Genomic DNA, 144,179 nt, shown 5'->3' on the forward strand with positions numbered 1-144,179 from the left:
GTTGAATTATTGTTTTTGCTACATTCCCTTATGTTGAACCCCTAACCTCCAGAATGTGAGAATATTGAGAGTAGGATCTTTAAAATGACCGTGAACACTAAACTAGGTCATTGGGGTGGGCCCTGATTCAATATAACTAGTGTCCTTATAAGAAGAGATTAGAATACCCACATGCACAGAAGGAAGATTGTGTGAAGACAGAGAAGAAAAAGCCATCTGAGCCAAGGATTGAGACCTCGAAAGAACCAACATTGCTGACAACTTGATCTAGGATTTCTAGCCTCTGCAACAGTGAGAAAAAGAATTTCTGTTGTGTAAGCCACCAGGCTGTGGTACTTTGTTATGGAAGCCCTAGAAAATTAATGTACTCCTTTACCCTTGTTATGGATCCTTTGTAGATTTAAGCTTTGAGCTTCTGGGACCAAATTCCAAATAACTTTCCTGAATTCCTTGTTCTGCTTTTTCATACTTATGGCAATTCCCAAAACTTAAGTTTATGGGCTCACAATTATGAGCCCATTGTAACTTATGGAATGAATTGAGCATCTACCCATGCATGGAATTTAATCATCATTATTACTTATGGATAATTATCATTACAGATTAGGAAGCTGAAGGTCATAGAGGTTATATATCTTAACTAAAGCAATCACTCATTCAACGATGTTTTTTTAAACATCTATGCCAATTATTTGTATGCCAGGCACTGTGATAGATGCTGCAGAAACGTCAATGTATCGAACTGACTTAGCTCTTGATTTCATAGACCTAAGAGTTTAGTGGGAAAACAGATGTTAAATAATTACAAATAATATAATTATGATAAATAATTGCAAATGTAATAACTTTTGAAGGAGCACAATGTACTAGTAGAAAAGCCAAATCAGTTTAGTTTCATTCAAAAAAATTTACTGAGAGTACATTATATGCCAATTGTTATGCTAAGTGATTGAGAAATGTCAGTGAACATGACAGATATGGAATCTATTCTCAGAGAATTTCCATGTCTAATGAGAAAAGAAGACATCAAACAATTTCCCAACGATAGAGCTATGTAATGAGAACCAGCTTCAAGATTAGGTGAGAGAATTTAGCAACGGCAAATAATTTAGCATCAGGAGTCAAGTTAGAGCATCTAGAGGAATCACCATGCATCCTGAGATCTGGAAAAGCAGGCAGCAGTGAGTAGGCAGAGGTCTTCTCCAGTCAGGCCATCTCCAGTTCAGACAGTGCCTCCTCCATGTGGCTCTCTCTGAAGGCATCTTTTCTTTGCCTGACCATAAACATGTCACTGGGCTCTAAACAGAGAGCCATTTCAACATTGAGTTGTCTGGAATAGGACATGACTTTTTATTAAAAAATTATTTATTTATTTTAATTAGGTATATGAGACAGCAGAATGCATTTTGATTCATTATACACAATTGCAGCACAACAAAAAGTTGTGCTGGTTATACATGTTCTCTGGTTATACATGACGTAGTGTCATACCATGTGTGCAGTCATACATGTACCTAGGGTAATGATGGGACGTGACTTTTCTCTTAGGGGATAATCCTAGGAGCTTCCCACTTCAGTGGGTGACTTTAAGGTGTCTCTTCTCCCTTACAATTCTGTCCATGGCAAACACTGGGGGATGGCTTCTAAAGTCTTTTTCCTTATTGCCCTCTGCTACAGAAACTGTTTACCAAAATATGTGTCCTGACTTAAATGTCACCAGGGGTTACTAAATGGCTCACCTTCACCTGCCCCCTTCCCCCTGTTGTTTATTTGTAACTACACATATTCCTGTGTGGTTCATTCATTGCCCTACCTCCCTGGTAACAAAAAAACTGGAGATTGAATGATTGCATGTTAGCTTTGAAGGAGTACAGATACTTTCTCTATTCTGTTTCATGTCAGGATGTTCTTGGTTAGAAAGTTCTAGGCATGGCTATAAACTCGAGCTTATGTTCAGGATTGCAGAACCAGCTAACTTTTGAAGTGCCATGATTTAAACACCTGGGGGCTCTCCTGTCCATGCTTCTTGTTGAAACAGGTAAAATGTATTCAGAAGAGTAGTTACTCTCCCAAGTCTGAACACAATAAAAAATGACTCAGATTAATTTAAAAACTTATAGCTAAAGGGAAATAGAAAAGGAAAATGTAAAGTGGCGGGGGGCAGGGGGATGGCAAAAGTACACAAACTGGTTTCAGGTGTTGTCAGATTGTACTTCCTTTGTCAGATATAAGTGAGTGGAAAACAGAGCCTCCTGAAGAAGAGCTTCCCTGAGATAGAAAGTCCCCCTGTCCTGTGTGACTCCCTCCTTCCCAACAGATGGCCTCGAGAGGGGTTTATAAAACAGATTTGACTCAGCAGCAGAATTTCAAAAGCATTCTCTTACTGAAAAAGCCCTTTTATTTGTAAGAATCGTTCCCCTTGGAACACAATCTTAGTGTTTGTAAAATAAAACTAAATGTTTACCTTATTACGGAGTATATTCCCTGTGCCAGAATTTTTGATCTTTGTAAAACCGATCCTCAAAGAGCCAGATTAGTAGACACCTGGACTCAGTAGCTTGTCCTGCATGTCCCCTGCCTAACCAGTTGAATCAGAGAAATTGCAATGACTTGGGTTTATTGGCTTGGACAGAACCTCTCTGTGGGCAGAGAGGAAAATCAGAACAGCCACTTCTCATAGTCATTCACATATATTCCTGGTGGGTACCTGACATGGGCTAATGCTTTGGGTTAAGTCAGTAAAAAATCACTGCTTGATAAAGAGTAGAAAGGGTTCCTTGGTCTCCAGGAAAAGAGAGAGGCTGAAGGCTTCCAGGAGAGAAAAGATTATCATAGATGTACAAATGGCAGCCAGAAAGCTGATCAGTGTTGAGGCAGTTCCAGGGACTGGCTGTTCCTTTTGTTTCTCTCATGGCCAGTAAACTCTCCCTCTTGTCATCTCTCTGTTTTCTTTGTAATGTTCCACTCCCCCCCAATACTCCCTCACCCCCAACCCCTACCCCCACCCCTGCTCCAGTTTTGTTTTTGTTTTTTAATCAATAGGACTACTAATTCTTCAGTTCAAGTGCCAGAGAGAGGTAGTGTAAAGGACTTTGCTCATTGGCATTGCCTTTTGAGTAGAACTCTCTGCCCCAAGACATAGGCATAAGCATGAGCCAAACGATGAACAGACCACTTTGGGCCAGATATCTATCTCTGGTCCACTCAGCAATTGCTTTTGCACAGATACTAGCCCAACCAAAATGACTTCCCTGATCCTGGATGTTATGGATATAGCAATTCGTACTAAAAGTGATTATCTTATAACACAGTCCCTGGGATGTGCATTTAGGCTGAGTCCCAGCACCATCACGTGCCTGATTTCCTTGACCAGTTGACAATCAAATTCCCTTATCTATACACAAAAATCACAATTAAAGCTATCTCATAGGATTGTGGTGAGGCTTTAGTAGGATAAGTGCAGAGGTAAAAGTGCTCTGTAAACTGTTTAATATTATACTAATGATATTGTTATCAAAAGGAATAACCTCCTGAGTCATTCTGAACAGTTCAGCTTCTCGGAAAGGGCATCCATTCATCTAGAAAGGGAACAAGGACAGGATACAATGGGTGGGGGAGTGAGGTGAGCTGGAATCTCCTGTTATCCTGCATTAAGGGACATCCAGAGGTGGCTAGGTGGCTAACCAGGAGTCCTGGTCGCTAGGCTCTCACAAGGCTCTGAGTACTTGGTGTGTGTGTGTGTTTGTGTGTGTAAAACAAGTGACAGAATTGAGGAACCTTTTTCTATTTATTCAGAGCCTTTGCTCCCCTCCATGAGTGCCACCTCCTTCACTACATCTTCAAAATTTTTTAAAGACAAAGAGAAAAGCACACAGGAAGTAAGGAAATGAGAGCCGAAAAGAGAGAAGTGACAATGAATAGGCAGAAGTAATAAGATATTGGGTGTAAGTTCCCAGAAGGGCTGGGCAGTTCAGCCCACAGAATTAAACTCCTGGGGAATTTTGGCTCCTAACTAAACATCCTGCAGCTGCCGGTAAATATCAAGCCCTTTGTATGAAAAGTGGCCCTGACCTTGAGCAAAACTGCATCTGGCAACCCCTGGATCTTCTGACTCACTACAGAGGTAGCCAGTGAGGGTGAAGGCACTGACAAGGTTATATAGCAGCTTTGTTGTTGAGTTTACCAGGTCCTCTTATTTAATAAGGCAGAGAGGGGGAAGCTTGGCTGAACTAATACTTTAAAGCCTCCTGTCCCAAAGCCAAAAATAGGGTCCTGTCTGAATAGGCTCAGGTTGCCCACATTTAGTTTGTCATATAAAAATGAATTAATTAGTGTACAACCAGAGATATGAAAAGTTGTACTCTATATGTGTAATACGAATTGTAATGCATTCTGCTGTCATATATAACAAATTAAAAATTTTAAAAAAGGTTGTACAAGCCATCCAAATAGAAAAAAAATGAATTAATTAAAGTGTCCTGCAGAACTTTGTAGTTTTATCCATAGAAAGTAATTTTCAAAAACATACTGCAAACTGGAATGTCTTGGTCCAGTACAGACCATCTGCTGAATTCTGATGGTCAGGAAGGGCCTATGCAGAGCCATGTGGGATGGGAAGATTAAAAAGGAGGCGAAAAAAGTAGAAGCGAACTTTTGATATGTTCCTTTGAGAAGGATACAGAAAAGCTAAGCAAGGGGAGATAGGAAAGTGGAGAAGCAGATGAATCATTCTCCTCTATATTTGGCTAATTTGCTCATTGGCATTGGCTGATGTGACTGCTGGGATCCTGACTTTCTTCTTCTAGGGCTTTTCATTCTCTGTTAATTAGGACATTGGAAGAATTGTCATGATAATTATAGTGTCTAGACTTGGGAAACTATAGAAGGCAGTAAGAGAATCTTTAATTGCAGAGTTGAGAAGACACATGAAGATGACAGGATTTTGAAAGTCCCTCCAGAGAATAATGCTGTACTGAGCTGAGTTTCTCAGGATTGTCTTGACACCATCTCTTATGCAAAGGGGCATCTTTGTGTTTTGTCTGAACACTTGGAGTTCTCAAAATTCTCATTTCTGCTGGAGGTGATGCTTAGTGCTAGGACGCTTGCTACAGGCCCCGAGTTCAATCCCTAACCCTCTCCCCCATCACTGCCACATAAAATCTTATTTCTTCAAGAAGATTCTAAAGACTGGAGAGAAAACTGTGTTTCAATGCCCTGGTCTTTGTCAGTTTTGCCTTCAGGAAGTATCATTGAAAAGGATGTAGAGACAGGTGCTCTCAGTTTTTAGACTAAAAGATATTAACTGTTTTTTAGAAAAAATAAGGAAAAGTGATTAGGCATGGAAGTCCCCTACCTTGCCAAGTCTAGTCATTATATTTTTCCCTTCCACAATTCCATTTCATGTTTTTTCAGCTGGTTGCTGGAAGAATTGAGCAGAATATTTTCTTATGCAACATCTAGTGAAGCCCTGTCTATTGGTATTTAATCAAATAGGAATCCCTGTTAATCAATATCTCTCCACTTGGAGATGACAAAATGATAGATGTTCATAATGATGCCTGGAGTGTGCAAAGCTATCCCTAATTATCTTTTAATTTTCCCAAATGAAAGTATCATTTGTTTCTGTTGATTATGTGTGTAAAACTAACTACCTTATTGTAAAAATTCAACATTGAAAAATGGAAAAGTTAAAAATCCCTTTGTAAACGGCTCACCTCATAGTTAAGCTCCCAATTATCAAATTTATAGATTAGTATAGATTCCCTGGAAAATATGATGCAAAATATGTTTATACAAATGAGATCATATTATTCATACTGTTACCTTTTTACTTTGTCATAAAGTTCCATTTCAAATAAACTTTGTAATGGTTACATTTTGTTCTATAGTATTGATTCATCATAAATAATTTCTCTAAGCATTCATTAATTATTATTAGGCTACTTCCTATTCTTTGCTATTATATTCAATTCTCCAGTGACATCTTCACAGTGCTCTAATTTTTTTAAATGATAAATTATATTCTTTTAAATTATTGAATACATAGCTTATGTACAATAAATTTAAATCTTTAGAAGTATACAATTTGATAAGTTTTGACAAATGTATCCACCATGCAACTACCACATAGAGCTATGGGAAGTTTCCATTACCTCAAAAAGTGCCCTCATGCCCCTTTGAAGTCAAAATCCATCTCTATTCCTGGCACCAGGTAACATTGCTCTGCTTTCTATTACTATAGGCTAGTTTATATATTCTAGAGTTTTATATATGGAGAATGTACATTTTTTGAGTCTGGCTTCTTTTACTTAGCATAATATTCTTCTCTTTTCTGTTTTTGTGATGCTAGAGATCAAATCCAGGGCCTTGTGCATGCTAAGCAAGCTCTATACCACTGAGCTACATCTCCAGCCCTAGAATAATGTTTTTAAGATTTATCTATGCTGGGGCTGGGTATATGGCTCAGTTGGTAAGTGCTTGCTTTGCATGCACAAGGCCCTGGGTTCAATCCCCAGCACAAACAAACAAACAAACAAAAAAATCATGCTGTTATGCTTGCTGTTGCCTTTATCAGTAGTTCATTTCTTTTTATTACTTAGTAGAATTTCATTGTGTGGATGCACTACAATTATTTATTCATTTGCTTGTTGATGGATATATGGAGTGCTTCCAATTTTTGCTACTATGAATAAACTTACTATGAACATTTGTGGAAAAGTCTCTGTATAGACATAGTTTTAATTTTTCTTACATATAAACTTCACAAAAAAATTTTCAAACTTTTTCAGAGGTCATGCCATTTTATTTTCCTATTATCAGTATTAGAGGTCCAGCTAGTCTATATATCTAATTTTAATTATTCTATATTGGATGCATAGTAATATATCATTATGACTTCAATTTGCATTTCCATGACTAAGGATGTTGAACATCTATCACAAGCATTTGACCATTGATATGCTTTATTATGCATCTGTTCAAATATGTTGCCCATTTAAAAAATTAGGTTGTTGGGACTGGGGATGTGGCTCAAGCGGTAGTGTGCTCACCTGGCGTACATGTGGCCTGGGTTTGATCCTCAGCACCACATACAAATAAATATGTTGTGTCCGCCGAAAACTAAAAAATAAATATTAAAAAATTCTCTCTCTCTCTGTAAAAAAAAAATTAGGTTGTTGTATCCTTATTCTTTTGTATTTTAGATACATGTCTTTGTCAGATATATGCATTCCAAATATTTCTTCCAAAACTTGTGTTTTATTTTTTTAACAATGTGGAAAAGCAGTTAATTTAAATAAAGTCCATTAATTTTTTTTATTTTAAACATTTTATTTTATTTTAAATATTTTTTAAAACAGAGATAAAGATGGGGAGGGAGAAAGAGAGAGAGTATGTAAACAGTGGTCAGTATAGTTTTACTGATGAGTGCAGACAAAATTTCAGTTACCTTGAAAATTGTCAACTATGAGTTAGAGTTTAAAAAGACACCTTGAAAAAATTGCCTTAGATAACAGAATTTGCTGTATTTATGTGTCCTCATGACTCTGAAATTTAAATGCCATCTTAAACCTTTGTTTTAAAATGTGACTTAAGTGGGAAATGTAGAGGAAAAGAAATATATTAGAACTTTACTGACCATTCATATTAGAATATCATTTACCAAAATGAGTAATCTACAAGAATGAAAACACAGGGCTGGGATTGTGGCTCAGTGGTACAGTGCTTGCCTGGCATGTGTGAGGCACTAGGTTCAATTCTCAGCACCACATATAAATAAATGAATAAAATAAAGATCCATCAACATCTAAAAAATATTTTTTTTAAAAAAAAAGAATGAAAGCACAGTTCTTTCAGAAAGATCACACTCTCATGTGCAGGCACATTGCACACACACCTGCAAGACCCTTTGTAACTGTGATGTTGAGACTCCTAAAGAAGGGAAAGGAGGTTGTCTAAAGTCAGAATGATGATAAAAGCACTGAGTGCTAACTATATGTCAGGCACTGTGCTAAATGGATTATTTCATTTAATCCTCACAACAATGGCCTATGAAACATACCATTATTATCCCCCTTTATAGATAAACTATCTCAGAATGAAACTTGTAAAAGTTCACTTTGGCAGAGATGGGATCCAAACCCTGGATGTACTTGTGTTCATGTGCTGTAGTGTCCATCCACTACTCACATGTTTTTTGAGTTTCCATTGGTACATTGAGAAATATTGTATATCAATGACAAAATTAATCTAGAAATGTAAACTAAATTGTTGTACATAAAGATCATTTAACAGTCAAATCAATATTCTGATTTCCCAGCTTGTCCATCAATACTTTTGTTATACCAATGCTTCTATGCTATTAATAGATCTATACTAACCATCTATTATCTCTCTCTCTTTCTTTGTCTCGCTTTTCAATGTTGGGGACAGAACCCAGGTACTTGTGCATACTAGGCAAGAGTTCTACTACTGAGCTACAACCCCAATCTTATTCTTTATCTTTAAATATCTTTTCTATGACTATCTCATTATTCTTATTAGGCATTCATTTGTTGTGAGTATAAACTATTTTGAGATTTGTTTCGTTGCTGTTGTTTTTATGTGTGTGCATTGGACGGTACAGGGTGTTTGTGTTTGCTGGGGATGGAACAAAGGTCCTTGTCTGTGCAAGCCAAGTACACATTCTACCATGGAGCTATGTCCCCAGTCCCATTTTGAGATTTTTGAATATTTCAGCCTCAAGAAGAATTTTTACAATTTGGAATTTAATTTTAAAGCTTAAATTTGCCATTATTCTTAAGAAAAAAAAAAAAAAAGAAGATCCTAGTATTGAACTTTCTAACTGATAAGGTATTAGGTCGATTTGAAGTGGCTAAGGGAACAAAGCACCATGTAACCGGCTCGTGGACGAAAGAACAACCAATCAGGTGCCCACAAACAAGCAGTGATGGTGTCTCAACCACCTGTCAATTGGTGGGGTTCTCCTGATGAATCCTGGAAGGACATGGATCTCAGCAAGATCCCCCGACCAACCCCAGGAGGACAAGAGACTCTAAAAACCTCCCTTTCCTGTCCCAAACCCTCCCTTCCTGCTCCAAACTCAATAAAATTCCAATCCAGCTGAGCCTGGGTGTGATTCCCTAGTACCTGCTCTGTTGGACTGAAGGGTCTCTCCCAGAGCGAATCTCAATAAAGCCTTGTTCAGCAGCTTTTAACCTGCCTCCTTTTGATCACTGGTGCCTGACCTTATAGAAGGTACAGCTTACAAGACAAGAATCTGAAAGGATGGACAGAAATTGCTAAGGGAGATTAGGGCTGTCCCTCATAAACAAGAAACTTTGCTGAGTCACAGCTAAAGATACTCAATGGAGGCATGCAGAAGTGAGCCCTCAGTGCCTCACAAAGCTGGTTACATTTTCAGATGGGACTCAGAGACAGTTACAGTTATAATACATTAGTGCCAAGGTTTTGAAGGTTGCCTATGAAGGGAAAGTGAGGAAGAGAGGCGGGTAAGCAAGAAATGAAAGATGAGACCAGGCAGAGATACACATGAGAGTTCATTTGTCAGAGCTGTTACAGATGGCCATTATAGGACGTGGAAGAGGACTTCTTCCTCATTACTTTGCATTTTTAAAACTACATGAATAGTCAAGTATACTCTTAACATTTTCCTTTCTGATTTCCTGAAGCAAACAGCAATAAACAAATTAAACAATAGAGAAAACATTTCTTTTGCTTCATTAGTGGACTAAACATCATAAAATTACGACCTTTCTCCCCTGGTAATTCATACCAATATGACAGGACATAAGAAGGCTCTGGGGAGAACAGTGTATTATGTAAACAGGAACATCTACTAACTTCTTTTGTAAAAGAGATCTCTCATTTCTAGGGCCAGGACACATGTTTGTCAAAAGAAGCTGCCATCTGTATCAACTCTCTCTCAGGCAGCCTTGGGGTAAGGGTGGGGAGAGAGGAGAAAAGGGTAATTCCCAAAGTTACAAGTTTTGTTCACTGATCCCAGCCTTAGCAGGTAGATCCTGGAAAAAGCAGGTCTGACTCCATCCCAGTGGCAGTCCTCGTCTTCCCAGCCTACCCTCCTCTCTAGTTTTTCTTTTCATAATTCCTGAAAAGGATGTGGTTGGAGGAAGGTGATTGGAGTGAAGCAAAAGGAAAACAGCTTCTCAAGACTTAGGGTGGGGTATGTGTCAGAAGGCTATTGGGAGTAACCTGTGTGTGTTGGTGAGGGGTAGAAACCAACAGACCTGAGAGTTCCAAAAATTTCTGAAAGAGTGAAAGAGGAGAATGAATGGTTACAATGAGTAGGAAGGAGCCACATACTCCCATGCCTTAGGCATGTAATAAATTTTGTGTTCTTTTTCCTGTTAAAATAAAGTGTAATGGGCAGAAAATGCCACAGGCTGAAATATACACAATAAAATGACTTGTTTTCTTACACTAATGCTTTCACTTATTTGCTGAGTAATCTTGGACAAGTACCTTCAGTTTACCAGGTCTTCTTGTCCTCAGCTGAAAAGTTGGGAATAAAGGCAAATGATCCCCAAATACATTTCAAGACTTGACAACTTCACCTCCCCTCTGTGATTCTTTTAGTTCTGCCTGCCTCATTCAAGACAATGCTGAAAGCACAACATGTGCTTTAGGCAGGGATCTGTTAAAAATGATCAAGGGAAGTTTCTGTTAAATTTAATCATTTTCCTATAATCATGCAGTTCTTTTAAAACAAGGAAGAGAATTGTATCAATCTGAGCAATCTACTTTTAGAAATATTTGGTAGCAGGAAGCCACTGATAGATCAAAAGAATTGTTTCCTTCTCCTAAAGGAGCCAATGTAAGTTCAAAACCATAAGGCAGATGCTCCCTCCCTACCCCCCACCCCACAGGGTTTTGCTATGTTGTCCAGATTGGCCTTTAACACCTGGGCTCAGGTGGTCTTCCCACCTGAGTAAGTAGCTGGGACTACAGGTTGTGTGCCTGGCTTTACTTTTCCATTTTTAAAGCTACTAATATACCCACTGTAAGGAATGATGATAAAACCATAGGAAAGGTGAAGTAAGTTTCCCTGTCAAGAGAGAAGAGGAAACCTAAAGGCAGTTATCTTCTACTGAGGCTCCACTGAAATACAAGTAGACATGTACAGAAAAAAAAAAAATCAGTATGGGGCTGGGGTTGTGGCTCAATGGTAGCACACTTGCCTGGCATGTGTGAGGCACTGGGTTCGATTCTCAGCACGACATATAAATAAATAAAATAGAAGTTTATCAACAACAAAAATAAATTTTTTTTTAAAAAAATAGTATGTATTGGGGAGATATAGAAATAGAAACCAGCAGGCTGGTAATTTCAACCAATTTCTAAAAGAAAGTGAAAGTGGAAAGTGAATGGTTAAAATGGACAGGAAGGAATCTAATACTCCTGTGTCTTAGGCATGTAATAAATTTCCTGTGTTCTTTTTCCTATTAAAATAGAATGGGCAGCCAGCTGGGTGTGGTGCACGCCTGTAATCCCATTGATTTGGGAGGCTGAGGCAGAAGAAATGCAAGTTCAAGTCCAGCCTCAGCAACTTAGTGAGACCCCAAGCAACTCGGTGAGACCTTGTCTCCAATAAAATACAAAAAAGAGCTGGGGATGTGGTTCCGTGGTTAAGCAACCCTGGGTTCAATCCCTGATTAAAAAAAAAAAAGTGAGCAGAAAATACTACAAGCTGGAGTACACAAAATAAAATGACAATTAGAAACTTGAGGAAAAAAGTTTGAGCAATTAAGTCACAAACTGTACATGGAGCAAACTATGACCAGGAATAAAAATATCTCTTTCTTGAGGTTTATCTGACATTTTTTCTTACAATTGAGATGTGGTTATTGGTTCTCTAGTGAAGACCACAAAGGTAAAGTGCCATTTTCGTTACATTCGACCAAGAGTATATACTATACCTGACTTATCATTGTTGACGTTGACCTTGATCACCTTGTGTTTGCCAGGCATCTCTGATATAAAATCACTTCCTTCTCCTCCCTTGGCATAGTTTACTCTTGGAAGGAAATAGATAGGTTTTTAACTTCTAAAGTCAACCTAAAGATAAAGCAGAGAATGATTTTTTTGTTTTAATGGCTACAGCATACAATGCAAATGTTAACAATTTTGTTAGTGGCAAAGTGTAGCTGGAAAAAAATGAAAAGCAGAGGAAGAGTGGAGGAATGGGAAGAGGAACCACTACTTTTATTCTATAAAACAGAAATCCACAAATACTATATTAAAAGAAGTAGAAATTTGAATATTTATTTAAAAATATAAAAGTTTAGGCTAAGTGCGGTGGCACATGCCTGTAATCCCAACGTCTGGCATAGGGGAGCTGAGGCAGGAGGATCATGAGTTCAAAGCCAGGCTCAGCAATTTAGTGAGGTGCTAAACAACTCAGCCCAAAATAGGGCTGGGGATGTGGCTCAGTGATCGAGTGCCCCTGAGTTCAATCCCCTGTACACCCCCCCCAAAATATAAATAAATATATATAAACATATATTATATGTACATATAATAGAGATATATACATATTATATATAATTATATAATATATGATATATAGACAATTGTATAATATATAACACATAATGTATGCACATATTATATGTACATATGATATATATTATGTATACATATTATATATTTTATATGTCATATTTCCTATGGGGAAATAAAATACTATATATATATATATATATATATATATATAAAAGTTTAGTTCCTATGGGGAAATAAAATACTATTGTTGCATTGAAAGCAGAGAGGAGGAAGGTAGGATGTGATGCATGTCCATTTTCATACTGTGGAATCTACTAATGCCAACTACATTGGTAAACCAAGAAGAAGAGATATAGAGTACGGTGGAAGTAAATACTATTATTATTATTATTATTTTAAGATAGATAGAATTTTTTAATATTTATTTTTTAGTTTTCGGTGGACACAACATCTTTGTTTGTATGTGGTGCTGAGGATCCAACTCTGGCCGCACGCATGCCAGGCAAGCGCGCTACCGCTTGAGCCACATCCCTAGCCCGGAAGTAAATATTATTGATCTCACACCAGATAAAAAAGAGGTTTCCTTGCAGATAAGCTAAAAACTGGACCAGGTGGGGGAAAACCAGCTACTTTTCACTGGAGCTCTTTCATTCTATGTGATTTTCTACCGAATGCACACAATTATTTGCTTTTAAACAAAAGATGAACTAGGCATAGTAGTGTGTGACTCAAGTCCCTGCTACTCAAGAGGCTGAGACAGGATTACTTGAGCTCATCCTGGGGAACATAGTGAATCCCTTATCTTAAAAAACAAGCAAACAAAAACACAAAACAACAACAAACAGCCCCAAAAGATGATGTCTAGGGTGTTTCTTCAGTTATACAAGCAAACCAGCCCACTGCCTAAACTACATCCACACAAACCACTTTATAATGTGGTGTTTTGTTAAGGCAGTCATCTCACTTCTATGAGAGTGAAAGATGTAATCTTCTTAGGTCTTTGATTTGAAGGAAAGTCATTTGAAAAATAACTCCTTTTGTTTCCCTTAGATGACAGATTAGAAAGATTTTAGGTGCAGAAGAGAAATTGACCAAAAGATTCATCAAATTGTCTCTGGTTGAGAAGTATTGGCAATCAGGGGAAATCCTTTGTGTATTTCCTGTGTTTAGCATTTATACAACATGTTTCAAGTTTAAAAGCCCTTTACTGTCATTAGCTAATTATCTCCCAAGGGCTGCAGGGTAGTTACAGGGAATCAAGCCAGCTTTTAGAGCTGCAGGATGTACACGTGTCTGTACCAGCCCTGACTCAGGGTGCAGTTGTTTTCCCATTTCTCAACAGATCAATCAGGGAATGTGTGGTTATTCAATCTTTTAACAGACTTGACATTTTCTCAAGTACAAGTTACTAAAACACAAAATAATTTATTTCAAATAGCACCTCTTAGAATGTCTTGAAAATAGTTAAACACTGATGACTGTGTTCAGAATCCTTGAAGTGTTCAGAATCCTTGAAGTGATGCTTGAGTATTGGTGCTTACTAAAAAATGCCCTGGATTCCACAGTGACTCAAATGGCCACTGGAACACCCCATCCCCCATCTTAACTATGTCTCCACAATAGTAAGTACAGTATTTGACTAAAGACAACTTTTAATAGATACTAGTCATTAATAAATACAGCATCTTATTTTATGTCAAATACATATTTTCTATTATCAAAGTGCTCAAGAAATTTGGAGAATGTAGAAGAATAAAACATGCCTGTGTATAGAAAAGGTCATTACAAATAGAATCACTATTCATGTTTTGGATTTTTTTTCTATTTTATTTCTATACTTTATCTTTTAAAAAATTTTTAACATAGCAATGATCCAATTCCATATGCAATTCTGTATTTTCCTTTTCAAAATTTATCATTCTAATAAATAAGCATTTTGCATTGTTTCATGCTTTCAAAGTCATCTCTAAAAATGAAAGCTAATGAAGGCAAATGGGAATATTTATATTTATGATTACACTTTAATAGAAATACAGGTACCTGCAGAACATAGGCCCACATGAGTATTCTCTACCATGGTGTTTATTTGAGAACCTTCAGATCACCAGAATCTAGAACTTGTGCCCAAATTCTGTTGTCTACATTTGGTGTATGGTGCCCTCTATTGGCTATTCTAGGACTGTGCCCTTTTCTGTTGTAAACTATATCATCGGGAAGGACTCTACAAGTGGTTTAAATTGCATACCTTTGTGTTTAAATGTTATATGTCTGTATTATTATTTCTAGATATTGCCTTAATGTATAATGGAACTATATAAATACAGGATCTGGCTGTAGGTCTTTTTATTTTTTATTTATTCAACACACATCAACAACCTACCATGTGCCAGATATGCTTCTAGGCGTCTGGCGATACGAAGATGAAATCTTTGCTTTCATGGGGATCATTATTTGCTGGGAAAAACAGGGCCAAGTGCGTTGACCTGTTCAACAAGCCTGGGACATCCAAACGGAAGAACTTGATTTCTTGTAGACCCCAGTGCAGTCGACAGATGTCACAGCCAGCTTGCTTTCAATTTACTTGGACAATTAAAATTTGTGGCAGACTAAAACACATTAGTAGTATAAAACGAATGGCAGTAAATCATAGTTTTAACTGAATCCCTAAAAGAAAATTAACTTCATTTTCCAAAAAGAGCGTACTTTATATAATATGTAGATGAGACAGGAAAGTAACTGTTACATTTTGAAAGCACCTGTGCATTTGGAACTTCACCCTGCTTTCTTGGGAAGGAAATTCATACAAAGCTGTTTGGTTTTTCTAATTTGAGGAAGGCCTGGAGCATAGGGCAAAGCATTCATGATCACTTCTTTTCCTAAGTAGTTCTCTTTGACCACATTATGCAGAATGATGTGAAACCATCGGTCATTTCTTTTTTAAACCTAGGACTCTGATGATGATATTGGGTCTACAAGGTTGGCTTCACATACCAATAGACCTATGCCTGACTGTATAATATTTATCATGAATACGGAGCGTGTAATTGCTTGTTGTGTACTGTTGGGTAGATTATTTGACTTCTCTTCAGTTTTCCTCCTTTGAAAAAGGGTACAACCTACTTCATTGTAAAGATCAGAAATAAGGCACATAACAGGGTGTTCATCAAAATTTCTGGAACACAATTAGCTGCTCAGTAAAGCATAGTAAATACTTCAAAATGATAGATATACAAGTTTGGATTCTGGAACCAGCCTGGCTGGGCTGGAATCTCTGCTCTACCCTTTATCAGCTGTGTGACGTTGGGCAAGTAGCTTTACCTGTCTTGGTCTCAGTTTCCTCACTGGTAAGTTGGGGATGTTATTAGCCACTGCATCATAGGGTTTTTCAGGTGGCTAAAATGAGTTAATATATGTAAAGTGCCTTTAAAAGCATATTTATATTATAGGGCTTAATAATGGTTAATTATTTTTATTGCTATTCCTTTCAACTGGCAGAGACTCCCACACCTTTTTGAAGTTCTATATTAAAACCTGGGAGAAACACCTTGTCATATGTATAAAACACATTCCACCGCACACCATCATACTAGTTGATTTCAGTTTTCCATTGTATGGCCCTGTAACCAACTCTCCTTTGATAAGTCCTTCGAGTCTTCAGTGGGAATTACTTTTAAGTTTGACTGCTTTGCTGTAAGACAGTAATTCTTAAGTCTTGAGTTTATTCCTTAACTGTTTCTGGATTCCATAAAGAACATGGGAATAATAATTACTTGGAGGCAAAATAGGAAAGCATTGTGAAAACTGGTCTCAACTCTACTGTTACTCTCCAAAATAATTGTATAATGTAGTAGTTTCCTTTTTCCTTTCTTTTGCTTTTTGGTGGTGCTGGGGATTGAATCCAGGACCTATGTACATGTGACACAGGCACTCTACCAACTAAGCTATATCCCCAGCTCCAATGTAGTTTTGTGCAGATGAATCTCTGGGCAACCAATTTCAGTCAAGTCTTTTTCTCAGTAGTGATTTAGTGAATGCTCCTCTCCCTCAACATATGTAGTGTCAGTGTGCTACGTATAGGCCACCTAAAGGGCACAAAGAAGGGTTTTCACATTCAAAAAGGATAAGCAAGGAGCTACAGAAAGATATAACTAGCTCACTCACTATAACAAGAATCCGACTGTGAAACTGCTAATAAGTTTACATAAAGTGAATGAGACTCTGATTGGGGAGAGGTTTAAAAAGAGGCCACATTTATAGTGAACCTAAAACACAGAAGGAAGCAGCAAGTTATCTCAGCAATAGCAGCAAGGTATAATTTGAGCAAAGGCACAGAAATGTGAAAATACAGAGTTTGTTCAGGGAACAGCTGATGGTGCTGGTTGTTGAAACAAAAGTTATATAGGCAGAAGGGTTAAGAGTTGAGGAACAAAGTTCTCTGTGTCCTCAAGGAGTCCATTCAGTGAGTTCTCTTCAGGTTCGGGGGTGGAGCTTCTCTGACAACTCCCTCAGGAACAGGTCCTACGTGGGACCTCTATTTCCTCCTTGTCCCTGCAGTTTGTTTTTGATCTCAGCCCCCATATCTTTTGCTACTCTGCAAAGTAAAAAACAAAACAAAACAAAAACCCTCTTTTATTTTTCCCATTAGACTTTGTTGCTCTGGGATTTATGAACCTGTTACTCATTGTAATTTTGTATGTTTATGTCTTGGGCTGGGAATTGATCCCAGGGCCTTGTGCATGCTAGTCAAGTGCTCTACAACTGAGCCACACCTCCAGCTTCCACCTGTTGTAAATTATATGAAAAACAAAATGGCATATGACTTTGTACAAAAGATTGAGATCTTAGGGTAAAAGTGTGTGAGTCTAGCAAAGTGGGAATCAGGTAGTCCCGTTTAGACTCTCCACAGTAGGGGTGGTAGGGGTGAACAATGACAATGAAGTGAGAAAATGATGCTTGGCATATAGGTGGTGCTCAATTAGTATTTGTTGAATAAGTGAGTCAAGGAAAAACTTGATGGCCTCTTGTGCATTAACTGCAAGGTATCTTTGGGGTATGACCATCTGTGAAAGAACATTTCCTATTTGGGAAAGAGGAAGAAAGGGGCAAAGAGCTATATGTATCCTGGCTGTCCATGTGATTATGGCCAGGCTTCCTCTGGAGTTAAGAATTCCTTGTCTGGCAGTTTTCTTTTTCAAGGGAGATGGGTGTGTGTGTGTGTGTGTGTGTGTGTGTGTGTTACATAAAATATAGTGACCCAATGTTTATTTCCTTCTAGTCATGGTAAGATCTGAAGATTTTAGGTTATAAGACCATTCCTTTACCAGAGGAAGCTGTGGGTAAAAATGAAAACAAGAAAAAGATTTAAAAACAGGGAGTGGAGAGCTCAATTTTACTTGGCAAACATGTGTTTGGTACTAAGGATACAAGAAGACTTTTAGGGGGGTACTGGGGATTGAACTGAGGGTCTCATATGTGTTCATCCAGTGTTTTACCACTGAGCTATATCTCCAGCCCCAGAAGACTATTCTATAAATAAAGAGCTTTGATTGTGGAAAGTTGTAACACCAGAGTACTTGATGCATGGGAGACAATGCTGTAACAGAGAGCAAAGCCACCAGCAGCAGCCACCCTTATAGGTTTGTTGGGAATGCATACTCTCTGACCTCATCTCAGACTGACTGAATGTGAATCTGTTTTAACAAGTCCGTAGGTGAATAACTTGCATAGTAATACTTGAAAGGTGCTGACCAAGAGGGCAGGGATGATGTCTGGAAATGTTTCCTAGAAAAGGTAAATCCTGAGCTGTGTTTTGAGGATGCCTTGATTTAACCAGGTGATGTTCCAAGGAGAGACAACAATGTGAGCAAAAGTTCAGTAGCATAAAAAAGCACAGGGATGTTTTGGAAGCCAGTAGTCTAAAACTGCTAATTAAAAGGAATAGTGTGGGAGAGAGAAGGGGGAAAATAAAGGGAGATAGTGGAGGTCAGGCTGTGGCCAGATCTTGCTGCACATGTTCTAGGTTAAGGAGCTTTGACTAGACTTAAGCCATGCTAGAGATGTGTAATGACATGTTCAGGTTTGCTTTTAGATCACTGCAGGCTGAGGAGGCTGAAAACAGGAGAGGCTGAAGGACAGAGAAATTAATTAGGAAGCTAAGGCAATAGATGCATACAGAGATAATGAGAGTTTTAACTCAAGTAATGGTAGTGGGGATGAAGAGGAGGGGACAGCTTTAAAAAACTTTAGGAGGTAATGAATAGATGAAAGACTTCAGTATGGATTGCAGGTGGGAGGCTGGGAGAAGACTGAGTGTTAACTGGATGACTCGCAGCCTTCTGGCAGGTATTAGTGGGTGGTTGCTCATGATGCCACTAGTAGATGAAAGAATAAAGGAGGATGAGCAGGTTTGAGGAGGGAAATTATGAGTTCAGTTTTAAACATGCTCAGCTCAGGTGAATAGAAAACATGTACAGGAGGGGTAAAAAGAAGAAAACAAATAATGGGTGGAGAACAGGATGAGTCAATCAAGGTGGAGAAGGAAAATGATGAGAAGGAAACAATGCTTTGTTCAGATATGGAGCTACAGTAATAATACATACCTGCGAATTTTCCTTCCAATTCACTTCCAGTTCAAAGGAGGCTGCCCGCTTTGACTAAAGCAAAGTCTCATTGGTGGTTTCCTATGTGGTGATGAATTCATTGTTGCCACCATTTGCTCTGTGGGGAAAAAAAGTTTCTAACGTGAGGTTCAAGACATTCCAGGGTCAGAATCACCAAAACAGCTGCCCCCCCCCCCCATATTGCCCCATGGGTAACTTTGCTTATGTCCCTAACACTGTTTCCAAAGTGGCAATAATACAATACTAATATATGTGTGTGTGGGTTTGTGAGGGCCATTCAAGTTCTGAATTACTCGTGCCACAAATCTAACCCTGAGAACTTTTACAGTTCTTTTAATTGCACCTTAAAATTCAGAATCATTTGGACCATTTCCATAATTGTTTTCTGTTCAGTAATCTGTTCTTCTGCGCACGTTCCAGACTTCTGTGTCTCCAAGGCAGAAACTTGAGAAGTACTTAAAAATTTTTCTGATCGGTCATCACTAGCCAATAAAAAGCAGAAGGTTGGCACGTGGTTTTATTAGTTCGGGCAGGAGGAAGATGTTCCCACCAGATCCTTTCGCTTTTGCCAGGTTCAAACATGGCGGGCCACAGCCAGCCCTTCCAGAACACTCAGCTCACTTTCCAGCAATCCCCTCCAGTCTTTGGCGCTCGTTTTTCACCTTCCGTCACGCTCGGTAGCTCAGGGTGTTTAGAGCATGACAGCGACCCTGCTTCACGCCCCACGCAGAGGCCCGCCCATCACCCCGCGCCAACCAATCGCAGACCGCGCTGCTGCGGCAGGCAGCGCCGGCCCGCCCCGCCCCCAGCCTCGCTGTGGCCTGCGGCTTCCCCGTCCGGTAGCGCCGCTTTTGGTCGCGTGAACTGGTCTAGTGGGACGGTAGGTCGCGAGCTCTTGCTGCGGGCTGCAGCTCAACTATTCCCGCCGTGGTCGTCAGCCCGGCGCCTCCGCCATGGACTTCGAGGACGGTAAGCACCGCCTCGGGCTGGTGGTCGCGGCATGCGGGAGCGGGGTGGCCTGTGCTGGGGGTCTGTTTACCGTCTCAAGATGGCCGTGTGGGCTTTGTTCTGCCGGCCCGGAGGCCACCCGCCCTCCGCGGGCCCAGCGCCGGGACTTGGCCTCCTTGTCTACCCGCGCGCCGCTATTCGGTCCGCCGGGTGTCCACTGCTAGCGGGGATCTGAACGGTCCGTGCCGATCTCGTGCCAAGAAGGAAGAGCACAGAGCGCGAGGGCCTCGGGGTTCGGGGCCCGGAATCGCCCTGCCCCCCTGGGCGTGCAGATTGCCTCCACTCCTCCAACTTCCCGGCCTCGGGCAGCAGGGCCAGCGGGCCGCCCCAGCGTGGCTCGCTTTGGCCCCAAGGGGCGGTGACCGAGATCGCCCGTTTAGTTAATCCTCAACCTGGGTGACTTCTTGCTAAATGCAGTTTCCAGAAGCTTGTACGCGGTGTTGTTCCTGGTTGACTTAGTTCAAGATGAGTTTGAAGGGCGTCATATTTAGGTAGATATTTATACCGAACGAGAAGCAGTCTATTTCCTGGTTAGCAAACTGGGATATTTCATCACCCTAAACTACCTAGACGTAAATACCTAATAGGCAGTAAATTTGTGAACCAAAGCACTTTTTTTTTTTTTTTTAAAGCTTGTGTTAAGTCAATCAGAATTCTGGCACAGGAAGCATAAGACGCCCTTCACATCAGTACACAGCAGCCTGTGTTGGATTTACTGATTAAATAAACGGGATTTTTACAAGACCTTTCAGTCATCTTTGACGCCAGTTCACAGGGTCACATAGTAGAATTATTGTGGTTGTCCTCAAATCTTGTCCAACTTTTATAGGACTTAGCATCAAGATAAAATGGTATGTAGTGACATCATTAAGGAGACATGGGAAAGAGTTTATATTATTACACGGAATTAATCCTGAGTAACCCGGCACTTATAAATAAAACCAAATCACTAGGAATTGTATGCATTCAATCCCACCAAAAACTGATCTTTAACATTGAATGAACTTTTGATCTTTTGTTTTCATACGACAGATAGTTAAAACTGCCAAATCTAAGTATGGGAAAAGTGATAGAATAACTCTTTTGTTATTGTTTATTTCTTTTCACCATATGCCTACAGTTATAAAGTGTTTGTAATTGCCCATCACTGCTCATCCTCAGCCACCTTGCTGTATTTACAAGATGGAATTTGAGTTAAAGGGTTTATCTGAATATAATCCTGTGTACTGTTGTAGTGTTCTTTTGTATCCAAATGACCCTTGAATTGAATTCTATTCTTTTCATCACTTGTAAACTTAAGTAAAGAATTTAACTTTGTGAAATTAGTTTTTGACAAAGAAATTGGCAATATGGTTTTTTGTGATGGTACATCTTGGGTAGATGTAGCACAAACTCAAATATGCATTTCTCTGATAAAATCTTGAAATCTTTAGAGAGCAAATTAAGTGATAAAAGAAATATTAACTTTGAAAACAATTTGTTAACATAGAATCAATTCTCAGATGTATCTGATTTTTACATTTTTGATACATAATATGTCTGCCCTTTTGTTACTTAATATAAATCAATACTAAATCCCCTCTTTTGACTGTTATCAGGTGTTACAAACTAATTTTTACATTGGCATAACTTGGATGATGAACCTGTCATTGGCTAGGTAGTGAAGAACATGAATACATGTTTTCCCAAATGGATATTGGTAATTATTTGTGCCCCAGCTGTTCAGATAATTGAGTCAATGGCATTTAAAAATCGTGTTAATAGATGGATTTATAAATTTGGGTTTTTGTAAATATTGCACTAATTCCTTTTTGTTAAATATGTCTTCATAGATTACACACACTCTGCTTGCAGGAATACTTATCAGGGCTTTAATGGTAAGTATTCTCTTTCATTTGCTATTAAAATTGTTGAGGGAATGCATTTCGTTTTTTTCTTTCATATCCATAAAAGTAAAGAGGCAATGGAAAAAGCCAGTCCCACCTTATTTCAAACATTGTTTTGGCTTGTGATTTATTAGGTTTCAGTGTTGTTATACTATCATTTAGGATCAGAAAAGGTTACTCAAATTGGTTTGAATTTTTGTCTTTTTATTTATATTATGATTATTTTAACTTATTTCAAAGACACTACATTCTCAGTATAGTGGAGGTCTTTTTTTAAAATTGGTTTAAAAATAAATAAATAAGTGAATGAATGACAGTGGAATGCATTACAATTCATTATATTACACATATATATATGCATTACACATTAAATTACAATATATTACATATATCACAATTTTTCATATTTCTGTATATATAAAGTATTTTGACACCCCAATTTGTGTCTTCATACATGTACTTTGGATAATGATGTCCATCACATTCCACCATCCTTGTGGAGGTCTTTTTTTGATGTTTAGTAATGTAGATTTAGTGGATTAATGGTGTGGTTCTGTATATCTTTACAGTAATGCATCTTGTTTTTGGTGGCTGGGGGAGGGTACCAGGGATTGAACTGAGGGGTGCTCAACTACTGTGCTACATCCCCAGCCATTTTTTGTATTTTATTCGGAGACAGGGTCTCACTGAGTTGTTTAGCGCCTGGCTAAATTGCTGAGGCTGGCTTTGAACTCAGGATCCTCCTGTTTCAGCCTCCCTCCTGTCTCAGCCTCCCCATCTGCTGGGATTACCGGTGTGTGCAGCTGCATCTTGTTTTTGAGGCCATTTTTTTCTCAGTGTGTTCAAATGTGTTGGTATATAAGAGCTGCCTGGAGAAGTACATGAAAAGACTGATTGTTCATTGACATAAGCATGATGTTAGGTGCTAGCTAGATAAAATCACAAGAGAGATGTAGAATAGAATTGAATGTTAATTTGATAGTTGAGTTAAGTCCCTGCCAGGGAGGATAATAACACAAAAAAGAGCATAGAACAATTTAAAAAGATTAAAAAAGCATTATATGAAATACTTGAAGGAATGATATCCTGTCTGCCAGAGAAAGGCAAAATCCAGCTATGGTAGAGAATATAATGTGCACACAAAATAAAACTTAAGTAGATGTACTACTAAGAAGACTGCCATTTTATAGAAATAATTACCATTCAGTTTTTATTTATTATCTCTAACGATTAAGAGAAACTTTGGATTTGATGTATAAAAAAGGCTCAACATGTAGGACATAGTCAATATATATTAAATGAATGCTTAAGAATATGTTTTTGAGAGGAAAAGTGATGTACAATTACCAAAGGAAATTTAGTTTACTTCAACATAGCCACACATAGGTTAGATTGGGAACTGGAAAATTAGAAAACTTTACAAATTCAGATGCAGGGAATTTAAGACCTTAGACTTTTTTTTTTTTTTTAATATTTATTTTTTAGTTGTAGTTGGACACAATACATTTATTTTTATGTGCTGCTGAGGATCGAGCGTACTAGGTGAGCGTTCTACTACTGACTCCCAGCCCCAAGACCTTAGACTTTATTTTATTTTATTTTTAATATTTATTTTTTAGAAGTAGTTGGACACAATACCTTAATTTTGTTTATTTATTTTTATATGATGCTGAGGATCGAACCCAGGGCCTCGCACGTGCTCGACGAGCGCTTTACGCTGAGCCATAGTCCTAGCCCCAAGACCTTAGATTTTAAAGATGATGATGTTAAGAAAATTAATAGAACTTGTAAGCTGACTAATAATGGGTAAAAATTTGATAGGGTTGAGTAAAAATGAACTCAGGATTTTAAACTGAAGTGAGTAGGTCTTGTGCTTTTACCAAAGAGAGATTTGGAAAGACAGAAGACCTGAAGAATTGGATTTACAATCTAAAGAAAGGAGTTGAAATGCAAAATCATTCAGGACCAGACATTTTTTTTTCCTTATGAATGTACAATGTTACAAAAGAGATTTAATGCTGAATTTTTGTCTCTTTAATTTTAGTTCCAGTAGTGGTTCTCATCAGAGGGTGATTATTAGAGTCCTCTGGGGAGCTATTTCAAAGTATGTTTGTTCAAGTTATACCCTACACTTCATAAACTTAATTTTAGGGCAAGCTATCCCTGACTATATATGTGTTGCAAAAGTACTCTGAATGAATTATTTTGGCTTTCACCTCTGGTTAAAGACCACTAATTGAAAATACTTGAGGTCTTAGTTAATTACATATCACAGCGAGGAAGTTAACTAATTTTAGGAATTTGATTTGACTTCATTGGACAAATATTTATTTAGTGACTCCTGTGTATCAGATATTTTTCTAGGAGCTAGGACTGCAGCAGTGGAAAAAAAAAAAAAGGATAAATATTCCTTCCTGTGTGGCACTTCAGTCAAATGGTATGAGATAGAAAACAAGATTAAAAAAGTAACAAATATTGTATGTTAAAATTGCTAGGTAAAAAATGCTAGGGAGAAAAATAAGGTAGGAAAGGGGGACAGGTGTGTATGTGTAAGTTGTGATTTTAAAGAATTTGGGGAAGGACTCACAAAACAGGTGACATTTAAGCTTAGACGTACCTTGAGGGCTATCTAGAGAAAGAACTTCAGGAAATAAAAGATATGTAGGTACCCAATGAAACCAACAATATACTTCATTGTTAGCACCATATTTTCTAGCTTTCTACTGAAATGAAGTATAAGGCATCAGAGAAAATGTCAAGATACTGATTTCCTCCATACTGTTTTTTGAAAGGAAGTTATATTTCCAGCGTTTCCATGCTTTCCGTTTTGTTCATAATAACTCTTTATATAAATAGCCGATAGAAAAAGGAAGAACTTTCCAGGTAGAGGGAAATGCATGAACAAAGATAGGAGTGAGTATACTGTGCTTCTCAGAGACTTAACTGGTTTGACCAGAATAGAATATTTTTGCTGAGCAATCTTTAGACTAAGGCCAGAGAGGTGAGGTGTAGCCGGAAGGCATTGAAAATCAAAGGTAATTTACATATATATGGGAAGCTATAGAAAAGACCAGAAAGAGGTGAATAGTGCCAATAGGGGAAGAGTATTCCAGGCCTGGCAAGCTGCAAAGTGCATAAACTAGCATACACCTGTTCTAGAAAACTGCAAGGAGCCTAGTGTAGCTGGAATGCACAAGGGATGTTGAAGTGAAGAGGTAATGGGGCAGATCATATAGAGTAAATTTCCTCAACTTTGACACTGTTGACATTTTGAATTAGATAATTTTTTGTTGTGGGGCAATGTCTTGTTAGTTGAAAAGTGAACTCAGGATTTTAAACTGAAGTGAGTAGGTCTTGTGCTTTTACCAAAGAGAGATTTGGAAAGACAGAAGACCTGAAGAATTGGATTTACAGTCTAAAGAAAGGAGGTGAAATGCAAAACCATTCAGGGCCAGGCATTTTTTTCCTTATGAATGTACAGTGTTACAAAAGATATTTAATGCTGACTTCTTTTCTCTTAATTTTAGTTCCAGTAGTGGTTCTCATCAGAGGGTAATTATTAGAGTCCTCTGGGGAGCTATTTCAAAGTATGTTTGTTCAAGTTATACCCTACACTTGTTTAGTAGCATCCTTGTTCTCTGGCCCCAGTTGTAATAATCAAAAATGCTTTCAGACAGTGCCAGTGTCTCTGTGAGCCCCAAATTACCCCTGATTAAGAACCACTGATATATGACCTTTGGTTTTTTTTTTTTTTTTTTTTTTTTTTAAGGGTTTGGCTTTTATTTGGAATAAGATGGAAGCTTTTGGAGGATATTGAGCATTGGACATGATATAACTTACATTTGCCAGAATTTTTCTGCCTTTTGTCTTCAGAATAAACAAAAAGCTAGTAAAAGTAGAGGTGGGAAAACCAGTTAGGAATCTATGATTGTGAACCAAGCAATAGCATGGATTTCATTCAAATTAATAGGTCCGTTTTATTAAGTCCTGAGTAAATTGGTCTTTTATCTAACACTAATAGTAAAGAGATAAAAGAAGTGTTATTTTTTTGTGTACTCTATAGTGCCTGACATAAAAGTGTTCAGTAAATGTCAGTTATTCTATGATAGCATAGTGAAATAAAATAAACAGAATTAAAGAAAAAGGAAATAACTAAAGGGTTTAGTACCCAGAGGCAGCCACTGCTAACTCAAAAATGGCAAAAACAACAAGATTTTGTTGCTTTCTGTGTTTGACTAAACCTAGATTATATGTTTAAAAAATTTTTTTATGGACACAATACCTGTGTGTATTCAATTTAATTTATTTATTATTTTAATGTGGTGCTGATGATAGAACCCAGTGCCTCATATGTGCTAGGCAAGTACTCTATCATTGAGCTACAACCCCAGTCCTTAAGATTATATTTTAATGTGAGTCCTTAGAGGAAAACTTTTTTTATGTTAAACTTTATCTCAAAATTGTTATCTCTAGGAGAAAAACAGTTGTGTATTATACTACATACTTAAAACATTTAAGACAAATAATTGACTATTTTATTAATGTAGAAATGTGTTGCTCATACTGTGGTAGCCATTATCATAGGAAACTATTGAACACTTGAAATATGGGTAGTCTGAAATGAGAGGTTCCATGAATAAATTACGTACTGTATTTGAAGCCTTAGTATGAACAAACGATGTAAAAATCTCATTAGTGCTTTTTTATATTGCTAAATGTTTTGTACTCTGTTATATTAAAATCCATTGGTATGTCTTGTACTTTGAATGGACCTTTTTTACCATGTATGATTCTGTAATATTAGTTATTTATAAAATATTCATTTGCTGCATTATGCAGACAGGTTTTATTGTATGATATTTAAAAAACCACGTTAATACTAACAACAGTCTTATCAGAAAAACATTGAAGTATTGACACACTGTCAAACTGATAAAAATTTTTTTAATTCTAATTTTCACTTAAAGGTATGATTTTTATCATTGGCAACAAATAACATTTAGCTTTAGTTGTTTTCCTTGAAGCAACAGTTTACTTCGTTCATTTTTGAGAAAATGTTTGCTACATGCTCAAGTCTGAAAACCAGTTTTTGACTTTCAGTCTTTCTAGAAAAGAGCACTTTCCTAGTAAAAAGTGGCTAATTTAATTCATAAATGAAACACTTGAGGATGGCTTTTCTTGGAAGGATCTGGGATGTTTTGGTAGGCTGCAGAAATGGTTCATGTATACTTCCTCTTTCATTACATAGAATGTAAAAAAAATGTGGTTACATCAAAGATCATGATGTAATAAAAATAATTATTGCTTCATCAAGGGCACATTTAAGTGAAAGTAATATTTTTATTTATTTTTTTCATTGTGGGTGTGTGATATTAAGTCTGGTGCCAGCTGCTGCCTTAATTTGTGGCTGAAATGCCAGCAGTTTTACCCACCAGTACTTTGTACCTTCAATGTCAACACCCTGAAAAAGGCAAATAATGCCTTATTATTATTTATTAAAATATTTTTGACCTTGTGAATCCCTAGATTTGCTAACGGTCTTAGCGAATCCCAGGGATCAGCAGACCATTTCATGAGAATTATTCCTATAAGATATATAAAAAAATTAGTGGTCTCTCTCCTCTCTTAGAGGACCTGCCCGTCTCCCTTGAGAATGTTTCCCTTTTCCCTTTTTCTGTCTCTACTAATAAACTCATGCCTGTTTCTCTGAAACATAAGATTCTTAAAATATCAGATCCTTAGCACAAAACTGGTATTTAAGATAAGGCATGAACAATAGAATATAAGACTTAATATGATGGCACCACATAAGATATACAGGCTTTTGTAAATGGTAGAGAGACAATATCAGTAAATGTTTTATTGATCGATTATTTCAAGTAGACTTTAAAAATTAGAAGGTTTCACTAAGCAGGTGTTTGAGTGGTAGAAGAAAATGTTTCTCATATAAGCAACAGTTTGAAGCTAGACAGGAGTATGCCTACGAGATTTGGGGGAAATCATTTCACATTTCTCAAATCTATAAAATGAGAAGATTAAATTTGATAGTTTAGGTTGCTTCCAGGTTTAAAATGACAAAACTCTCAATTTTTCAGTTCTTCTCATTATTAGAAATATTAAATTATTATAAGTAATGCTTTAAAAATATAAATTCAAGTATACAAATTCACTGTTGTACCTAAAATGTGGGGAGGGTAGTAATGAGGCATTTTAAGGGACTTTATAGGAAACATTTTAAATAGTAGTTTTAATTTTAAATTTCTATAGTTAATGTAAGTTAATTTTATTACCTCATTGTATTTATTTTTCATATCAGAGGTTATGATATAGGTAGAATTGCAGTGTATTAAAATATATCTAATACCCTTGTTGTCACAACTTTTTTTAGTGTTTGTATTGCTAGAATTCATATTCATTCCCTTTATTCAAGGGAATTTGAGTGTTTGTTGTTTGTTGAGTCATTATTTATAGACATGGTGCCAGTGATTGATCCCAGTCTGTGATTTTACTTTTTAAAATATCTGTTTCAGTTAATGTGAATGGAGCTAGTAAAAAATGTAGCTGCTTCTGAGTTTTTAGACATTTGAGGAGAATTACATGCAGAAGATTAAGTACAGTAGGTTTATGTCACAGCATGCTTAGGACAAAAAATCATCTCTTTTCACTTTATTAAATGCTGATTTATCTTGAGAATAGGAATCGTGTATTATTAATTATATATGCTGTAATACCAAATATAAGACCTTATAGTAAACATAGTTTTTTTAGTCAAGTAAGTATTGGTTAAATTAAAAATAATTCTAATATAGAATTTTGTAGTTGATAATATGCTTTTCTTTGAAATACAAAGCTTTGTTAGCAAGTAGTCGTTTTGGTGTGTTCTCTTTCAATGTCTTATATTTGAGTTTAGCTTAATTAATGACAAAATTATTATCTCAGATGATTGATGTGAATATCTTGTTTTATGCCAAGTTTTCTGAAGAAAATGATATATTTTATTATTAAAGTTTCTTCATTGACTCTCTTTTAGGAATGGATCGTGATTATGGCCCTGGATCTTATGGAGGTCTGACATTCAAGGATATTTATCTAAAAATTCTTCTTTTGAGTGCCAATAAAGGTGAGCATCATTTAATTTTTTTCTTTTTAAACTCTTATAGGGATGGATCGTGACTATGGCCATGGATCCTATGGGGGTCAAAGATCCATGGATTCCTACCTAAACCAGTCATATGGCATGGACAATCACAGTGGTGGTGGTGGGGGTAGCAGGTAAATTGCTTAATCACTTGGCCAAATAATTAGACAACTATAAGATTCTGGATACATTATTTTAAGTATTCTTTAGGCATGTTATAATTCTTGAACTTTGTTGTTTAGAATTGAATAATCACCTTAAATATTTAAAGGTGTTAATGCTCATAAAAATTATCTCAGGAGCACTGCCAGACATTATTTTATGGAAAACTCAGCTAACTATTATCATTTCAATATAATAGAGTAAGATATTCTATCTTCAGCAGTGAATTCTTTTTTTTTTAACTTTTAACTCCTTACCAAAGTGTCCTGAACAACTGATACGAAAATTTGTTTCTAAAAATATTACTTGTGAAGCTTAACAGTTAAAGAAAAAATATCTTTTCAAATGTGGGGTGTTATGTAAAGTCGGAGAATGGGTTTAAATGAATCAGTTTAGCAACGTTCAATTTCTATAAAAAACATTTCAGAAAGTTTTTTTTTTTTAATTCTAAAGTAAGTTGTAAGAGCATATTGTGATAATAAGAGTGTTCTTTAAATCATATCCAGGTTATTTATTGGCAGTTACTGTTTACAAAACACTTGTTCTCCAGGTTAGGAGCACTGTATTAAAGCCTCATATACGGTACCTTCGATTACAGTCTAGATTGTATCACGGTTGATACTTTGTAAAACTTAAGTTTATCTACACACTTCAGGATTGACTGAATTTCAGGAAAGGGGGGTCTACTTTTGAGGCACAAAGCTTCCTGCTGAATATTAAGTAAAACTAGTTAGGAGACATTTGAAATCATCGTTCCTTCTGCATAAATTGAAGGATCCGGATTCCTTAATGATGGACCGAATGATGCTTACTTTTCTTCTTTCTGCTTCAAGTGTGCCACTATGATTTATAGTAGAGAAAAATCAAGAAAATGAACAGTTAACTTTTTTCTTATGTGGAAGAAGTTTTGAAATACGTAGTTGAGAAGAGGAATAATTTTTATATGACTACTAGTATTTAAAAATGAATAGCATCTTCTATTTAGTGATCTGTAATTAACTGAAGTAATGTAACACATTTAAATGCTTGGAAATGTCAGTTATTGCCCTACTATGTTGTAAATGTAATGTGTGCATAGACTGTTTCTGTAGATGTTATCGTTTATCTCATGTAATTGTGGGCCTTTATAAAACTGTGTTGTAAGATAACAAGTAATTTTTGTAATCTATGTTTTAGTTTTGTGAGAAGTAAGATGACTTTTTTTTTCTGTTGACTTAAAACATCAAGGAGACTGTGTGCTCTCCTTTTCTAGAGTAGTTTAATGTGATAATTTTCTGATAGGAAATAGTTTTTCAAATAATTGAAGACATTTTAAAATGTGTTCTTTCTCATCTGCCTTGAAAAATCATATGCAGAGGGTATATGTTGGTGATCTTTTACTTTTTATGTTTTAGTTTATGTGTTTATCCTTCTAGATTTGTTAGGTTTACTAGTCTACAAGTAAAAAGTGATTAGGGATTGATTATTCACCTTGGCCTAAGTTTGGCAGATTGTCAAAATTTTATAACCTGAGATAATTCCTTAAATTTTGATTATTACAGACACAAGGAGGCAGCTTTGTGATAATAGATTATTGGGGGTGCGAAAGGATCGCTCTCTGTCACAAATAGCCTACATCTATTTAGTCTTCAATTTGTGTCCCAATGGAAAGCCAAAACATTGTAAATGCTTTGTGATTTTCAATTTAGGGATGGTGTCAAAGAAAGTTTGAATAGTTTGTGAACTTTAGCAAATGACCTTTTCTAAGACTAGGGCTGGGCTTAAATAATCACAGACAAATCTTTTCTTCATCAAATTGAAATGCTGCTAAAAAGCAGATATTTAAGCTAAGGTATACTATTATCAATTCATATTTAGAAACTGACTCAGATAGCTTTCTATCTGGTGTCATGTTGAACTGCCCAGCCCTAATCAAGTGTGAACAAAAGTAGAACTGTGCAAATCAGTATGGTATAAATGAATTTTAGTTGATAAATGTCATCTGATAATTTGTCTTTTGAATTGTCTAACATTAGTAAGCTTACTTTTGTTTTTTCCCTTACTGTGCAACTTTTCCAGGTTTGGACCTTATGAGTCTTACGACTCCAGGTCTTCTCTGGGTGGGCGAGATCTGTACAGATCTGGCTATGGTTTTAATGAACCCGAACAAAGCCGCTTCGGAGGTAGTTATGGTGGTCGATTTGAGAGCTCCTACCGGAATAGCCTTGACTCTTTCGGAGGTAGAAACCAGGGCGGGTCTAGCTGGGAAGCACCTTACTCCCGTTCAAAATTGAGGCCTGGGTTTATGGAGGACAGAGGAAGAGAGAATTACTCTTCCTACAGCAGTTTTTCTTCACCCCATATGAAGCCTGCACCTGTAGGCTCTCGGGGGAGAGGAACGCCTGCTTATCCTGAAAGTACGTTTGGAAGCAGAAACTATGATGCTTTTGGAGGACCATCAACAGGCAGAGGCCGAGGCCGAGGAGTAAGTACAACAGAATCTTTTCAGATTCTTTTCACTAGTCAACTCTTTTAAACCCTTTCAAGACCATGGTTTTCAACTAGAATAAACACTGTTCATCCCAGTGTATTTTAAGCAAAAGCTGAGTCATAAACATAAGTTTTAGGTTGACTATAAAAGTTTTTCTAGCACCTCAGAAAATAGGTGGCAGTTTGAGATGAATGTTCATAAAATTATGCCATATCTCCCTTTATTACAAAGGTGAGGATGTTAGGTTTGGTCTAAAAGGGGTTAAAAGGAGTTGCATTTTTCCTTGTAAACACTAGCAGTTTTGCTGGTGAGACAGTTCTTGGATTATTGTAAAAGGTAACTGAACCCTTTTTGAGCTTTTGAGTAGGTTAAAGGTGCAATGTATGATAAAATGTTTATTCTTTGTTACTAAACCCTAGCAGTTAGATTTTCTTTAGAGCTCTGTGTTTCACCTTAAACACAAGAGACTAAAAGTTGGTGATAAATCAGGAGAGCATGGTGAAGTCGATGTGCATAATAGATTGTAGAATGATTTGTGGTCAGTATAATTTTGATAACTTATTGTCTTACAATATGTCCTGTTGGTGGTTGCTTTATTTCCCCTTGTGTCTCTAGCTTTACTATTGAGAAATAATTTTCTACCTATAAAATGTAAGACATGTTTATGGCTCCTTCCTAGACAGTAATATTTTGTAAATAATTACTTAAATGAGTATATATATTAGTCCTCAGGTGTTTAATTTCAGGAAATATAGAGATTATATTTTATGTTTTTAGGTTATGGGATCGATATAAAATTTTACCTAGTAAGTGTATGTAGATTTTGGGATTATTTAGTTTGATCATATTAAAGACTATTGTATTTTTGCTATAATGTAAGAATTTCTTTGGAAGGCAATTGCTCTTAATATTCTCTTTGCAGAGGAAAGTACCTGTAATAAAAAATGTAGTAGAGCACATATTTTTGACTGTTCATTAGCCCTTGGTACAACAGTATAGTTTGTCATACTTGTGTAGAAATTTTGCAGTTTTAACAGTTACTCTTTACTTATGTAAAATGCATTGCACCTTTAATGGATAGTTAACAAAGATTTTTCTGATGTGACTACATAGATTACCAAAAAAGGTTAATATGAAACTACTAGGTTAGTTAGGTATACCTAAGCCATAATATACAAGTGTAAGCAACCGTGTTGCTCTTCCACCATATTTGATGATTGTAGGTTAATTGAAAGTAGTCAGAGTGGTAATAGACTTCCTTTGGGTTTTGAAATTGAAAATTCATTCCAGTTTGGAAATTGGAAAACACTTAACATTGTTAATATGTTAGGTGAAGGATTTTTTTTTCCTAATAAGAACCTCACATGTCAATTTTGTTTTCATGATAGTAAATCAAGTATTCCTGTACTTTGTATTTACATACATTCTAGTCTGAATGGACTTCTCTTTCTTTCCTCCTGTTAACCAAGTAGATGAGCCAAGTAGGATCTTCATTTTTAATCTTCACTTGTACAATTCCCATTGGGTCCTTCTCTTCAGATTACTCCTCAATCTTTATCTTCTAAAAGTAAGATTAGCAGAATAAATTTCTGTGTACATGTGACTTCTTGGTGTAGTGGAGTTTGCTAATGGTAAGAGAAGAGGAAGGGATATAAAGAGTCGTTTGGTGGCATGACTCTTCGTCTGTAAACTTTTGCTTCTTGGGCTTCTGGGTCAGAATGTTTCTCTAGGTAAGAATGTGAATGGAACGTCAGATGCAATTCTTTATCTGAAGTGTGTTTTGGAAGTTGATGCATGGTTATGCTTTAACTCTCCTATTTCATACTAATGTTCCATCTCGCCTTCTCATTCCCTTTTTCAACAGGGAGAAATCCTAAATGATTTCTGGATCTTTTTTACTTCAAACTACAAATATGATCTTCTTTGTGTATCTTAGCTTTTAGCCAGGTTTTAGTAAAATAAAGATTTCTTTTAAGGTCTTTTCATGGAAAAACATCAATTAGGAACTCTGAAGAGGAGTTGTCAGAGAGTTGTACAAGTGGTAACCTTCTGACAGGCACATATGTTGTTCATGATCTCAGATAATTTTGAATTGTAAAAATCAAAAAGTAGGAAATATTCACATTTGTTCTACTGGAAGTAAAAACACTAATTCACTGGATTCAAGTTCATGTAATACTTTACAAAGCTTTTTAATGTGTTTTTTTCCAAGTGGACATGTAAAATTTAGTTACATTTCAGGGAATTTTCAGGTGAAAACTAGTAAATAGATAAAGTGAAAATTTTATATGAATTTATATTTTATCGTTGGACAAGATGCTGATATTTTTTGATTTCACAAATTTACAGCATATGGGTGATTTTGGAAGCATTCATAGACCTGGAATTGTTGTTGACTATCAAAACAAACCCACCAATGTGACAGTTGCTGCTGCAAGAGGAATAAAGAGAAAAATGATGCAGCCATTTAATAAGCCCGGTGGAACCTTTATCAAGAAACCTAAGCTAGCAAAACCTATGGAGAAGATGAGCCTCAGCAAATCGCCTAGTAAGTAAGAAAACATAATTGCTATGGTTTAGGATACTCTTTATTTTTTGAAATTTATTGCTTTAAGGTAATTTTTCAGTGTTTCCGTTTGGAAATTGGAAATATGCACATTAGATCTGTGAATCCCTAGTATAGTTACTAATTAGTTATGACTGCCCAGAAATACTTTTTAAATTTACACACCCTTGTCTAGATCTTTTTTCTGAGTAGTGTGAGGTGGGACCCGAACATCTGTATTTGTAAAAAGGTAATACACATAATTTTGATTCACACCCCTTAATTGGCTGTTATAGTTTTTGTTGAAGGCATTGTTAATGAAGAGTGGTTTGTTATGTCAGATAGAATCTCTTTGTGAGGACAAAGGAAAATTTTCCTGGTCCTTGATAATAGGGAAAACTGTTCTAGAAAACTCATTTGCTTTTAATCTTCTGGACATGATGACTCTTAGAGATATTTCTATTTATATATTGATGAGTGCAAATTTTTTTTTAAATTTTGAATTTGTCCTAATTAGTTACACATGACAGTAGAGTGCATCTTGACACATTATACACAAATGGAGCACAGCTTCTCTTTCTCTCTCTGAACATGATGTAGAGTCATACAGATAGTGCAATTCTACATGTATCTAGGGTAATAATATTTGTCTCATTCCACTGTCTGTCCCATCCCCATCATCCTCTCCTCTCCCCTCACTCCCCTCTGCACAATGCAAAGTTCCTTCCTCCCCCACTCCCACCCCATTATGGATTAGCATCTGCTTATCAGAGATAACATTCAGCCTTTGGTTTTCTTGGGTTTGACTTATTTTGCGCTTAGCATGATATTCTTCAACTCCATCCATTTACCTGCAAATGCCATAATTTCATTGACCAGTGCAAAATTTTGAGCCAAACTGAAAATGGAATTAAAGTTTTACTCATAATAGCATCAAGCCAGGCAGGGGGACGTGATCTGTAGTTCCAGCTACTTGGGAGGCTGTAGTCATAGCATCACTTAAACCTAGGAATTTGAGAAAAGCCTTGGCTACATAGTAAGACCTTATCTCAAAAAAAAAAAAAAAAAAAAAAAAAGGCATCAAGAATAATACATTACTTGGGAATACATTTTTAAAAAAAGCAAAACTAAATTTTGAAAATTATACAACGTTGTAAGATATTCAATCTAAACAAATGGAAAAACTAAACTAGGTTAGAAGACAAAATTGTCAGAATGACATTACTTTCTAAACTGATCTATAGATTCATCACAATCTCTATCAAAATTCCAATTGTGTAAGTACTTACACCTCATGATTTCAAAAGTTACCACAAAGTGATGGTAATCAAGACAGTGTATTTAGATCAGTGGAGTAGAGTTGAAAGTCTAGAAATAAACCCGGACATTTGTGGAGAACTGGTTTATAACAAGGGCATCAAGATTTTTCAATGGAGAGAGAATAGTTGTTTTTTTTTTTTTCTAATTTGTTATGTATGACAGCAGAATGCATTACAGTTCATATTACATATATAGAGCACAATTTTTAATATTTCTGGTTGTATACAAAGTATATTCACACTACTAGTGTCTTCATGCATGTACTTAGGTAATGAAGTTCATCTCATTCCACCATCTTTCCTACCCCCATGCCCCCCTTGCCCTCTCACCCCTTTGCTCTATCTAGAGTTCATCTGATCCTCCTTTGCTCCCCCTCCCAACCCCACTATGAATCAGCCTCCTTGCATCGGAGGAAACATTTGGCATTTGGATTTTTGGGATTGGCTTGCTTCACTTAGCATTATATTCTCCAACTCGATTCATTTACCTGCAAATGCCAAGATTTTATTCTCTTTTATTGCTGAGCAATATTCCATTGTGTATATATATATATATACCACATTTGATTTATCCATTCATCTACTGAAGGGCATCTAGGTTGGTTCCACAGTTTAGCTATTGTGAATTGTGCTCCTATAAACATTGATGTGGCTGTGTCCCTGTTTTGTGCTGTTTTTAAGTCCTCTGGGTATAGACTGAGGAGTAGGATAACTGGGTCAAAAGATGGTTCCATTCCCAGTTTTCCAAGGAATCTCCATACTGCTTTCCATACTGGCTGCACTAATTTGCAGTCCCACCTGCAATGTATGAGTGTACTTTCCCCCCACATTCTCACCAACACTTATTGTTGTTTGTGTTCTTAATAGCGCCATTCTGATTGGAGTGAGATGAAATCTTAGAGTGAGTTTTGATTTGCATTTTTGTAATTGCTAGAGATGTTGAACATCTTTTTCATGTATTTGTTGATTTATTGTATATCCTCTTCTGAGAAGTGTCAGTTCAGTTCTTGGCCCATTTATTGATTGGGTTATTTGTTTTTTTCATGTTTAGCATTTTGAGTTCTTTATATACCCTAGAGATTAGTGCCCTATCTGTTGTGCAAGTGGTAAAAATTTGCTCCCAAGATGCAGGCTCTCTATTCACCTCACTGATTGTTTCTTTTGCTGAGAAGAAGCTTTTTAGTTTGAATACATCCCATTTATTAATTCTTGATTTTAATTCTTGCACTATAGGAATCTTATTAAGGAAGTAGGGGCCTAATCCAACATGATGGAGATTTGGGCCTACTTTTTCTTGTATTAGATACAAGGTCTGTGGTTTAATTCCTAGATTCTTGGTCCACTTTGAGTTGAGTTTTGTCCATGGTGAGAGATAAGGGTATAATTTCATTTTGTTGCATATGGATTTCCATTTTTTCCAGCACCATTTGTTGAGGAGGCTATCTTTTCTCCAGTGTATGTTTTTGGTGCTTCACTCTTTTTGCAAAGGATTGCTTTAGCTATTCTGGGTGTCTTATTTTTACAGATGAATTTCATGACTGCTTTTTCTATTTCTATGAGGAATGTCATTGGGATTTTGATTGGAATTGCACTAAATCTGTATAATGCTTTTGGTAGTATGGTCATTTTGACAATATAAATTCTGCCTATCTAAAAACAAGGGAGGGCTGGGGTTGTGGCTCAGCGATAGAGCGCTCGCCTCGCACGTGTGAGACCCTGGGTTCGATCCTCAGCACCACATACAAAAATAAACAAGTGAAATAAAAGTGTTGTGTCCAACTACAACCAAAAAAATAAACGTGTAATAAAAAAAAAAGAACAACGGAGATAGGGAGATCTTTTCATCTTCCAAGGTATTCTTTAATTTCAGTGTTCTGTAGTTTTCATTGTAGAGGTGAAAATAGTATTTTTGATAACTGGCTAGCCACATGCCAAAGCTAAAATGCAAGACCTACTTGGAAGATCTAAAACTATAAAACTCTTAGAAGAAAATATAGGGATAAATTTTCATGATTTTGGATTTGGCAAGGAATTTGTAAGACAAGATGAACAACAAAAAATAGGTAAATTGTCTTTATCAAAATTAAAACTTTGTGCTTCAAAGAACACCATCAATAGAAAATGAAAAAACAACTTATATAATAGGAGAAAATTATTTCTGTATGTCGTGCATCTGGAAAGCACTTGAATCCAGAATGTATAAAGAATTGTTAGAACTCAGTAACAAAACGACAACTCAAAAGTGGGTAAAGAATCCGAACAGAAATTTGTTTTAAAAAAGATATATAAGTGGCCAATAAGCATATAAAAAGGTACTCAATAATTAGGTATCAGATAATGCAAATCAAGACTGCAATCACATACATGGTTAGAATAAAAAAGATACTAAGTTTTAACAAGGATCTGGAAAAATTAGAACCTTTGTACACTTTTAGTGGGAATGTAAAATGGGGAAGCCACTTTGGAAAATAGTCTGGCAATTCTTGAAATGAATAAACAGAATCATCAAATGACCCAGCAATTCCACTTCTATGTTTATATCAAACATAAATGAAAATATCAGTTCAAACATAAACATACAGTCATATACTTCATAAAGATGTTTTGGTCAATGATAAGTACATATAGAATGATATATATCATATATTTTAGATGTGTAGTATACTATACCATCTAAGTTTGTGTAAATACACTCTGTGATGTTCACATAACAAAATAGACTAATGATGCATTTCTCAGAACATAGCCTGGTTGTTTAGCAACGTATGACTGTATATGGATGTTTATAGCAGCATTATTTATAGTAGCTAACTGGATAAAAATCCAGATATCATTATGAGATGAATGGATAAACAAAATAGGGTCTTTCCATATAGCAGAGTGCTATTTGGTTATAAAATGGAATGAAATACTGATCCTGCTATAACTTGAATGAACCTTGAAAGGATTATGGTAATTAAATGAAGCCAGTCATAAAAATCCATATATTATATGATTTATTCATACGGACATTTAAAATAGGGAAATCCTTTAGAGATAGAGAATAGAAAATGATTATTTTGGGCAGTAGGGTGAGGAGTTGGGTATTACCTGAAGAATATCCAGTTTCTTTTTTGAGTTGATAAAAATGTTCTAAAATTGATTGTGATAATGGTTGCACGTATCTGTGAATACATTGAAAACTATTGGATCGTATAATTTAGAAGGAATTATATTCCATAAAGCTCTTTTTTTTAAAGCACAGAACCAAATTACTCTTTTTTTCTCATTACTTTTATTTATGTTTCTCTGTTACTTTTGTTGTTTAACATTGTGACGTATCTCTAAATGGGGGCAAGTATATCTGAACAAATTATAATAAGCCAAGGATATAAATAAAAAAGCTAAGGAAATATATTTATCAGCATTCTGTGAAAACATAATAGTAAAATTGTATACAGTAAATGTTTTGCCTGTGCATTGAATTACTTTTATTTTTCAAATTTTTGCCTTGATTACTAAAGTATTTTGTCTTTCTTAAGTAGGTGGTATTGCAAAGGTGCAAAAGTTACTCTCTTCAGGATTAATAATTAATTACATAACTCATTTGGAGCTGAAGAAGGTTTAGATCATTGTAATAAATGAATCTTTTCAAGTTCTGGTGAAAGTTTTTGATGTTTTTACACTTACTTTTAAAAATAAGATGTAGTGAGGATTACAGTGAATGTTTTAGAGTGTGTTTTTTGCTGTCAGAATTGCTAAGAAAGTGGTGGATAGCCTTTAAGTAATTTCCCCAAAAAGGGAAGAGGGAGAAAAGCATGAAGACCTAAGTAAGTCCAGATTTTTTAAAAACTTGTGTTTATATTATATATTTTTGAAATACAGTATGTTTGTTTTTAAAATTTTGTCTCCATTTAAGTTGCTTAAGGATTGATAAATATCTTTATTAAAAATGGGATTTTAGTAATTGCTAATAATAGTAAGCTGGCACTAATTGAATGCTTATTGGACTTCAGACACTGTTAGAGAGCATAGTGTACATTACTTTTATAATTCTCACGTGAACTTGCTCAGGTATGGGTGTGGGTATCAGACCTCTCTACAGCTGACGCAGCAGGAATAGAACAGATAAATAATTTGCCACCTAGTTTAGATAATCAGTAAATGGCTAAAATCCAGGATTTGTTTCAGGGCAAGTTTTGGTTCACAGAAACCCTGCTCTTAAGCTTCCAAATGTTTATAACGGAAATTTATATTTCCTTTTATTTATTTATTTTTATATTTATATTTTAGTTTTAGGTAGAAACAATATCTTTATTTTTTATTTTTAATGTGTTGCTGAGGATCAAACCCAGTGCCTCATGCATGGTAGGTGAGCACTCTACCACTGAGGCACATTAAGTAATACTTAATGCTACTGGATTGGACACTCCAGCCCTCTTTTTATTTTTAAACAACTTTTTTTTCCTAATTATGACATTATAGACATTTTGATTTTATATTTTTAAAATTGAAGTTACAATATTAGATTCTTTCCTCAAAATTTATGAACTATAATGTAAAACTTAGGATGAGGATTAAATACTATACTTAAATCTACTTTCCTGTTATGATACCTACATTATTTAATGAGAAATAACATTCTGGGACTAGAGATGTAGCTCTGTGGTAGAGCACTAGCCTAACATGCATGAGACCTGGTTTAATCCCCAGCACTGCCAGAAATATATTTTGACAATCTGATACCAAGTTAGTGGAGTACCTTTTTTTATACCAGAGATTGAACCCAGAGGTGCTTTACCACTGAGCCATAACCCCAGCCCTTTTTATATTTTTATTTTGAGACAGAGTCTTGCTGAGTTGCTTAGGGCCCTGCTAAGTAGCTGAGGCTGGCTTTGAACTTGGTATCCTTCTGCCTCAGCCTCCCAGGTCACCAGGATTACAGGTGTGCGCCATTATGCCCAGCTGGGGGGTACCTTTTATAGTGTGTTCATTGATAGATATTTATTTACCATGTAAGAAATTTTCCCTGGTATTAGTAGAATAAGATAATTCAGCTAATTGGTCTTCTTGGAACAGATTTGAAAGATGCATTTTACAATTACAATTACAGTTATGTAAATATTGCAAAGTTTGTTATAGAAACTGACTTACCATTAAGGCAGATATATGTCCTTTCCCTCTTATCCTTTTTTTCTTCTTAATAAAACTTGAGAGTAGTACAGGGGTAGCTAAGAGTGAAGCCAGAATTCTTTAGTTAAATCAAGCCTTCTCTTCAGGTATGCCTTCTCTTTTCAGGCATGAAATGGATAACTTAAAGGATATGTACTGAATTTTCCAGTATATGAGTTCTTCCTATGTTACAGTAGTATAGACTGTATGTTTGATAGAAAATTAATAAAAAAGGAACCATATTCTTTAATTTGCCTGGAGGTAAAAAAAAAATCAATATTTTTAGCATAGGAAGGGAAATTTAATTCTTGTTTGAAGTAATATATAAATGAACTTTACGTTGAGGGTGTGAGGGAAATCTGTGAATCATGAGGGTATTGAAAAATGGTTAAAAAACATACATTTAAGCTCTAATAAATCATGAAAAATTAGATATTAAATTTTAAGACATTGATTTTGTATAATTTTAAAACATCCCATTGTGTACTTAGCAAGTGTTTAAAATGTGTTTATTGTTAAGCTGAAAGGAAAAGTGTAAGGGCAAATGGGTTAGGATTTTTTTTAGATGTTAGGTTTAATGTATTTTAAGAGAGTCTGCTTACAATGAGATACTACTCCATACCCACTATGGTGGTCCTAATTTTAAAAAAAAGTAACAAATATTGGAAAGGATATGGAGAAACTGGAATGCTCATACACTACTGGTAGAAATATAAAGTGGTATAGCCACTCTGGGAAACAGATGAGTGGTTCCTCAAACTGAATGGACCCGATAATTCCACTTGTAGGGGTAAATATCCTAAGAAATTAAAAAGAGGTGTTCAAACAAAGATTTGTAGAATAATATTTGTAGCAGTATAGTTCAGTAGCAGAAAGATGGAAATAATCTAAAATTTCATCAAGCAGGTGAATAGATTTTTAAAAAAACAGTATACATTATAACATAGTATAGCATGGATAACCTTTGAAAACATGTTAAATAAGAGAAGCTAAATAGAAAAAGGCAAGACAATGCTGTTTCTATTTAAGTGAAATAACCAGAAAACAGAAAGTAGATTAGTAGATACTAGAACTTTAGAGTAGGGTTGAAATAGGGAATAACTGCTTAATAGCTACTAAGGTTTTTTCGGACTGATGAAAAAGTTCTGGAACTAGATAGTGGTGATGGTTGTATAACATGTGCATGTACTTAAAGCTACTGTATTGGACACTTCAGAATGGTGGTTAAATGGTAAATTTTATGTTTTGTACATATTATCACAAAATTAGAGACATTTTGCAATTTTGGGCATGCTCTTATAATAAGAATATGAATTCTTGCATCTAGGACTTTCTGGTGTTCATTGGACTTCTATTTTCATTCTGGGTCAATTTCTTCAGTGTTAAATATATGTGATTTGCAAGATAATTTAAGGTAACAAGGATATTATTGCTTAGAGTAAGGATAAGAAAAAAATGAACAGATTTACTAGACGAGAAGCAAATATTGCAAGATTATGATCCTTAAAGCAAATGAAATTTATTCAGTGCAGTTTCTGAAATTGTGGGTAGTCTCAACTCTTAAATTTTTCTGATGAATTCAATTTAGATTGTGATCACTAAGGAATCTTTGTCATGTCTATACTTTATTATAATCTGGTACTTGAAAAGGGAAAATGAAAAAAATGATTTTTAGTTCTGACTCTTTGTTTGATATCCTAGCAAAAACTGATCCTAAAAGTGAAGAAGAAGAAAAGAGGCGGATTGAGGCTCGGCGAGAGAAACAAAGGCGCAGAAGAGAAAAAAACAGTGAGAAATATGGAGATGGATACAGGTTTGTTTTTTTGTTTTCTTTTGGTACCAGGGATTGAACTCAGGGGCACTTGACCACTGAGCCACATTCCCAGACCTATTTTGTATTTTACTTAGAGACAGGGTTTCACTGAGTTGCTTAGCGCCTCACCATTGCTGAGGCTGGCTTTGAACTAGCGATCCTCCTATCTCAGCCTCCCCAGGCGCTGGGATTTCAAGCCTGTGGGTTTGTTTTTAGTAGAGTTACAAAAATAAAAAATGGGCTTATTGAAAAATAGTTTCCTGGTTAAGGCAAGTTTATGAATTGGAATATGAAAAAATTCTTAAAAGTCAAGTGAAAAAGTTTGATCAAAGATATATAGAATTTTTTGCTTTTTAATATTTATATGTAATCACCTATTAGTATAAGAAAAAAGATCCAATTCATAATGGTAACCCAAAAATATAAAATATATAGAAATAACTATTTTTAAAAAGAAATACTTGTTATAGAATTATTTAATAAATACTTATTACAGAAGAAAACTATGAAGTTTTGAATTTTGGCTATATGGAGACATAATGATATTTTTTGATAGAAAATCTGATTATTACTGATATTTTTGGATCAGAGAGCTGATCCTGTTCTTAGCTGGGTGTGGTGGCATAGCCTGTAATCCCAGTGACTCAGGAGTATGACGATGACGCAGGAGGATCACAAGTTTGAGGTCAGCCGAGACAACTTAGTGAGACCTTCTCAAAAATGAAAAGGACCTGGGATATAAAAGGCACCTGAGTTCAAGTTCCAGTACCACCACCCCCACAACAAAATGAACCCAAATAATATGTTTTTTTTCTATCTAGATCCCAAAACAGATTCTGAAAAAGAAGAATAAATGAGTAGATATTGGCTTTTTTAGATATTGAGACTATTAAAAGGCTATAGTAGTTTAAAATATGTGGTAAGGCTGGGAATGTAGCCCAGTGCTGGAGTGCTTCCCTAGCATATGTGAGGCTCTGGATTCAATCTCTGGCGCCACACACACACACAAGTGGTAATAGGCTAATCAATATAACAATTAGTAGCCTGTAAACAGATTCCCTTATATGTAGGAATGTAAACTTGTAATAAAAACAAAAGGATTTGGTTAAGCAGCAAAATAATAAGGAAAAAAATCAGTTTAGATTCTCGTTTACCGTTTGGAATAAATCCAAATAGATTACTAAAAATAATGGAAAATTACAGGAAAATAATTGGAGTACTTTAATCTCTTCAAGTATAAATTTTTTTCCCCTAATAAGTTTGTTACTGAATAAGTTAATAAATGAGATAATGAACAAATTTGGCTAAATACAGACTTGCAAAACAAGCAAACAATCTTGAAAATATAATCTTGGGAAATGTCTTATGTCTAAATTAGATAAAAATCATCCGATTTTTCTTTGGTAAAGATGTCTTCCTGTGTTGCCCAGGCTGGTCTTAAAATCTTGGGCTCAAGTTGATCCTCCCACTTCAGCCTCCCAAGTAGCTGAGTTCAAACTTTTTTTAAAAAAGTATGAGAACTAAGATGTCCAGTACTTAACGTGGTCAAGGAACAACAGTAGTTAATAACTTGTGGAGAAATGTTGAGACAGTAATCTAAGGAACCAGAAAATGCAAATAATAATATGCTATTTTATTAGTGAAGAGAACGTATTTATTTGTGAACTAAGGTACAGTCGAAAGACACTTAAAATTCTGCTGCCGCCAGGTGTATTGGCACAGCGCTATAATCCCAGCTACTGAGGCAGAGAGATCACAAATTTGAGGTTAGTTTCAGCAACTTAGTGAAATCCTGTCTCAAAGTAAACTAAAAAGGGCAGGAGGTAGTTCAGTGACAGAATGCTTGCCTAGCATGTACAAGATTCTGGGTTCATTACCCAGTATTGGGAAAAAAAAAAATGTATGTATAATATTGTTACCATTGGAAAGCAATTAGCAGTTTCCTTCCTTCCTTCCTCCTTCTCTCCTTTCCTTCCTTCCCCTTTCTCTCTTCCCCTCCCTTTCCATTTTTCTTTGTTTCTTTCGTCGTAAATTTCTCTGTACCCATTAACCTTTCCAAGAAAATAATATAAAAACATAGAGAGTGTAGTCTAAACATATATGCCCATTGCAACATTTTTTTGTAATAGCTCTAAACAGGAAATAAAACCAACTATAGAAAGTGAGCAAGTAGATGGAAGTTTTGACACATTCCTTTAGGGTTTTTAGGTTGTTGTTAAAAATGAAGATGATAAAATTTATGATAGCATGGAGAAAAATGCAGGCAAAATAGAAATATATATATATAAAATGCAAATTATGCATTGGAGAAAAGGACTAGTAGAAGTTTTTATTTTTATTTTTTTTTTACCAAGTATAAAGGACTTATTTAATGACGTGGAATAACACTGAGGGTGCATGGAGCGGGCCACCTCCAAGAGAGAAAATGGGGCCTAGAAATTATTTCAAAAAGACTATCATTGATATTTTTTCCATCATTTTCTTGCAGTCTTCTCATAAGGTTCTACTTATGCTAGGATATAAAATTTACAATGGAAATTCAGTAAATTTCCCATTTAGAATATGCATTTGTTCTTTAAATGTTAACTTATTGGTGTAGCAAGAAGAGAAAGAAGTGTTTCACATAATTTTGTAAGTAACCAAAATTTCCTCTAAAAGAATTTAGAATTTGAAAAACTTTTAATATTAAGAGATCCTTTTTTAAAGAGTGAGTTTCTTCGATATTAAATAGGTAACTTTTTGTTAATCCTTGGTAATTATATAGGTATTAGTTTTATTTATGTAAAATGTGGAAAAGAAAATTCAGTTATATCTGAAGACCCAGATTATTTTGTATTTGTTTTTTATTTTAGTCTGTTAATTATACTTGTGTAATATTTGTATCTAGCATTAATAACCTATTCTTTTTTGATTTGTTGTTCCTGGGTTTTGTTATTGGAATTTGAGTAATAATAAGATTAACCTTATTAAGAATTGATCCATAAAAAGCAGTTTTAGTTTTAAGAGGACTGCTGTTTTTGGTATTTATGAATATCTTTTCCACTTCTCATTTCTTATAATTCCTTCTTGTGACAGAGGTAATGGGCATAGTTATTAATATGGAAATGAATTAAAGTCAATACTTTGTATCAAATGTTTAGGAGTCAAAAGATGAATTAGCATTTTAAGATTAATTTTTATGTTTAATTAACCTAGGAGTATTTTCCCCATTAAATTATAGATTTGAATATGACATTCATGTTAATATAATAAATATTGTGATTTGGAGAAAATCAAAGAACTCAACTTTCATTTAGCTGTTTTCTTCATAACTATAAATAAAAACCTGATGATATAACCAATAGAATGTCAGTTCAATTAAGTTGTCATATTAGGATAAGAACCCTTTAAAATAACCCCAAATTATTTTAATTTACCAGAGCAGTTTTTCTCTGAGTTAGAAGTATTAGAGATTGACTGTAAATGACTACTATTCTTGTGATATGTTCCTTTGATTACTTGAATGTTCTTAATATAAAGAAGATGGAAACGTAACTATGTGTATGTGTTTAAGGGAAACTAGGAAGAAAGGGATAGATGTGTGTGAGATGTATACAAATAACAGTATATGGTGAAGAGTGCAAGAAGACGTACAAGGTAGTTTTATGAGCAAGAACTTGTAAATAAGAGTGCAGGTAAATCAGGGAAGGGTACTTTATGAAAGTGGTATTTGTACTAATCTAGAAATGGTAGGATTGCAGGAGCTGTGAGAGGCAGTGTAGGTGGAGTGCTTGGCTTGAGATAAAAGCAAAGAAATGTGTGTGTGTTTTTTTTTTTATATTCAGAAAATGAAAAGCTATATAGATTAAAGTGAGTGCAGTAGGGCAAAAGGTATAATGTAATTTAAACATTTAATAAAGACATACTGTGTCCTAGATTCCATTAAAGGTATTGGTATGTAAAGTCAAAAGAGGAGAGATTAGGCAGCTGAAAGCATTTTTGACTTTGTTTTTTGATGGACAAGGAGTCATTCAAGCATTTGAGCAGTAATTGTGGTATTATCCAGATTAGGAAGTAATAATAATTAATTGAACAATTGCTGTTTTAAGGACTTTATATGTAATAATTTTTCTTTTTTTAATCCTTATGGCATCTCTATGAGAAATCTCATTTCATAAAGATAAGAAAACTGAGCCAGAGTTAAATCATTTGCTCAATCTCACATAAGGGAGCCAGGATATAAACCCAGCATTTGACTCTAGAGCCCATAGTATGAACCAGGAAAATAAATCCAATAGCAGTGTTGGGAATTAATTGGAAAATGAAGATTGTGGTCAGAAACCATTTTGGAGACTATTGACATAATTCAAGGAAAAAGAAATGATATATTATGATAAAGTAGAAACAATGGGGAAATTCATTCTGATATGGCTCTTCAGCTTACAAATATATGCATTTGTCTAGGTTGGGCCTATTATTTTCCCTGAAATGTCGTATAGTGAGTAGAACTTTTGATCATCCAAGAGTTACGTTGTTTGGTTTGCTACCTGCTTTGTTGATGATACAAATGTAAAATAAGTTGTAGAACTTTGGAATTTAATAGTCCTCTGTTTGCTTTGGCCCTTTAATTGTATTAATTCCAAGGTGGGCCAGAAATGAAAAATGGTATAATAACAGTGCTGTTCAAATAGACTATATTTTTCTGACTTAAGTTAAATTAAAATAAGTCATAAAATGGAAAAAAGAAATGATTTATGTGGTAAAATTAGTTTCATTGGTGTATTCTCTAAGAGGAAATGGTAATATTTAAAGTAAAACTTTTTTTCTTCATAGAATGGCATTCACATGCTCATTTTGCAAATTTCGAACCTTTGAAGAAAAAGATATCGAACTACATCTAGAAAGTTCTTCACACCAAGAAACATTAGATCATATTCAGAAACAAACCAAATTTGACAAAGTTGTTATGGAGTTTTTGCATGTAAGTAGCTGCTTTTGAGGTGATAAGCACTTTTATCTGATCTGAATTATCTTATTTCTTTTTTTATAGTTTCCCACCTTTTCTGTTCTATGTTTCTGAAAATTTAATAATTAACTTTATTGAGAGAAAGCTATTAAAATTAACCCAGACTTAGATGTGAATTCTTCTGTAATAGAGTTTGGATTTGGTATTTGGAAAACCATTTTACATTTCTCACAGAAATGGCAGAAAAGTAATTCCTTTACGCTGTTTGTTCGTGTAGTTTCAGCTATCATCCACTGTGTATACATGTGGTTGCCACTTTAATTCATTATTTCAGTTGAACCTTATAGCAATTCATTTTTATCATAATTGAAAGATCATGCTCAGAGCAGCTAAAGATCCTGTCAGAGGCGAAGAACCTGGTTGTTTTAGTCGGCTTTTTTACTGCTATGACCAGAAGTCCTGACAAGAACAATTAGAGGAGGAAAAGTTTATTTTGGGGTTCCCAGTTTCAGAGGTCTCAATCCATAGACAGCTGGCTCCATTCCTTGAGGCTCCATGTGAGGCAGAACATTGTGGCAGCAAAAGAGCTTGGCAGAGGAAAGCAGCTCAGGACACTGGGAAGTAGAGAGAGAGCTCCACTCAGCAAGGACAAAATATATTACCCCAAAGGCATGTCCCCAGTGACCTATCTCCTCCAGCCAAACTTTACCTGCCTACGGTTAACACCCAGTTAATCCCTATCAGGGAATCAATACTCTAATCTGATTAGGTCAAGACTCATAACCCAATTATTTCCTCTAAACTTTCTTGCATTGTCTCACACATGAGCTTTTGGGGGACAACTCATATCCAAACCATCATCCTTTATATTATCAGTATGTGGTCATGCATTTTTTGTTTGTTTTTTAAATTTCTATGGAAGATGTTGTCAGGCACTGAAGACTATAGATACCACTCTTAATGCACCAATAATAAAACATATTGACAGATAAACAGATGATACATTTAAGAATAAATGGCAATAGTTCAGAAGTACAGTAAGGGCTTGGGCAAGAGAAAAGTTGTTGGGACCAGGAATGCAGGAAGAAGAGGCTTGAGCTGAACTGGTAATTGTACAGAAAACAGATTTAGACAGGAGTGATAAAAATTATTAGAGGGTCAGAAATACAGTGATCATTCAGACCTTGCAGAATTGTGTCCCTTAATTACAATTTCTTTCTGAGGGGCTGGGGATATAACTCATTTGGTAGAGTGCTTGCCTCACATGCACAAGGCCCTGGGTTCAAACCCCAGCACCACAAACAAACAACAACAAAAAAAATCTTTTTGTAATTTCTTTCCTCAGTGGGTTGCTATGTGTCACTTATGACTTAAATATGCATTTACCTAAGAAGCCCTCTTGACTATTTCAGCTGTCTTTGATTTTTTTCTCTGTGTGTAAAATACATTTTGAAAAGTCAATACTTTTTGTAATTTTCTAGTATTTTATGATAGCCTACTCACCTAAATTGTAAGCTGCTTTTGAACAGATATTAATTCTTATAGAGCAGGTATTGTGTCTTCAATAAGATGAGCATGGTGCTAAGCATATACTGAAGTGCTTATTGAGAACTGTTTGGATTCTTTTTTATTTTCTAGGAATGCATGGTGAATAAATTTAAGAAAACATCTATTCGTAAACAACAGACAAATAATCAAACAGAGGTTGTCAAAATAATTGAAAAAGATGTTATGGAAGGTAAGTGGGCAAATTGTTTTAGGAAATTTACATGTATATTTAACATAACTTTTTTTATCATAAATGATAGCTTTCTTGTTCTCCCCTACAAAGTGATATAGCACATAATTAAATATTTGCTTGCCTTTGTGGGTTAACAGAAGTGAATTTTGATTTCCTTTTTCAGTGCTTACAAATTTATTATTACCTACTGTTGCCTCCTTCATGTGAGTTTATAAGAAAATTCATCTTTTCCTGTAATTCCTTCTGAACTCCAGTCTTATTTGTCCAACTGCCTACAGACATCTCTTCATCAGTTAGACAAAATCAATATATCCAAAACAGTTTTATCATTTATTTCAGCATATGCCCCCTGCAGAGAAAACAAAACAAAAACCCACTAATATCTCCTTCATTTATCTTGAAAAGTAGTCCCACCATCTACCAAAACCAGAAGTATGGAGTTAATTTAAGATACCTCTTCCTTTCTGTGTTTGTAGCATTATTTCTTATAGGTTCTATCTTAAATATTTACTAAGTCTGTTCCTTAACCTCTCCTTTAGATTTTGCTTTTATTGAAATCCTTACCTGTTCTCTTGATAGTTGTAGTGTTTTCCTAACTAGTTTTCTTACTTCCAGTCTTTCTTATTTCTAATTCTGTGTAATCTTATTATTTCAGAAAATTGCAGTGGTTCTCCATTCTCTACACTTTAAAGTTCAAATTCCTAGACATGGCACACAAAGATCTTTTAAACCTAGGCCCTTTTTAGTTTTTCTGTTCTCATCTTTTGTCCCTTAATTATAGTCTGTGCCCTAGTCATACTAAATTGCTTGCAATTCTTAGAAAATCTGTGCTATTTTCTCTGTGGTTAGCAGAGAGAGACCCCAGTGCTCAGACCCTGCTTGTGATTTTGTTTATGACTTATGTTCTCTTTTCTACTTGTTTGTAATCCCTGACAAAATCAGATTTGATGGTGGGGCCAAAAAGGCAAATAGTATTTACATAACATTGTTATTAAAGTAGTAAGTTTTAAAATTTTAGTAAAAATAATTAAAAATGTATCTTGAGCATACACACAAAATATCCCTTGCATATATTTATACCTTTCCTTGAAATAAATTCTAATCATTTTCAAGATCTAAAAAAATATTTTTCCCCTTAAGAATCAAATGTTGACATCCTTTTTCCTCTCCCTACCCACCCATATTTATAATCATAAAAAATTCTTATTTTATTACAAAATCAACTTTGTTTTCTTTTATATTTTGGGGAAGATAGATTTATAGACCTCAGAGTATGAGTGTATAACATGATTAGGAAGTACAATGTAATTACACCTTGTAATTTTAACCAGTTATCTACATACCTAAAAAATCTGTGTAGATTTATGAGATGTGTTAAAAATCTCAACATAAACCTATATACTCTTATCCTTCTTGTGGTAAAAGGGGTACAAATGGTTATGAAAACTAAGCAGTAGAGTCTTGATTTGTCAGAAAAAAGAATATATTAGTTTTTTAATGATAGGATTTGTTTTGTAGGTGTTACTGCAGATGACCACATGATGAAAGTAGAGACTGTTCACTGCAGTGCTTGCAGTGTGTATATTCCTGCTTTACATAGTTCAGTTCAGCAACACTTAAAATCTCCTGATCATATCAAAGGGAAACAGGTAAGTTTTGATCTATCTTAAAATCCTTGAAATTTCTCAGTCCTTTATTATTTTTTGGCCATTGTTTTGTAACTATCTTCCTATATATAATACTATTAATCTCAAATGAGAATAATTAAAAGTATACTCATAGAAGCAGCATTGTATATTGGTTAAGACTGTGGGCTCTGGAACAAGACTTTCAGGGTTTAAATCCTCGATCAGTATGTAACAAGTAGATTAATCTTTCTAAGTTTCCTTATATATAAGGAAATAGGAGGGATAATGATTCTCTCTAATAAGATTATTTAAGGATTAAATAAATTAAAACATCTAAGGTAATTAAAATGGTGTCTGGTTATAGTAAGCATTGAGAAAATCAATTGTTGAACTATTTTTTTTATAGTTGATGCAAAATGGTTTGTGAGAGTAGGCATGTGTTTTAGAATAAAAATGAGTAAAGATTATAACTGATACATTTTTCTGGTGGTTATGAAAAATAAATTTAAAAATTAAGATGATCAGTTACTGTCTACTGTTCTTTTTTTTTTTTTTTTTTGAGAAGAATATCCTGGAAAATTTTTAGCTTATTTCTTCTGCATATTGGCTGTTGTTTTTGGGGTCAGATTTACTTCAAACAACACAAATGTTAATGTAGTAGGAAATTAACTCACTTGAGAACTAGATTTAAAGATTCATATATTAAAGCTCTTAAGTTTTAAATAGAGGATACCTGTCTCTTAAGTTCATATTTTGTATTGAAGTGAACTTCATTTAACTCAGACTTCTATATGCAGTTTGAGCACATAATAGTGTTTTCTTAATCTTTGCCCTTTCCCCCGCCCTTGATAATTCTTTGATGTTTTTTGCAGCCAAACATTTTATATTATTACCTTTTCTTCTCTGCTTAATACATTATTGTGATACCTGTAGCCTAGAGGAAGACTAATTAGTTACTCTTGTGGTATGAAAAATATTCTTTCACAAGATGTGGGGGGCGGGGAGGGAGGAGTAGGAGGTTCACTAGATTGGATAAGGAGGTTTGGGGAATGTGAGGGGGAGGGAATGGGAGAGATAGTTAATGAATTGGACATAACTTTCCTATGTTCATATATGAATATACAATCAGTATAACTCCACATTATGTTCAACCACAGTAATGGGAAGTTATACTCCATTTGTGTATGATATGTCAGAATACATTCTACTGTCATGTATAACTAAAAAGAACAAATACAGAATTAAAAAGTATATTCATTAATAAAAAATTATATTCATTGAGATAGCATGAAAATTAGTATTTGGGCTGAGAGATGACTTAGAGAGGAGAGAAAGCAACTGTCTAGTACATCTAGATTTATAGTGTTTAGGGATATATTGTTTTTATTGAAACTAATTGGCTTATGAATCTTCATTGTTTTAAGTTCATAATCCATTAAATCGGTTAATGTTTAGTCCATATTAATCTTTATTATTTAATTTAGATTATGATCCCAATAGCTATTGCTCTATAGTTTTATTTGCCATAAGAGAAATCATTTAAATTTAAGGATTTGAGCATAAAATGTTTTTAGTTATACAAGCACTTTTTATGGCATGACATTCTAACCTTCAAATATATTCTGTTTTCCATAGGCTTATAAGGAACAAATAAAAAGAGAGAGTGTCTTGACTGCCACAAGCATTTTAAATAATCCAATAGTGAAGGCACGCTACGAACGATTTGTTAAGGTAAGATTTGGGGGCAAAAGTTTTTTAGGAAATACTGTCGTATAGTAGTAATTAAAAGTGACACCATAGTAACTTTTTGTGATACAAATTGGGTACCCTGGCCCACTTTACTACTCAGGGTTTTCGTCATATGTTACTGCTTGACTCCTTCTTTACACAGAATTTCTTCAAATAGTTTTTGTACAAACATGAACTCACACACACTGTTTTTTAGGAAATTAATAAACAAATTTTACAGGTTAGTTTTTGAGTATTTACAAAATATTTAAAATCATTCTGCACTAATGAGACCTGTTATATTGAAGATTTACAAAAGTCTGTTATTTGCATTTAGTAAATCTTTATAGAATAAAGAAGTTTATTTTGGCTTTTGTGGTGATTCACAGTTCACTACTCTTGTGAAAAAGCCTGATATATTTAATGGCTATTAACTATTATCAAGCAACTTCCAAGCTGAATAATCTCAGTTCTTTTGATTTATTCCTCAAGGGTCATTTTCTAATTCTAATTAATTGTGCTTGTTGCTGTTCACTACTTTCTTGACACTATTAAAAAAAAAAGACAGCTGTGAATTGAAATGTTAATTTTTGGGGGAGGTGTGGCATCAAAAAGACAGAAGCTTAAAAAGATAATAGCTAAATGAGGAAAAATTAGATTTTTATCCTTGCTTTATCACAAAGTTTCAAGACGTTAGTGATTTCTATTGTTGAATGAAAGTAATTTCTAATGAAGAAAATATAAATTAGGAGTTTCTACATAGGGTTTTCAGGCTATCCAATTGAGTCTCATCATGGAATGGGAGGCATCACTGGTGGAAGTGTTTTGCTAATGTGCATATTGTGGAGAAAACACCTGAACTGAAGAGATCTCTAGAACTTCAAATATGTTCTCTAGATCAGCATTCTAGACATCACCTTGGAGCTCATTAGAAATTCAGAATTTTAAATCTTATTATGCCTACAGAGTAAGGAGTAAGAATCTTCATTTAGCATGAACCCATTTGATTCATATGCATGTTAAAATTCAAGAAGCACTAGAATCACATTCCTCATTGATTTGCCTTTGTTCAGCATTTCTGTCTGTGATGTTCCTTGTCATTCCTGAGAACATCCTCTGCTCTTAATAGCTTTTGTCATGGCTTAAAACTCTTTTACCTTCAGTTGCTTTCACCCTGAGAAAAACACCTTTTTAAATCTTTGATCCCATCAAGATAATCAATTCATCAGTTTATTTTCCAGTTATATCATTATGTTCTACCTTTACTTCCTTCCTTGGACATTCATGGTTAACCATTTCAACAAGCAATAGTGTTCTACAATTGCTTATTTGTTCTTCAACTGCTTACCAGTTCCCAGCATTTAGCTACCTCTAGTTAGCTAAACTATGTATCATGGAGCTGGGTACAGTTGCATGGGATCTGTACTCCCAACTACTCAGGAAGTTGAGGCTGGAGGATCATTTGAACCCAGGTGTACAAGGCCATCCTGGGCAATACAACAAGTCTCTGCCTAAAAAATGAAGATAAAAGAAAAGAAAAAAAACTATGTTATTGTGTCAATCCTGTTTGCCAGTTTTTCACTCAATAATTTTACTTATTAATTATCAATATTGTATCTTCTGTAGTGAACATTCTAAACCCTTTTTCATTCTTCATATGTTCTATATTTCATCTTTATTTTCCTCACTTCCATGTTCTTTTCTCTTTTGTTAGGGAGATTAAGATTATTAGAAATGAGTTTATGCCTTAGATTTATGTACCTTTTCTTTTTATCTTTCTTGTTATCAGTAAGGAAAATATTCTTTTTTGACCTTCATCTATGTTCTTATTTTACCATTATCTCTTTTCTCATTTTACCCATTATCTCTTATTTTACCCATTATCTCTTGTTTTACGTTGCTTGCATTTGATTTTTACTTTGCTTATTATTTATTTTCTGTTTTTATAAGCAGACATGCTTATGAGTTCTCCAAACTAAAAATGACTTTATTTTTCCTGAATTTTGGCCCTCCCCATATTAGTGTTTCTTCTCATCTGACTGTACTTGAAAATATTGTTTTGTGGTGCTTTTTACTTTTTATTATTCACTCTTTAACTGAGTAGTTCTCACCAGGAGGAATGAAATCAGAATCACCTATGAGGCTATGATCAAGTAAAAAGTTTCAAGGCCTTTTTTTCAGATCTTCTGAATTAAGGTTTCCTCAAGCTTTTCATATTAACATTTTATGAAATGCTGCTCAAATATACAGGTTACCTTCTACCCTGGAAATTTTGATTCAGGAGGTCTGAAACTGATTCAGAAATTAGTGTTTTTAGTAAGATCTCTACTACTTGTCAATTAAAATACTGAGTGTGGACCAAGGCCTCTGGATTTTGTGAATTTCACAGGGAATTATGAAGATGGATTCTTTGAAAACTTGCTGTTCAAACTCGTGTGTGTGAGTGTGTGTATGTTTTGTGTATTTTTTTTTCCTTTTGTTTTGGTGGTGCTGGGGATTGAACCTGGGGCCTTGTGCATGCTAGGTAGTGAGCCACATCCCAGCCCTGTGTTACACTTTTGAAACTGCTTCTCCTAAGATTACCAGTGACCCAATTATTAAATCCAGTGGCCTTTAAAAAATTAACATACTATGGTTTATTTAACATGGAAAAGTAAACAGTTGGGAACCCTTATTCAGCTTTAATAAGTGATTGGCTTTCATGACATTTTTCAGTCCTTTTGTACTTTTATTTGTGTTCTTTTTTGACACTGCTGATTAATCACCATTTTTCTTGAAACTCTTTTGGCAGACAATATTTTACTATCATGAGTTCTTCTGTACTGAACAGTTCCTCTCTTCTGACCTGTACCCCCCACATATAGGCATTTTCATACGTTCTCTCTCAAATTTTGAGTTGCAAGTTCACAACTGCTTGCACCCAGTTCTCCTCTCCCTGCTCTAATTTACCTATTTTTTTAATGTTGTCACATCTTTTATGTTGTCCTTTTCTGGATTATTAATGTAGCCCCCTCATTAGTATTTCTTTTTCATTTTTCTTTTATTCTCCTTTTTTGACAGTGGATATTGAACATAAGGCCTCCTAAGCACATGCTGTACTACTGAGCTACACTCACAGCCTGAGTATTTCTTCTATTCCTTTCTGGGCATCAGTCCTAATATTTTCCTGTTTAATAACTTTTACTGCCTCTCTGTTTCTTACTACATTAATATATGGTCTTGTGATATGGTCCAACTTATATGAAGTTTGACTCAGGTATATAATTGCTAAAATTATTCCTATGAATGTTTACTGAATTAAAGACTTGTCTATTTTTAATTTATTATTATTATTTTTAATGACCTATGCTCATTTTTGCTTTTGTTCATTTATTTGAGTTAATTTTTCATTGGTGCATTGTAACTATACACAATAGTGGGTGTCTCTTTTTTAAAGTGGACAGAAATCATGGTATCTGGTAGGTAAAACAAGGTACCCAGTTTTCATTTCAGCTTTAAAAAGACCCTACAATAATAGTAGGTGATTAGTTATTTAAGATGCACAACTGTGTATTCTCTGTTTCTACCAAAACCTGCATATTTGCCTTTGTCTTTCACATATAATTTTAGAAATTCAGTTAAGAAGAAAATATGATTTTGGGGCTGGGTTTGTAGCTCAGTGGTAGAGCACTCGCTCCCTACATGTGAGGCACTGGGTTCAATCCTCAGCACCACATAAAAATAAAATAAAGGTATGTGTCCATCTAGAACTAAAAAAAAATATTTAAAAAAAGAAGAAAATATGACTTTTAAGTATTCTAGTTTGCGGAGTGCAAAGCAGTGACTTAAGTATGGAGTTCTGAAATAGATATGAGCATAGATTTAATGGACTTTTCATAAGTGAAAAAAACTACAGATAGTATTTTTCATGATACAGCAAATAAAAATTTCACTGGAAAAAATAAGTGTGCTGATTTTAAAAGGCATTACTCATGTTTTTAGGGTGAAAATCCTTTTGAAATTCAAGATCATTCTCAGGAGCAGCAAATAGAAGGAGATGAAGAGGATGAAGAAAAGATTGATGAACCCATTGAAGAAGAGGAGGATGAAGAGGAGGAAGAAGAAGCAGAAGAAGTGGGGGAAGCAGAGGAAGTGGAAGAAGTAGAGGATGTGGGAGAAGTTGGAGGAATAGAGGGAGAGGGGGATGTAGAGGGAGGGGAGGAAATAGGGCCAGTGGGGGAAGATGGGGCAGTAGGGGAAGTAGAGGGAGCTGCAGAAGCAGAAGAAGTGGAGGAAGAGGCAAAGGAAGAACCTGTTGACTTCCCTGTTGAGCAACCTGAAGAAAATTAAATATAAGGTAGTAGATTTAAAAGAAGCTTTAAATTTTTGTCCTAATGTGGAAAAGGGTAAGAATTTTAATAGCTTAAAATATGAATTAACATACATGTTGCATGCATTCCAACCCATTAAAATTTGTTTTATATAATTTGTACACGTTTGGTATTTGTTTAATAAAATGAAGGTAAGACTAATTTAGTTTTTATAGCTATCAAACTTAGATCTGATAAATTGTATAATTTTTATTACTTTATTATTGGTGTTAAGGATAATAGATGTGTATTATTAGTATATCTATTCTAATCATTTGAACTTAAAAGCTGCTCTTGGGAGTGAATTTTCAAGTGTGCATTGATTTTTTGAATACTTACCCTAGAAGAGATAAATTGGGCAAGTATTTTGTGCTCTGTGTATTTTTTTACTGCATTGGACATTGACTAGTAATTTGCGTTAAGATAGCTTAAAAGCTTTTTGTGTACATGTTTCCCTTTGTAGTAATAAAATGTTTTTTTTTTTTTACAAAATCTTTATCCTTGGATTAGCAATTTAAATGAATTGGTTTATTATTGAAATTAGTATCTAAAATCAGTATTTGCTCTAATGTATGAGTTCAGCTTGCAAGGATTTCAAGATGATTGAGAAGACTTGAATTAAAGAAAAATATTTCTCAGTCATATTTTTAAAAAGTGTGACTAAAGTATATTTTTAAGCATATTTCAAAGAGAGGTCAGTGTGTAACTGACTTTGTTTATACTTGTTTTAGTTTTTTCCTTTTGTTTCTGCCTGTGTCAAATCTTGAAATCTTCCTGAAAATACATTTGAATGCAAGTTAAGTGTGCCAGTTTTAGTTCTTTTTTCTTTTTTTTTTTTTTAACTTTATTTTATTTATTTATTTTTTAATGTGGTGCTGAGGATAGAACCCAGTGCCTCAACCGTGCTAGGCAAGTGCTCCACCACTGAGCTACAGCCCCAGCCCCAGTTTTAGTTCTTTTATCGTGGCTGTTTTTGCCTAAAGAACCAAGAAGCAACCTTTTTTTAAAAAATTCTTTCTCTTTCATATATTCTCTTTTTAACTTATGTTTTATATACCTATATATTCTACAAGAGAACATAAAACTGGTAGATATCTACTCTTCAGTCATTTATTTTCAAATGACAGTGTGTATGTCTCACTGAAAATCAGTGCTCTTACAAATCTTATATGAATCTTTTTGTGAACATGAATTGAAAGAGCAGCATCTTTAAATCTTTATTCTGGGTTCAATTTTAGTGAAATTAGCTTTTCAAAAATTTGAGGCAATTGTATAAATGTACCATGTATTAGATAATAAGGCATTAAGTGGATGAATGTATGGGCATTTGTAGAATTTCACAGATAATTTCTCTTTGTATAAAACAAGGCTTTTAAAACTAGATTTTTCTGGACCATTGTGATTTTTTCTAAATGGTGAACTAGATTTGCTTACCTTTAAGTTGGAAAAATTCAATATTAGATATTAAATATTTGGAGCCAATTGAGAGAAGGGAATTCATATTTACTTAGTGGAAAACCTGTTTTGCTCAGGAGTTCATATTTTAACGTAATAGGACTTGATCAACCTTCTTAATTCTTTATTTCACAATAATTGTGTAAAGGCTAAGATAAAAGAATAATAGATTTCTCTGGGTTATTATTAGTATTTAGTTCTTTTGACACTAAATTGGGATTTTAAAATGTCATGTCTCTAATCAGATTAAGATATGAAACTTTTTTAGAAAAGTCCTCTATAATAAGAATTCAGTGTAACAACTTTCAGGTTAATGTTTTAGAGTGAGAGGAGGCAGGAGTTAAGTAGTAATTTTTATGGATGGCTTGAGGCTTTATACAGAATAGCTTATTTACAAAGTATTAATAAAATATATCTTGTTATTATACTTAATTTAGAAATTCAAGTTCATGTATTTTCCAGTGGATAATTTGTAGATTTGTAGTTTAGTTTGCAGGCAGATTAATTTTTGTGATCCCCTTAGTGTTTATATCTTCGTTGCTTTTATAAAAAAGATTTGTGTAAAAACTTTAACAATCTTTCAACTTCTGTTTTCTAAGCATTACTTGTTTTCTTTTTTTTTTTTTTTTGAAGAGAGAGAGAGAATTTTTTTTTTTTTAATATTTATTTTTTAGTTTTCGGCGGACACAACATCTTTGTATGTGGTGCTGAGGATCGAACCTGGGCTGCACGCATGCCAGGTGAACGTGCCACCGATTGAGCCACATCCCCAGCCCCTGCATTACTTGTTTTCTTGATTAAAAAAGAAAGTAGTGGGCTGGGATTGTGGCTCAGTGGTAGAATGCTTGCCTAGCATGTGTGGGGCACTGGGTTTGATTCTCAGCACCACATATAAGTAAGTAAATAAAGGTCAGTCAACAACTAAAAAAAAATGTAGTTTAGTTCTAATAACCAAAGAAATTAACTTATGTTCCATATAATTGTATAAATTATGTTGCTAGGGACCATCCTGTAGTCTTCTATTTTTATTGTTTTCTACGTCTGATCTATCAGGTAGTCTTGTCTGTTCTACTTCCAGAATTTATCTGCATGCTTTTTTTTAAATCTCTGCTGCTATTACCCAATTGAAATCATCATCGTCTTTGCTGGATAGCCAAAATAGCTTATAACTAATCTTGTTTCCACTCTTAACTCTGTTAGACTTAGTTTCCTACCACAGATTAAAAGTATACTTTTTTATTTTATTTATTTTTTGTAGAGGGGATTGAACCCAGGGGCACTTAACCACTGAGCCACACCCCAAGCCCTTTAGCACCTTGCTAAATTACTCAGGTTGACTTTGAACAGCCACTGGGATTACAGGTGTGTGCCACTGTGCCCAGCCACACAAAGTATAATCTTTTAAAAACATAATTCAGGGGGCTGGGGATGTGGCTAAAGCGGTAAGCGCGCTCGCCTGGCATGCATGCGGCCCGGGTTCAATCGTCAGCACCACGTACAAGATGTTGTGTCCGCCGAGAACTAAAAAATAAATATTAAAAAATTCTCTCTCTCTCTCTCTCTCTCTCTCCCCCCTCCCTCCCTCCCTTCCCCCCACTCTCTCTTTAAAAAAAAAAAAAAAAAAAGACATAATTCAGGTAGTGTAGTCTCTTCTGTTTGGACCTGTGCAATCCAAACTCCTTATGGTGATCAGTCCTGGCCTAGGTTTCTAGCTTCATATTATGCCATTCTTCTCACCAGCCATGACGGCCTTCTGTTTCTTTTCGATGAAGCTCTTCTCTTCAGAGACCTTTCACATTTTTTTGTAGCCTTTACCTGACAGCTCTCTTTGGCTGACTCTTCCTCCTTAACATCACCTAAAATGTTAGAAAGGGGCAGTAGTTCTTAAAATTTTTGTAAAGTTAAGGATTTGGAGTGCCACCCCAGAATGACTAAAGAGTATTTTCTTTGGAAGTAATGTTTTTGTTTTTGTTTGCAGGGGGAGTACCAGGGATTGAACTCAGGGGCACTCAACCCCTGAGCCACATCCTCAGCCCTATTCTGTATTTTATTTAGAGACAGGGTCTGATTGAGTTGTTGAATGCCTTCCCATTGCTGAGACTGGCTTTGAAGTCCCAATCCTCCTATCTCAGCCTCCTGAGCTGCTGGGATTATAGGTGTGCACCACAGCACCCAGCTGGAAGCTATGTATTTTTAATAAGTATTCCATGCGATTCTGAAGGTAGTGGCAAGTGATTGCAATTTTAGAATATTAATAGGGCCCTCAAGTAAATTTCTGGTACCTATGACTCTCATATCAAAGCAGGAGCTTTGGTCCTTTTGTAAATATGCATAGGTTTGGGGATTCTTCATAATAGTTTACAAAAGCATTGGAATGATCCGTAACAGACCTGTAGGAGTCAGAACTCTATCCCCCCTTTAAATTTAATCCATCATATTGTAAAGTCAGTAGTAGGACTAGTAGTTTTTTCCATGTAACAAGATCTCTCTTGTATACATGACAGAAAAAAGAACTACAAAGGCAATATTAGTATATATAAAAACATTTGAGTGAGAGGGAGTGGTTATAGTGTGGTAACCAGATTTTTAAAGGACTAGTTAATTACTCTAGTTACTGGCTCAGAGCTGCTAGTCTACAGAATCCCTCCAAGGTAAAGGCATAACATTTCTTGCTGTTTACCAAATAAACTGAGACACAGAGCATATATGGAGAGAGTGAGTGGGTATGTGTGTGTGTGTATCAGAGTATGCCAGTTCCCCTGGTGTTTTGTGAATACTAGAGGGCTTTGATTCCTCATATTTCTACAAACAACCAACCTGCTAGCTGTCTATTTTCCAGTTTTTCTACTGACTATTCTTACTTCCTTGCAAAATTAAAATGCTAGATTTCTTGCAATAAAAACCTGCCGGGGAATTTTTTCACTCAAGCTGGGAAAAATTAGGTAATGCTGAAAAAAATATAGTGGTTAGAAAACTACCATTTGCAGGCCTTCAACTGCCTGTATTTGTATAGATTTTTATATCCGGAAAGGGCTGGATAAAACCAAAACAAAGAACGTGTGAATCATACCGTATGTGGATCTCTAGCCTAATCTTTACAGTAAAGATTTACTGATCAGTAAAGTGTCTTGCAAATAGAGACACACAACCAAGAAACAACACTTAGGAAGGAGCAACATGAAAGATAGGTGACATACATAAGCAGAGTGAATTCTTGGGGAAACAATGCAGGGAAAAAAAGTATAATTAGTATTATATGAAATAATTAGTACTAATTATAATTTTGAACTAAAGGAATCTTACAAGAAAAGATTAAATAAATGAAAATTATGAGAAAAGATAGGGAAGATGATGGAAAACACTATCCACTTAAAATTAAACTTTCAGAAATTAGGAACATGAATTTAGCATTGAAGATCTTGATTACATCACAGTGCCAGGCACATGGTAAGTGTACAGTAAGTATTTTTGGACAAATGGATGTGTGTATGTTTATATAGGAGTTTCAAATGGTGAAAAAAAAAACAGAAAAAAATTTTGGTAAAAGAAAAAAAAAGGCTGAAGGTGAGCAAAAATAATGAAAATGGAGTCATATAGGGTAAATCCTGTTAAAATTTCTGTAATCTCAGGATAAAGAGAAAAATCTCAGTGTCTAAAGAGAAACAATTTTTCATTCTCAGACTTCTGTGTGTTGGGATGCTGAAGGATACTGCTATTTTTAAGGTTACGAAGGAAAATTATTTTAAATTTAGAAATCAACCTTAGGTCAAACTACCAACTGAGAATGAGGACACAAGAAGGACATTTTAGCAGTTGTAGAATGTGCGAGAATTCCAGAAATAACTGTCAAAACCTATTTGCTAAATAACATCAAATTATATAAAGAGAATTTTGGATAAACAAAGAGATACTGACATTTGCCGTCATAGCTAAATAGTTGAACATAGCTCTAAGAAGTTGTCAGTTCAAAATTGAGGAAACAGAATTTTGAATGTAAATTTTAGTAGTTCTAGACTATGTATTTCTTTTCAAACACCTTGAAAAAATGATCATGAAAGTGGGCCACAAAAAGAATTTTTGTTAGGTAAAATCAGGTTTCATCCTGTCATTACAGTGCAATAAAATGATCAACAAGTGGGTATCAATTAGCTGATTATCAAATCCAGTCAGTCATAAAAGTGTCCTTGCAGTGCTCATATTTAAAAGGAAATAAAAACTTAGAAAGATTTTTAAAAATTTAAGTCTAGATTATACAAGATCTTGAAACGCCTCAGTTTAGTCTCAGAAACTAACATGTTCTTATTCCAGGATAATATTCATTAAAGAAACTATACACCAGTCTTTCTTAGGAACAGATAGAATCATTGGAAAACATTACCAATTAAAGAATTGTGTCAAGGCAAAGAAAGCAACATAAAATGACAGTCCTTTAGAAAACATAGTACTATAATTTAAAAAACATAAAGTAGGGAAAAATAATGACTATTTTGATGGATGATGAAAAAACACATTTAACACTTAAATTTTGATTAATTTTTTTTTCCAGGATAGGTTTCCTTTAAACCTTTTTAATATGGATAAGTAGGTCTATCAGAAAGCTTCAGCAAACATTCAAGTTCATGGCAGGATCAAAACAGTGAAGGCTGTTAGCAATATGAAGATCGTTTAACCCTAAGAAACATTAGGAAGAGACATCACAGTCACTGTTTCAGGCGGGTGACTGGAGACAGAACATCCAAGGGAATCAGTTGAAAAAGTATAGAATAACAAAAGGTAGTTTTGTGTGATAGTTCAACAAATAAAACTCTGTTGCTTTTTATAAACTAGCATTGACCGTTGGAAGTATAATTTAAAATATCTCATTTCCAAAAAAATAAAATCCTGAACTATGTATGATCTAGGAATAAAAAGGGAGAAAGGCAGTATCCATATGAGGAAACTATACATTTTAATGAAGGATGTAAAATGCCTGAATATTAGAGAACAGGTTTATGTGTAGATAGAGCTGTCTATATTCCTGTCTATAAAAATATTACTTACATGTCAGTTATCTTCAGGTGATTCAGTTAATTTATCATTCTAGCTATTTAGGATTCATTAGAGCTGTGAAAATTAAAAATCACTGGTTTGAGGAAGATTGGGATTCTCATAAAAGTTCAGGTAGACAGTGGAGGGCCAGTGGAACTCCTCAAAGTGTCAGAGACTGAAGCCCTTTTGGTCTTGGCCTGCCATCTTAAAAACCTCTCCAATTCAGTTCATATTCTGTGCAATGAGAGGGCGAAAAGAAAGATATGCACCTTTAAGAACTGTTCCCAGAAATTCTGCCTATTTATCTACATTAATACTATTGCCTAAAATAGTTACATCAACACACCTGGCTTCGAGCAAGGCTAGAAATTATTCTCTAAGATCATGTTTCCAACTGTAAAAGTAGGGGTTCTAATATAGGAAAAGGTGAGAATGGATATTAGGATACTACTAGTAGTATTATGCTACTTAAGCTGATTCAGAACTTCCTGTGCCAATAAAAGAAAATCATGGCATTTGCAGGTAAATGGATGGAGTGGGAGAATATAATGCTAAGTGAAGTTAACCAATCCCCAAAAAACAAATGTGGAATGTATTCTCTGATATAAGGAGGCTGATTCATAGTGGGAGAGGGAGGGGGAGGGAGCATGGGAGGAATAGATGAACTCTAGATAGGGCAGAGGGGTGGGAGGAGAAGGGAGGGGGCATGGGGTTAGAAATGATGGAGGAATGTGATGGACATTATTATCCAAAGTAGATGTATGAAGACACGAATTGGTGCGAATATACTTTGTATACATCCAAAGATATAAAAAATTGTGCTCTGTGTGTAATATGAATTGTAATGCATTCTGCTGTCATATAATAACAAATTAGAGTAAAAAAATAATAAAAGAACTTCCCATGCCAAAAAAAAAAAAAAAAAAACCCAAGAAAAAATAAAGAACAATGAGGAAAATTTGATTTACATCTCTTGCTGGAAATGTATAACAAAACTACAGAGGTAAGTTATGAAGATAAATAGATCAAAAAAAACATTAAAGAAATAGACACATGTAGCTGGGTGCAGTGGCGCCTGCCTGTTATCCCCAGCAACTTGGGAGGCTGAGACAGGAGAATCAGTTCAAAGTCAGCCTCAGCCAGGTGAAGTATTAAACAACTCAGTGAGACCCTGTCTCTAAATAAAAATACAAAATAGGGCTGGGGATGTGGCTCAGTGATTGAGAGTCCTAGAGTTCAATCCCTGGTACCAAAAAAAAAAAAAAAAAAGACACATGTAATATATTGATATACAGTGTTGGTACTAAGGAAAAATTTAACAACCCTTTAGCTTCACTTGCTTTTAATTGGGTTAAAAAGTCACTAATTTGGAGGTCACAGAGCTGGGCAATAATAATAGTCTCTTACTAGCTTTACTGTAGATTATACCTCTGATGTATAGGTTATGAAGATAATGGTTACCTGTGTTATTCTTCAGGGACCTGAAGGTAGTTTTTGCTGAAAACATGTTGAACTCTTCGTTTGGGCCTGTGGATGACTAGAATGGAATGAAAGGCTTCCTACTTCTTGCTTTCATATTGTGTCCTCTTTTGTTGCCTTAACCTTTGGGTCAGATTCTGTTCAGCTTTGTTTACACATAGACCTGTTGAACATTTGAGAAATAATTTGTCCAAAATTATAATATAGGGTCAACTTGAACTAGACCTGCCTCAACTCTTCCCACCCCAAGGCTAAAGACACCTAATAGCTACCATGAGTAAACACCAAACCACGAAAGGAATGACAACCAGCAGCACCTGAGTTCTTTGGAGATCTCCACTGATTCTCAGAAATTCAGAAAATTCATTATTATTGCTTGCCTTTATTAGCCTGTCTCCCTCATCATTCCTACCCTAAATCTGTAGTCTCTTAATCACTTGGATTAGAGAAGCTGATTTGTGAGCAGAGCTACATTTTCTCCATTATTTGGCCACTGAATAAAATTTTCCTTTATTCCCAATACTAATCCCTCAGACTTTTTTTTTTTTTTGGTAGGATTCGCATCTGAATTTGTATATGCTAAAAACAAGGGTAAGAAAGCCTATGGATGATTTAGAGACAGAATAGCCACATTGGAAGAGGACAGATATTACCTATACCACACTACACAAAAATAACTGGATTAAAGAAAGGTTAAAATTCCACAAGTACTATGTAATGCTGAAGTAATAGACAGGAAAAAGTCATTTATTATTTTGTAATAGATGTGTCTCTAAGCAAGATGTAAACTGCAAAAGTCCTAAGGAAAAAGTATGATGAATTTGGTAAATAAATAAAAGAAAATACTGCAGGGTGAATGACACCATGAACAAAAGTAACAAGGAGAGAAAATATCTATCATATATAAGAGACTAAAGAATAAAGTTGGTTTCTTCAATTTAGCAACTCTTATGTTGGTAAATATTTGGAAATTTATAATAACTATTTTAAGATGAAAATAAGCCCTTTCCAAGATTGATGGCTGTATAGATTGCTTCCCTATTTTGAGGGCAAATTGGGTACATCTAGCAAAATTTAAAATGCACATAAATGTCCATCAATCTCACCTATAAATAGCCATGTATTTGCCTGAAATTGTAAATGCCTGGAAGTATATATGAATGGAAGATACCTAGCTAATCTAAAAGGTATTGAGGTTAGGGTTTTTTTTATTCTTACAGGAAAATGTAAAAATAAACAAAAACTTAGACAGCAAATCCATCTGGCTGGCCTGGCTGACAGTAATGGTAACTTGCCATCAGCATGATAAGATGCATCCAAGCATCAGAAATGACAAAATATAGGGGATTTACTTTTTGTCTAAGAATTAATAAAACCGAGTATATAAGAATGGTCTTTGCACCATTATTTGTAGTAATGAAAAATTGAAAATATCCTGAATATTCAGCAGTAAAGGGAATAATTAAATTATGGTATAGGTTTCACAATTGAATATTGTTAGTAATGATGAGAAACCTGAATGTTTTGGCTTGGAAAAATCTCCAATATATGTTGTTAAAGAGGAAAAAGCAAGTTACAATATAATGCATATATTTGAATTCCACTTAGGAAAAGCTATATATATGTAAATATACAAATTCCAAGCTATCTATTTGTACAGCAATGTGTAAAATATGTTGACCAAAAAAACAAATAACAAACAAAAATACAAAAAACTGAGCAGATATACAAATAGTGTTTACCTGTGAAGAGAGAAGTCTCATTGAAAGGTATGGGTTGCTGTTTTTTATTTTTATTTTCAACACAATAAGAATATTTAGTATGGGTCATATTATAGTGCAAATGTTTTAAAAAGTCTTGGAAATACAGAGAAATTTAAAGAATAAAATAAAAATTAGAATCCAATCATCCAGATAATAATGCTAACATTTTTTGTTTCCTTATCTTTTGTATATTTCCTTAGTCTATGCAATGTTGACCCTGTTTCTTCAGGAAAGAACAATGAGAAGAAGAGCCAAGTTTAGGTGACGAAGATGATAATTTGATTTTGGGGCATAAGTTGGTGCTGTCTGTGGGACACTTAAATGGTATTATCAAGTAAACAATTGGATGTATGAGTATATTAATCCGAGGGAGGGAGCTCATGATCAACTTATAGTATTAATGCTTTCTCTTACAAGTGATGAATTTTAGTATTTTTGTGTCTGACATAAAAAATGTAATTTCTCATGGCAATATAGTATAAAATAATTTATTAGCCTTGGGATTTAGTAGATGTTCCTTTCTTGCTATTCCCCAGCCATACCATTTTTTTTATTTTGTCCACCTTAAGAAAAACATTTAAATAAAGAAAAGCCTCAGTTTTGTCATCTATAAATGAAGATAGTTACTTTCTTTCTAAAGTTGTTACAAAGATTAAACAAATGTAAGTAAGCAGGTAGTACTGTCTGAGGTGCTTAGCTGGCTTTCAACATTTAATTTTTAGTTTTCCTACTGTTACCTAAAAATCAGAACTTCTTTATTTTTAATTAGAGATAAAAAAAAAAACAATATTGGCTTGGTAAGTCATTATGTAAAGCTTCAGGAAAATGTAAAAAACAAAAATTTTTAAATATTCATTTTGACTCAGTTTTGGTTTTCATGACTTATTTTGAAGATTACCATCAACTCATTTCTCTTTAAGGTTTACATAGGGTTTTGGTCAAAATTAGCAAAACTTAGACCCGATGATTTAATATAGTTGAAGGGAAATAATTCACAAATGTCTCACATAAGAGAATTCATCATTAACGATTTTTTTCCCCTTTGGCATCAAAGGTCCTCAACTGACAAGAATATATCAATAAACTGCTAATCTTAGAGCTCCCAAATTAGTCACCCCCAAAGGGTTAAGTCACTCTACTCAACTGGGATTTGAATTGTTGTCAGTGCTGAGGTCACTGTTAAATGACAGATGTTTCCCTGCAAATCCCTTGTATCCCTTCTGCTGAAATAAAGTTCAGTGTCTGAAACAACAGGGTGGTATTCTTTAATAACTGTTAAATTTATTCTTCAGAGATTTTACAAAAGATGTCCTATTGCTTCTGGAGGACTCCCTTGACACCCTACTCTGCATTTTCTTTTTGCATAATGCCTACAATTTAAAGCCACCAGGCTCCCTGTTGTATAGCTCTTGTATCCTTGGTTCAGTATAACCAAAATACTCATAAATCTCCTTTTCTTCCAGTAGCTTTCTGCAGCAGCTGGGGTACGACAGTGATGTCCCTGATCTATAATTCCAGACAGCCCTGGGGTGAACAGATAGACCAATGGAAAGCCACTACGTCAGATAAAGTGATGTTGTTTGCACAACTCAGTGTCCTCAAGAGGTAGTCATGTAATACTCCCAATTTGTATTCTGCATAAAACTCCTTTTACAAGTTATAAACTTCCTATAGGGAACGAATGTATCCAGCTACAGGATGCTGACCATATGACTATGTAATGTAATTTTAAACTCAGAAAGAATGGTCTAAGCCTTTTCTATACCACAAGCTGAAAGCTATTAAAAAAACCTCACAATTTCTATTTAAGTATGATATTTTTCAGTTTGGAATTCTAATGAAGCAATGTTTTCCTGAGACACTGGGTTTGATATGTAATGTTATAAATATGACTGATTAATGTATTTGAATTGTACATACCATGAAACTTAAATGTTTTTCATAGTCATCACAAAATTTTAATTGATTATTTTATTGGTATTTAAATTGACTTATAGTTGAGGCAGCTAATTAAACAATTACTGTGATCATGTTAATTTCATTACAGAAATTCTTTCCTAAACAATGTATTTGTGTTTATATTTATATGGTACTTCATAATACTTTCATTCTGGATGAGGAATTCTTTGGCTTGACAGACTATTGATACTTTGTTGTAGGAGGCTGTACTGTGCATTATAGGATGTTTAGCAACATCCCCAGCCCCTATTGCATAGAGTCAGTAGCATGTAGACAGTTGTGACAATCAAAAATATTTCTAGACATTGCCAAATATTCCCTGGGAGGTAAAATCACTCTTAGTAGAAATTAGGTGTGAAATTTCATTTCTAAAGGTATTAGGGTTTACCTGTAACAAAACAAAACCAAAAAATTGCTTAGATTAGGCTGTACTAGGAAGCATTCCTGGGTTTTTTTGATCTTCTTTCCCGCTATGCACCAATAACTTCCCAAGACCTCACAACCTGATTTATCAGAGCATGCGCAAAAATTCTGTAGAAACTTCTGTACTCTACAGTATTTCTCTGCTTCCCAGAAAGATCAGTATCTTCTTCTTTTTTTAAATTTGGAATTCCAATCAAGCAATGTTTTTCTGAGACCCTGGGTTTGATGTATAATGTTAGGAATATGGATGATTTAACAGATTTGAATTGTGTATACCATGTGCTTCTTGCACAATGAATTTGTTGGATCAATAAGTATTATAATTATTTTTTTCTTAGATATAAATTTACAGACCTTAAAGAATGTGTAGCTATTGTCTTTTGCTTTGTAAATCCTTGTTCTTTGGAATCTTAAAGAAAATTAAGAGGCAATTATAATTTTAGAAATGACCTACATACCCAGATTTGTCAGGTAACGCTGGTGTCCAAACCAGCCTGCCTCTAGATACATAACATTAAGAAAAAATGCCCTGTAGTCCTCATAGGTTGCCCTCTGCTTCAGAGACCCCCATTGCTTTAGCAGTGATGCTGGTGTAATCATTAAGAAGAAGGAGGAGGAGATGCTCTGTTTTCAGTTTTTTTCCCTATCAAGATAACTTCCAGCAATCTAGAGAAACAACATTCTAGGAAAGCAGATGATTGTGAGAAAAAAAGAAATGTTGAAAGGCTTCCTCCTTTCTCCTTCAATTAGAAATGTACCTCTAAATTTCATTAGAATCAATTAGCTGTCTCCAAGTATTGTCCGTGGATATAGTAACAAAAATAGGTCAAATTCTCATTCTTATCTCTGGCTGCTCACTGATTTACTCTCCAGTTTCTTGAAACAGCACTCCACACACACCTGCTTTCCACATACACCAGGAAGTGTCCCACATATGCTCATCAATATTTGCTCACAATTCAGGTGATCACTGACAGGTCCCCCACTGCATGACATCTCTAAAAACTTCTGGTGAGTTTAGATTTGGTATCATGCCAGCAATATCAAATGTGATCCTACCACTGCCTTTCTAACTTCATCTCCTACTGTGCTTCGCCTTACTCTGGGCTCAAGAGGACTGGCTTTCTTTCTGTTTCTCTGATACATCACATTTGCTTCTGCCTCATAGCCATTGTGTTTATTGTTTTCTCTGCCCAGAACGTTCTTAACCTTTGCATGAGTGGTTCTGTTTTTATCATTCACCAAGGTTAAACTGCAGCTTCCTCAGAGAGGACATCTCACAATCACGCTCTGTCTCATTACTATGTTACCATGTACCACTGTTTGAAATTTTATTTCTTTGTTTACCATCTGTATCCTTCACTAGAATGCCAGCCCCATGCCTTTTTTTTTTTTTTTTTTTTTTTGCTTTTTTGCTTTTTGGTACTAGGGATTGAACCCAGGGGTGTTTTACCACTGAGCTGCATCACCCGTAATTTTTGTTTTAAATTTTTGAGACAGGTTCTCACTAAGTTGGCAAGAGTTGATACATTGCTGAGGCTGGCATTGAACTTGCAATCTTCCTGCCCCAGCATCCTGAGTTGCTGAGATTACAGGCATGCACCACTGTGTCTGGCCAGTTTATTTACCTTTTAATTTAGCACTGGATCCTTAGTGAATTATGGAGCACAAAAATGAATTAAGTGTACATAAGTACAAAATTTCATAGTGCACTTATGAAATTTTGAAATAAAATTTTTAGTCTATAAGGAAAAGTGTAGTTTGGGTGCAGTGATGCACACCTGTAATCCCAGCAATTTTGGAGGCTGAGGCAGGAGGATCACAAGTTCAAGGCCAGTCTCAGCCATTAGCAAGATCCTGTCTCAAAAAATAAAAAGGACTGGCGATGTAGCTCAGTATTAAACAATTACTGTGATCATGTTAATTTCATTACAGAAATTCTTTCCTAAACAATGTATTTGTGTTTATATTTGTATGGTACTTCATAATACTTTCATTCTGGATGAGGAATTCTTTGGCATGACAGACTATTGATACTTTGTTTTAGGAGGCATCCTTGGATTTGATGTCCAGTGCCAAAATATAAAAACAAATAATTAGAAGGGAAAGTATGATTTATGCATAAAGAATCCCCCTTGGTGTCCATGGGGGATTGGTTCCAGAGAACATCAAAATCTGAGAATTAAAATGGCATAGTACTTGCATATATTCACATTTTTCCATATATATTAAATGATCTCTATAATATCTAATACAAGGTAAATAGCTGTTATACTGTATTTTTTAGGGAATAATGACAAGGAAAAAGGTTTAGTACATGTTCAGTACACATGTAAGTTTTTTTTCCAAATATTTTTGATTCATGGTAGGGTGAATATGTGAATGCAGAATGCATGGATACGGGAGATTGACTGTACAAGTTGGAAAATGATTCATATTAGATTGTTAAATACACAAAGATAGGTATCTTGTCTGTTTTATTTATTTATTTTATTTTTTGTCCATTGTGTTCAGACCTGGTATATTCATATATATGATAGGAATTCAACATATGTTTACTCATTTGAAATAAAGAGAGGAACAAATAGCGTGTGATTAGGTGTTAGAGAAAGATTTATTCCAATTGAAGGAATTAAGGAAGATTTTATTGAAGAAATGGTATTTGACCTACAACTTAAAAAAATGCATGTGATTTGGATAAAAAGAACAGGTTAGTGGGAGCGGTGAAGGAAAAGACTTCAAGGAAGAAGTATCAGCAGGAACAAGGCACAGAAGAAAATAATCGACTAATCTAGGGAAGAGCATGTGCTTCATGAGGCTGCAGTTTGGGTCACTTAAACACAGTAGAATTGGTGCCAGATTAAGAGGTTTAGATTTTATTTTGAGGCAAGAGGGAGATTGACATGTGCAGAGGTATACTTAAAAAAAGATAAACCTGCCAACAATTATCAAATGCACTGAAGTGAATACAAGCTATATGAAGAAGCAATTGTAGTTTGAAGACTAGTGTAACATTCCAGAAAGAAATAGCAAGGGACCGGTGAAGAGCTATACCTGGGTCATAATGGAGAGGAGGCAATAGGTTTGGAAGATATTCATAGAATAAGATGGTGCCTGAAATTTATGTGATGCAGAAAGCCAGAGAAAGGAAAAATAAAAGCTCACAAATAAGCTTTTTTAACTTGAGTGATTATTAGTGATATCACTAAAAAAAAGTCAAGTTTCCTGAAGGCAGTGGTCATGTTGGCTGGTTAATGAGGAAAACTCTTGAGTTTGATTTTGGTCATTTTGAATTTGAAGACTTTGTTGAGTATCTAGGTATGAGCAAAGCTTGGGTGATGAGGGTTGGAGATACCTTGTCAGTGTGGAAGAGATGGCTGAAGTCACAGATGTATTCCTGGAAGAGCATTGGCAGGAGCAGACTCTGGGAGATAGATCCATAGTGCTTTCATTCCATATGCTGAATGAAGCCTTGCTGGACCCTAATGATGGATAATAATGGGGTTCAGATAGTAGAGGATATTTTGGAACCCCTAAGCTAGAGTAACATCAGTGGGCTTTGCTTTGGTGTGTGTGTGTATGTGTGGGCAGAATTGGGGGTGCATTTACTGTAATGATTTAGTGATTTCCATTTCTACCAAATGCAATTTTTGTAATGGACAGCAGGGGGCAGCAGAGCCCCACTTTTCAAAGGCTCAGACTGAAATTTCAGCAGAAAGACCACCCTCTGCCTTTCTGTGTATATATTTTTGGTTCTTGTTGTTGTTAAGGAAGTTATATTCCCCTTTTAAAGTTAAAGAAAATAATTTCTTTCCTAAGTTGCTGTCTTTGGGCACAGTGTATGGATTGAATCTTAGGGGGCCTGTGTCTCTAATCTGATTATGGTGATCTCTTTTTTAAAAAGGAGTTAAGAATTTGTTTACTGGTGATGGTCTGATGCTGTTTCACTGGAGAAGGTAGGAGTGTGAACTGCAATTGGGAATTTTTAGCCTGAACGCTAATTCCATCCTGAAGACTCAGGTTTGTATTTAAAGAACAAAAATTATGGGGATGAGGCTGTACCCTACAACACACAAGGCAGCACACAGGATTGATCCCCAACACTGAAAAAACAAACAAACCCCAAAATAAACCCTATCATTGCTGTTAGACTTTAAAGATTTGTTTGTTATTATACAATCCATGTTGACTATAGTCTATTGTCCTTGTTGTTGCTATTGGCTGAGTTTCCTGAAATCAGGTTGACCTGGGATAGGGTATGAAATTAAGCCACAATAAGCTAGACTTCTAACCTAACTTACTACTGCAGGACTTCCAGTTCTTTGCAATCTGTCATTTTACCTGTCTTCCCTACTGTCTAGATTGCCCACGGAGCCAGTGGCATGAGGTCTCTTGTTTCTAGTGCTTTGCTCTCTGTGTCAGGTGATGTGATGTCATTGCTGACCCCTGAGTGGTGGGTCTTAATGTTGTCCTTCAGTGTTCCAGAGCCATGCTGGGCCCCATGCAGGGATGAAGGGCTGCCTTTTCCCTTTTCTGGTTTGCTTTGTTAATGAAGAACAGCCTATCTATCATATATGTTATCATATCTGTAAGCCTCCTTTGCAATAGGGTTTGATAATTTTTATTTTTTGTGTATTGGTGAATTGGTATCAAAGCATTTTTAGTACAATGTCTTATGGAATTTTAATTTTTGTGTGTAGTGTTGGGGATCAAAACCAGAGCCTCATGTACACTGGGCAAGTAAATGGTCTGCAACGAGTTATATCTCCACTCCTATCTCTACATCCTTAACAGTGCTCTTTCTTCTGGTCACCCCACAGTATCACAGCTTCTTTGATTATGCATTCCCCTTAAACTTGGCGGCCTCTGTTCATACTATTTTTTTCCATTCAAATGTTCTTCATCTTTTCTGTTTCATGAATTTCTCTTTCCTGCCCTACTTTTCTTTTTTCCCCCATATCATTTGCAATTTTCTAATAAGTTATATAATTTATTATGTATGCTCAGTAGTCTTCCTTCTTCCTCCTAGAACCCCACAAGATCAGGGATTTTTGTTTTGTTCACTGGATATATCCAGCACCTAGAATACTGCTGAGACCCCAACAGGTACTTAATAAATGTTTTTAACAATGTTTAAGTGAACAAGTGAATCCTTGAAAGCTCAACTCAAATGTCATCACCTCAATGAAGACTTCCATTCTGGCTTCTACTCCCAATTCTGGATAAAATTTGTTTATTTTTCTTGTATTTTACCATATCAATTTGTTTATATTTGCATTATAGTGCTTATTCCACTGTTTGAGAGCTGTTTCCTAGTTCATACAAGTGATAAATAATACAACATAATATTAACTTGGTAGTTGTTAGAGTCTGTAAACAAGTCAAGATGGCGCCTGGCATTTTGCAGAGGGAGTGGTTTGTGAAGTAACGCCAGTGAGCCATTAAGTGGGGAGATTCCTTATTGGTTGATTGCTGTATCTAGTTTATGTTAATTAAGATAAGCTGTGTGTAATGTATATATACCCCTCCAGTCCTACAATAAACGGCTCCCACTCCTGCTGTATCAATGTACACAAGTTGCTCGTGTCCTCCCCCCCGCCCCCCGTTATTTTGCTGCAGCCGGACTGCGGCAGGTAGTTTTGACTAAAACATTAAGTTGTAATAAATATGGAATTCCAAAGTGAGATGCTGTCTATTGATGCCCATTTTCATGAACTTCTTGACTCTTAAAAAACTCCAACCACATGGTGAATGTTAAGAGGTCAAGAAAGGGGAGATGAAGTGACACAGGAGGCTGAGTCAGGAGGATCTAGAGTTTAAAGTAAGCCTCAGCAATTTAGTGAGGCCCTTTAGCAACTTAGTAAGACCCTGTCTCTAATAAAATATGACAAAGGGCCAGGAATGTGGCTTAGTGGTTAAGTGCCCCTGGGTTCAATCACCAGTAACAAAAAGAAAAGGGTGAGGGGCGGGGAGATGAGAGGTGGGATGAGGATTTCTCTTGGGAATGCTGGGCTGGGTGCTGCCCCCATGAGAGGGAGTGTGGAGAGTGCTTTTACCTTCAAGTCAAGAGAGGTTCCTAAGGGACCCTGGCTGTTGGGAGGCACAGCGGCTTCCTGAATCTTGCCTAGAATTTATAAAAGGCAAAGGGACAGATTGGTCAGTTCTCTAGTGGTAGAAGCCAGGGGTCACTCCCACAGTTAGCTGGTGAGAATTTTCTTGGAGTGAGTGTGAACCACTTGGGAGACTCACCTAGTTTGGAGTCATTTAAAATCCTTCCCAAGATTGCTGTTGGAAGGGGAGATAGGAGACCACCGGAAAAGGTGGTGGCCAGGCAGAGTAGGATGCATTACTTTCTGTCAGGTGAAGAACAGTAGAATATTCCTAGGTTTTTGGAGGGGACTCTAAAGAACCCATAAAATTATTATTCATCTTTAAATACCCATTAGGCCCCCAAAGCAAGAAGCTGGCCCAGAAGTGAATCAGTCAAAAGAAGAATTTTCTGTCCCCCTTTGCCCCTCCTCCACCCAACTTTGTTTGCCTCTGGCAGGGTCATTAACCTGGTCAGCAACTGCTGGGAGAGCAGACAGGCCCAGGGCTGGAGAGAGAATGTGGGGTAGGGAGAGGATGAGACTCTTCTCCACTAAATGCTGTCAGCCTTGGGCACAATCTTCCCCAGAGGTGATTTAACATTAAATCGGATTAAAAGTTAAACTTCTTATGTGAACTGGACTTTCTGATTTTTGAATTAAGATAGTTTTTATGGCTTAAAGTGACTTGAACACTTTTCCTAGCACTATGCTGTTAATGAATTTGCCATTTTTCTGTGAAACAACTGTATTAGGGAGGAACTCCCATTCGACTTTACATTTAAGAAACTGAAGTGAAAGACATTGAATCAGTTTTCTGAGGTTTATACACTATTAGAAGTAGAATTAGCATCTGAATTAGCATCACACTAAACTCATTCACAGGTAATCTTCCTATCCTTTACTCTTTATTGGATTCACCTTTCTTCAAGAATTTATGTTCATATTCCCTAAGGCACCATAGGGCCTGGCATTTAGTCTCAACAAAATTTTAATTAGTGACTAGTACATAGTATGGTTGGTAATATTTCTTAGTAACACATGCAAAATTCAGGAAATACAGCAACAAGCAGCTTAGGCTTTGGAGTGTGGGTGGCCTTGAGTTCTGGGCCCACCTCTTCATAGTTGTTCTTCTTTAGGAAATTATTTAACCTGTCTGTACTCCAGTTTCCTCATTTGTAAAATGGAATAATAATACTTATATCAGCATTATGGTGAGGACCAAGTAAGATAATAAACATAAAGCACCTGATAGTACCTGGAAATTAACATATTAAAAGTACTTGGTGTATAGCTCAAAAATGTGATGATATATATTTTTTTGAATTTTGTTTTATTTTGTGTTTCTGAATTAGCAGAGGTAGATTTTGGTAGTGGTATACAGTTACAAACAACCCTAATCCAAATTGTGAAGAACAACTGAAGCTTTCGAGCAACTCAGATGTATCTCTCCCACAGTCCTCTTTTGTTTTTAATTTTATTTTTTAATTTATATATGACAGTAGAATGCATTACAATTTTTATTACACAAATAGAGCACAATTTTTCATATTTCTGGTTGTACACAAAGTATATTCACACCAATTCGTGTCTTCATACATGTACTTTCCCACAGTCCTCTTGACTAATGTGATGCCCTTGCTGACTGACTGTTCCTGTTAGGTGGCTGTTCTCCCTCATTCCCATGTGTTTCTGTTCCTTTGTGAGGTATGCTTCTGGTGGGTCACTGTACTTGTTCTTAAATCTACTTTCTTATAATTACATAAGTTAATTAAATATTATTTAAATGAAGTGCGAATGTGAAGACTTTATAGTTATCTCCTTAGCTTGCCTTTTCTCTCCAAGGGGACAGTCTGTCCTCATGATTCTTTCCCTTGTTTAGGAGAAAAAACTGACTAAACTCATTCACACTAAAGCATAAATGACTCTGTCCCTCTCAGTTGCAGTTGCATTTTAATAGGATTGAATGCTCTAGCCAAAGGAAGAAGGCTCTATTTGAGAGTTGGACAGGGTGACTGTTTTATCCTATTTAAAACCATGTCATAAATCCTCCTTGATCCCTGCATGCTTTGAAGTATAGAATTGTTTCTGTTATAATTGTGCATGTCTGTGAGGAATTATTAATAACATCTGGAATATAATAAGCACTCAATAGGTGTTGGAATTTCTCTTTATATTTATTAATTCATTTCATTCTCACAACAACCCTACAACGGGGCTGAGGACGTAGCCTCAGTGGTAAAGCACTTGTCCAGCATGTGTGAGGACCTGGATTTCATCCACAGCACCAAACTCACTAAGAGAGTTGGGTGTTATAGTGTGCACTGTCGGTCCCAGCTACTTGGGAGGCTGAGGCAGGGGCATCACTTGAGTGCAGGAGTTCAAAGCCAGCCCTAGGAATGGAACATGACATCATCTTTTAAAGAAGCTGTGACAGAAACATGAAGGGGCCAGTGGTGCAGAGCAGTTGTAGAGCACCTGCTTAGCACATGCGAGGTTGGATTCCCAGAATCAAAAGGAACAATAAACAAACAAAAATGAAAAAAGGGAAAATATGAAAGTTATTAAATCTGTGAGGACATAAAAATTGTGACAAATCCCTAAGGACAGAAAAGGTTGATGAGCCCCTTTATAGGAAATCGATGGAGGCGCAGAGCAGAAGTAGGCTGTATGTCAAGTATAGGGAATAGACAAAGAAAATTATGTGTGTCATTTTTCACCCCCATCTTCATATTGTCCTAAATAGGCCACGACCTGCACTGTCTGTTATCAGAAAAATTGTAGACTAGCCCACAACTGGTGGGAGAAGGGGAGTAACATGAGAGTTGTACTGAGTCAGGTGAGGGGGCCGTAAGCAGATAAAACCCAGAAGTATTCACACTGCCCTACCTACCCCTACTTATACCACAAAGGGTAAATAATAAGGAAGACCAGGGTGGCAGTTCTCTGAGAGGCATAGTTTTTTGGTGAATGAAATGCCAGTGGGACATAGTCAAATCTAGATTACAATACCAGACACACCACTCAAAGGCAATTTCCCCCTCTTTTACTCTCTAAATTCATAAAACAAGGAGTAAGTTAGGACTGGACTGTAGCTTTTCTCTTTCAGGTATACAATACTGGCCAGTGTTCTCTAGAAGATTGGTTTCCTATGGGAATATGAAGAAAATACCAAAGAACAGAAAGATTACACTGTAATAGAAAATAAACTGAAAAGTATATGCTGGGTAAAGCAGAATAATGAAACTAACAGAATAAGAACTTAAAAATATGCATAGTAAGTACCCTTAAATAGATAGGATTATATTGGAGCCATGAAGCAGTAAGAAGAACATAGTGCAAACACTGGGTATAAAATTATAATTGCCAAATAAGAATTAAGAAATTGAGTAGAATGAAAATAACCGAAGAATGAATTAGTGAATTTTATGATTAGTACAAGAAATTCTTTTGGAAGGCATGAAGAAGTATAAAGAGAAGGTATAAAAAAATGTTAAGAGATATGGAAGATTGGTGAAGAAATTTCTGTATCTGTCAGCATCCCCACAGGGGACAGGAGATGTACTAATCTGGAATATTAAAGAGAACTTAGTGAAAGCACTATTTAAGTAATTAAATTTAAGGTGAAAAAATGTAAACAGAATTGAAGAGGATATTGCATACTGACCAATAAATCAAGAAAATATAAAAAATTGACACACACATGGAGAAAAATGGATAAATCTAAAATTATAATTGTAAAGGAAGAAAATTATAAATCCTTTTAACTTATGAACATGATTTAAAATTATGAAGAAAATTCTAACTGAAAAATGAGTTAACAAAAACCTGACAGACTATGAAATGATACATTAAAACCAAGTAGAGATTATCTTTGAAATGCAAATATTTAGTATGTAAAAATTTATCAGAATTAATTACTACACTAAGAGACTAAAAGAGGGTTGGGGTTGTGGCTCAGTGGCAGAGTGCTTGCCTAGCATGTGTGAGGCACTGGGTTTGATTCTCAGCACGGGATATAAATAAATAAAAGTTTATTGACAACTAAAAAAATTTAAAAAAAAATAAAAGACTAAAGGAGAAAAATCACACGATAACTTCCTTGCAGAAAAAAATTTGATGCAGCTTAATACATGCTTAACCTAGCCTCCCTCCAAATATTGACAACAGAAAGGGTATTACACAGAAAAGAGCATATTTCAACAATCTTTTTGCTGTTTCACCAGCAACCAAGATATAATATTCCTTTTGAAATTCGGGAACATACAAGAATGCCTTTTATTACTGTTTTAATAGTGACTGACTATTGTTTTGGAGATTTAGTCAATATAACAAGAAAAAAGAAAAGAGATATAGAAGCTGGAAGGGAAGAGACATAACCCCCATCATTTGTACATGATATAATTATCAACCCAAAAAATCTTGCAGGGATTTCAGCAATTAGAGTTGATATGAAAGTTCAACAATACAAGTGATACACAATCAAGTTACAAAAATCAATGATGTCGAGCTATAAAATGATGGAAACAAAGATATTATTCAATAGTAACAAAAACCATGATATATCTACGAATAAAAGTATCAAATTCTTCCCCTCATTGTTTGTACAGTTTATGCAATTCCAAAAAAAGTTCTAATAGAATTTCCACCACCCCCCCCCCCCTAGAAACTGGAGAAATCTTCAAAAGAGTTTATGTAGAACAAATTACCATGAAGACTCACCTTTTCTGGAAACAGAATAACAAAGAAGGAACATGGAGGAAGCTGTTTTATAGTAAACCATAGGGTACACCCCCTATAAGAACAAATAGAAAAAAGAAACAATGTATACAGATCCATGGATATGTGGTGACAAAATTATTTTTAGCCAAGAAGAATAGAACATCAGCTTACTAGTAAATCATATCTAATTAAATCATTTTATTTTACTGAAAAAGGTTATTTTATCAGTTCCTTAGAAGAAAATCATAATGTCTGAATGCTAAGAAAAACATTTGATTTAATTTCTCAAGTATTATTCCCTTTCCCTATATCCATTTTTTCTATACACATCATTCCACTACTCTTTCCACTACTTTTAATGGATTCCCCCATTGCATGTATCTCTGAAATTTGAATACTACTTGCCTTTCTAATTTGTCTCATGAATAACAGCATTCCCCTCAGCCAGTTTTTCCCCCAACTTGAGAAAATTAGTTTCATTATACTTTATACATTTCAGTATATGTTTTTGGTATTTGACCAAGAATATCTTTGTTGCTGTTTCACCAAACCTTTTTTTTTAATATTTGTTTTTTAGTTTTAGGTGGACACAATATTTTATTTCTATGTGATGCTGAGGATCGAACCCAGTGCCTCATGCATGCTAGGCGAGCACTCTACCAATGAGCCACAACTCCAGCCCATTATCAAACCTTTTCATTAAGAACTTTTTCTTCTTTAAAATAGCTCATGAGACACCATACATTTGTACTCTGATGTTTAGCACAATACCAAACTCATAGAGCTCAACAAATGTTAGTTGAATGAATGAATGATAAAACTTAAAAATATTTTCAAGACAATCCTGAACAGGCATTAGTAAAATTTGTTAGTTTTGAAATGGATTGCCAAATAATTAAGAGGAAAAATAAAACTGCTTTCATCAATTTTTGAGCTCATATTACATTTAAAACTATATATCATTGAAAACACAGCTAGAATTTTGACAGAAATATCAAAAATGTCCTATTACTATAAAGTGTAAAACATTGCTTTTTTTGTGTGTGTGGCAGGAGAAGTCTGTAGTAAGGGTAGTGAAAAACAGATTGACATTTGGTCATTATTTCTTATCAAGGGTGTTTTACTTGTAATGCTATTTGACAGCTATATTCTAGGTCTGACAGCATTGAACCAGCTTAATTCCCACTGAACTGCTCTAAATAGGCAGTATTGCAATCAGTTTAACAACCCCTGGAGGCAATAAAATCTCTCCTTTGAACGAATACTCAAGGGGAAGAAATCTAAGATTTATAAAGGGCAGCAAGTATTCAAGAAAGGGGCAAAGTTTATGTGTGAGCCTATAATTGATGTTTCCTTTGTTGGAAAAGAAAGCTTGAGGATGCTTTAAGAATTAATCTTTAACAAGTTCTAATTTGCACTAACAAGTATGTTCAAGATGAGTGAAAGACATATGTGATTCTGAGAGTTGTGTTGCTTCCAGCCAACTAAGAAAATTTGGAGGGGTCATGATGTATGAGAAAGAAACTTGAAAATGAAACTGGAAGACTTTAGCCATGCTTTTTTGATGTCTATGCCAGAGGGTCACCATCACTACAAACGGTGCTGATTAGGCTTTATGGTGGGCTAGTGGTTTGTACTTGCTTAATATGTATGTACTTGCATGAAGAAAATTTCAGTCAAATACCATATCATTTTCTTTCTAAATGAATGTGGCAGTTCTACTTCTGTTGGCAGTAATTTAGTTAAACACAGTTTAATCAGGATTTAAATTAATAGTCCTAGGTTTATATTGCTGTTCCCACTACTATTACCTGTGTATCCTTGGGGATATTACACCATCATTCAGTTTTCTGATCTATAAAATGGGGATGATAGTTTTTACTAACTAGGGAAATTTGAAAATATAAGGTTTAAGAAGAATGTTTAATTCAATTTCGGCTGAAGAATGATAAATTTGGGCTGAAGAGTGATAAGTGAACATAATCAAGATCTTATTGTGTGCTAAACAACGGTGCTAAAGCTTCAAATTTGATACTCACAGTATAATACAGAGAAGGCTCTGAGCGTGGGAATGTTAGGAGAATAGGGAAGGATACATAATCAACCAATCTCTCTTGGATTAAGTTGCTGGAAAAATAACTTTGTCCCTGTAAATGGATTCCAAGGAGCTTGATCCTGAATCTATGGAATTCTTCAGCACATCAGGGTGTTCTTTTCCCTAGAGAGTAGTTCAGGCAGGCACTACCATTAAACTTCAGGGATATCTATTTGTACCTCTCCATTTTTTTGTATATATGCATATGTATATGTATGTATATGTACACATGTATATAAATGTGTGTATATGTGTGTGTATTTATATATATATATATATATATATAAATTTTTGGGTTTTTTTGCAGTGCTAATTATTGAACTCTGGGACTTTGGCTTGTTAGAAAGTGTTCTACCATTGAGCTACATCTCCAGCCCCTGATATATGTAAATATATATTTGCATACACATATATGTATATGTTTGCATGTTTGTATAATGTATATAGACTTATTACTAATTCTTAGAGCTCTGATGCTTTATTTTACTATTTATTTACTATTTTAGTTTTATTTCACTTTTGTTTGACACAGATTGTTCATATTTTGGGGTATATGCCTCATCCTTTACACCAGTGTTGTTTGCTGTGACCTCCATAGCACCAATGGGAACCAGGTGGGGTAAATTCCTCCTGCTTTCTTAAACTTTCCCTTTAATGAGGACCCTTACCTTTCAGCATCTATTTAATTTATTGAATTCTACTCATCTTTTGGGTCTCAGATTAGACCCAAAGCCCTCCTTGACTCTCCTCTTATGTGCTTGGATGATACTCTGTCACATGCCATTTTGTCGGTCTTCCTGCACTCTCACTGTGCTGGGTATTGTTACTGTTTAGATGGTTCAATTTCTCTGCTTCTGAAAATACAAGAGGACTGTGCCTTCTTACCTTCCTGAATGTAGGTGTGGCCATATGGTTTGATTTAGCTGATGACTGTGAGCAGAATTGATGTACATTATTTCTGCGCTCAAACCACTCTCTCTCTCTTCCTCTGCCTTGGTAACTCTGAAAGTGTGTGTGGGCTCAAAGGTGCAACCATAAACCATCTTGTGGGGGGCAGCTGCCATGCAGAGTTACCAAACCGTGCAACAGGCTTTGCCCATGTGACATGTATACCTTTGATGCTGTTTAACCACAGAGTTGTTGGTTACTACAATGTACCCTGACTGATACAGTTGTTGCTGAGCCTTTGTCTTGCTTTCTCACCTGGCTGTAGATCTAACTGAAGGAAGCAATTGTCTTGTTCATCATTCTCTCCCCAGAGTCTTGTTACAGGACTGCCTGACATATGGACAGCAACTAATAAATCATTCATGGAATGAAATAATGATTCTATATCAAGGAAGGATATATTTGAAGATTTAATTTCTACAGTGACCAAACACTTGGTGTGGTTCTGATGTAAGGAAAAATAAAAAATACTATCTGAGGGGAAAAACAATGATCATGGATCCATATCTAAAGCTTTAGAAAATAATTTCTTTAGAAAAAAAAAGAAAGAAAAAGAGAATTATGTATAGACAAGAAATACAATGCAACTTCTGCTTGTTTATGGACAAATAACAGCAGTGAAATATTCTAAGAACTGAAGAAAAAGTCTTGTGATATGAACTCACATTAGAACAGTTATTATGAAGCATTTATTCACTTAATGTTGTGTGTGACTGACCTGAGTGTGCTGTAACGGGTGAGGAGAGTAAACTGATACTTATCCCTGAAGAGCTCACGGTCAAGTAAAGATAAACAGAGACCAAGATAAATAGAATACAGTGAAATAAGGGTAATGAAAGCAGTGGTCTTGAGAAGGAATACAGAAGAAGTCTGTAATACTTCTGAGATGATAGATCATCAATTCACAAAAGTCACATTTTAATTGGACCCCTCTGCATATACAAACTAACCTTTTATTTCCAATGACAGTCACCTGTATTCAGCTTCCTACCATGGCCATATAATGGCCTTTGATATTATCCAGACTGTACTGACTGTGATATGATGAAGTCCATGACCTCACTCTGACCAAACCCACCAGTCTTCTCGGTTTATTTATTAAGTTATGGTCGCTACAGCAGTTCCTGCAAACTTACTGAGACTTTCCCTCTCAGACACCTCCTCTTCAAACTTGTCTTTTCTCAGTGTAGACCTCCATGCATCAACACTCTGGCCTGTCTCTTGTTGTTATCTTTTATTCTTTTACTCCTTTATTGTCCTTTTGAGGGTTTTTGGAAAATCCTACCTTGGATTGAATCATTTGTGGCCTTTCAGGTTTACATTTAGACTGCTGGAGGTAATTTCAGGCAAATTGGGGACATCTAAAAATCATCATTCCCAACTTTATCTAGGACCTCAACATTTCCCATGATTCCTTTTATTGTTTTCTACTTAATGCTCTTTCTAATCCTTTGTGATGACTCCTTAAAACCTTTTTTGTCTTTCCTAATATTCTTGAACTCTACCATTTTCTACCACAAGTTCAGCAGAAAAAAAAAAAAAAAAAAACAGTTCTTTTTTTTTTTTTTTTTTTTTTAGAGGAAAAATAAGCCATCAGACTGGTGTTCTCCCCTCACCCCTATACCAAGGATTGAATCCACGGGCAGTTTACCACTGAGATGCATTCCTAGCCCTTTATATCTTTAATTTTGAGACAGGGTCTCAGTAAGTTGCCAAGGCTGTCCTCAAACTTGAGATCTTCCTGCTTCAGCCTCCTGAGTCACTTGAATTACAGTCATGTGCCATCAGATGGGCCTGGTACTCTTTTAACTCTGACAGTCATAGTCATCCAATTCTTCTATCCTGCCAAAATGAAAGAATTGAACTTCTGTCTATCTTAGGCTAATAACTTGGGTATGGATTAAAAATACCAGGTGGAGGAAGGAGAGTGGATATATTTGTACAAAATGGCCTAAAAAAGAATTCTGAGGACTAGCAATAGAGAGGGGGGAGGTAAAATAAAGAACGTGTGAAGTTAAGGGTGACAAAAGAAGAGTACATTTCAAGCAAGAGAGAATTGACATTTCCAATCTGTAAAACCTGGAGAAGTTAGGCGAGATGAAAGCTGAGATATATCTTTTGGATTCAGCAAAAATAGTCTACTGAGGACCATGGTGAGAGTGCTTCAGGGGAAAGATAGGAGCAGGTGAAGAGGAAATGGAGATTCCAAGTATAGACTTTTAGCATTTTCAGCTCTGAAGGGGAGGAGGTAAACAAGACTATAACTGCAGAGAATTATGGAGTATACGAAAGCTACTTATTTTTTTGATGATAGAGGCTTAGTTTATTACAATGCCTCTGGAAAAGAATAAGTAGAAAAACAGAGGTTAAAGAAGCAAGTAAGAGAAGGTAGGATATTAGATGGAATAAGGTCCACGTGAAAGCAGGAAAGAACAGAATCCAAAGCTTTTCGCAGCTTCATCTTTTTCTACCTGTGCTGGACTCTTTTCTTTTTACTCTATATAACCCTTTTATGCTTTCAAGTATTATCTACATGATAATGACTTCCAAATCTGTAGCTTTATGCAAAATCAGTCTCTTGAGCTCCAGGTCCTTTTATCCAGCTGCCTATTGGACAGCTCTGCCTGGCTATCCCCAGGCACCTTAGGCTCATCACATTCAAAACAGAATTTATTATTGCTTCTTTCAAACATGAGTTCTTTTCAATGTTTCTTATGCCAGTAAAATGAACTACTGTTCAACCAAAATCCTAGTGGGCACCTTTGACTTTCCTTTATCTTCTTGTTGTCTCCTCCCACTTTCTTTCCTTGGTTAATTCCAATGCTTGACTCAGTTTTCCTCTTCACCCAGAGGCCTTCCTCTGTAGGCTCCACAAGTTAGGGCTAGGTGTTTTCCCCACATGTCTTCATTGTATAATGTACCCTCTGTTTTAGCACTTACCACTTATTCTGTAATTACCTTTTTACTAGACTCTAAACTCTATGCTGATAGGCAGGGACATTGTCTATTTCCCATTTGCATGTCCAGTGCCTTGAACACAGTGAGTGTTGAATATGTATCAGTGGACTGAATGAATATTTATGATTACTAATATTTGTATACCACTTTAAGGCATTTATACAATTTGTTATATTATTTAATCTTCATATACAAGCATGAGAGGTAAGTGTTATTTTCCCTATTTTACCAGTGAAGAGAAATGAGGCTTAGTGAGTTTGGGTAACTTTACCCAAGATCTTTCACCCCTAAGTGGTAGTTTTTGATTTGCTCTCACAGGACATTGTCTCTTGAAGGTCAGGAGGTCTGATTTGGATCAACACTGACTTGAGGCTGCAGGTTCTCCATGTGGACTGCTAGACACTTTCTGATTTTACTCCTGCTGGTACTTTATGATTCCAAGTTCCTAGTGTGATGGTAAATAGAGGGATGCTGGAATCATGCTGCATGTTTGGGAACCCTGGATGCTACCTTTTGTGGTACAGGGCAAGTGCTGCAACTTCTCCCAGGCTCAGTATTCTTAAAGGTAAAATGGGAAAAGTAAAAACTATCTCCTAGGTCTCTTGAAGAAAGCCTTAACAGAGAGCTTAACCCAATTTTGGGGATAAATCAGTGGTACTTGTTATTATCACAAACACAGTTGTGTTGTGCAGGCAAGGTGACAGACTCAGGAGTTCCTGTTTCCTGGGGACAAGTAAAGAATGTCACTTGCCCCCAGCCCATGGCAGTTTGGTTAACATGTGCAGACTGATCTTGAGTTCCAGACCACTCAGGTTCTCTTATGCAGGATGGCATTCTGAGGAGGAATCCAGACTCACAGGAATCTCATAACCCTGGGGCAGCTCTAGGGAGGCCAGACTGGGTAGGATTGGAGCCTGCCAGTTGGAAGTACAGCCCAGAACCTGAATATGTAGACTTGGGGAAGGGTCAGAAGGAAATGTATTTTGCTTAGAGAGAAAAACAAAGGTAGAGTTTCCCAAGGGAAAGGAGGAGTTAGACCTGAGTATAGCCAGAAAAAATTTTAGAAAGGTAACTGTTATTGATTGTTATAATTGTTATTGATTGCATGGTATACATCTGGTACTTAAATCTATAACTTATTTAATTCTTATTACAACCTAGTCAATTGTGATACTATCCCTATTCTTCAGTTGAGGAAACTGTTAGAGTCTGTAAACAAGTCAAGATGGCACCTGGCATTTTGCAGAGGGAGTGGTTTGTGAAGTAACACCAGCGAGCCATTAAGTGTGGAGATTCCTTATTGGTTGACTGCTGTATCTAGTTTATGTTAATTAAGATAAGCTGTGTGTAATGTATATATACCCCTCCGATCCTACAATAAACGGCTGGCTCCCACTCCTGCTGTATCAATGTACACAAGTTGCTCGTCACCTCCCCCCCCCCCCCCCCCCCCCCCCCCCGTTATTTTGCCCAGCTGGGCTGCGGCAGATGGTGGCCCGTACCGGGAGCCCCGGGACACTCGATAGGACCTGAGCAAATCTGCTTGTCCCTAGATAGGGCGAGAGGAAAAATGGCCATTTTGAGAAAATGGAGAAGATTGATACAGTATGTTTGTGTCTTGTTTTGTCTTGAAATGTTGTATTGTCTTTATGTCGAAAATATGGAAGGGGTGTTAAGTAAATTATTAAGGGAAGAAGGCACCCCAATGGAACCAAGAATAGTTAGGGCATGTGTTGATGGAAGCCCAGGAACTCTAGTCAGAAAGAAGAAAAGTTCAGAGGAGGAAGGATTATCAGGAAAAAAGTTGCAGCAAAAAGGCTATTACTGAATATTTTTCGTTACCGTAGGGTGCATGAATCTGCGCGGCGGCTGCCACGTGCGCGAGCCGATCATGGCGCAGCAAGGACCAAGGACTTTCCAAGGGGCGGCAGCCAGCTCTTCCCGCCCCCCGGGAGTGGGACGCCACTGCGAGAGCCCCAATCCAGACCTGACCCGGAGGCACAGTCTCGCAGGCTCTTGCTCCCTGTGCCCAGTGGCAGTTTGAGTCTGGAACATTCCCTGGACTCTCCCCGGGGCCATCTGGACGCTGCAGGCGAAGATGGCCCCGTGTCCCTGAAGTTTGATCTTTTCCAAGGCCAGTAACTACAATGGTTCTCCCACACCTGGAAGCTAATGAGTAATGAGCACCATTAAGGCCTATTTCAAATGTAAAAAACCTTGAGATAATGAACTAAATTGTTCAGAAGGTTGTTTTCTTAGCGTCTGCTGGAATACTACAGGATTTTCTTTAGCCACCATTGCCGGAGTTCCTGCCTTCGTCCCAGTGCCGGTGAAAACGAGGGTGGAAGAATTTCCAGTGTTGCTGAGAACCGGGCGAGACTTCAGATCTGCCTGCAGAACTTACCTGGACTGTGATTTAAGCTAGCTGCCTGCAGAACTTACCTGGACTGTGATTTACCTGGACTGTGAGTTAATCTATTGAGACACTGCTTTACCTGAACTGAGACAACAAACTGTAATCTACAACAAATTGTAACTCGGTATCTTTGCTAACGGTGCCATTGCTGGTATAATTTTTCCAAGGGCTTCTTGCATGGAGCCATCAATTGGCTTGGTATTGTGGCATTTTGTATCCTCCCCTTCTGCTTGTAGCAGATTATTTATGGTGTTTGTGTAAAAACCACTATGGTCGTTATTTAAATTAAACAAAAGGGGGAAATGTTAGTCTGTAAACAAGTCAAGATGGCACCTGGCATTTTGCAGAGGGAGTGGTTTGTGAAGTAACGCCAGGGAGCCATTAAGTGTGGAGATTCCTTATTGGTTGACTGCTGTATCTAGTTTATGTTAATTAAGATAAGCTGTGTGTAATGTATATATACCCCTCCTGTCCTACAATAAACGGTTCCCACTCCTGCTGTATCAGTGTACACAAGTTGCTCGTCAACCCCCCCCCCCCTCACCCCCCCCGTTATTTTGCCCAGCCAGCCGGGCTGCAGCAGGAAACCAAGACTCAGAAAGGCTAAATAACTTGCCCAAGGTCTTGCAGATGAAACCAAAAGAAGACATCAGGAGAGCAGGGCCAGCATTGCATCTGGAGGTGATAAGGGTGTGTGAGCATGGTGCTCTGGTCAGTGCCCACCAGCAAGCTGCATTTGTTTCTGTGGGTTGTGTGATGAACTTTTTGTGCCTTTTCCTACTCAGGTTACCCCTGAAAGAAGCTGGCAAACTTGGCGTTCCCCTGAGGGATTGTTAAATTGACAGATTCCCTGGTCGCCCTCCCGGAGGTGCATACTTGGTCTTAGGAGGTCCATCAATATCTTCTCCCCACTGCCTGATTTCTTTTAACTGAGTAATTAATTTTTGTCATATCTCTGATGACCACCCCAGAAAATTCAGAAATACCTGGTACCTGGCAGATATAAAAAACACTACTTTAAAGCCACTGACCCCAGCTGGAGGTGGAATATGGTTTTCATGCAGGCCTGCCTCCCACCAGTTAGTCATGGCGGCTTTAGCTGGAGTATATTGATGACTAAGCTCTGACTGGAGAAGGGTTGGAACTATGCCAAGAAATTCTCTTGGCTCCTGAATTCCAGGCTTTATAATGAAACCTGGATTTATAGGCTGCACATGTAGAATACAACATGGCAGTAATTTGGGCAGTGATGTGTGTTTCTGTTAAACCAACTTTATTTTCATAGAGGCTGCTGGTCTGTGAGGTTAGCTTACAATCCTGCATATCAGGTTTGAGTTTCACAGCAATCATTTGTGTTCTACATGAGTAAAGAAGCAATAAGCATTTTGTCTGCAGCAAGCTAAATCATCCTGAGGGAGCCGTTTACATCATTAGGATGTAATGAAATAAGTTGTCACCAGCAGCTGCCAACAATATTTCTGGTGACTTAGAAAAAGGTTATGTTTAGCACATATTTTCTGAGTCATATTTACTTTTGTTCATGGATGGTTCAGGGTAGGCTGGCAGAGTGATTTTCTTTCTAATTTCATGTACTTTTAATAATGCTTTGTCTAGGTAAGTATGGGCAAATCAAGTATAAAATATAAGTACTTGATGAAATACTTGATGTCAAAGCAATAATTTAATGCTTTACTAGGAGTCTTTCAAGAGTCTGGCCTCCTCAAAGAAGAAGTGGGTAGCATGCTAAATGCTACTCATCACCAAAATTTCTTTTCTTATTTCAGACACAGCAGTGAAACCCCTGACTAGGGGGGCCAATGCCTACCAAGTCTATATTTCCTTCATCTCCAAGGTTAAGTCCTCACCTGGATTACAGCAATACATTCTGCACTGGTCTAGTCTCCCTTCTTGCTTCTCTATACCCAGTTCTCCACTCAGTAGACCAGTAGCCAGACCAACTGTGCACATATATGTGTGTGTGTGTGTGTGTGTGTGTGTGTGTGCGCGCGCGCGAGTGCGAGAGAGAGAGAGAGAGAGAGAGAGAGAGAGAGAGAGAGAGAGAGTGTGTGTATCTCATCATGGTTAGTTATTTCTCCAGCATTTAGAACAGTCTTTGGCATGTAGTAAATGCTCAGTAATTATTTGTTTAAGTGGATGAATAGCTGTTACTCTTCTGCTAAAACTTTTCAGATTCTCCTTTTGCCTTTAGGCTATAGACCAAAGTTCTTAACGGGGGCTATAAGGCCCCTGACTACCTACCATTCCTTACTTACTCTGCTCTACTCTAGACCAGCATCAGCTCCTCCAGTTACCATCTCTTGTTTCTCAGCCTCCATACCTGCTATTCTCTCTGCTCACCTTCTCCCAACTGCCTGATTTCTTTTAACTGAGTAATTCATTTTTGTTCTTTGGATCTCAGCTTAAATGTCACCTCTTCCCACAAGTTCTCTGATCCTGCTATGATTGAATAACCTGAACCTTATTTGTGATCCATTAGCTCCTGAGCTCCCCACTCTGGCTGCACTGTGCTGCAATTGCTGATTTGCTTGTCTCTACATTCCACGAGGCCATGAGCTTCTGAGTGCAGTGATACAGTGTACAGGTCCGAGCACTGAGCATGGGTTAAGGTTAGGGTTAGGGTTAGGCATGTATTCAATAAATATTATTGTCTGATGTTGGGTGGATGAGTCAGATTGAAAATAACAGCCTTAAGTGACAAAGGCGCATTCTTGATTTTTCCTCTCAGCTTGAGTTGGTTAGAAGGTCCTTCAGATGAATTCACAGGCTCTCAGTGGACTGTTTATTTCAACTCCCTCATTTGACATTGGGTCACCATCCTGACTCAAGCTATTAGTCATGGCCCGGGTTATCACTTTAGACCTCAAACTGATCTCCCTTTCTCTCTCTTTGCCCTTTATACACAGCTCTCTCCACTTAGCAGGCAGAGAAATTGAAGCCCAGACTTGATCAAGGTCTTACAATAGCCTAGCAGCAGAACAGAGTGAGGAACCACATTTTAGGAATGACTTTCTTCTTTCAGATGGGCTCTAGGCCCATCCATGCCACCTAAGGAAATCTAATTTGACTTGGACTTTCCCCCTTTTAATCTCTGTTGCATTTTCCTTGAGGGCTTTGAAGAAATCCAAACCAAACCAAAAACCCACAAAATCATTATTTCTTTTATTTTATTAAATTATTTTTTTCAATTCAGCGAATATCTACTTTTTTTCATAAGCAACACCTGGCCCTTTGTTTAGTAAAATTTTCAGAGACAGAGATTGATTTCATATGCAGAAAAATATACAATAAGTCTTAAATCTTGAGAGTACATATCAAGGATTAATGCCTCAAAAAGTCTTTATTCTCAGTGAACATATATATGTGTGTATAACATACACATATATACTCTATCTGAATGCTATTTTTGCAATTTTTCTTTAAATCTGAAATTATTTCAAAATAAAACAAAATCAAATGAAATGCATATCTTTTTATATATAACAAAAATGTAAAATAAAATTATTTACATATAAAAATAATTTTTATTTATATATATGTTTTATTTATATATGTGTCTGAAGACACAGATGGAAAAGGAGGGGCTGAGAATTGTTCAATTCCCAAAGTCTGTACTCTCTCTTTATAATTTGTTCTGTAGTGTTTGTTTCAGGGATCCCAGTGTCAAAGCTTTTCCCCTCTCTTTCTTTTTTTCATTCATTTTCTTAGTCAGTCCATATAGCTGCCATCTTGTTTTCTTTGTGGCCATTTTCCTGCTGCAACCTGTGATTGCTGTGATAGGGCACATTATAAAATATAATGGGTTTTGTAAGGGAGAGTAAGTTTTGTTCTAAAAGACCAAAAGACTCAAAGATTTTTCCCCTTCTTCTCTCTAGCAGTGACGCTGAAATCTTTGATCTATGATTACTTGCAATTTTGAATAACTCTATTTACTGTCTCCCAGTGGTAGCACCTGGGTTTTGCAATGAGCTGCTGCTGTCACATGGTGTACTGTACAGACCTCTAAGCAACTCCTCTTTGAAGAAGGTGTGGAGTTGTTTCTAGGGCTCAGGTCTTGTGAGCAGCTCTCAGACCTGGGCTTTGGCAGGAGCATAGGAGGGAGGATCAAGAGGAAGATGACTTGAGGAACCATGCAGTTTGACTGCCTTCAAGTAAATAGTTGGCAACACATAACAGGAGAATCTAACTGAAAAGTCCTGTCGGTGTTTAGATAAGTAAGCACACACATCTCAGGGCTTCTTCCCAGTGTATTTTCTTCCTAGCCCATACACTTTATCTGTCTTTTTTAAAAAAATATTTATTTTTAGCTATCAATGAATCTTTATTTATATGTGGTGTTGAGAATTGAACCCAGTGCCTTACACATGCTAAGCAAGTGCTCCACCCCTATGCTATTGTGGTGTGAACTGATCAATGTAATCAATAAGTCATAGACATAAGTTATAGATTATGGGAATAAGATAACATAGATAAGCAACAGTAAGACATAAGTTTATAGATAAGTTCATCAGGAGTAAGCCTAAGTAATAGTAATAAAATCATGTAACTATAAGACATAGGATTTAAGCCATAGGAAAAATATATGGAACAGTGAAAGGTGATAAGTCAGTATGCCAGTATAGTTACAGATAAATATAGGTTGATAGCTTTTTATAGATATACACAAGGTTAAATCAATATAGTTGTGAACAATTGTATTAGCTTGATTATGTAGACATAAGGCTTATAGATATCAGTAGTAAAATGATGAGTGAGATAACTGCAAGCATCAGATAAGTTACTAGTACTAGGGTAGTGGTAATGGAGTCACTGTGGCTATAAGAACGAAAAGTGTGGCCATAGGGACGCCATCTTAGCTGTTCTAGACTTCATCTTAGTTTTTCTGTTATTGCTCCTCTCTCTCAGAGAGAGACGGAGATTGATTTCATATGCAGAAAAATATACAATAAGTCTTAAATCTTGAGAGTACATATCAAGGATTAATGCCTCAAAAAGTCCTTTATTTTTTTAAAGAGGGAACTACATGACCCATTTCTGAGAAACAGAAACAAAAGCTGTCTTCTTTAAAAAAAAATTGTTTTTCTGTACTTTGTTCGCACAGAATGTACCCAACTCAGGATATGGTGGTGGTCATGGTCAGCTACACCCTGGGTTTGAGTACATTTATGGGTCTACATGACTTTGAAATAGATTATCGCCCCCACTCAGCTGAAACTCAGGATAGAGTTGTCTAACACTCGTTAGGACCTGAGATATGGTTAAGCTAACTGCTTTTTTTAGCTTCTGTAACTTGCTTGCTTGCTAACTGGAAAATTCCAGTTCTGTTTAGGTCCTTCTAATTAGTATTTTAACTTCTGTGATTGGCTTGCTTACATGACACTAAACAAGCCACTGAGTTGTGTTTTTCATCCTTAAATTCCCAAGACACAGGCCAGGAAATTGCTGTTATCCCACAGAGCATCAGTCTCTATGGGTGGGTGACAATTTCTGGCCAAGTAAATAAAGCTCTCTTTTGTTTGAATTTGGACATAGAGTGTTTTCTGAGGTGGCTCCCCATGACACTATGACCTCAGTGCCTCTCTTTTCTTTTTAATTTTTAAGTAATTTCAGATTTACAGAAAATTACAAAAATAGTACATCCTTACGCCTTTCCTCTAGATTCTTCAAATGTTAACTTTTTACTATATATGCCTTAATATTCTCTTTCCACATACATATATGCACATATAAAAATGTATTTCTTCTGAGTCATTTAATAATAAGTCACAGACATACAACTTTATCCCTGTATTCAGTGTATATTTCCTAAAAACAATGACTCTGTCTTCCATAACTATAGTAAGTGTAACTATCATAATCAGGAAATTAATATGGATACAGTGGGGGGTTTTTTTTTTTTTTTTGGTGTGTGTGTGCCTGAATGGATTGAACCCAGAGCCTTGTGTATGCTAGGTGAACCCTCCACTGAGCTACATCCCCAGATTGGATACTGTGTTAATTTAAATTTTTTTTTTAATTAAAAAAATGTTTTTTAAATTAAAAAAAATTTTAAATAAAGGTTCAATGAACCTTTATTGTATTTATTTATCTGTGGTGCTGAGAATTGAACCCAGGGCCTCACACATGATAGACAAGCACTCTACCCCTGAGTCACAATCTCAGTCCCTGTGTTAATTATTAGTTAATCTATAAACCTTACTTGAATTTTGCCAATTATTCTGAATGTTCTTTAGCACAAAAGGAAAAGAATTTCCTGTTTAAGATACAATCTATGATGTCTCTGTATTACATTTAATTGTTACATTTAGTTGTTATGTCTTTTAGTCTTCTTTAATCTGGGACAGTCCCTTAGTTTTTCTTTGTCTGTCATGACCTTGATATATTTGAAGAATAGAGGCTAGTCATTTTTTAGAAAGTCCCTCAGTTTGCATTTGTCTAATATTTCCTCATGATTAGATTCAGACTGTACATTTTGGCAGAGAAATCACAGAAGTGATGTTGTGTCCCACTCAGTTCCTCACATCAGGAGGCATATGATGTCAATATGTCTCCTTAATGGTCATGTTGGCTTTGATCACTTGGGCAACATGGTACATGGCATATTTCTCCACTAGAAAGTCACCTTTGGTAATTAATAAATATTTCATGGACAGATACTTGGAGACAAATGCAAATATCTTATTTCTCACCAAGGTATATATCCATAATGATTTTTGTCTCAAACGGTAATTACTGTGGTAATTGTAAAATGGTGATTTTGAGTTTCATGATTGCTTTTGATTCATCAGTTGGCATTTTACTTTAAGCAAAAGCTAGATTTCCTTCCTCTCTCCCTTTTTTCTTCCCTCCCTCCCTCCTTCCCTCCTCCCTTCTTTCTTTCCTTTTCTTTCTAACTGTATGGGTTCACAGAATTTTATCATATTCTATGAGTTGTAATTTGTTACTACAATTCATACTCAGAATGACCCGGATTTTTCTAGTGGGGAGTTTTTTGAAATTGGCTTATGTCTGACATGTTCCCATCAGTCTTTGAATACTTCCTTCTTCTCTGGTATAGTAAGATGTTCTAGAATCACCTTGTATGTATTCCACCACAGCCCTGGAACCAGTCTTTTCATCTTAGAATCGTAATTCCCTCTGGTGAAGAATGGCATTTAGAAGTCAAGATCTGAATGTTAGGTGTGCTCATCAGTAACGAAATATCATCTTTCTTAGCAGATGCAGCTAAAGAACACACACACACCTGCACACATCCATACGTACATATCTATACATGATTAAGGCAATGGGATATAATTTTTTACTTTGTGTTTGGGTAGTACTTTAAAAAAATTCTATGTCTCATATTCTCATCAAGTTTAAAATGGATCATTGTTTTCTCCCCAATTTTGGCACACATTTCCTTCATCTCTTTAAAATTGCAAATTCTAACACATGTGCTATACATGCACAAAACAAAACCAACCAACCAAACAAACAGCCCCCCCCCAAAACAACAACAACAACAACAACAACCAATATAGACCAATGCAAGTGGGCAGAAACAATAGAAGAAAAGCCTTACTGCATTTCAATGCTACCTGCAGAAAGTTATGAAGGTAAGTCCATGTCTCTGCTAGGGCATGCGAACTTATTCCTCCAATGAGGCAGGTAAAATTGGAAAAGTTCATTTATTTGGACCAATGTAATCAACAATGCTCTAGGAAAAACAAGAACCAGTGTTGTATTTATATTTAATTATTATACTAGTATAGTCTGAGATTGTTGGCTAATATGTTGGTATTCAATGAAAGAATTTTTTTAAAATGAAATATGTAGAATATTTAATATGCTAACGGTTTTTATGACTCTTCAAAAAGAGCATATGGTATAAAGTTTCCCAAAGTTTCTTGTCCATGGAATCCCATTTTTATGGAGCATCTAGATGACTTTATGTTCCATTAAATTTACTCTGAGGAATGTTGTTACACATACATTCACTCATATGATAAATGGCCTAGAGTCATACTGTTATAAAGGCCCCAGAAAACATGATTAGCTCTGAGCCCTAGACTCTGCTGGATGAGGTCCTAACAGAGCTTTCTCTCTGCCCTGTTTTTTTTTTTTTAATATTTTTTTTAGTTATACATGGACACAATATCTTTATTTTGTTTATTTTCATGTGGTGCTGAGGATCAAACCCAGTGCCTCACATGTACGAGGCAAGTGCTCTGCCACTGAGCCATAAACCAAGCCCATCTCTCTGCCCTATTTTGTCTGATCAGCTTTTTATGTGTCCCTCATCAAATGTATGATTTTCATATTCCTCTATCAATGAGATCTTGGAGATGTTTAAAAATTAGCAAATGTGCTAATTAGTTTGAGTATTTATTTCTGGTAGTTATATCTCTAGTGTGCCCTCATTCCCTCTTGGTTCTTGCCCCATCCTCCACCAAAGTCTGCCATGATCCTGCCCCCGAAGTGAATTTTGAACACTTTGGCACGTGCAAATAAGTGAGAGGGGTGACTTTCACGTAAGTAAATGTTAAATGCTTCCTCTACATCTTACATTCCCACCTGTATTCCTTTTAAAAAAATATTTTTATATTTTTAATTATAGATGGACATAATACCTTTATTTTAGGTATTTATTTTCATGTGGTGCTGAGGATCAAACCCAGTGCCTCACAAGTGCCAGGCAAGAGCTCTACCACTGAGCCACAACCCCAGCCCCTCCATCTGTATACCTTTTAATAAAATCTTATTTATTCTGGGTAATAAATTGATCACTTCAAGATTTTACTTTTCATCGATTTCATTTTTCTATAAACCCACAGAAAATGCAAGTTAAGCTAGTTTTTTCCAAATAGATTACATTATACAAATATTTTAGTATTGTGTGCGTTTAGAATAATGTAATTGACTATCAAATCATTTTTATACTCACATTTTTCACTGATTGACAGATATTTACTAATGCTACTAAATACATTCCCCCAATATTTAAAAAAAATCATGGACAAAACATTTTGGGTCCCAGAATGGGCTTTAGATCTGTAAATCAATCCCATGGATCGTTTTAAATTACTAATCATAAGCAAATAGATAAGCAAAAATGACTATAAATTGGGTTAATTACTGTAGCTCAAGTTTTAGCTCATAATTTTGACTTTCAAAGGCTACACAAACCAATTTTGTACTCTTAGATTATAATGAGCAGTCTTTATTCTTTAATCAGCTCGCCCCGTATCTAGCTGTCTAATGTAACATTCCTTTGAAGTCTAGAAAGATCTAACATAATTGAAGAAATGTCGAACTACTTGACTCTTTTTTTTAATATAAAGGAATTAAACATTAATCAGGTTTGTGCATCTCAATTAAGCCAATTAAAATTATCACAGAACGTAGTGCATATCGCAAGAGGTAGCTTTAATGCTTGAATACATTATCAACTTGCCCCTAATATTCCCATTTTCATTATGTTTATTACACAAAAAGTAAATACAGACCTGAAGTCCATATTAGAAAGCCCACCAGTTAATATGGTCTGGCTAAGCACTGGTGAAAGCAGCTCTTATTGTTTATGATGTTTATTCTATGACTGCTGCTAGTGCTGGAACCTACCTTAAATCTTGCTGCCAAAGAAGGAATTCTGTAATTATGGTGATGACTGGAGCCTTCATCCAAATAGCCCATTAACTATTCAATTTGCTTCCCTAACAACTGGGAAATGCAGTTTTGGTCTTGTAGGCTATAGAATATACACAAAGTCCATATAATTACTAATAATTTGTAACAAGTGTTAATTGATAAACAGCTCCCTCTGGTAGCTTAATTAAAGCTGTAGGATAGCTAGGCGATTTACAACTGGGATTGATCTCAATTAGTCAACAAAATCTGTGTAGTCTGTTCAAAGAAGAGTAAGGAAATTTAGCCTAGTGAGGCTTTGGGGATTTTGTCTTGTCTTCTGTTTCTTTTTCCTTCAAGGAGAGAAATACAATCAGAAGAGCTGCCTCGCTTTGTCAGGAGCGATCTACCCAGCTTATTCGGTGCATTACTTGCAGGCTCTTTAGCATTTGTTCTTCCATTTGTTTATTCTCTGTCAGGTTACTGAAAAATATTCAAGCATTTGCTTTTATTGCACCCTGTGGTACACATTGCTGAATACCAACCCGGAGGGACCTAAAAGTAGAAGGGAAAAACAATTTTTAAAACGTCAGGTTTTCATCTTGCAGATCTGTTTGTAAACTGGCATTTTGGGGCCATAATTAAAAGGAAGCCCAAGAAAGGTGGCATGGGGGAATCACCAGAGAATTGGTGGCCTGGGGATCTTGTAAAGCCATCTTGGCTGCTTCAGGACTCGACTTATTTTATCATGTGGGCTAATAGAATAAAAACCTAATCTGAGCATTGCTGAAACTGCCCCTATGGAATAGAAGAAGAAAAAGTGTCATCTGTGCTCCGTGAGATCACAGACTGGCTGCAAACAGCTGCTGAAACATTAATTAATCTGTTTGCAAATAAATTGTGGATCTGTGCTAGCTGAAATTGCTGTTATAAACAAGTTGGGATGCTGTACTTCCCAGGTTTGCCTGTATTTTAGGATTGTTTTTTCCCGATGCTGTAAAATCACCAGGGCCTTGATCTTGTGTATTTTTCTTCTGGAAGTTCTGAGTGTGTATACCCAGCTTGGGGGCAGTTTGTACCAGTCTGTACCAGTTGTGGTACTTTTGAAGGTTGTACAATACTGTGTCAAAGGGTCTGCATCTCATTTAAGTCAGATTTGTTAATCAAAGAGAATGAAATATTCTACAGAGTAAATGGATATGGATTTAGTAATTTTGTAGTTTTTAAACATTGCATAAGTGTCACAGCTGCTTAATTTGTTCTAACTAGGCTATGGAAAATTCTTGTTGCTGTGACATTTAGGAGATTAATGTTGATTTCCAGTGTTTACTCATTTTTATGAAAGTGACAGTATCTGTAGCTGGAACAGGAAATCTAAAAGAGTTTGTCTTGCCAAAGTTAGAAGTTCTGATGTTCTCTGTTCCCTGTTTTTTTCCCCCATTTTTCTTGAAGATGATTTTAATCTGATAAACACTCATGTGTTTTTGTTTATTTAACATACATGTATTGAATGCCAAGTATGAACCAATTACTCTGCTATGTGCTGGGTTACAGAAGACACCAAGAATATAACTCTCATTCTCAAGGAATTTATGGGGTTGACAAACTTTTTCTTAAAGGATTAGATAGTAAATATGGACCTCTTTGGGGTCCAGAGAGCCTCTGTTACAACTACTAGATTCTGTTGTACCTTAAAAGAACCAGTAACAATGTGTAAGTGAATGATCATACCTATATTCCAAAAAAACTTTTATTTACCAAAACTTGGTATCAGTCTGGATTTAGCACTTGAGCTATAGTTTGCCAATCCCTGGTCCAGTGGGAAAGGTCAAGTATAAAGCCAAACTGCAATCCAGTGTGACCATGATCTCTTATGGCTAATAGATTAAGTGGGACATATTGAGGAGAACTTTATGCAGATTTGCTGGTGGTGGTGACTATAGGCTACAGTAGACCTAGCTTTAGAGGAGCTGTAAGTGGGAAGGAGGAGCTCCAACTGAGATGAAGCTATTCAAGTGAAGGGACAATGTGGGCAGGATGTCCTGAGCAGAGGTGACAAATGGATCAATGTCCATGGTGTGATATGGCATGGCGCGTATGGTGATGAACACAAATTAAGATGTTCATCATTCTTATTTTCCTTCTTTCAACTGCACTGTAGGATCACACTTTTTAAATCTGCCCTAAAAGTAAGCATGGCCACATGACTTGTTTGGACAATGAAATATGACAGGAAGTGTCATGGTTACCTCTGGGTGAAAGTCAGTGTTCAATCTCCACATTCCCATCCTTTGCTGGAGGGATCACAGAAACTCGTATTAAGATAGAAACTCTATTGACCTGGTTCCTGAGAGATTATGGTGGTTCCCCCTGTCTCTCCTAACTTCCACTGGACATTTAGTGTGAGATTCTGATGAACTTTTGTTGGTTAAAATCAATGAATTTCTTTTTTTTTTTTTTAAATTTCAAAATAGCCTAGTCTATTCTGTTGCAATGCGTTCCTGAGACTAAAACTGTTTGTGGAAGGCTTTGTCCCCAGTACTGGGATAAAGACAAGGACATCAAGGAGTTTACAATCTCCTGACACTCAATTATGACACAAAGGCAAAGTGTGGTAGGACCTTTGAAAGAAATAAAAATGCCAGAGTATAGTAGAAAAAAGGCATCTCCTAGAATCTACTGAAAAAGATTCGTTAAAAAACTGTCTGAGCTAGGTTCAGTGGTGCATTCCTATAATTCCAACAACTCAGGAGGCTAAGGTAGGAGGATCACAAATTCAAAGCCATGCTCAGCAACTTAGACCCTGTTTCAAAATAAAACATAAAAAGGTCTGGGGATGGGACTCAGTGGTTAAGTGCCCCTGGGTTCAATCCCTGGTACCCCCTCCCCCCAAAGCTGTCATTTGAATTGAGTTATAAAGATCAGCTAGTTTTATCAGACAGTTATATACAATAAGGAGGAAAAAAATATAGGTAGTTAGAAGAGAATGACACATGGTATGAAAGCCAAACATTACAACTTATTATTAATTTGTCAGTCAGAAAAGACAATTGAGGTCAATCAATAGGGATTCTTACCGAGGAGTTTGAACTTAGGTATAATGGGTAGAAAAATGGATGGAGAATACAAAGATATGGTTTTTGATCCTTTTTGTACTGGTAACCAGCTGGGAAGCAAAAGGTTGTCTGTCTTCACCGCCCTCTGCATTATATCCAAGAAGCTACTAACTGGGCTTGTGCTGAAATTCTGCTCTCAGGCTGATCTAGTGTAGATTAAAGTCAGACCGGGGATGGTTGGAGGAACATCTGCCCATGAGAGCAAAGGAATTATGATATACATCTCATCTTGGTTCATGGTAGTCAAAATGAAGATATAAATAAAAATCCATAATTCCCACAGACTGCAGTCTTATGCTTCTGTTACTATCCATTTATGAGATTAAACTTCTTTTGTTGTTAGTTTGTTTTTGTGGTGCTGGGAATCAAACTCAGGGCCTCACACATACCAAGCAAGTACTCCACCACTGGCTTACGTCCCTGGCCCCTATGATACTTGATATTTTGCATATATTTTCAGAAACTTATTTATAGTTATGTCATACCCGTTTTAGTGCCAATACAATATTCTAGGAGCAATGAGTTTTCAAAGTTTTACCAATGGCTATTTGTTTCAGAGGGTATAAGGTGTGGAATATCATAACAGTTATCAGACTACATGGGTCTAGTCTAGGTTCCAAAACTTGTCAACTTGAATATTTTTGTAAAGACTCAATCTTTTTAAAAAATTTTCTCATCTGAATCCTTGAATGGGCTTAAGAAACTGCTGTCAAATATTTGTAAATCAAAAATATTATTTTTGCTGCTGTCAATTTTAAGAAGTGTTTCCAAGTTCAACTTGGAAGAGATGCTTCTCTGAGATGCTGGCATTACCTGTTTAGGATGGTGGGCCTGGGTTAGGCCATTTCACTTTTCTTGGGAAGTCTCCTATCATCTTCAGTGTGAAGACAACTACATCCTTTATGCCTCCACAAGATCTTACTTTTTGCTAAGGGTCTGTTACATATGTGTTCTTCTCTGACACTTATGAGAGCTCCGCAAGAAATATGTCTTTCTAATCTTTGGGTCTTCACATAGTGAAGTCATACCTATCTAGATGTATGTAGTTGGGTGGAGTCAGAAGAGGAAAGAGAGGGAAAGAGGGAGAAAGATTTGACAAGGGCAAGGAAATGATGCTAGTCACCAATGCATTTAATGGGCTCCTTGTCCTGAATCAGCAGGGAGATCATTATCTATCCTCCTTCCTCTCACCCAGATCCAGTTTCCCTGAGCCTCTTGTGTTGTGAGCATATTGATGTTCTGGTGGTGATTCTCCTGTTAAAGATATGTATTTTTCCTACAACACAGCCTCTTCAACAAATGGTGCTGGGAAAACTGGAAATCCATATACAACAAAATGAAATTAAACCCCTATCTCTCACCATGAACAAAACTCAACTCAAACTGTATCAAGGACCTAGGAATTAAACCAGAGACCCTGCATCTAATAGAAGAAAAAGTAGGCCCAAATCTTCATCATATTGAATTAGGCCCCTACTTCCTTAATGAGACTCCTATAGTGCAAGAATTAAAATCAAGAATTAATAAATGGGATGGATTCAAACTAAAAAGCTTCTTCTCAGCAAAAGAAACAATCAGTGAAGTGAATAGAGAACCTACATCTTGGGAGCAAATTTTTACCACTTGCATATCAGATAGAGTACTAATCTCTAGGGTACATAAAGAACTTAAAAAGCTAAACACCATAAAAACAAATACCCCAATCCATAACCAGGCCAAGGAACTGAACAAATACTTCTCAGAAGGTGATATATAATCAATCAACAAATATATGAGAAAATGTTCAACATCTCTAGCTATTGGAGAAATGCAAATTAAAACTACTCTTCACTTTTGTCTACACAAGCCTTCATGTTTACACATAATGCCAGCACCTTAGGGCATTGCCAACATCCCCAAAGAATTGTCCTAGACACAGCTCTGACTCAGGGGGTACTAGAGAGTCTTTGCAGTTCAGCATCTTGGCTGAAATCTAATGTACCAGCTGTCTATTCTGGAAGACAATTTCCATTCTCTAAAAGGGACTTTCTTGTTGCTCTTTCCTCACTTGGCTTAAGAATGGTCACCCTGAGGAACATTAAGGAAGTGATGCAGTACTGCTGACTCTGTCAACAGCTTTAAACTTCAATAAGTCTCTGAATCTTCCTTTAAAATAATATGTGTTTTCTTATAAGCTTGGAGTGAGTCATGGTACCAGTTTTTCCATTGTGTGGTCTTTCCAGGATGTACATTGCTTTTGCATTGGCTGTATGAATATATGTTATCAATTATGTTCCTCTTTGGACCTTAGTTTAAATTTAAAGATGACCAGAAAGTCCCTTTCAACATTTGATCCAATAACATTTGGATTCTTTTTTTTTGCCTTGCACAGTGATTTTAAGAGCCAAATTTCCATGTCTATGATTTTACCATATATGTTTATGTTTAATACATATGTGAAAAATAAACTCAGCCTGTATCCATTCTTGGGGTCATGCCAAGGGAAATCATGTGGCCTCAGAAAATCCTTCACTGGTTTGAGATTGACTTTTAAAACAAGAATTATCCCTTTTGCTAATTTTTAGAAAAGACTGCAAGCATAACAGTAATTCTAATATCTGTTAGCATAAAAAAATGCAAAAACTTTTCTAATGGATTGAAAACACTTTCCTAAGTAGAACATGGCAAATGGAATCCAAAGCAACAATAGAATACATTTAAATGAGTTCATTTTAAGAATGCTAGTTTTTTATAAGGTGATCTATTGACATAATTTGTTATATAAATAAGTCAAAGGAGAAAAGAGTCTCATCAAATAGTGAAAGAAAATTTGAAAATTTAAGCTTCTATGCCTGAATTAAACTCTTTTTTGTGGTAAAAATACATGGATCCTTCCTTAACATGATAAAAAATGTTTAAATTTAAAATCCAGCATTATTTCCATTAACTAAATGCTAGAAATTTTTACTAAAATCAGGAACAGGTTGCCAATAATCACTATTATTGCTTAACATTGTTTAAAAATATTAGCCCATGCAATAAGAAAAGAAAAAGAATTAATATACAAATGTAATAGGAAAAATCATTATTTCTTCTTGATATCATTATATATCAGGAAAATCCAAGAAAAGCAACTAGGGGGAAAAACCCTTATAGAGACAAGAGAATCCAGTAAATAGCTGGTATGTAATTAATTAAAAAAATCAATAATAGCTATCACAGAAATATAACAAGTTAGAAAATATGATGGGATAAGACATTCCATTTGCCTAAGATACAGATGTGATTACTTAGAAATAAATTCAACAAGATGCAAGACAAATATGAAGAGAACTTCAGGTAAGCTTCCTTGAGGGAGAACATGATCCTAGTTTGTAATAACTGAGAATTACTCTTCTTAACTCTTAACCTCTGAAGTACAAAACTACAATTTTGCCAAATAAACTTTGTTGAGGGACACAAAACAAGACCAATAAATGGCAAAATATATTGATCTTGAATAGGGAGAAATGAATATGGTAAGCATGCCAGTTCTCCCTAAATTAACCCAAATATTCAAGTAATTCTCATAAAAATACCAACTTCATTTCAATCTTTTTTTGTGTGTGTGTGTGTGTGTGGGGGGTAGTAACAGGAATTGACCCTAGGAGCACTTAACTACTAAGCTACATCCCCAGCCCTTTTTTATATTTTATTTAGAGACAGGGTCTTGCTGAGTTGCTTAAGACCTCACTAAGTTACTGAGGCTGGCTTTGAACTCATGATTCTCCCAAATTGCTGAGATTATAGGCATGTGCTACCACATCTGGCTCTTTATTTAATCTTGCCAGAGTATCACTATAATTTTTTTGGAGAATAAACATGAAAAATTCAAGAGATTAAAGAGAGAGGACAAGCCTGGCTAGATAATAAACTGTATTACAAATCTATAAATAAAAAAGATTTTCCAAATAAATATTGGAAAAATTGAGTACTTATTTAAAGACTTAGTTGGAGGCAAGTGAGTAACCATTTGGAAAAAAAATATTCTAACCAAATTTCTACTTCATATCTTATACTAAAGACTAGATAACTTGAAGACCTAAAATAAAAATCACATTATAAATGTTCTCTAAAAATAATTCGGTTTTAATGTTTTTGAATAGAGAGCATTCTAAGGATGAGCATTCCAGAAATCATTAAAAACTGGTAATTTTTATAACATAAATGTTGAATACTTTTTTTTAAAAAACTTTTTTTTAGTTGTAGATGGACACAATATCTTATTTATTTAATGTTATGTGGTACTGAGGATTGAACCCAGTGCTTCACATGTGCAAGGCAAGTGCTCTACCACTGAGCTATAGCTTCAGCCCTTAGATGTTGAATACTTTTACAGAGCAGAGAAAAAGTTATAAACAACAATATAATACAATACACAAATTGAGAAAGTATTTGCTTATAAAGAGTGCATTTGAAATATAACAAAATATTTCTAATATACAGTGCATTAGAAAGTTGGATGTGAAGACACAAAGAAATATGGTTGAATAACTTCATTGATAATAACACACACACACACATACAACAATGATATACCATTTTAACCTATTAATTTGCCTAAAATTAAAGAGAGATTATTTCCAGGAAAATAAGTATGTGCACTTGTGCACTGTTGGTAGAAATATAAATTGGAGTAGTGTAGTTTAGAGATTACTTTTGGCATGATTAATCAAATTTTAAAATGTGCATATTCTTCGAATATTTCTACTTGTAGAATTAGGTGTATACTTCCTATATATACATATATGTAATGTTCATCGTTGTCTGCAGGTTCTATATCTATGTTGTAGATGATGTTGCCGCATTGTCTGTCACAGCATAAAGGTTGGAAAAATACTTAAATGTTACAAGTGGTAATAGGCCAAAGGAATTATGATATGTTCCAACTAGTATCCTTTAAAAAGTTTGAGGCATATGTAGAAGTATTGATATGCACAGATGTCCATGATATATTATGCAAAACAAGAAAGCAATAGAAAATTATGTCAAGTATGACTTCATTTATGTGGCAGTAAAAGGATGTCCAACCAAGGTGTGTGTGTGTGTGTGTGTGTGTGTGTGTGTATGTATGTTTTTATGCCAAGGTTTTATATAGTCACAAGAAACTAAAAAGTGATTAGCTCTGAGTAAAAAATATTTGTGCTTTTCTATACTGTTTACATTTGTTGTTATTTTACATGAGTCATTTTACTTGTATAACTTAAAACCTAGCTATAAAATTTCAAAATTAATAGAAACCTAAGGTCTATGGCAGAGGCTGTGAGTCTCTTCCCATCTCTCCTTTCCCACTTCAGTGCTTGATGCCTGGCTTCCAGCTTCCAGCATCACATTTTTTTCTGAGGACTTTCTGTGGCTCCTGAAGCCCTCTGCCTACCCATACAATAGGCTGGAAATGCCAAGGAATTAATGTCCCTCAGGACCAGTCTCAATCAATGACTATTAGGAGAGTATGTCCATACTTCAACTCCCTTACTCCTTGAGGGGGCAGTCTTAAAGTTTGTGTTCTATTCTGGATCTGGGTATCCAGCGGGATTAAGTTCCACATACCAGAGGTGATAATTAGCTTGATAAATGCACCTTTACTGGATGCCTTTTTTTTCCCCTCTGTGTTACTCTCTTATCAGTGTTTTCTTCTTCCAAATATACTACTAGTACCAAATCCTTGTCTTAGGTCTGCTTCTGCAGGAACCCAGACCAGGATATGGCCTCAATATTGTTACAGTGCAGAGAGAGATGTGCTCAATTATGGAACTCAGTGGTTGAGCAGATCTGGCCAGGACCATTTTGTGAAGATATTACCCAGGTATGAGCATCTATAAATCAATGAAAGGAGTTTTGGTTTGTGGATATGACATCCTTCATTCATTAAACCCAAAGCTACTCAGACTGCCATGCTGATGATCAAGTGTGGGCTCCTTTGATTTCTCCTATGTCTTTTGGGAAGCAGAGGAGAGCTCAGGGACTGAATAACTAGACTAAAGGCTTCAGAGAGCTCATCTGCAGGGCTTGTTGGCATCTCCCATTTCCCTAAGCAAATGTATTTACTCCACACAGGATGGTTGGAAGTGTGTTGTGTGGGGGAGGGGTCTGGTTGCACAATCTGGGGATCTTTTCCACAGCCTGTCGTGGAGGTGTTTGTCCCAGGCCCTCAGTGTCCCAATCACAATTCGGTTTTACCCACACTTGTGTTCCACCAGGATTTATAGAGCTGTCAGCTTATAATTGGACTGAAGGGCTGAGTTCAGTTATGGAAAGAGAATTTTTTTTTTTTTTTTGGTTCTTATGTTTTGAACAGTTGAGCATTTTACAGCTGGGTTGGTGAAAGGTTTTTATGCTACTGGTGTCATGAAACATTTTATAGGGAAGGATAATTGAGTTTTTATTTTTACTAGAAAATAATGCTATCAGCCTGGCTTTGGGGACCAAAGTAGCGAAGAGCTCAATTAAGGACCGGAATTCAGAGAGGCCCAGTAATTATGAAAAATACATAGAGACAATGCAGGAAAACAACAAGACCAGAGGAAGCACAAACTAATTTTGATTCATCTGTAAGATTCTGACCAGAACAATGAAACAGTCAAGGACACTATAAATCCATTCATTTATTTCAAAATTTGCAAAACAAATCCCTTCTTACACATAGTATTTGTACAACATGAAATTATTATTCAATAAGTTGACATTTTAAACCTATTACTGCCTAAACCCATCTATTACTGAGCTATTCAGAGCACTAAGTTAACATTTACCAGAACATTCATCCTCACATCATGGGGAGATCAAGCTGAAATCCTTTATTTCATATTCAGATCTTGCCGGGTCAGGATTGAAATCGGCTACCTTTCTGATACTTTACTGAAAAGCCACTGTGAAATCCACAAAAGAATTATTATCAAGTTACTGCAGTTATTCAGCTAGATGTTGACTTTGATATGTCAAATCTCTGATCTTTAATAGAAAATTGATGGTCGTGCCCTGAGGGTCAGTCATATGCATGACCAGGATAGGCCAAGGTTTGCATTAAATTACATCCAGTCTTGTGGTCTCATTCCCTGCAGCCAAAGTCAAACAAAGCAAATGGATCCCTTGCTAGTTGGGTCTCTTCATTGTTTTGTGTTGGCATATGGATTTAATTCTGTAATGGGGGACTGCTGGGCACAATCTGCCTTATTGATTTTCTGGAGAGAGTTTTTTTCTTAGAGCACCCGGAAGTGCAATAAAAGAAAAGCAACTGGTGCAATTTTTCTTTTTCTCTGCCTTGGACAGCGGTGTTAGCAGCAGATTGATTCTGCCACTAGAAATCTTATGAAGATATTAAATTATATCATCAATCAATTTGTTTTTAGAGGTTTGGCTTTCTCTGTGTTAGCAGGTTAGAGAAAAGGAAACAGTAATTCCCTTATGTCTCAATCGCGGGGCAAGTTATTTGGCCATTGTGTTCCCTGAATTTGAGCTGTGCTAAAATGGACTCTTTCAGTAATGGTAATGGCTGACATGCTCCCATTGCCAGTGCTGGAGGTGGGAAGGCTGGGAGAAATTGGAGAGGAAGAATATTCTCTAAGGTTTGCAGTTTTCACAGAGATCCGAGTGTCAGCAGAGGGATGGAGACGGACAGCTCAGACCTCTTGACATGGATCATAGACCATATTGCCAGAGTGGAACAGCAAGCACATCTACTACCCCCACCAAGGGATGAGAAATTTGAGACCTGGAGAAGTTGAGGGATACAGAGCCTCAGAGACCCTGAGTGTCCTTGTTGAGTCCAACAGGTTACTAACTGGCAGTAAATTTCATTTTCCTTATTTTACATCTCATTTTTTTAACCTGTAAACTATAGTCATTTTGAGGAGTACATGATAGGGCCTGGTTTCTAGTAGGTATGGTTAAATTTTAGCAGCTGGTGTTTGGTAGCTTCTTTTGGGATGGAGCCTACTGGAGATGGACCCTTGGCAGAGGAGGGCTGTGGCCTTTGTGGGATGGGCTTGGGTCTGGGGCCTCATCTCCCCTCTGCCTGCTCAGAAGGAGTGGTCTTTATGCTGTACTGAACTGAGTTGAAATCTATGAGGAAATGGGCACAGCACTGTAAATCTGTTTAACCGGCTTATCATTTGCCAGGTTAAAATAGGCAGGCCCCACTTTGGCTGTATCCTTGGTTTGCCAAATCCAGGTCAAGTTGCATTGCTAATAATGAAGAAAAGGAGGGCTTACCTCTAATTAGAGAACAATTACATGTGCTGGGAACAACAGCATATTATCAGACCAGAGGAGGCCAGAAGGTTACATCATTCACATCACTATGGGGATTCAGTTTCAAATTGTATCAATCACTATTTCTAAAATTCCCTTCTGATGACTCCATGTCGTAATTTGTTTTGGAGGCAATATTAATCATAGCAATATTGCTAACAATAAGAGTTATTTTTTTTGGAAAGTTTTACTGTTTGCCAAACACTGTGCTAGGCACTTTTTATGGACTTTTCTTACCCTAGAGAGGAAGTTCTTTTTTTAACACCCATTCTGCAGATGGGGAAAATAAAGCTTAGGATAGGGAAATAAGTTGCCCAGAGGCCTATGGTAAGTGGCTACGTAGTGTTCACTTCTAAGTGTGTCTGATTCCAAAGTACCAGCTCTCTTCAACTATGCCTGGCCACGCTGCTTGCTAGTACAGGAGGCAAGTGGGGGGTAGACACAGACTTTTGCTTTCTTTGTGCAGCATACCTCCGAAACTTTGGATGAAGCTACTGAAAATAAACTGGTATCCATCCTGTCATTTCCTGGGGTCATTCATTCACTCAACAAACATTCGTGAAGACTTTGGTTTATGTTGCAAACCCTGTGCTTGTGGCTGGGGAAAGAAAGATGAAGACTTGTTTCTTGTTTAATTAATACAAAGTGCAGGCTTGGTAACATGGCCTGATATGGCTATGGATGGGGTTAAAAGCTGAAATTTTGCCATAGATCAGAATATGAAGAAATTGGGTTGGGTTCTGTAGGGGCACCTTTTTCCCTTTCATTCCTGATCATTAACGTTCTTCAAGACAAATATTCAGCCTTTACCTTTGGGGGAAGAAAACACCGTGAGGATCTTAAAAATGTACTTTATAGGAAGGTCTTCTTCCAGGTTTGTGGTGGTGAGCCCTGGAAATGACATTCATCTGTGTCCAAGTAAATACTCATTAAGTCATTTCAAAATAAGCCATGGGAGGCTCTTTTAAATCCAAGGTCAACTGAAGCCACCCAAATTTACACCTGGCGTTATCCCTCCCAATCCCCCCCCCCCCCTCCCCCAATCCGGAGTGTGTTTTAATGAAAGAGGAACACTAAATGTTTTCGCTGCATTTGAAGGCATCGAACTCTGAGGCTGCGGAGTTCTGCCTCACAGCCAGAGCTGGCCCCGTCCTCACCCTGCCCCTTTCATCTCCCTTTGTTCCGTGTCTACGCTGAGGCTGAGATTTCCCCACCTCTCCCTGTCTTACTGTGGCTCTGAAAGATGATTGCCTTCTGGTGAAGCCCTTTCCCCTTCTTCTGTACCCAAGCTCCGTGTTCAATGAACATCAAAAAGCCTTATCATACCCTGATGGTTTAAATCTTTAAACAGAGCGTAACAGCCGGAGTACATCCAGACCGCTCACATCCCAGAGCCTTGTCACTCTGCGTTCCTGCAACAATTACCAGGAGAGGGAGGCTGCGGAGTGAATCAAGTAGCGCGTGTTGTCTCCCCGGACTCCATGCTGATGCTCTGATCAGGACTTCAGCAAAATTCTGTTTGAAATGAGAATAGACTAATTTTCATCCGACTCTTCTCAGAGGAATCCCATGTGGTCCAACACGCCAAGGGTCATCATTAGAAAACCGCCTTCAAAAGAGCGGAGGCTTCTTGTGGCAAAGCTCTATCCCTTTGTTAAATTTATAAACATTTATGTAAAAATGTATACATTAATTGTTCAGGCTCTTCTTAGCCTGGAAAGCTATGCCCAGGAATGTACTTGGGGGAAATAAACTCATAAAAATACCCCAAGTCAGAATGAAAATGGCCTCGTTTTGACTGAAAATTCAGAAGAATTCAGTGATCAAAGGCAATTCTTACTCCCAGCTGTTCAAAGGGACTTATATTAAAAAAAAATCAGATGTGACCAAGAATAGAAAAGAACTCATTAAGAGCTTAATGAGACGGTGACAGGTGAAGTCATCAGTTTGCTTAAACACTGTAATTTTTTTTTTCCTTCCATAGGCGTTACTCATTTGTTTTGCTGGATTCAGTTTAGATTTTTCTATAAATCATTATAAAACATAGAAGAGTTCATCAAAGGAGGAACATCTTTCAGTCTCGAGTCACTGGCCATCTATGTAATTAAGATGTCATCTGCCCCACTTGCCCTGTACCTCCATGGAGATGTTTGCAAACACATCCAGGGAAACAAAATATTGAATGTTACTACTTTCCTCTCTTCATCTGTTTCCTGGGGAGGGAGAACCCATAAGAGTGAGCAAGTATGCCAGAAAATGCCTGATTGGAGGAAGTTTAACAATAAGCCCCTTAACTCAAAAGAGAAGGTAAGTTTTTGGTTTCCTCAGAAGCCAAAAAAGAAAGAACTCTAGAGGTTTATGATTGGATTTTTTTAGCCAGTTTTGTTTTGCTGCTCTGGTGTTTATAAAATATCCAAACAAAGCAAAAATTTTTCTTTCAATTTTTTTCCCTTCTAATTCTCCTAAGCAGCTTAAATCCCCTTTCGCTTTCCCCAGGCAAGACCGGATTCTCTTGCACGTTTCCAGGCTCTGACCTTCCTGGCGTTGGTCTCCCCACACTAGTAACCAGTTTTTTTTATTCTTTAAGTGCTAGAGGAATCATGAAAAATTCAGACACTGGGTTTCCCTGAGACCAATCTGGTGGCTTTTTCTTTGTGCTAACTGCTGCTTTCTATGCATCATTCAAAAGGTACATACCAAGTCGTCAGCCCCTGAACTGCTACTTGGTGTTAAACATGAATATTTGTAGCTTAGCAAGGGACTAAATTTAAAAAAAATTAATATTTGACAAGCCCAAAGAAAGGCATAACAGGTCCAGAAGTATCCATTTGAAAGGTTTTTTATTTGTAAAAAGGCAAAACTTTTTGTACAACTGGGGTGATTCTGAGCCACAAAAGATTCACTTTGAAAAAGCCCTGATTACTAGACTTCTTCTAGGAACATCGATTATGATTACACCACCACAAATGCACAGCAAAGTTTTTTTTTTTATGTAGATGGCTGGAGGAATATTCATTCCATGCATATGCCGCTAATCTCATATGACCAGGAAGCTGAGCAGGATGATCTAAGACTTATTCCAGTTGCACATCAACTATACCTACAATGGCAAAATTGCCTTTTCCCACATTTCTTAATTAGAATTAGAATCAGCTTAGAACTAATAGAATCTCTTATTAGTAACAAAAAGAATGGCTGGCTCTCCAGTTCAAGTGGCATATCTGCATAACTTATAGCCTTAAGAGCTTACAGTCCCTGGTACTCTTGGCTGACTGCCTTTAACTCTCTCATATTAATGAGTTGTTCTAAATTTAGTCTGCTGTGACAAACTAATATTAATACAGTATTTTATGGCCCAGAGCATTGTTAATACATAGGAATGAAAGCCAGAGTCAAAGGAAGGGGGAGAGATAGTGAGATTACTTTGTGTGATTGTCAAGATATAAGATAATCCAAGTATGTAGATATTAAGACTTAAATATAATACACTGCTTATGGATTTATATTATGTGAAACATTTTCTATTATTTTAAATCCTAGCGGCATTAGTTTCCTATTTTCAGGGGTTTATAACTTGGCCATACAAATTCACTCTGGGCTGAAACTTGGAATGCAGGGTCTTAACCTGGGGACAGTTTATTTATTTATTTATTTTTTGCTTAACCAAATTAAAAGTCAGTTTGGACATTTTTAACCCAGGCATGTAGCAAAGGAGGAGCACAGGTTTAGAATACGATTTTGTACACAGAGCTCCAGTTTATTTCAAAAAATGAAGATCAGAAAAGAAAACAATAAGTGAGAGATGGGGGGAATTTTCTAAAAAGGAAAATGAAAGCTACGAATGCAGCCAATAAACATAATGAAGGGATTTTTTTTCCCTTAAGTGCAGATTGTACTCTTAAAGCACTTGCTTGGAGTAGCAGTTGGTGTATGGGTGTTGGTTTGGGTTGCCACCATGGGTAGACAGCAAATATACAGAATTTGCAGGACGTGTAGGTGTGTGTGTGTGTGTGTGTGTGTGTGTGTGTAAATATAACAAGTAATAGAAACATTCAGTGTGGGAGTGGGATCAGCCCACTCACTAGCAAGATGCAGTGCTTTCTTTTTAATGAATCCACAACTTCAGAAGAAGAAAAGCGAGTGTCACAGTTATTATCATAGGCAGCTCCAGGCTGCCAGACGCATCAGTTGGGGGAAATGGTGAGGTACATGTGAGGAAGCTCACATGTAGGGTGGGAGCTCCTGTCAAAGGTTAGTTGTGAAACTCATTCTTAAAGTCCTGAAGGAGAGAGAAAACAGTCCAAATGAAGCAGCATTTTCAACCCAACTAAAAGCACTAAAAGCTTACAGCAAAGCTAGTTCCATAGGTACCTCTCAAGATGTGTGGGTGTCTGTTAGGCAGGTGTTTTAAAGAAGTCTCTTCATGTCTTTTAAAGGGAAGCCTGTGTGGGAAACTGTCTTTGTATTTCCAGGATCTTATATCTTTTTGTTTATAGAAAAATGTTCACTGACTATAAATTGAGACATTTCCTTTTTTCTCTCTTCTTTTTCTTTTACATATATTTAATTCTATGACACTGAGGCCACTTGGTAACATTTTTTGCTTTTCCTGTAAATGTCCATTCTGTTAGGTCAATATGATTAATCCATAGAGCATTCCTTTTCGACATCAAGCTTCCAGGGACACTCTGGAGAGTTCTTTTTTTTTTTTTTTCCTGGAATTTCAGTAAGAAAATTTCATCATAAGGGAAATGGAAACAGTTGGCTCTTCAGAGAAAAAGAAAAACCCAAATTCTCCAACCCAGCAAGAGATTGTCAAATGGCTTCCCAGAGTAGAAATAGCTGAGCAGCCCCTGTGCAGAGAGGCTGGGAGACCCTCTGGAACCAAGAAGCTGCACTCATAATCATTGGCCTCCTGTAGTGGACCATGATATATTAATGGGTGGCAATGTATCTGAAGAAACTGAAAATAGCAACAATAAAAAAGACAGAATATTTAGACATCTCAAAGTTATTGATTTCTTTCTTTAAAAATGTAGTCAAATATCACTGAAAGCCAGAAACATTTACTTTGAGGTTTCCAGTTGAAGGTGTCTTCTTGTAAAATTCTTAACCTCATAGTACTCTTTCTGCTAATTGGTTAAAATAAAGCATAAACCAATAATCAGATGCAAATTAGTGGTAACTATCTGCTAAGGTGAGCAGCTTCCCTCAGGGCTGCTTATGATAACATTTCAATCCCTGTTGCTTCATGACGCCCAGTTATAAGGCTTAAGCTTTGAATATGCTGGATTTCACCTACTTGAGATGTGCAGCTCATGTTGTTTAGATTTAGCTGTTGATTCTACATTACAGAGGCTGATATGTTTTTGAGCTAAGAAGATGAATTTTTATTCTGTCAAAAGAGAAAATAAATTCTGCATTTTATGTTATACCTGCAGAATTTAACAAAGTGAGAATCAGGTAAGGAAAGAAACCAATAGATTTTTAAGCTTTGTTACAAATTTGAATGGGAGTTTCATTCAGCAGAGGTTGGTCGAGCATATTAAATTTGGCTTGATTTTAAGAAAATCTGGGTTTATTTTGATATGGAGGATTCAGGTGGGATAAACTGTTAGAACTGACAAAATGATTCTGTGCTTGGAGAAATTTTTTCCTCCTCTATCTTCCTTGGAATGTAATTCCTCTTTCCATGTCTTTTTATTTTATTTTATTAAAATTTTTTTTGAAGGGGGAGTGGTAACAGGGTGGTTTCTCTTTACATTTACTAAAACAATCTGTTAAAATTTAGGATATCTTTCAAAGGTTTCCCACCATTATAACTAAAATTATGTAGACAGTTATATTTTAATTTAATTTTCAAAAGGAAGTAGCACAGTCACAGTCTCAAAATTCAAAATACAGTATACAGGAGAAAATCTACCTTTTAATGCTGTTCTCCAGATACCTACCCTGTTTTCCTCAGAATCACTGCAACTATAATTTCTAGTCTCTCCTTTTAGAAATATCTGATGCCCATCTTGCCCTTTCTTTTCATATAAATTGTAGTGTCCTCCCACACTGCTCTGCACATTGGTTCTTTCTCTTTATAATTGACTTTGAAGATTTTTCCATATCAAATCACAAGAATTTACTCATGCTTTTTTTGGAAGGGCAGCACTATATTCCATTTTATAATTCTATTATAATTAGGTAGTCTTTAACTGATGGAAATTTAAGGTCTTTCCAATATCTTGCAATTAAAACCTGTAGCAAGCATAGCCTTATATATGTCACATGCAAAAATATCTATAGGATAAATTCCTAGAAATGTAATTACTGATTAAAGGAAACTTACACTTGTAATTATATTGCATAAGGTTTGTTATCAATTTCCAATTCCTTCAATATTGGATGAGGGTGCTTGACTTCCTACAGCCTGGTCATCCAGTAAGTGGCCTTTTCAAACTTAATTATCTTTATTAATTAATCTGACAGGTTAGAAAAGAAGATACTTTAGTATAATTTTAAAAATTTTCATCATTGGTTCTTCTTAATTATATGACAATAGGATTCATGTAGACATAATCATAAAAGCATGGAATATAACTTGTTCTAATTCAGTCCCTTCTTCTCCTTTCTTTCCCCTCCTCCCTCCTCCCTCTCACCCTCATTCCCTTCCCTCTACTTATCTTTCTGCTATTTACTTATATGTATATATATTTTTAATTAGTGTATTGTGGATGTACATGATGGTGGGATTCACCGTGGTATATTCATATATGTATATAAGAAAGTTAGGTAAGATTCATTCCACTGTCTTTCCATATCCTATACCTCCTTCCTTTCCTTTATTCCCCTTTGTCTTCAGTATAATTTTAAACTTCATTTCTCCTATTATAAATTGAGGTAAGTTAAATATATTTGAAAATAAATTTAACAACTATTTATTTTTCAGTTTCTGTGAATCATTTGCTTATATTTTAAATCACTTCGATTGAATAAATCAAATCCCATATTTTCCTGCTTGATTTTGAAGGATTGTGAATCTGGAATTTGAAATTATAGATTTGTCTATTTCTAATTAGAAATACTGGGAGGAACATCTGGGGCCGATATCAACATGAAGAACATGATAGGGTTTGGCTGACCGCCTCCTCTTTAAAAAATTGTAAAAGTTCTGATATAATTTGAAGACTTTATGATAGATCAGGAAAGAATCTTTGGTGTTAAGTTTGAAAAAAATGTTCAGGTTGTCTGGAATTGAAATTTGGGCACCTAAGAAAATTTTCTTTTAGTAGGATGCATCTCTATATTTACACTCCAGTTTGCCATCATCTCTTGTTCAATATAGACTGATCCTGTAGTCAGATGATCTCATATGTTGACCAGCAGGTAAAGATCATAAAACAAAGATTGGAAGGAGCTAGTCATGCACCAGCCCTATCTTTTTAATTTAAAATATTAAAAAATGGAACCTAAAAGTTTTTTTTTTTTAAAAAAAGATATTCCCAATGAATAAGGAGAGTACACCCTCATTCCCATTACTCACAATGAATGGTTAACTTTGTCATACTCACTTCCAGTCTTACAACAATTCATAATTAGCTGAAAACCTCTTTAATCTTGAGTTTCATTTCTTTTCCTCCACTGAAGGACAACCACTGTCCATTTTTTTAAAAATTCATAGGTATACATATGTAACATACATTATAACACACACACATTTAAATAATCCTTAAGCAACATTTAGTATTATTTTGGGCACTTCTAAAAATTGTAAGTAGTTCAATGACAATATCATCTTGTATTTGTATTTTTAATTCTACATTACAGTTTTTTGAGATTTATCTACGTGTGTGTATATGTATATGTATATGTATGTATTATAAAATATATATTTCTATCTCCAGGCTCTTCTTTTTATTTATTTTTTTTGTGGTATTTCATTATATCAGAGTCTCAGATCTTGTTTGTCCTCTTCTCCATTGATGGATGTTTAGGTTGTTGCCAATTTACTGTCATTTTCAATGTCCATTCATAAAAATTAGCTCATGGGATCAATGTGTAAACTCAGGGACACATGTGAGATGGGAAAAATGAGGGAATTCAAACACAGAGACATTAAGTGATTCAGCAAAGGTTTGTTAAGCTCTCAAATACAAACCAGGTTTCCTGATTCTTCATGTAAGGATCTTGGTGTGACTTTACACAACTCTCTACTCCTTAAAGCTTGGGGTGACATTTAAAAGTTGTAACTGAGCCTAATTACACAGTTTGGGTTGGGAATAGCCCATATTTTCCTCTGTGTGGCTCTGTTTTAAAATTCTTTTTTTGCACTCAAATTGATTTCAAGACATTTGTCAAGAAATAACTGTTCATAAAATGGGTGTTTTAATATACAACAAAAATCTCAACAAATTTTTCCTCATGCGTGTTTAAGTTTTGTGAAAATGTTATAAGGAACTAAAAAGTCTTTCACATAGCAATTTTTCCCAACTTAATTATTCTTATAGAAATACATTCTTGAAATATTGCTGACATTTTTATACAGAACCAGGACTTTAGTAGATTCCCCCTGCAACTTCAATATCTATTTCCTTTTTCAATGACTAAAATTTTGATGAGAAAGGATAAGATTAAATCTTTCTCAATCAGGAATTTTTCTCCTACATACTATGAAGGTGATTAGAGAAGTTGAAAGTTGTTGAACAGTTCCCAATGAATGTAATTTTTTAGAACAAAGGGCATATTTTACATATGGTGCTGCTTATAGACTTACAGAACATTCTGGCTGAAAGGATCTTATACCATAAAAGGATGACTTGCTCAAGATTACACAGGATGCTAGCAGTTACATCAGAGCACAGGAGGACCATGTAATTACAAAACAATGTAATTTTAGCTTTCTTCTATTTCTCAGAAAAAGACGGGGCATAATATTCTATAGATATGTTTAAAATTTAAAAAAGGAACAAAAGTTTTTGTTAAGTAAATATATCAAAATAGGAATATTTTACTCTATATTTTTGGAGTTTAACTCAAGTACCTGTGTGATTGGTGCTGCGTTTGGAACCTCCATCACTGAATATCTAATTGCAAATGATATATTGATGAATGCACCATGTCATAGTCTTGGTGGAATTATTTCTGTGGAAGGAAATTGGTCTTTCTGGCTAGTATCAGCTTTGGAGGGTTTCAGTGGCTGTAGGGCCCTGGGGAAGCTCCAATTCAACTCCCTTGGGGAGCCAAGTGTACTTGCCTTCGCAGTATTGGATTAGGTGCCCTTCCTATGTTCTCTTAGAGAGCCCCTTGTTTGTCCATTTGTGACAGTGTTTCGTAATTACCTGATTGCATGGTCTGTCTTCCTCACTTGGCAGTCTCTGCTGTAGGGTACTTATATTTTGAAATTGATTCCATATTTTTCACCATTACATTCCATGTGACTAGCAGAGTATGGGGTTAGAGTAGGAAATCTTTAGGGTTCATAAAAGTTGTAAAACGTGCATAAATGTTCTAATGGGAAGAAATGTGTACATTAGGATTTACAAAGTTTAGCATACAAGTTAAAACATGCTAAATACCTGTCACTGTTAAATGAGTAAAATTAATTAAAATTCTGTGAAGAGGTTCGAAAGGACAGAACTTCCCTTTTTACCTTTGCTAAAAAGTGACTAGTTCCATTTTCTATTTCTATTGTTTAATACTCTTGTAGTAAGAACATTATCATTCTTGATTTTTACAGCAAAGTAAATCTCTGGAAGTAAATTGTTGCTTATTATCACAAACATTCTGTGGTATATCCATCACTTCGTATGTTTTTTTAGTTGACAGAGTGGGGATCCACATCATTGCCTGTAATGGTTTAGTTTTGAGGGTTGCCCAAAAACTTTTGTGTAAGACAATGCAGAAATGTTTAGAGGTGAAATGGTTAGACTCTGAAAGCTGTAACCTAATCAGTAGGTTAATCCATCTGATGGGCTAATAATTTTAAAGTACTGGGTGGTGACTATAAGCAGATAGGAGGTAGCTAGAAAAAGTATATTTAGCTGTACCACTAGCCTAAAGAAATAAATACGTCAAATCTCAATATTAATTAATATTATTAGATTATCAAATGTAAAAATCTAAAAATACCTAAATGTTCCATGAGTAAATATTACACAATAATATTTTACCTGTTAGAACAGTAAAATATCGAGATATTAATATTAAATATTAAAATACTTCTTTCTAAAACATTTTAGAAAGAAAATATTGGCATTATCAACAAGGTAAAAATGAAATAAATATCTTAATATGGAACAACTGTGGTTTCTGCTTGCAGGTTCTACCTGATTATATCCAGGTGTCTGTCTTTTCTTCGAAGCCCATGAATAGTGCTATAATCCCAGGGCCTTGAGTAGCCTTTTAGAGTTTCCTCACTAGAGGGCAGCATTTGACCAAATGTCCAAATAGGTTTCCAGGCAAACTGGGAATATCATGCAGATCACTTTAATAACTCAGTTAGCAGTCTTACATGGATTTCTAATTCGATTTGTTGGGCTGGGACCCAATTTGGTTTGATAAGCCTTTAGAAAAGAATTTTAGGGATTTATTCCACTAAAATATGAATTGTTTTTAGATGGGTTTCATATCAAGTTTGTGAAAGTCATGCTTACCCTAGACCTTCTATTACCTAGGCTTTTAAATGCACATAAATTATTATATTAAATTATTTATTATTGTAACCGAATAAAACATAAGTGGTGTTACCACTTTAGCAGCTCTCTGTTTTTTTAACCTCTCCAATGGCATCTATTTCCCAGTTAGTCTTTTCTGTGTTGTTTTGCTTAGAATTCTGATTTTTCAACATGGCCTGCAGAAGTGTTGCTGATGCCTGCAAAGGCAGCTGATAGAGGTTCACCCTTGTAGAAGGTGCTCTTTTGCTGATCTGGGCCTTGAGAATGACAATATGTTCCACCCCCTGGAGAGCATGCTCAAAGGCTGTCCCATGGAGTGAGGTGTAGGACCTCAAAAGAGTCTCATCATGATTTTGTGGGGCAAGGAGAGTAATTTCTTGGTACTCATCATTATTTTGGTGGTGTTGTTGGGGGGATAAAACCTTTTCTCTTATTTTCTAATACAGAGTTGAATGTATAGTGACATTATCTGGTGTATTAATCAGCTTTATGTTATTGTTACAAATACTTGGGATAATAAACTTGTGAAGAGATAAATTTTATTTTGGCTCATGGTTTTGGAGGTTCCAGTCCATGACTGGTGAACATATTGCGTTTAGGCCTCCATTTGGCCATCAGCACATTGTGGTGGGAGCGTGTACCAGGGCAAAACCAATCACCCCAAGGCTGGGAAGTGAAAAAAGAAGAAAGAGAAAGGGGCTGGGGTCCAGATATCCCTTTCAAGGGCATGCTTTCAATGACTGGAAGATCTCCCACCTTTTAAGTCTACCTCTCGAGAGCACCAAGATGGGGACCAAGTCTTAATGCATGGACATTCGGGGGACATTTAAAAGCCAAATGATAGTATCTGGGATATACAATTCTTTATGGAAACTGTATATGACAGCTAATTACTAACTACATCCCACCATTTGTTAATAGGAACATTGCTACAGAAGCCAGTGTCAGAAAAAAAAGGCATATCTTAAATAACCATTTAAATAGTCTTTCTTTTCACTATGATTTATTGCTCAAAGAAACTGTTCAAATTGTCTAAGCAGAAATTTGCATCTGCAAACATACATACATAGGTATATGTTCATTTATGCATATATTGTGCCATTGATTTGTATCTTTGAGTTTTGGTACAAACTTATTTTGGTGGTGACATATTTTCTTGGTGTAAGTGATAATCATATTTGGCTCCTTACAGCATTGAAAAGAGGTAGTTTTCCTATTCTACTTTTTATTTAGATGAATTATCAAAAAATTGCCTTAAAAAGACTCTTGAGGTGTTAAACTGAGCTTCTAATGACTATGTAAGCAGAACTAAATTTCTTGAACATTGTGATTGTTAGATAAGGCAGTTTAGGAACAAATATTTTTCTCAGAAAGGTCAGAGAAAATTTTGAAAGCAGAAATGCTACTGCATGAGGTGCACAAGATAAATTTTTTCATTTTTATGTTCTTCAACCTTCCTGCCCATATTCAATAATAACTACCAGAGCCCGCCCAATTTCTTCTTCATGTTAGGAGATCAATTCAGGAGAAATAGACCACTTCCATTCCATTTTATGTGTTTCCAAGAGCTTGACTAATTAGCATACTTTTGCAAAAAAATGTATAATTTAAACAGTTTATCCAGTTGCTCCAGGGCCAATCCCATTTTATTTGGTATTCAGAACATATTTGAGGTTAATATTTACATATTTTTTTTAGAATTAGAATTCAATCCTCTAACTAGTAAAGAACATTATCTCTCTTTTACAAAAGATCAATTGGAAATAATCTAACCAATTAGATCTGGTGAATAACAACTCTTAGATGTAGGTAATGGACCAAATGCTAACTTTCCATTCAGATTTACATACTTTTAATGAATGTTTTTTTTTTTTTTTTTTGCAATCTCACAGAATTTAAGGAACTGGTAAACCAAAATGATCCATTTCCATACCATTTCCTGAGTATTTTGAGGTTTATTTTTGATCCTTCCAACAGCTTTTTCTGCCTCTCTGTACAGACACTGAATGTCTATGGATGAAGTGAGAGAAACAGAAGTTGGAGGGCAGATATAGACCTTCCAAACCTTTGTTTGTTCATGGAATAAATGTATATAGAGTCCTGCTCCATGACAGACACAGTGCCAGCTACTGATGATACAGTGATGCATAGGAGACAATCCCTGCTCATATTTAAGTACAGGTAACAAAGAAAGCGATCAATTATTGTGGTCCAGTGTGTCAAAAATTGCCTGTATATTATGGGAAGGATGGTGAATGGTCATCTAATCTCTAAGGATCAGGGAAGACCTGCTTAGTAAAAGAATGCACGAAAGAACTGATTGGAGTTAAAAGGAAGAGGGAGACAATGAGGGGGGCAGAGAAGAAAGTTTCAGACACAGAGAAGCATGTGTGATGCAATGGTAGCAGGAGACAGGATCAGAGATTTGAGGATATGGAGCAGTCACATTAGAAAGAAGAAAAAGAAAAAAATGTAGTCACCTTTGTTTGGAGCAAAGGGATTTTGTAGAGTTGTGGATGGTGAAGAGTTAGGCAGGAGCTGCATCATGAAGTGCTTTGCTAAAGACTTTAACACTCTTTTTCTTCTCTACAACTGTCCTGGTTATTACCACGTAGGGGTAGTGATTTGGGCTCCCAACATGTTACTTTGGGGAAAGACTGTTGACACCATAATTTTTTTCCTAAGAGTCCCAAGAGAAAAGTCAGCAATGGGGACGGGGAGAAATCATACTTGGAGTAGTGACTAAAAGTATGAAATTTGCCTAAGTTCAAATCTTACCTGTCACATACTGTCTGTGTCACCTTGGAAAGTTGTTTAGCTTCTCTATAACCCAGTATCCTTATCTGTAAAAATGGGGCTAAAAATGATGCCCACCTTCATAAGATTATTACGAGTATCAAATGAACTTTTGATAAAGTTGTAAAGCTACTAGCACCCTCACTTATTAGTGTATCAACGAACATGCTTATAAATAAAATAATGAGTGCTTTCTGTGAACCTGGCTTTTGCATAATGTCACTTCAGTTTGGTCTTTAGCTCTTGTGAGTAACTATTATTCACCTGTGTCATAGATTTACACAACTCAAGTTGAAAAGGAATTGATAAATGGCTGAAGAGCACATGAGGGTAAACCAGGTCAGAGCCCATGCTGCCATGGTCCTTTTCTGTGGAAAAAAATAGGTAAGTGTTATGTTAAACACAGCCACTATGGTACACATGGGAGGCCCACTCCTGACCATGAGCCTCTCAGGATTTGGCCAAACTCCTTGGAGAGCTGGAGCCCACATCTGTGGTGAAGGAGATGCCAGGATTCTGAATCTGATTCTTGCTCCTCATGGTTCTGTGGGGTCCTCACCTCAGGAGACCTGAGCCCTCATCTCAGAGAAAATCTGCCCTTGAGTGTGGGCTCCCAAGCCCCTTAGTCAGAAATGTGCTACAGAAGCTGTGGTTCAAGGGTAAAGCCTCCTTTAGGAAAGACCATGGAAAACCTAAAATGTTCCTTGCTATTGAGCCAGTCCTGGCTTTTGTTTTCTTTGTGTTTTTTTCAGGTCTATGTTTGATTGGTATCACAGAGATGGAGTTAAGAGCTTTGGAGTGAGTCTATGATATTCAATACTATTATTAACACCCGACACTGGACAAGTATGCAGTGAATGCATACCAGGTACTGGGCAAGGCCCTGCACACCACTTGCCCTTGTTAATCCTCACTGTAATTCTAAGAGGTACTGTTATCATCTCTGCTTCCCATCTGAAGAAGCCAAGGCTCAGCTGTATAAGTCATTGTCCACAGACAATAGCATGGTAGCCTTGGGTGCTGGCTGCAGCATCAGTTTGCCCAATGATTTATCGTGAAATATCTTACAGTCTGCACAAAGTATGGGGGCAACAGAACCTCTTGAAGCTTGAGTTTCCTTATCTGTAAAGCAGAAAACAAAAAGTTATTTCTCAGGTTGCTAGGACACTAAATGAAAGAGCATATGTGTGGCAGCTTCCCGAGCTGTGGGCGGGGAAAGAGGTAAGCTGCTGGCTGACAGTCCCCCTATGCCCCTGCTTGTGGTCAGGAGCACTCATCTTGGTGTCTGCTTAGATCAGTGTCTCATGTACTTGCTTTCTCCTCACGATCTTCATCATTGTTCAGTGAGCTTCTACTAGGTGCTAGGCAGAGCTGGGAAAACCAGACGTACTATGCATGAAGCTGATAATGTGTTACAGAAAGTCAGAGAGCAGTTGCACCATCCTGGTATGGAGTAGGCTGGGAACACTTCATGGAGGACAATAATAATGGTTAATACTTATGTGGCACTTCCTATTTGCCAGATCTGGCATGCATTTTATATCTGAGATCATTGAGGCACAGCTAAACAGAATAACTTGCCAAGGTCCTACAACTTACAAAAGAATGACCCAGGATTCAAAATTGGGCAGTCAACTCCTGCATTCCTTTGCTTGTGAGCTGGCGGTGAATGACAGTAATGATGATATAAACAACAGTAGTAACAGTAACTTATTACTTTTGAGTAACTACCATGTGCCAGGCAATTTGCTTTAGTATGTCATCATTTTAATTCTTACAATAACTCTGTGTAGCAGGATCATGATTCAGGCTTTGAAGATGAGAAAAGAAAACTTAGAATTGCCATCTAAGACATGATGGAGAGAATTGCCCAAGGATTTGCAGTTAGTAAGTAGCAAACATGGATTCAAATTGAGGTTGAACTGCCTCTGAAAGTGAGGTGACTGTTCTTTTCCCTTAAAGTCCTTGTCTCACTTGAATGAATACAAGTGAAGAAGAAAACCATTCTAGGTAGCTGTGGAGATTGGGCTGCATAGGGGGTTACAGCTACCAGTAGGCTGGAGGTGAGCAGTGTGTGTGTGTGTAGAGGCATGATGGAAGAAAAAGTTTGAGAAAAGGCTTTAAGTGCTACTGGCATTTAAAGCAAGACTCAACTATTAATGTCCTTCAACAATCCAAGGCAGCTCATGCACAGGTAAGAGGGTGTTTTCAGATAAGGGGTGATTTCTTCAACCACTCCGAGTCTATTTCTATTGACTGTCCTACTCTTATTCCAAATCTCTTCAATTTACTTCCTTGTCTCTTATTTTCAGCTTGGTCTAAGAGTAGCATTACCAGATTTAGTAAATAAAACATAGGATCCTATCAATTAAATTAGAATTTCAGATAAGCAACACATTATTTTTCAGTCCAACTATGTCTCATGTAATTACATATATGCAACCACATCTAGGAGGCCCATGGAAAGGCACATTTCTCAACTGTGAAGCTTGGACAGCCCTGGTGACAGCTTAATAAACTGCTACCTACATATTTCAGAGAGGGCTCTTCCATAAATGGTGCTATCGTCTGTCCTATGTGTGGTCACCCAGAAAAAGTCCTGTCAACTAGGCTTTACCTCCTCTACATTCAAAATACCATATCTGGTGACCAATTAGAAAAAGGGATTCAGAATAAAAACTGGGCTTAAAGATACTGTGCCAGCCACCGCCAGTAGATGTGTTGCCTTGTAATGCAACCGTGTGTTCCTAATTCAGCTTTGTTCGCTACCGGGAGGTCTTCTTGCAAATAAGGCATCATTGCATTTGCTGGGCTTACTCTTGAAAACTCTCCTTGGTTGCTATCCACACACCCCAACCCCCATTTGATCATGGCACACCACCTCTGATGTGGGCATACTGCCAGCAGAGCAGATGGCTGTGAACCTTGGCATGCCAGGAAACCATTAGGTTCATCAGTGTGAGCAACAGGGGGCAAGTTTCTATCTGCAAATGTGAAACTAACAGCCCTGCAGGGCCAAGGGGCAGAAGCCCTCTTGATCTAAGGGGCTGACCTTTCAGTCCCAGGTACTGTCTCTGCAGAACTGCAAGTTTAGAGCTCGGCAGGAAGGAATGGCCTCAGGAGAGACTGAGCAGGAGAGAAGGAGGCTGCTGAAATCGACAAAAAGCTCCATTTCTACTTGGCTAGAGGGCACTGAGGGCCCGGGCTGCTTGTGGGTGACAGCAAGTGGATTCAGCAGGAGTCTGCTTCCCATTTCTGGTGAGTAATCCCCTGTAGAGAAGCAGAAGTCCGCCAAAGGACAGGCTGTGCTCTAGTTTCTTACCCTGGTGGTGGTGATGGGGTGTCACATTGTTTCCCCTAAAACCAAGATTCTTCTCATTTACTGGTCAAACTAACACAGATAGGTAAAATAAAAACATCTGCCTTTAAACAGGAGCTGAAGATTTAGGAAAGCAGCAGAGAAAGGGTAATTATTAGAAAGATAGGTAGGTGTACACTTTGTTTTCTTTTAATCGATTTTTTTTTTCTGTTTAAAAATGCTTTATCATTAGAAAAACCTCAACTCCTATAAAAATGTACGAGAAAAAGGATGTGCCTTCTTACCCATGGGCCTAAAAAATACTTAGTATTAGTAATTTGCTGTATATTCATGAAAATATTTTTTCTTGAGTAGTAGATGCCCACTTTGAAATCATAGTTTTCTTTTGATGAAACAATCTAGTTTTCTCCCTCATCATTGAAATATTCTTGAGGTATAAGTCAATAAAATACATATAGTTGATGTTAATACTGCCAGACTCAAATCATTTATTTATTGTTAATGCTATTGAAACTGTTATTGTTGAGTGTTAATAAAATTGCTGAGCTCTCTTATTTCTAGTTCTAATGATCACATTATCCATTTCATGCTATTCATAGTAAATGGTTCCTTATTTACAAATATTAATGTGGTTGATGTATCATTCAATTTTCTTGTGTAAGTAGTGTCCTACTTACACAATCTGTTGCTCAGATTTTTTCTTGGCCCACTGTTCTAGAAATAATTTCTTTTCTGACTTCTGATCCATTTATTCAAATGCATGCAGACATTAATACTTGGATATTTTACATGCACCTTGAATCCTGTACCTCCCCAGTTGGTGCCCATCCATTAACATTAAATATACCATCATCCATCAGATCATTGATATCGGAAATCTGGTCTTTTTTCACTTTCTCTTCATATTCAATCAAATGCCAAAAGATTTTATTACCTAAATGTTTCTCAATTCTTTGTTTTCAAAGATATCCATACTGCCTAAATTCACTCCCTGAAAATAGACCCCAGTTGCTTCTTGCCAAAATGCAATTTCAGTAAAACCATTTTGCTGTAGTCAAAAGAAACAAATGCTGTCCAAGTACCCAGTTCTCTGTGACCTGGCTTAACCCAGTAGTAGAATTTAGAGATCCAGGAGAGATGGATCAACTCTTTCCTCTAGGAAAGGCTTCCAAATGTCATTCCTTTCAGCTGAGGATTTGCTGAGATGTACTCCCTGAAAAGTATCTCAGCACAGCTGGTATACGGTGCCACGTAAATAGTTATGTCTCTTTTAACAGACAATTAAGCAAGGGTTAAGGTTGAGATTCCCTGTGGAAGTTGAACAAGGAAGGCTGCCTGGAGAGAAGGGCTGTCTCTGCTTTAGATGAGCAGCCAAGAGAGTATCTGTAGGTAGGTCAAGATTTCAACTCAGAAAAGAGTTTTTAATCTGTTCTAATGTCAAAACAAATGTGTGATCAAGGGTCCAAAGTTGTACTCCATATAATAATGCTAATCTGGAAAAATGGTAAAATAGATGTAGCTAGATTCTTGACTTCATCGTAAAACAAAACTCAAAACCTTCAACAGCTGCAGCATGTTCAGCTTTAGCAAATCCTGAGTCCTGATGTGTCATAACCTCCAAGGTGAACTGTGATGATATGTGAACCAAGGTAAATGAATGTAGCTGCTTGGTCCCTGCAATGATTATTTATGAATCAGTTAAGAGCTGGGTCTGTACTACAAAATGTAATAGCTGTAGATTTAGAATATCCTTTCTGACAACCAGGACCAATTATCTAAGGCAACATCTAAGTTTAAAAAAATTGCTTGTCTTTTGTTGCTCTAAATACCAGCAGGCAGAGATGCTAGTGGCAGCAGGGCAAGTCTCCATTCCTTTGGTTTAAGTGCCCCATATTTTTCTTTTCCCATCTGAAAAGCAGCTATTGTAAAAGAACAGTTTTCAATGATTATCAAAAAATTGGAAAGTGGAAAGTGGGCCGATGGTATGCTATTGCAATAACAGATTATTTTTTTATATTGGGGACTGAATCCAAGATCTTGAGCATGCCAGGCAAGTGCTCTGCCACTGATCTGCAGCCCTGACCCTAAAAATAGTCTTTTGAAAAATGCCAAGATCAGAACCAGTTGATGGCCTCAGATGGATAACAAACTAATTATTCTCCAGAGTTGTCTATATTTGGTTTTGAGTAGATTTTGGTCTTAAAAACAACATGATTTGGAATGGTAATCCTGGAGGGGGATGAGTGGTGAATGGCCATGCTTGGACTATGCTAGGACCATTGTCCACTGAAATCCTGAGCTCAGCAAAACCTACGCAGCCTCCTTGTTGCATCTTTCTAAGGCCTTTGGTTTCTCCAGAGTTTAAATAATAGGTAGCTATGTGATGGTGAATGACAGGTCTGCCCTGGAAACACTCACTGTGTGAATCACCTGACATACGAACCAAGAAGATGGAAGAGTGATGTTCCTTTTGAGTAAACTGAGTCACTGTTCACCAAGTTATGGCTGTACATTTATAACCTAGGAAGTGGCTCCATTTCCTTGGTGTTTAGTATTAGACTTTGGCTTGAGGACATACACTTATTATTTATCTTTGTGTTCATCACAATATTGACATAGAGCTGATGTTCAATAAACTTTGGGAGAATGGATGGTGGAGATGAGGACATGCCCATAATGGATGGTGGAGATGAGGACATTACACCATCCCCAGGTGGTGTAAAATGCACACCATTAATACAGCAGTGGAGAGAGGCAGATGGATTGAGGTTTCCTCTGAGATGCTTATTTGTATTAAAGAAGCTTTCTTACCTGAAGAAGGAAAGAAGAGAGACAGTAAAGAATCAACTGTGGTTAAATAAGAGTTACTGCACCAGCTTTGCTGTCAGCACCAATGAGGAAATTGCCGATGAACAGGTGGACTCTATTGCCTCTGTGATGAGAAATATGCAAGTTAGCCTAAAAATCCAAAGTCTCATTTAAAATAAAAAAGCTAATGCAGATAACAATCAATTTGCCTTAGGTTAGCTCTGTATCACATTCTACCAAGGTTCTAAGTGTGAGATCAAACAGGACATGGTGTCTTAGGTTAGCCACAATTGTTATGCAGTGAGGCTGGCTGCATTCCCACACTCATGGCTTTCCCAAGGGAGGGGAAATACCAAATTGTCCAAACCAAAGCAAAAAATTTGCAATATTTAATTCTGTCATATCAGCTTCTTTAATGTGAAAATGCAATGTTCATGATTTTTCAACTTTCCTTAAGTTTTATGAATTCCTGAGTAGTCCTAAGGACAACTTTTCTTTTTTTATTATACTTCTAAGTAAACCAAGTAGTTTGCTCTTATACGAAGAGTTTATCATGCATTTGACAAGAGTTGGAGACCAAAGTAGACCCAACTTCAATAGAGAGGTTGGAAGGAAACCTTAGACTATGACACGGTAAAGGAAGTCTGGGAGATTGTAACCTCTCTGTCATGAAGTAGTGTGAAGTACTGCTTTCATTCTGCATGTGGGGCAATAAGTGATGTTGCCATGGAACAGCATATTTGCCACCTCCCATACTTAAGCAGACTGAATCCATCACAGATATTTCAGCATAGCTTTGCTTTTGTTCTTTCAGATCAAAACTGCCTTTTCTTAAGCCTGGTATTTCAGGTGGTAAAATGTGAAATGGATTTTTGAAGGAAAAATGTTTATTTGGTTTATCACTTGTTTATGTCCTTGAACTTTCTTACAAAAGCAGAGTCAGAATACATACAAACCATCAGTTGGATTTCTGGCTTGGAAGAGTAGAGCAAACAAATCTTTTGTTTCACTGTATCATAAAAATTCTCCTATTTGACATAAGTAACCACTGCAGCCAGTGTTCATGACCTTTTATTAAGAGTGTAACTATAAAACAAAACTTCTCTTTTTATTTCTTTTTAAATATTTGTTTTGTACGCCAAAGAATCCTTGCCAATAGTCAGTGATCCGTTTGTAATAAAATTTGATACTGTATTTTTAAAAGAGCCTTATTAAGAACGTGGTCATCTGACATGCAATGATAATAACACCAGGTCCAGAACTGATTGGGTGCAGAGTCAATGCCAAGCAGATTTTTGTAGAATAAAGAATGTGCTTCGATTCTTTGAGGTTCGATCTAAGTGGTAATTAACATTAAATAATGTTTTCTGCAGCTGCTTCTGGGATTAATGCTTTCTTAAATATATACACATTTTATTTATTTATTTTTTATTTTTTAGATGAATTCTAGATAGGACAGAGGGGTGGGAGGGAAAGGGAAGGGGTATGGGGTTAGAGACGATGGTGAAATATGATGGACATTATTATCCAAAGTACATGTATGAAGACACGAATTGGTGTGAAAATACTTTGTATACAACCAGAGATATGAAAATGCATTCTGCTGTCATATGTAACAAATTAGAATAAAAATTTTTTAATTAATTTTTTTATTTATATATGACAGTGGAATGCATTACAATTCTTATTACATATATAGAGCACAATTTTTCATATCTGTTTGTATACAAAGTATATTCACACTAATTCGGGTCTTCTTCATACATGTACTTAGGATAGTGATATATGCACATTTTATATAAAGAAAACAGTGTGTGCAAATTTCTTTCCTAAACCCCAGCTAAACTTCACCTCTTTGCTTTTGCCATGAGGAGAGAGCAAAACTGGACTATGCTTTAGCTTTAGCAAGACAGACTCTAGTCAGAGACAATGAAGAAGCCCCCAGTAAAATTTATTAAATCCTGTACTGAGTGACTGGTGATGAATCACATGTACAGAAAGGATCAGAAAAAATTGCCAAAATTCCCTCTCTGGATTGGCATCAATCAGATCTTGACTGCAGGCAGGGATGAAAATAAATGGTAAGAAGACCACCTATATCTCTCTGAGACCATGTCTGTTCATTTCTTTGTGGAAACCTGGTCATTGGAGAAGTAGCAGTGCTGGGTGCTGGGTGTCGGGGTTGGGCCATCTCCACACCACTCTGGGCTGGCTTCTCAGCTCCATGTCCACCTTTCTCAAGCAGCCCAACACTCTGGCTCTTCTCCTGTCCCTGAGATCTCCAGGGAGGGAGCGTTTCCTGTTGCCAGTGTGTTGCTGCGTGAAGATTTCCCAGGATTTAAGTGTAATCCCCAAGGTGGTGTTAAACACACAGCATTAAGTGCAGCAGCGCAGGGAGGTAGAAGGATTGAGGTTTCCTCTGAGACATTCACTTTTATTAAAGGAGCTCTCTTACCCAAAGAAGGAAAGAAGAGAAACAGTAAAGAACCAACTGTGGTTAAATAAGAGTTACTGCACAGGCTGTTTGCCAAGAAGAGTTAGAGAAATATCAGGAAATAACACTGAGCGCAAGGGGAACAGGTCAAGTAATTAACAGCTCAGGTTTGTGATGCCACGTTTAATATGGTCCTTTGGGGCCACTTTTCTCTAGAACTCTTGGATTGAATTCTCTACATGATATGTCATTTCAGGAACACAAGTTAACATACAGATTAAAATGTCCTTATATACCATTAGACTTATAACAAGCAATATCTAGTGACTGCCCTGGAGTAGCAGAGTTGTGGTGCCATGTTTGGTGTGGAGAGATATTCATATTTCATTAAATAAGATTCTAGATGGCTAGGGTGGATGGAATAAGTCTATATATTGGTCCAAGTGATCCTGATGCAGGGGTGAGAAAATTAATATAGACACAAAGGTTAACATTCTCCAATTTTGAGGCAGTAGGATTGACATGAACTCGTCAACGAATCCTGAAAAATAGGACTAGTTGGCCCATTCCTTGAACTAGAAATAAAATAAATTTCAGTTGAATGAGAAGTTTAAACATCGAATTTCCAATTCTAGGAAGTAAAAATAAGAGATAACTTCTTGAAAAGGTAAAAGACAAATTCATGAATATTAGGTTCATGAAAGCTAATTAAAAGAAATATTGCTGTTGAAGAGGTTATTCTTAAACCTCAGGATGATGTTGAAAAGATAGTCTTCATCTCTTTGAACTAGACCTTCATTGCCATAATTTGAGCTTTTTTTATTCCTTAAATGAAATATTATTTTTTTTTCACTTTGGTTGATGAACTCTTATTCATACTTCACAACCCATCTCAGTTTGCCTTTGTGAAACTATCTGAGTCTTTCTATCCATCCTTCCTTTTCTCAAGTATACTTTATGTACAAACCTCAGTGATACACACCGCATTTTGATAAATTTTTTTAACTTTTCTTCTCTCTTCCTTGCTTGACTGCAGGGCCCCCATCTGCTGTTAGCATTGAGCATGTTCTAGAAAAGAAGCCCAGTGTTTACAACATTTTTAAAGCTAAATGGCTAAAATTCTCTTTCACATTTCAAAATTTATTACCTAGAAAATCCATTTGTTCTTCTTCTAATTAGAAAAAATAAATAAATAAAATCTCATGGATTTATTGACTTAGGCCTTCAGCAAAATATTCCAAATGATCCCTCTAGTAGTCCCTTCTTCCTCAATATCCTTGAAAATATTCTTTCAAAATCTGGGTGGAATTATGTCATCCATTTTCCCAAATATCCGGAGCTCCCCATTATCAGTAAAGTCAAACTCTTCAGCATGGTACCCAATCTCCACAGGGCATGGCCCCCTCATAACCTTTCACACTTGTTTTCCTGCCACATCTTCTGTTCTCACTGTTCCTTTGTCAGATCTCTCAAAACACCCCTTTGCTCTCTTGCCTTTGGTTTTCCTCCATTGTCTGCCTAGTTTTCCTTCTCTCACCTTCCCTTATAACTAAGTGCAAGTACCCCTCAGTTGGTCCCCCATATCTTTCTGCCTCAGTGGTGACTGTATCTCTACTCAGCACTTATTTCTTAAATAACTTTTATGTTTTCTTCCTCACCAGACAGAGTTCATTGAGCCTTTGAAATCTGAGCAAAGAACCCAGCACCAGGTTGACAAACAATACAGTAGTTGTTGTTATTATCCCCGGCCCTTGAGATATTTTCTAAGGATATGGGGCCAAGAGTTCCAAATATTGAGAGGAAGAGGTTAAAAATATTAGGCTGAAAACTGAATATCCTTCTAGTTCATGTTCCCTCAAGAGTGAAGGTGAAACAGATGGAAATGTCTGTGTTTAAAGGATGTTTCCATAAATTACTCTGTGTAAAAGACACCTAGGAGCCCACTCAGTCAGGAGAACTCAGGCCATTCAGCCTTTGTTTTCATTGATTTTCCGGTTATCTTGTCACAGCCAGGCACAAAATAATGCTAATTGGATGAGGCTTATCTAAGGACACCTTATTAAGAAACTAAAAAAGGATCTGGGAAAGTATAGTGGTGATGCCGAAGCCTCAGGAAAGGGAGAGATAAAGTATTATATGTTTGTCAGAAGAGAGAGTTGAACCAGGTCTTAAGCACCTGAAAACAAAACACAGGGCGATATTTATCTTCCAAGATGGCACAGCCTCTGGGATCTACATCCTCTATCGATATTCAAGTCACTTTCAGTAAGAAGGATATAAAGCTTCCCTTGTGCTTGCCACCCTACCAGGGGCTGGGGAGGCCAACAGTATCCTCAGGGGTCATATGTCTAGCTGAAGGGGCAGACGTGTGAAGTTACAATCCTAGAGTGAATGTGAGAGAAGCATAGAGTAAAAGAGGGCAGCCCACCTCTGGGTGAGTGGGGCCAAGGGAGCTTCATGCACAGGCTTGAGTTGTGTCTTGGAGGATGACATGCAAAGTCACAGTGGAATGAAATCTCAAGATGGCTTGCATCAGGTATGACATTTTCCAGAGCATAAACTTTGTGATCTGGTCCCTTTCATTGGGGAGTTACTGGGTTGGAAGGGCCTATGAATCTAATTGTATCTTAACTTTGCAGCTGTGGAAGCTGCTAAACTGTTTTTCACTCCTTCTTTTGGAGCAGTTGCCCTTTCCTTATCAATGTTTGAACTTTCTTAGATGTTCCCACTCTTACGAATCAGCATTCTTGTAGGCAGAAATGGGCTGCCAAATAGTGGGCTGATTTGCACCCTCTCTGATGTTCCCTGGGTGAGCCCAGTCATTGGGAAATGTCCGAGGGTTAGTGAGGTGAGGACGCGGAAGCTGTGTGTAGTTGGTCTGCTTGAGAGCCCTTCTGGACCTGGCCAAGGAAGTTTTGTTAACTGTTTTCATTCTGTAGGTGCTCTCCAGATCTCTAGTTCTGCACACTTGGGGGATATCCTAGGGGACTTTTGATCGGTGCTGGGGACTTTGATCCTTCTGTTCAGCTGTGATTCTATCAAACTATGTTCCTTTGAATAGGGAGAGTCAGCATTAGAGAATTGGAATTTTTCACTGAGTCCAAACAGAGCTAGAAAAGAGTTGCAAGAGAGAAAGGGGAACGGACTCCAAAGGTTACTGTATATTTTCTCATTGCTGTGTCTCATTTTCTCTTTTCTTTTAAGCATTCCTTTTTTTCTGGTGCAGCACGTCAGTATCACAGTCAGTTAATTATGAAAAGCCAAAAGGGCCTTTTGTCTTGTTCTTTTCACATTTGTTTAAGACATCCTTTTAATGACTATATAACATCATTTCACATGGATCTGGCAACAATAATCTGTCATATCTGAAATTAATTTTGACTCATGGCCAAGTGCCCTAATAAATTTGCTGATGAAATGTTCCTGATGTTCTGAGCTCTTTGTGGGCTGGTTGTATGTGTGCTCATTGACTGCTGCTATGAATTCTATAACCAGCACAGCCTGCGAATCTGGCTTAATCTGTAAAATAAGCAGGGAACCAGATTCTCAGACCAGCAGGGCTAGAAATGACAAGGCCACTGCATATGATCTTGCAGTGGCACTGCAAGACTCTAGGGGGAGCCATTCACACATGTTATGATGTCAGTGGTGCCCACTAGGGTTAATTAAATTGCAATCTTCTCTTCTGAGTCTAAGAGTTTTTGGACCACCTTTTGAGTCACATCTTCCCTGGCTTTTATTTTTCCCATCCTTCTTCATCCATTCCTGTGGCCAGCTGGGGGTTTTACGTGTTTGTACTTGGCTGTTGGCATTATATAGTGTTGTGTTCGTCAGGATGGGCTAGGTTATGCGGCACTAACCAACCTCCTCAGAATCTCAGAGGTGTAAATAACAAAGGTTTATTTCTTTCTCACTCTCCAGATCCAGTATTAGGATCGTGGGCTGTGCTCTAAGTCATCCTTAGGTCCAGACTGAGAATGACACCCATTATTCCATGTAGGGGACCAGGGAACCACAGTTTCTTTTAAAGCTTCAGTTTGCATTTTACTGGTCAAACAAGTTTACATGATTGTGCTCACTTAAGAGAGGGCAAGGAAACCAAACCTTATCATATGCCTCAAAAGAGGAGCCCCAGATCACCTGTGAGAAGTCCTCATGACTGCCACAGGTGTTATAGAGAAGGATGGGATCATGGATTTTGAGTTCAGTGAGACAGAGGTTCTAATCCTACCTTGGCCTTATTAGATGCTTAATAACCCACCAGCATGTCATATAATTTCTCTGTGCCCCAGTTTCATAATACAATTTTTTTTGGGTGGGTGATGGTTACAGATTGTCAGTTCTGTGCTAGGAGACCCCCCAAATTTCTTTTGTCTTATGTCCCCACTGCCCCACTCTCCATGTGGAGTCCTCCACAGTGCCAAGACTGTATCATTCTGTTGACTAAGGGGAGGAACTGCCCTTGTCTCCCAGCCAACAAACAAGAAAGCCCTGGTGACATTTGCCAAAGCTCATGAAAATAACTATTAGGAAGGCAAACTGTGCTTAGAAAAATATTAATTGGACTTTAAGCTCATTAGGAATTAAAAACAGCAACAAAAATTTCACCTTTAGCATAAGAGAAAAAAGCTCCTTGAGAGCCACATTGCTTCCCCCTAAAATGCGTAGCTGATGACCCTCTGTAAATGCCCAGAGGATTCTCTCTGCCTGGCTACAGAGGTTCAGGATAACCTAGCAGATGCGAGTGACTTCAGGATACCTTTCATGCTTGGCAGGCGTCCCCATTTTATTTATGATATCAAAGCTGCAATGCTGTGTTCTCTTCTGCCTAAGACATAAAAGAGATTCAGAAGTCATCCAAATCATCTTGTAATTAATGTTACCACGCACGCCCAGGACATTAAAATGTTAACAGTGTTAGAATCGTGTGCTTTGGAATACCGAGTGAGGGCTTTATTAGAGAGAAATGCTCAGCAGATGTCATCCACCCTAATTGAGGACATCAGGGTGCCTGCTGCTTGTTCTTATCAGTGGTGCAGAGTGGTTTTTTTTTTTTTTTTTAATTTATTCATTTTCTTTACTGCTAGAATCTGCTCTCATTATTAGACTATCTTGTCACTCATTTGCATTTCAAGTGCTGGGACTGGGGGGGGGGGTAGCTGCTATCTGCCTTAGAAGAACACTTCAAGGGTTACTCTATCAAATAGCAGCACAGTAGCACAGTGAATCTGACATCTGGGTTATCTTATTCCCAGATGCTCTGTGGTGTCATTAGCAGGATTAATCTTAGCTTTAATTTCATAATGATTCTTATTCTAATATATGTGAATGAACACAAAGTCTCTTGACTCATTATCACCAATTTACCCAAGATATGTAATCAGGCTCTTACATTCACCAACATTTATTTTTGCTAATACATTTAAAATTGTAGATTAAGCAAATACAGTTAGTTCCAGCTGAGTGAATGCCTACCGAGGTAGCACTGTAGTATTTATGTTTTAATTAAGTACATTAATGGTGTTGTTTTAAAATATGTACTGACCAAAAATGTGTTTGCGGGGAATAGTGAAGTCATTGTTTGAGCAGCGTCCAGCTGTAAAATTAGTCACAGCAGCATTACATGAGAAGCCATCACCTACTTCTTTTGCAAATTATTGAAATTCCCTCTGCTAATTATGTTTTTAACCTTTATAAGCAAGATGGAGGTACATGGCTTCAATTCCAAACAACCCTGCTCCCCTAAGGAAACAGAACAGCAAGTCCTTAATGGTGAGCATAATTGTAATAAGCCTTGTTGTTTTCATTCCCATTCAAGGTTAACATGTCACATCAAATATTGTCACTTAGAGTTTATGATCCAGAGTAGGCAACAGACCGTTTCCCCTCTCATTTGACACTAAGTTTAGTAATATACCGGTGGGGGAGGAGGAGACAGGAGGAGGTGATGCACATTCCAAGTCCCTCTTCACTAACTTCCACACTGGACTGACTTCTTTCATTTACCAGATGTTGTCACCCAGCAGCATGTAGTGCTTTATTATTGATGGATAAAATGTTCAAACATTTAAAGAAATGAAAGTCAGCTTTGCATTTTTAATTAATTAATTAAAAGTACTGTAAATGCCAGCTTGTTAATTGCTTTGCACCTGCAAGCCAACACAGGTTTTGTGCACTCTTTCTTTGAATATTAAATTTTTTCTCGCATGTCTTTATAATGCTTGGGAAGTCTCTCCAGCAAACATATTAGTAAAGAGTAAATATTGAATCTTAGACAAAACTCATGGCTTCATCTTTCACTGTACCCAGAATAGGATTTAAAGGAGGATTTAGATTTCCAAGGCTTCTAATTAAGTAGTGATAATCAGGCTTTCTGCTGAGGGTCACTTCCTGGGAGTAATTTGAGTTATTAAAATGCATGTTTTTGTTTGTTCTGCTTTGTGAGCTAAAACTGATCCCTTTTAATATAGCAGCAAATATGCAAATTGGTGTTTCATTATATTGTGCAATTTATGGCAATCTTCTCTAATTTACTGAAAGGTCAGGAGCCTGACCTTGTCATTCAAATTTTTTTTTTCTCGTAAAGCTAAACTAATTATGTGGATTTTTTTTTTAAATTTTATGAAACTCTGAAAGTGTGCAGCATGGTAAAGAATGTGACAAATTTAACTTCCATTTAGCTCTTATATTCATCAAGATAGCCTGCAGTTTTGTATGGATCTCGGTAGCACAGAGCAGGTGATTTCAACTGTGATTTAGGAGTCAGTTGGTTTTAAGTACTGCATAGAAAAAAAAAATAGAATGTAAAAAAAAAATTCCTTCTATCTCAGATAAATGTGACAACTAGAATAGCCTAGCTTTACTGAAATAATTAGCATGAGCATACTTTAAACTGTCATTGGCCAGAAAATGTTAGAAAGAATCATCACAGGCTGAATAATAAGTTTTTTGCTTAGAAGATTTACCAAACTTTCTTTATATTATTTTTGTTCTTTGTGGATGTCAAATACACTTTGTTAATCTTTTTCATTGCTTTATAAGGTTTTTAACTGTTATGGTTTAGACCTAAAAAATGTTTACCAAAGAGCTCATGTGTTAGGCAATGTAGTTCACAGGTATAACATTGGATTATGAGAGCTGTAACCACATTGGTGGACTAATCCGCATAATGGGCGAATAATTTGAAAGAACTACTGAATGGTAACCATAGGCAGTGGGGTGTGCCTGAAGGAAATAGGCCACTGGGGACATGCCCTTGGGGACTATATCTTGTCCTTGGTTCCTCTTCTTCTCTCTTTGCTTCCCAGTTGCCATAAGCTGAGCAGCTTTCTTCTGCCATAACCTTCTGCCATGATATTCTGCCTCACCTCAGGCATGGGACAATGGAGTTAGACAAACATGGACTGAATCTTTGAAACTCTGAGACCAAAATAAATGTTTTCGAAGTTTTTTTTTTTGTTGTTTTTGTTAGGGCTTTTGGTCACAGCAATGAAAAACTAACACATCAACTTTGACCAGGAGAATTTCTGTCTCAAATGTTTAAAACCCATCACTAACACAAGGAGGTACCAATGAGCTATTTACTTTTACATTTTAGGCAGTGGTTTTGACATTTTAGCCTGCTAAAAATTGTCTCCATTTTTTTGTTTTGCTAAAAATTAGATTCTGGAGTCTCTCATCCTTAAAACTCTGAGGTGGTTGGCCTGAGATTGTCTTGTAGTAGTCTGTGTTTTTATTCATGTTGTTGTCTATACTTTGGAAAGAATTCAGAGACATTTGCCTGTCTTATGTCCAATACATTCATTTGCCTACTTATTCATAAAAAATATGTTTGGATTTTTTTGATAAGTAAATACATATTATGTGTTGTGAATAATTGCTGCTCTTAAGGAGATACATAAAAAAGAAGTGTATAAATAGGACAGTATTACTATAGGTATATTAACAGTATAGAACAGTATTAAAGGTACACAAACAAAGTTGTGAACATAGAAAAAGTAGAAATCACTTCTAGTTGGGGAACAATTTATGCCATGCAGGAAGGGTAGAGGAAAAATATTGAAAGTAGAGTGGAACTTGAACAAACTTCAAAGGTGAGAACAATGCATGGTATTTCCAGGGCAGCCTAATGTGACCACAGCATATGCTATATCATGGATTGGTAGTGGGCTCAAGGAGAAAAATATACTGAAGTTGGACTGTCTCAGTGCTGAGAAGTTGGGATTTTATTTGGTGGGCAGTAGCATGGCAATGTAAATTTTAACATGAGATGTTGACCTGAGTAAGTCTGCATCTGGTGACAGTTGCGAGGGACAAAATTGCAAGGAAAGAATATGAGTTAGGAGGCTACTGACAGCTAACAGAAAGACACTAACATCCTTAGCTAAGATAATGGGAATGAAGACACTGTACTAGATTCAAAAGACAAATTTGACTCAGCCATAAGTTGTACTGGAGGGGAGGAGAGAGGAAGAGTAAGGGAAAAGGAATTTGAGGCCAAAGTTTCCAGATGAGTTCCTGGGTCGATAATGATGATGTCATTAAACAAGATAGAATGTTTAGAAAAAGAACTATAATTAGTAGAAATAAAGATTTTTGTCTTAGGGGATTATGTCTCAGTGCATTTGAGACCATCAGCATCAGCAGCTCCAGGAATTTTGTGAGAAACACAGACTTTCTTGAAACATGGTACTCCATAAATAGGTACAGTTTTTATGCACCTGTTAAAAAGTTAACTTACATATAATTTTTTAAATTAATTTTAATTTAAATAAAAAATAAAGAATCTCAGAACTCCATCCCAGACTTACTGAATGAGAATTCTAATTTTTATACCATCCCCAGATGATCCATATGCACATGAAAATCAGAAGCACTAGGGCAGAACATTCAAAGTCTGTTGTTAGAAATCTTTTGAAGGGCTCCATGTGGAGAGTGTTTTGTGGTCATATAAGTTCAGAAAAACTCCAAATGATAACTCTTAATGGAGATTCAAAGTACAATTCAAACTAGTTTATTAAAGGCTCTGACAAGTTCTATAGTAATGAAACCTGTCTGGTTTGGCTTTAACCAACATTTCCAAAGTGTATTTTATCACAGTGTAGTGGATTAGTTGTATTCTCCTAAAAGATACATTCAAATTCCAACCCCCACTTACCTGTGAGTGTGACCTTATTTGAAAATAGAGTGTTTGCAGATATAATCAAATTGAGATGAGGTCATGCTGGATTAGGGTAGCACTATATCCAATTAAAGGTGTATTTATAAGAGAAGGGAGAGGGAGATTAATACTGAGAGAAGGTTATGTTATGACAGAGGCAGAGATTGGAATGATGCAGCTACAAGCTCATCACCAAGTTTTATTGGTAACCACCAGAATCTAGGAAGAAGCATATGAAGTGAGATGCCTCTGATCTATGCAGGTGGAGGTATCAAACAAACTTCGGAAATCGAGTATAAATTTCAGAAGAAAGGATCAGAATAGAGGCGAAACATTTGTGTATAAAGCATTAAGTGCATAGTTTAAGACTTAAGAATGCATGAAGTTGACCAGGGAGAGAATTTAAAGAAAAGGAAAAATTCTGGGAGTTTTTTCATGGAAACTGTGGAATCCTTAGAGTTTTACATCATATAGGATAATATCATCAACAAATGGATAATTTTACTTCCTCCTTTCCAATTTGAATGTATTTTCTTCTCCCCCTACCTTTTTTCTCCTTTCATTTCTCTTTTCTTTTCTTACCTACTTGCTCTGGCTAGGACTTCTAGTGCAACGTTGAACAGACATGGTAAAAGTAAAAAAAAAAAAAAAGAGAGAGAGAGAGAGAGAGAAGTGGTAAAAGTAGCTGTACTTGCATTGTTCCTAAAAACAAAACAAAACAAAAAAACAAAAACAAAAAACTCAAAAACCCAGGGTAAAAACTTCATAACATTGGATTGGCAATGACTTCTTAAGACACCAAAGGCATAGTTACAAAAAGAAAGAAGAAAATAAAAAAATGGACTTCATGAAAGTTTAAAATTTTTATATATCAAAAGGCACTATCAATAGAATAAAAAACATGAGAAATATTTTCAAATCATATGCCTGATAAAGTTTATATTATTATTTTCTTAATATATAGAGAACTCTAAAACGCAACAACAAAATATAACAATTAAGAAAATGGGCAAAGGACTTGAATAGACATTTCTCCAAAGAAGATACACAAATGGCCAATAGCACACGAAAAGATGTCTAACATCACTAATCATTAGAGAAGTACAAATCAATACTGCAGTGAGTTACCACCTCATATCCATTAGTATAGCAACTATGAAAAAAAAAACCCTCAGAAAATGAGGGTTGATGAGGATGTAGAAAAATTAATACATGTGTAGACAATTAGTGGAAATGTAAAATGGTACAACTGCTGTGGAAAAGCAATATGGCAGTTCCTAAAAAATAGAATTATCATATGATCCACCAATTCCAATTCTGGGCATAAAACTAAGAGACTTAAGAGCAGTGTCTTGAAGAGATGTTTGTGTATACATTCATAGCAGCTTTATTCATAGTAGCTAAAATAGAAGAAATCCAAGTGACTATCAATGTGGCATGTACATATAATGAAATATCATTCAGTCATAAAAAGGAAAGAAATTCTGACATATGCTGCAACCAGGATGAAATTTTCGGATGTTTGGGCCATGAAGGAGGTGTGAAAATCTAGATTCAAGCATCAAGGCATTTTCCATAAACAGAAACTCACAAATTAGGTCAGTTGAACTTGTCTGCACTCCTTACATTGTTCTTGGAGGCAGGGACTTTCTCTTCCTGCCATTTTTTTTTCTACCTACATCCCTATGAGACTTGACAAATCTTAGAATATTATAAGTTAAAGAAGTCAGACAAAAAGGACAGGTATTTTATTATTGTACTTACATGATACAGAGTGGTTAAAGTTATAGACACAGAATGTAGAGTGGTGGTTTCCAAGTTCTAGGAAGCAATGGGGAAACGGGGAAAGTAGGGAATTATTGATTAGTAGGTAAAGAGTTGTTTTAGTACAAAAAGAATTACAGAAATGAATGGTGGTGATGTTCACCCAACTTTATGATGTATTTAATACCACTGAAATAAATGGTTAAGATGGTAAATTAATGTGTATTATGACACAATAAAAAACAGAAGAAAAGGAAGAAAAGGTGACAAAAGAATGACAGGGACATATAATATATATGCAATTTATGTTTATGGGGGATAGAATATGACCAGTGAAACCATGAAAGATTTATAGATAATAGTGGAAACTTTTCTGAAATAAAGACTTGACCAGGAAGATAGCAAGACCACCCTGTATTCCAGAAAAGGTCTATCACAATCAAGCCATGCTCCCAGACAAATTTTGCAGACTTGTTGAGTCTTATTAATAAAGATAGAATCCTGTGGGCATGCAGGTAGGAAAAGAATGGCAGAAAGGGAAAGTTCCTACCTCCAAGAACAACATCAGGAGCGCAGACAAGTTCAACTGACCTAATTTGTGAGTTTCTTTATATTGAAGATGACTTGATGGCTGAAATCTAGTTTTTCACATTCCTTCATGGCCAGTGGAATATGAGAAGCATAAGGCAGAGAAAAGGAAAGGAATTGGGACAATCCCTAGTCTAAGGAAAAAAAAAATTAAGAAAAACTGCCTTTTTTTTCAAACAAAGGATTTTTGGGGGGGCAGGGTGCTAGGTATTGAACTCAGGGCCTCACGCATGCTAGGAAAGTGGTCTACCACTGATGTACATCCCCAGTCCTAACTTTGAATCTATATTTATGATATTTTAATCCTTCTGGGGGTCATTCAAAAATGCTACTTATCTAAGACTTTGAAAAATTATTAGTGAACTACTTGATATTCTTTCCTGATACTCTTATGTATGTCTATATTTATAGAAGTGGGCAACATTAAATACTTAAGTATTTTCAGAATCAATATTTTGACTGTGATAATGTTGACTTTGTTAATCTTTAGGAAAATACATGATTCATATTATAGATCACAGGGTTTAATAAGAAAATAAGTTCATCCTCCAAAGCCTTTAAGTTTTAACTTTTAACATTTCTGCTGTTTTTACTCTTGATTATTTTGAATACCTTATAAAATTGTCTTACAATTGATACTCTAAAATATATTTCTTCCATAAAGGAGTGCAAAGTCTGGTCTCCCTTTTATGTGCCTCTTGCTGAAATGTTTTCCATTTTGCCCAGAAGTTGTGCCTCAATGGTATTCTGTAAATTAGTAAGAGGACGCTTCCAGCATTTTGATCAATGCTGGAGATATAATCAATTCTTTCATCCCCTTTCAGTTCTCTTTTAGGTATCTCTTTTGCAATGTCTATCCCTTCAAGGTTTCCCTTAATAGTTTTCATAACCAGATTTTCCTCTGCATGAGCATACTGGTGATGCAAGTTGGAGAGGAATATACGGCCAATGACTCAAAATTGTTCATAGAGCTACATGGAGAATAAGAGGGAGTCTGCATACTATGGAATACAGTATGGATGGCATCTGTCCCCAAGATATTTTAATCCTTTAAATGACAGCCTCACAGTCTCTCATAACCTGATGACTTTTAGGTGGCACTCTGCTTTGCAGCACTCTGCTCTGCAGAGGTGAGTCTGTCTCTGAACCATTGTCCTTAAGTTAATGACTTTGAGTTTAACTGGCTGGAAGAGTCTTTAACAACATATTTTAGAAGAGAAGCCAGTTTGCCAGGGGGCAGATATTATGTTCATCTGTTTGTGCCCT

General features: G+C 36.3%; 1 protein-coding gene and 1 long non-coding RNA gene across 4 annotated transcripts; one reads left to right on the top strand and one right to left on the bottom strand.

The window, feature by feature from the left end:
• Nucleotides 1–1,034: 1,034 nt before the first annotated feature.
• Nucleotides 1,035–19,860, bottom strand: LOC114092642 (uncharacterized). The gene is made up of 4 exons (XR_003582768.2): nt 19,504–19,860; nt 19,140–19,257; nt 11,955–12,093; nt 1,035–1,330 (listed from the first exon to the last, which is right to left on the bottom strand). It is a non-coding gene; the product is annotated as an uncharacterized lncRNA (long non-coding RNA).
• Nucleotides 19,861–19,989: 129 nt separating this feature from the next.
• On the top strand, nt 19,990–58,424 carry Znf326 (zinc finger protein 326). Of its 3 annotated transcripts, XM_027935221.2 has the most exons (12): nt 19,990–20,129; nt 22,001–22,045; nt 29,085–29,120; nt 29,215–29,326; nt 31,413–31,818; nt 34,174–34,372; nt 42,541–42,652; nt 47,465–47,612; nt 49,236–49,335; nt 50,857–50,987; nt 52,602–52,697; nt 56,676–58,424. In XM_027935221.2, the coding sequence occupies exons 1-12, from the start codon at nt 20,114–20,116 to the stop codon at nt 57,021–57,023; spliced, it is 1,749 nt and encodes a 582-aa protein (XP_027791022.1). In that variant the 5' UTR covers nt 19,990–20,113; the 3' UTR covers nt 57,024–58,424. The 3 variants fall into 3 exon arrangements, with proteins under 3 accessions (XP_027791022.1, XP_027791023.1, XP_071474131.1); XM_027935222.2 differs by lacking the exons at nt 29,215–29,326; nt 31,413–31,818 and having other exon boundaries at nt 20,111–20,129; nt 29,085–29,174; XM_071618030.1 differs by lacking the exons at nt 19,990–20,129; nt 22,001–22,045; nt 29,085–29,120; nt 31,413–31,818 and having other exon boundaries at nt 29,254–29,326.
• Nucleotides 58,425–144,179: the final 85,755 nt, after the last annotated feature.

This window comes from Marmota flaviventris, chromosome 10 (genome assembly GCF_047511675.1).
Source record: "Marmota flaviventris isolate mMarFla1 chromosome 10, mMarFla1.hap1, whole genome shotgun sequence".
NCBI classification, from domain to species: Eukaryota; Metazoa; Chordata; class Mammalia; order Rodentia; family Sciuridae; genus Marmota; species Marmota flaviventris.

What these genes read in the sequence shown, in the direction of transcription:
- Znf326 (XM_027935221.2), top strand. An exon ending in GAGCCTCAGCAAATCGCCTA is followed by an intron (nt 34,373 to 42,540) that starts GTAAGTAAGAAA and finishes TTGATATCCTAG; the next exon opens with CAAAAACTGATCCTAAAAGT. An exon ending in GCTACGAACGATTTGTTAAG is followed by an intron (nt 52,698 to 56,675) that starts GTAAGATTTGGG and finishes TCATGTTTTTAG; the next exon opens with GGTGAAAATCCTTTTGAAAT.